Source organism: Prorops nasuta, unplaced genomic scaffold (genome assembly GCF_024137725.1).
Source record: "Prorops nasuta isolate Cenicafe-Biocafe unplaced genomic scaffold, Cenicafe_Pnas_1.2 PNAS00032, whole genome shotgun sequence".
NCBI classification, from domain to species: Eukaryota; Metazoa; Arthropoda; class Insecta; order Hymenoptera; family Bethylidae; genus Prorops; species Prorops nasuta.
Window position 1 is genome coordinate 1,771,639 of NW_027116829.1, and position 109,462 is coordinate 1,881,100.

The 109,462-nt window shown below is 34.7% G+C and overlaps 10 protein-coding genes and 1 long non-coding RNA gene across 22 annotated transcripts; 6 read left to right on the forward strand and 5 right to left on the reverse strand.

Annotated features, from left to right (window-relative positions):
- Window positions 1-2,564: 2,564 nt before the first annotated feature.
- Window positions 2,565-10,533, forward strand: LOC136783120 (very long chain fatty acid elongase AAEL008004). 2 transcript variants are annotated; one of them, XM_066742981.1, is made up of 4 exons: window positions 2,565-3,045; window positions 7,984-8,063; window positions 8,144-8,415; window positions 8,516-10,533. In XM_066742981.1, the coding sequence occupies exons 2-4, from the start codon at window positions 8,015-8,017 to the stop codon at window positions 9,041-9,043; spliced, it is 849 nt and encodes a 282-aa protein (XP_066599078.1). In that variant the 5' UTR covers window positions 2,565-3,045; window positions 7,984-8,014; the 3' UTR covers window positions 9,044-10,533. The 2 variants fall into 2 exon arrangements, with proteins under 2 accessions (XP_066599078.1, XP_066599079.1); XM_066742982.1 differs by lacking the exon at window positions 2,565-3,045 and adding an exon at window positions 7,282-7,650.
- Window positions 10,534-12,280: 1,747 nt separating this feature from the next.
- Window positions 12,281-15,389, forward strand: LOC136783175 (very long chain fatty acid elongase 7-like). The gene is made up of 6 exons (XM_066743098.1): window positions 12,281-12,792; window positions 12,865-12,985; window positions 13,105-13,295; window positions 13,378-13,458; window positions 13,591-13,774; window positions 14,485-15,389. The coding sequence occupies exons 2-6, from the start codon at window positions 12,925-12,927 to the stop codon at window positions 14,835-14,837; spliced, it is 870 nt and encodes a 289-aa protein (XP_066599195.1). The 5' UTR covers window positions 12,281-12,792; window positions 12,865-12,924; the 3' UTR covers window positions 14,838-15,389.
- Window positions 15,390-18,503: 3,114 nt separating this feature from the next.
- bond (james bond) lies at window positions 18,504-23,037 on the forward strand. Its single transcript, XM_066743099.1, has 7 exons — window positions 18,504-18,808; window positions 18,972-19,069; window positions 20,156-20,346; window positions 20,513-20,605; window positions 20,673-20,729; window positions 21,543-21,785; window positions 21,904-23,037. The coding sequence occupies exons 2-7, from the start codon at window positions 19,009-19,011 to the stop codon at window positions 22,060-22,062; spliced, it is 804 nt and encodes a 267-aa protein (XP_066599196.1). The 5' UTR covers window positions 18,504-18,808; window positions 18,972-19,008; the 3' UTR covers window positions 22,063-23,037.
- Window positions 23,038-23,119: 82 nt separating this feature from the next.
- On the reverse strand, window positions 23,120-81,921 carry LOC136783173 (very long chain fatty acid elongase AAEL008004-like). 4 transcript variants are annotated; one of them, XM_066743096.1, is made up of 6 exons: window positions 81,811-81,921; window positions 25,780-25,887; window positions 25,435-25,706; window positions 25,043-25,226; window positions 24,804-24,919; window positions 23,120-24,721 (listed from the first exon to the last, which is right to left on the reverse strand). In XM_066743096.1, exons 2-6 carry the CDS (start codon window positions 25,874-25,876, stop codon window positions 24,395-24,397), a joined length of 996 nt encoding a protein of 331 aa, XP_066599193.1. In that variant the 5' UTR covers window positions 25,877-25,887; window positions 81,811-81,921; the 3' UTR covers window positions 23,120-24,394. The 4 variants fall into 4 exon arrangements, with proteins under 4 accessions (XP_066599193.1, XP_066599190.1, XP_066599189.1 ...); XM_066743093.1 differs by lacking the exon at window positions 81,811-81,921 and adding an exon at window positions 38,527-39,176; XM_066743092.1 differs by lacking the exon at window positions 81,811-81,921 and adding an exon at window positions 27,860-28,000.
- On the forward strand, window positions 45,671-46,646 carry LOC136783121 (uncharacterized). Its single transcript, XR_010824223.1, has 3 exons — window positions 45,671-46,122; window positions 46,217-46,242; window positions 46,325-46,646. It is a non-coding gene; the product is annotated as an uncharacterized lncRNA (long non-coding RNA).
- Window positions 54,016-81,173, forward strand: LOC136783174 (very long chain fatty acid elongase AAEL008004-like). Its single transcript, XM_066743097.1, has 5 exons — window positions 54,016-54,580; window positions 69,724-70,064; window positions 75,196-75,333; window positions 76,135-76,377; window positions 78,572-81,173. Exons 2-5 carry the CDS (start codon window positions 69,726-69,728, stop codon window positions 78,749-78,751), a joined length of 900 nt encoding a protein of 299 aa, XP_066599194.1. The 5' UTR covers window positions 54,016-54,580; window positions 69,724-69,725; the 3' UTR covers window positions 78,752-81,173.
- A 1,745-nt stretch (window positions 81,922-83,666) lies between the features above and the next one.
- Window positions 83,667-84,635, reverse strand: ND-B18 (NADH dehydrogenase (ubiquinone) B18 subunit). Its single transcript, XM_066742927.1, has 3 exons — window positions 84,394-84,635; window positions 83,972-84,140; window positions 83,667-83,895 (listed from the first exon to the last, which is right to left on the reverse strand). Exons 1-3 carry the CDS (start codon window positions 84,515-84,517, stop codon window positions 83,790-83,792), a joined length of 399 nt encoding a protein of 132 aa, XP_066599024.1. The 5' UTR covers window positions 84,518-84,635; the 3' UTR covers window positions 83,667-83,789.
- Window positions 84,636-84,746: 111 nt separating this feature from the next.
- U2A (small nuclear ribonucleoprotein polypeptide A'-like U2A) lies at window positions 84,747-86,171 on the reverse strand. The gene is made up of 4 exons (XM_066742926.1): window positions 85,947-86,171; window positions 85,813-85,853; window positions 85,130-85,703; window positions 84,747-85,065 (listed from the first exon to the last, which is right to left on the reverse strand). Exons 1-4 carry the CDS (start codon window positions 86,026-86,028, stop codon window positions 85,028-85,030), a joined length of 735 nt encoding a protein of 244 aa, XP_066599023.1. The 5' UTR covers window positions 86,029-86,171; the 3' UTR covers window positions 84,747-85,027.
- A 1,162-nt stretch (window positions 86,172-87,333) lies between these two features.
- Window positions 87,334-98,890, reverse strand: mle (maleless). 8 transcript variants are annotated; one of them, XM_066743159.1, is made up of 10 exons: window positions 98,824-98,890; window positions 98,693-98,734; window positions 92,496-92,594; window positions 91,925-92,420; window positions 91,470-91,516; window positions 91,156-91,397; window positions 89,438-91,085; window positions 88,991-89,358; window positions 88,354-88,869; window positions 87,334-87,758 (listed from the first exon to the last, which is right to left on the reverse strand). In XM_066743159.1, exons 3-10 carry the CDS (start codon window positions 92,572-92,574, stop codon window positions 87,435-87,437), a joined length of 3,720 nt encoding a protein of 1,239 aa, XP_066599256.1. In that variant the 5' UTR covers window positions 92,575-92,594; window positions 98,693-98,734; window positions 98,824-98,890; the 3' UTR covers window positions 87,334-87,434. The 8 variants fall into 8 exon arrangements, with proteins under 8 accessions (XP_066599256.1, XP_066599253.1, XP_066599252.1 ...); XM_066743156.1 differs by lacking the exons at window positions 98,693-98,734; window positions 98,824-98,890 and adding an exon at window positions 93,317-93,541; XM_066743155.1 differs by lacking the exons at window positions 98,693-98,734; window positions 98,824-98,890 and adding an exon at window positions 93,287-93,541.
- A 352-nt stretch (window positions 98,891-99,242) lies between these two features.
- Window positions 99,243-101,926, forward strand: LOC136783213 (mitochondrial 2-oxoglutarate/malate carrier protein-like). Its single transcript, XM_066743163.1, has 6 exons — window positions 99,243-99,384; window positions 99,920-100,135; window positions 100,228-100,358; window positions 100,717-100,887; window positions 100,964-101,063; window positions 101,124-101,926. Exons 1-6 carry the CDS (start codon window positions 99,326-99,328, stop codon window positions 101,323-101,325), a joined length of 879 nt encoding a protein of 292 aa, XP_066599260.1. The 5' UTR covers window positions 99,243-99,325; the 3' UTR covers window positions 101,326-101,926.
- Window positions 101,927-103,161: 1,235 nt separating this feature from the next.
- Window positions 103,162-108,070, reverse strand: LOC136783212 (vesicle-fusing ATPase 1-like). The gene is made up of 10 exons (XM_066743162.1): window positions 107,915-108,070; window positions 107,592-107,680; window positions 107,298-107,516; window positions 106,606-107,233; window positions 106,281-106,505; window positions 105,911-106,210; window positions 105,512-105,802; window positions 105,234-105,418; window positions 104,996-105,154; window positions 103,162-104,930 (listed from the first exon to the last, which is right to left on the reverse strand). Exons 1-10 carry the CDS (start codon window positions 107,924-107,926, stop codon window positions 104,813-104,815), a joined length of 2,226 nt encoding a protein of 741 aa, XP_066599259.1. The 5' UTR covers window positions 107,927-108,070; the 3' UTR covers window positions 103,162-104,812.
- Between the last annotated feature and the right edge of the window lie 1,392 nt (window positions 108,071-109,462).

Consider the following 109,462-nt stretch of genomic DNA (forward strand, 5'->3'; position numbering starts at 1 on the left):
CAAATTAACTAATTTCGGTTCTACATATATATACTCGGACTAATTGAGAGCTTACATAAAATGTGTTTCCATTAAACTTTCATTTTTGATCATTGAAATTTAATGGTTTTAAAATTCAGTGATTATGAATGTATGGTGTAGGTGCATTTATACGAGCCACAGAAGGAATGCATTATTTTAAACAATTTCATATAAAAATAATTATGCAAATGAAATTGCACATCTATATTTTTTAAACCATTGTCAGACTAACTGCGCTTTGCTTAATATCTTGGAAAAAAACAGTAAGTATGATGAAACAAAATTATGTTTTTTTACAATAACATTTTTATAATTATTTAGACATACTCTTTAATGAACCTTAAATATGTAGTTTTATCATTCTCTAGCTAATAAATGTAATGAAAAATAAATAACATTTTTATTTCTTAAGTAGCAGAGATCATAACTGGATTCATAATGTTCTTGTAGAATCTTGTTAGTGATTTAGATTGAACTTAGGAAATTCCTGAGGTTAAAATCAATATAACATGATTTCTGTGTGAATAAATAATTAATAAAGACTTTACTGAGTAATAAAGAGACTCCTTTAAACGATATGAAATATATCATTGGTCTTTGGACGTAAATTAGTGAGTGCATTATAGTAGATTTTCGTTTAGGTCGCTCATAGCACTTTAATATTATTTACCAGTGTGTAATCTGAACACGTGCATAGTTGCACATACTAGAAGCAATGTTAATTGCTTTTTTATTTGGTCGCAGATGTGCGAGAGAGTAACAGTCTATTAGATTACAATATTTACACTCCATAAAGCTGTCAATACTTCAACACTGTCTTGCGTGCAATTGAGAGAGATTCGGCTGTTGTAATAATTTATTCGATAGGAAATTGCATACAAAAAAAATGCATGCATATTCATACTGAACTAATTTATCGTTAAGAAAGAAGTTTAGTTATTTGCTTACAATGAAACCACTGCATCCATCTTTCTCAGCAATTTTTCTATTTTTTAATCGTTTAATAAGGTGTTAAATAATGGTGGATATTGGTTTCGAATAAATAATTTTATATTTACTAATCATTAACGTTTATCATCAGTTAATATTAAATCATTTACATGGTTTAAAGCTTTGCAAAATATTTATTCACTGGTAACAATACACAAACGTGCTAAATAATTTAGGACAAAATCATTTCAGTCATACAATATTTTTTAAATAAGAGATATCTCATTCCATAACATTTCTAGTTTGCTCCAGGTGAAATACCTTTGTGGGTATTTCACGTAGAATCCAAATTGTGGATAAATTTACCTGCCTAATGACTTCTGACGCAAAATACGTCAATGGATGTGTTATTCACAGTTTCTCAAAACATATAGCACTATCATAAGTACGAAACAAATATTATTCGTCATTTTCTTTTATTTACAAGGTGTTCCATGTTAACAAAATTGCAACATTGAGCACTAAAGAAGTATTTTCGTGTTTATACAATAGCTTATATTTTCTTGGATATTAATTGTCTTCAAACTATCACGACATTCATATTTATGAATGGTTGATTTCAGTTATTTAAAAGATGTTTTGGTCGTATGGTGATTTAAACTCTTATGTAATTGCTTGGAATAAATTATTTTTTTGCCAAAGAAACAGTTCTTCATCGTTCTCCAGTAATATTAACAATTCCATAACTGATGTCAAAGGAGTCCTCAGGACTGACGATTTTTCCCCAGAGAATCACAGAATCATTTTTCAGCCAATATCAATTCCTATGGACCAGAAATAATGATACTGATCAAGCATGCTGCTATTTAAAATTAAAAAGAAGAAGAAGAAGAAACAATCAATGATTCGTTGTGCGAGAAACCAAGAAAAGCAATGCATAATTATGGTGGCTGCTCCTAGGCACTGCTCATTATTCCTTGTGCAACGAGATATTGTCCAAGGTTTTGTTGAAAGTCACTTGAAGCGAAAATATGAACTTCCGAAGTAAGAAAAACCTGTTTACGAAAAAGGGAACAAATAAGAAACACTCTTGTGCATTTCCCTCGTGGGATTCAAGTTCATGAAAAGAACACGAGGATCATCGTCGTATTATTGAATACCAACGGAAATACCAATAATCTTAACATATGTATATATATATTATTGAAAATCCAAGACGTTTTAAATGCAAATTAAAACCTATAAAGGATCGAACGTGCGATGAGGAAGAAATAAGAGACGAGGATTTTTAATGAAAGAAGAAAAAAAGGTAATTGAGAGGAAAAAGAATGCAAAAACGGCAACCCTTAAGATTGGCGGGGTTGTCCTTGCTGGAAGGAGAGGTGGGGACGTAGGTGTACTGAAAATGAGGAGAGGGGGGATGAGAGGTTGGCAATGGGACAAGGCCTCGCGGTTCGCGGATCGCAGCAAGTTGGCCAGGTAGGCAGGAGAGGCTGTCGCACTCGACTGGCACTCAGCTCAGCGCCCGCTGTGCCCACCACTCCAGCGGCTTCGCGACCACTAATTTCCTCCGACGCTTCTTATCTACCCCCACCTTTGAAACCCTTAACAGGAGTTTATCAAGCAGCCACGACAACGTCTGGCCAGTCTTGCTGCTCGCGACTTCCACCAGACGCGTCTCGCAGGCGTCCAAACGTCGACGCTTCTCTTTCGCACACCTTTTCTACTTCCGGTGCAACGCGTTCTCCAAAAGTCCCTCGACTTGTTCGCCGAGCCTCACCACCGACTCTTCTCCCTCCCCCATCCCCCCTCTCACTCTATCCTCTTCTCTCTCTCTCTCTCTCTCTCTCTTTATCTAACACCAAAACCACCGTTCATCCTTGCTCGTCAATCTTCTCGTGCAACTTTTCGAATGTGCTACGATCGTACGTCGAACGTGCATCGTTTCTCAAGGAGATAATATTTTGTGTGTCTCCCCCCCCCCCCCCTGATCCAAGAACCTCTCGGGACCTTGGTTCCTCGATAGAAACCGGAAGGGATTCGTGCTCCCTTCAGCGGAGGATTTCCTGCCTCGCAGTTGCTACTGTTCAACAGGTATGTCATCCTTAGAATCTCGATTGAGAGTCGAAAGCTCTCTTAAAATTCATGGACAAAGTCCAGAGAAAACTTTGTCCCAGGAACGTTCGTCACGGAAGCCTCGCAGGAAGTAAAAGTTTAAGTGCGATACGTAATAGTAGGAATAATGAAGATGTGGATTGATTTTTTCTTTTCTTTTTTTTTTTTTGATAAATTATGAAATTTCAATTAGCGATTAGAGAGGGAAGAGAATCGAGTGGAGGAGGAGGATAATATCGAAGAAACATAAAAATCGCCACGAGGTCACAGGCGGAAAGTAGCGAGAAAGGAAAGGTTGCCGTTGACCATACAGCTATTTATTAAGAGACCGAGATGGGCGCTTAGGAAAGGAACTCGCACTGACAATGGACGGTTAAGGATTCCTCAGGATGTCCGAGAAAATCGGTGATGCCGATCGGGCCTCTAATGACGCGCCATTTCGTTCTTCCGACCTAACACATCCTGCAAAAATCTAGCGCAAAATCCAAACTAATTAAAATTTATAACGACTTCGCTTGAACTTGCGACACTCCGATTTAAACTTTGTGTTATGCTGTAGTTGCGTCTCTATTACGTAACTGACGCAAGTCTGATCGTTCAAGGTCTCTGTCGAGGGTAATAAGGCGAGCCAAAAATCTCTCGGATTATTCAGTATTTATTGTGGCTGAACAATCGACCGTGTTTCGGTGCTGTCAAAGCTTTTCATTAAATAATTAAAGAAAGAAAGAAAGAAAAAAAGTAGTTGAATTATTGAAAAACAAGGGACGATCCATCGCAGTGAGTATAGATAACTGAAGAAGAGGCGATTTTTTGTTAAAAAAATATTCGCACACTCGCATCTGTCCAGCTCGGACCTTATCCCCTTGCGTTGAAAGTCGAGACCGCGGCGGACCGTTTAGATTTACGCTGATAAAAGTCGAGGGAGGTTTTTTCGTGACATAATTCGGAGGTTAGTGATCCCTCTTGGATATAAATGTTGAATTTAAATACGGAGGGGGGGGGGGGGTGGAAGGTAGGCCCCGGAAAGCGACGCGACAAGAAAGAAATCGTCCGCGCAGTAGCGCGTGTGCCACGGATTCGATGGAGCAGAAAATTTCTGCGACTCCTCGCAAAGCATTATAATACCGCATGCAAATCGAACCGCAATGCTCGCACGGATTACGCGCCTGAAATCTTGTCGTAACAATAACAGGGGAAACAATGTATGCAGAGAACTTGATGCGGTAGGCAAAGACCGTGTGTCGTCGGCCAACGATCCGCTATCACGTACTTTGAAACTCGCAGCGTAACTCTCGAAAGTCTCTCGAATTAAATGCAGCTATTTATTTTCTTTCTTCGTCGAAATGCAAAGGAACGTTGCTCGATCCAATTGCATAAATACGCTGCAAGCTGCAAATTTGAATTTGCCGAATGATAAAGCTGATATTGGGAATCCTGTACAAACTCCACGAATTTTAATAATTGGGTCGTTTGAGCTTCACTTTTACGTAGTCGAGAATCAACTATTAATGAATCTTACTGACATGTAAAATTTTGTTTTAATTTGTTCCTTTTAAAGCTGTGAAAATGCGCATTAAATAATGTAGATTTTTTCCCTTACGCACAAATCTGAATACAATTTATTCTCCTACTATATATTCGACTCTTTTTCTAAAGGTCGTCTATACGAACCAGCTATAGTGACGTGACACGGATAATAATTATATTTTAGAAAATCAGTGTCTATAGCGTGGGCTCGCGGAACAAGCAGTACCTCGTCTTTTCTTTAATTAGGGGCAAAATATTCGACTGTGGGAGAGAGGGCATCTCCCCCCCCCCCCCCTCAAGTCTCGTATCAAGCTGTCGAGATTTCGTCCTAAGACAAAGCGCCGTGATTTCTTATCTGGGATTTCTAGAGATAAATTATACCTATCATCCATTTTCAGAGTGAAAAATATTATTCGGGTTACGCTCGTGGCATTTCTGAGTGCATTATTCGAGATGCAGTCTGAAGGAAATTCGTACGTGTTCTCGGAACTCGTTTCAAGGTGAAGTGGTCGTTTGCGATCAAGGGCACAGATCCGTCTTTGTATATGTAAAGGGTTGCACTCATCGTGATCCAAACGACCTTGAGTGCAACAATTCCAGTTACCACGTGCAGTCCTGTCCTCGTTGAGGTCGATTCTCCGCTAAAGGGGAAAGTCACCTCATCATCCCACTCGTTTCTCACTCCAGATCCACCTTCTTTCGCAATAACCAAGAACAAATCATAGTTGCTGGAAAACAGGTGATCTTTGACGGTAAAACGAAGATTTTCCAAGTTGTTGTTAAATTATTCAGAGTTTCCAATAATTAGTAGAAAAATAAATATAATTTCATATACTCGGCCGTTATCACACGACATTTACATGTCAACGACTCGATGAATTTCGTTTTTTTTACGACGAGGCTTTTATTGCTGAATATCTGCCTCTTTATTACTACACGATAATAATTTTATAATTCATAAATTTGCGACTGGATTTTTTATAATGGCGCAACATAAATTTATTCCATTCTAATTTCAGAACCTCCAAGGAGCTAGCGAATTCTTCTCGACTTTCCTTATAGACATTTTCCTCTCGATGTGTTTTTGTTTCTCCGAGGTATCTAAACCCTTTCGTCGAATAGTCGCGAGTGGACAGGTTGCACCTAAGAACCTTCGAACCGGTTTGCAGGTTTTCCTTACAACTTCCTCCCTGGTGACTTGCAACTTTCGTCTTTCAGACTGGGAGGATGAATCCTTGCACCCTGCCAAGTGGACCATTCACTGATAACTTTTTTTAATGACAATAAAATATCACGTCTTTCAAACAATTTTCTTCGCTATTTACCTTCTTTACACTCGAGTAACGTTAAATTAATATTTTGCAAAAAGAAAACAAATTTACTCGCTAATTATTGGGAAGAGAATGTTAAGAATTATATTAAATTAAATAAAAGAGCATCAGGAGAGTAAGTCGAACAAATAAATGTTGCAATAGACGCGTCTAATTGCAGTGGATCTTTCGGTCAATCGGAAATAACAAAGTCAATTATGTCACTATTTATATGTATATATAGTATATCTAAACCGACAATCGGCTCCTCACGAATTTCGCACAGTGAAAATAAAAGGGGCGCAGGATAACGATCGGACTTGGTTGTTAGAAAGCGATCGTCACTCGGTAATTTCTCGTTACGACATTCGACCTCAGCTCTGTCGTAAGTGGCCAGCCTCTAGTCACGGGAAATTTTATTGAATTATCTCCTACATAGAAAACTATCGATAAACCGATCGATTTTCGCTTTGCGAAACGGTGCTCGTTGGAATCGCTGAAAAAATCAAATAATCCTAGGCTCTCCGATCTTTTGCAAAGCTTTTGCCGGGTTCCATATTCTACTTTTAACGGTTTTAACGACGTTTCGACTCTTTTCTCATGCTAAAAAAAAGAAGGAAAAAACAGTTTAACAGAACGAAGGTCGAGGATAATGGGAATTTCTTTCAGCTGCTTCGATGATCGATATTAATGAAGCAAAGGACGAAGAAGAGAATGAGAAACGTCATAGGAGCTAGAGAATGCTCGTCACAGTGTTGCTGAAAATTTTGGCCTACGTAGAAGCTGTAAAAAATGACAGCTTTTGTGAGGTCGCGTGAGTAAACTCGTGCGAACAATTGAAAATACCTGCAGACGGGAAGTTAACGACGTGGTTCACCTTGATGAAACTCGAATCGCCTGCACCTCGAGAGATCTGGCGAACCCCCGTGCGATGCCATTGGTCCATTCGGACAAAGTCAAGGGGAAAAAATAGAAAAAGAATCACTCTCAATGACGCGCGCGGTAGCATTTAATCGCATCCGGTCTGGAATTTCCGTATGGGGATAATTTTAGGAACGATGAGCAATTTTAAATTGACGTCAAAGTCCTGTCGATGATACGATTATTGGTGAGTCAGCGGAACTGTCATTGAAAATTGTTTAGATAAATTTATCAAACGCATAATTGAATCATATTTTTTTAACGAAGGACGATTCCGATTATACAGAAACGTTCGATAATTAAAAAGACATGTAAAAATTGAAGAAAATTTTGATACAAATTATTTTGTTGCTAAATTGTTATTCAATGGTGCGGTAGATGAATTATTTTCTCAAATCGAAGATTATTATATGCAAATAAAAGAATTAGAGCCATAGAGATTATTTATGGGTGGAGGGGGTGACAGAAAGGAATTTTTGTCAGTATAGCAGGATACTCGTTACACTAAGGATCATTGGCACAAAAAATCATTGCGCCATGTTAATTTAATAGCGTAATTTTGAATCAACGAGGGACGATAAGTTGACGAAAATTGGCGTGATTATCGCGTTGGCTCGGTAATTTAGCTTTTGCAACAATTCCTGGACACAAAAGGACAATTACACGAGCCAATTTGCACGGCCAATTCGTGTCGGGAAAAATTGTAAAAGAGAAAAATTCGTAGTGCGCGCGCGAGCTCGACGCCTAATTGCAGCCGCCCGTTAATCCTGCCAGCCAATTAGAAGGATGCAGCTATTTTTTCACCGCCCAAGGACAAAATTGTCACGTATGCAGATTTTGCAATAGCGCTTCGTTCGAATCTCAGCCACTTTTTTCTCTCTCCCCCTCACTAGCTTAATTCCCTCCACTCGTAATTTTCTATTGCAAATGAGACTGCGAGGAACAAATCATTTTCTACTTTTATCATCAAGTTCTCCTATGTATACATGCATAGGCACTAATTAAAAAAACTAATCCCACGACAGAAACGCTCGACAATTTTCAAACGAGAGAATTTTCATAAATAAATTACTGTGACAAGTATAATACATTTTATTCGTTCATATTTACAATTTTGCATTTTTTTCCTTCTTTTACTACTTTGTCGCTCTGATTGCAGGTTCCTGTGGATTATATAAAAATACCAAATCATGGCGAGTGCCGTAGAGTGGTTAAAGGACGTAATATACAACAGGAATGGTAGTATTATTATGATACTTTGCAAGAAAAAATGTGGTAAAATAACACGCAAGTAATTTATTAATTATTTTTGATTTTAGATCCTCGAACCAACGACTGGTTCCTGGCATCCGGTCCTGGACCAATTATCACTATTGTCGTGACCTATGTGTATTTTAGTCTATATGCAGGACCCAGGTACATGCGCGATAAGAAACCATATACACTGAGGAACACTCTGATATTTTACAATTTCATTCAAGTTCTTGTGAGCATTTATCTCGTTTACGAGGGTTTAGATGCTGGATGGCTACGCGATTATAGCTTCACGTGCGAACCAGTCGACTACACGATCAATCCAAAATCCATGAGGGTGATTAAAAATTAATTCTTTCATTCGTAAATGATGAAAAATCTCTCCACACGTTTAAAAAACAACAAAAGATATTAAGTAAATTAATTCTCTGTTTCAGATGGCACGTGGCGTTTACGCATACTTCGTTTGCAAGCTCATCGAGCTTTTGGACACAGTGTTCTTCGTCCTTCGAAAGAAACAGCGTCAAATCACGTTCCTGCACGTTTATCACCACGCAATGATGCCGATTTGCGCCTGGATCGGAGTGAGATACGTGCCAGGTGGTCATCCAACTCTTCTAGGTGTCATAAATTCATTCATTCACATCATCATGTACTCGTACTACATGCTGTCAGCGTTTGGACCAGAAATGCAAAAGTACCTTTGGTGGAAGAAGTACCTGACGTCACTCCAACTGATCCAGTTCTCCATTATCCTTTGGCACAACGGTCAAATGCTATTCACCGACTGCAATTTCCCAAAACCCCTCTCCTTCCTCCTGGCTCTCAACGCTGGATTATTCATTTACCTCTTTGGCTCTTTCTACATTAAAACTTACAATTCCCCATCGAAAAAATCCGTCGAGAAAACTGCCAACGGCCTCTGCAACGGAGTAGCCAATGGCGAGGCTAAGAAGTCGGATTGAAAGCTTCCTGTGCACCAAAAGAAATTCGATACTACTTTTAGTAAAAAGCTCCTCTCAAGCTTTTTCTCTAATGCTTCACGCGCCAAAGCGTCCTTGCACAAGACCATGCGTACAAACCAGACATTTCTATTTTCCAACTATTTTTATATCTGTCAAATTTATATGGTATATTGCAACATTAATTATTAATTACTAATGTTAGTGATTAATATTGATCGTTCAATTATTCGCCTTTAATACGCTTTTCGAGATAAATGATTTTATTGGTTCCAATTTAAATGTACGATTGGATCGATAATTTTGGGTGAACGATCTTTTTATAATTCAACCCTGGCGATAACGATATTGATAATATTTTAGCGGTAATCGATAAAGCAGGGAACTGCCGTTTATGTTTTTAAGGCGATCGATGGAGTTACGTGTGTTCCGCTTAAGGTTCCTTCTCCCCTTCTTTTAAATCTAATCATTGTGTGTCTTTTTATTTGAAAGGAAAAAAGGTGTTAATTCTTATCTTACGAGATCCTTCACAATCAGCTGTTTTTTTTTTTTCTAAGAAAATCAGATATCAGTTAAGTGAACTAGATAAATTGACTCGTGTGAAAAGAGAATAAGGAAAAACTATAGGTATATATCGGTAACTATAGCGAGAAAAAATTGATTATTCGCGCTGTATAAAAATGACAATATGAATTTTGCAAGCGATAAATTTGTACTCAATTTTATATAAAATGAAAAAAGATATTTACGAAATAAGACGAATTACTTGTTTTAGTTACCGACTGAAGATTAGGCTGTTATCCACAGCTCAATGTAATTCTCATATTCTTAAATATTTGTTTTTATTTTTCATAAATAATGTCGATAAGATAGATATTGACAAGTTCTGTCTCGCGTGTGCCGTTTTAGGTATGCGAAAAGCTCTACAACGTAAGAATTGTTCTCTCAATAAATTAAGCTAAAGATAATTGTAATGTTGTACACATGTTATTAATTGCCAAAGTTTCAAACAACTATGAAAACAATCGAGCATTATTATATTCTTGTAATTTCATACAGAGCTTGTTAATGTTTCATGAAATTTTTCATGTAATTCTAACATAATCGAATTGATAAATTAAAAATTATATAGACCAAAGGTCAAGACTACTAATTTAAAATAATGAAATTTCAATTTTGTAATAATACAATTTTCGATTAATATTCAAAGAGTGTATGTCGTTGGTTTTGACATTTATAGAGAGAAATTGGCCACACATTCTCTCGCATTGGACTGATTTTTGATGTTTGCATTCGGCGATGCGTCTATTTTCGACCTTTATTTTTTTAATTCTTCATTTAAGGACTTTTACATTAGTGTGATTGTAGGTACTAATTGCACGTTGACAAATCATGGATAAAAGCAGGCAGAAAAAAACATACATTCGATAATCTTTTTAACTAGTATCCTCGAAGACAATTGTTTGTAATAAAAATGTAATACAACACGATAACAGTGTGTGAATGCTTTTTACCTTTGTAACCTTAAACCTTAACCACAGTACGTAATAGTCATTATCGCGATGTCGTTAAATATTTATATTAACAAGAATTTTTATCGAAGAGATAAGGTTTTCTCTTACGTTTTTTTGTAAGACAAGATAAAAGAAAACTTTTCAGCAGTTTGCTTAACTGTTAATTTAATAAATAATTGCTGGGTTAGTTGGGCCTGTAGAATGGTATCATTGTACCATTAGTGGAGGTGGATAAAATTAACAAATCACTGCGTATCATCGAATATTCACGGATTCCCGGCTGCTCGTCGTTAAAGGTCAGGACCGTGGGACCCAGGGGACCCCGACTTCCGCTTTATGCTAAATTTCAACCGTCTGTCTTTCGCATTCAATCCATCCGTCCAGTTCGGCGCGAAATTTCGAATATCCACGCTGTTCAACGTTCCTCTAATTTTTTTCATGTTGACATCACTCCTTATGCAAATCGTTCTATATATATATATATATTATAAAAAGTAGTTTACTCGTGCGTGTTATTAATAAATTTTATTTGTGCTGAAACTAAAATTTCGATTTAATTCGGGATCTGCTTAGCAAGTCGTGATAAACTTCCGTTATGCTTGATAGAGTATACTATATATATCTTCTACATTACAGTCGTTCTATCAAGAATTCGTGGTATAGTAGCATTTTTCCGCACTCATCAATTTGTCGTTTCTTATTCAAGATAAGTTTTTTAAAAATCGTGCCTAGAACTAAAGGCTAGAAAGATTCATTGAAAATTGATACAGGATCACATACTGCAAATCAGAGTTGTCGTTTAGTTTAACATTAAAGTCTAATCAGTCCCTAAAATCTTGTAGAATTAATGTATAATAGAAAAAATTGTTTGAAACAAAAATTAGAAGCTTGACTAACAGGGCTATTGAAAGCTACCCTTATCTTCATCTGGAAAACAAGCTAATTTCCTTAAAAACAACTTACACCAATAGCACTTCGCTTTGGAATTGGCGTAAAAACTGATTAAACTTGTCTAATATCAATTACGATCTTACATAACTGGGACAAAGTATTCAGCACTGAATTAAGCTCGAATTCAAGGGCAAAAACAGACAATTTTTTGGGTCACTATTTATTAAAATGTATCAATTAAAATTCTTACGCATGCTCGCTCGCTATGAATTTCAGCATTTACACTTAATTATGTATAACCGAAAGGTACTTTAACCGTTTCTTAACTTTTTATGCGAGCGTGAATGCTCATTTTTAAAAGGTAGAAAATAATAATATTGCATAATACGCGACTAAGGAGATATTGTTTAAAGTGTTATGCCATGTTAATGACCATTATCCAAGGGAAGTCGTAAAAGATTATTTGTTTTTCCTCGCTATTTTCTACTTTTCTTCCCTGGATATATCGATGAATGAGTGATTACTTTACGCGGTCAGTGACAGTGAATTGTGTGCAAATCATTCCATCGATCGAATATTAGAGCGGGAAAGCGTTGACTTTATTTCTCTTTCATCGTGCTTTTATTTTCAAATAAACTTTCACTCGCTCTATGCAGCTGTAATTCCTGATGGATTTTTTCTCGAATTCCTTGAAAACGAAAAAAGAATAATTATTTCACATTTGACAATCTTTTATTCATGTATTTCGTAAGTCTTACAACTATTTGCTTATATCAATAAAACATTAAACAAGTTTCAAAATAGAATTCGATGAGGAAGCGATGATTCAATTTATAGAAAAAAGAATGAAAATTGGCAGGCAAGAGCCAAAATTGATTAAAATATTAATTTTTAATAATTGAGAAACCACAAGCAGCGCTCAGTACAATGATATATTAATCGGTTAGAGTACGAGTCGAGGGCTCAGCATATGCAAGTGTTTCGCTGATATTTCACTAATATCTCTTTATGGGGTAAAGACAATTGATAAATGTAGCACCAGTTGATTTTGCGATATTTGAGCCACCTAAGACTGCGAGTACCCGGAAAAGGTCAAACAACTTATCGCGCTCGCGCAGTGTTTGGGGGGCAAACTACGCTTCCTCGGACAAACTTAATTATAATACAATAGTGAAGACTTTTCGACGGAGGGGAAGTGCGCTCTTTCAGTCTCTCTTGGCGTTTTGTGGTGGTTGGGCGGGTCGAAGGGTTTTTCACGAATCTCGAGTCCCAAAAACCAATTGCAGCTGCTGGACTCTCCTGATCGCCGAAAAAGCCAACTACATCGAGTTTACGTACTATCGCAGGGTGTGTGCTTATTATTTTACCAACTTTCTGCCTTGTGCTATCACAGGCCAATCATTTCTGGCGTTTCAACAGACGGCAGGAGGATTCCAGTGTGTGCACACCAATTTCTAAAGATTCGACAGACTCGAAAGGATGGCCACTGTTATACGCGCGTTTCTTCGAGGTTACAGATACCTCAACGAGGATGTTGCAGGTATAGTCAAGTTATTTGATAAAATTTAAACATCGCAATGTTGTAAATTTAGATGTTTCTATAAATTTTATTTAACTTTGCCAGGAAATATTTACAGCTGTAATACCCCTGTTTTTCAGATCCCAGAACGAAAGACTGGTTTCTCATAGGTTCCCCAGTGCCAGGTATATTCCTTTTAGCATTTTATCTATACTTTGTTCAAAAACTTGGACCAAGACTTATGGCCAGCAGACCACCTTTCAAGTTGGAAAGGATAATGCAAATGTATAATGTCACTCAAATAGTACTGAGTGCCTATTTATTGTTTAAGGTAAATTGAAAACTGGATAAAAAATTTACAATTTTTCTCCAATTTTAAAAACACTGAAAAATCTATTGTAATTATTTTACAGGCGTTACAATTAGGGTGGTGGAGTGATTATAGTTACGTGTGTGAACCAGTAGATTTTTCAGATACACCCCGAGCTGTTGAGGTATGTTTATAAAGTTATTGGAACTCTTTGAAATTATTTTCTTTTTTTTTATTATTATTGTGTAAATAATATTTTTTTGATAAGGAAAGTGAAAATTGAAGGTAGGATAATTAATTGGTTCTTGCTAATAAGGTTGCAGCTACTGTATGGGCATACTTTATGGTGAAAATAGTTGACCTACTCGATACGGTATTATTCGTTCTTCGCAAGAAGCAAAACCAAGTGTCATTTCTTCATGTGTACCATCATGCTGGAATGGTAATGGGTAGTTGGGGAGCAGTCAAATATCTTCCTGGTGGCCATGTAACTTTTCTAGGTAAGGATCGTTCAATAAAGCTGGAAATAAAATATATTAAATAGCTTGTTTTACATTTTTTTGTTTGTTTGTTTTGTTTTAATATATATATATATATATATATATAATACGTAATCTGAAAGGTAAGAACATGCTTGTCAATGGTCTAAAAATAAATATACAAGTTGATATTCGATAAATATGATTAGGTAAATTTTAATAGTCTCTTTTTAAATAAAGTTGAAATCTAATCGCATTAGCTTTCCAATATTACCATAAATAAGTAAGCTTCTACCTTGACCCAGGTTAACCAATACAAATGAATTATCGATGTACATTCCAGAATTACAAACATTCTTATTTTTCTTGTAACTGTATGACGTAAGTCTGTGGCACGTTAAAGTCGTTGACCGTTCATATAGTAATTCACATTCTGTAATTATATATCCAAACAAGCCTTTATTCCGATTAATATTGAATATTCAAAAGATAGCAGTTGAAATATTAAAATTACAAAGAAGTACCAAATTTGGTGTGATAACTGTAAGTAAAAATCACTGTTAATCTAACACGTATCAGGTAGAGATGAACTTTAAAATAATGTAAGAGTGAAGCAATGGCAAGCAATGTTCATTTATGAAAATTAATGAGGTCGTTCAGTCGAGTTAATATAGAATACATTAAAATAAATTATAAAAATTGCAGAGTTTGATACATTTTGCAAATGTTAGGTCTGATAAACTCCTTCGTCCACGTGGTGATGTACACCCACTACCTGTTGACGTCCTTAAAGATTGGCCAACCCCAAAAATGGAAAAAATATATAACCCAGCTGCAGCTGCTCCAATTCTTCCTGTTAATGGTGCACTTTGGCGAGTTGGTTTGGGTGAAGGATTGCGATTTCCCACGATGGCCAGCAGCAGTCTTCATCCCTCAGAATCTCTTCATGATGGTTCTTTTCGGAGACTTCTATTACAAGACGTACATTGCCAAACCAAAGGCCAAGGCCCAAGGGGCGAGCAAAAGCGAGCAGAACGGCGTGACACAACCGGAAGCTGCGAATGGCAAGCCCAAGACGCAATAATAATGAAGCACGCACCAGAGAAAGCCTATAAAGAAAATAATATACGAATAATCGAGCTTGTGCAAGCTCGATTAACCACTCCAAACTGGGAACTCCTCCTGGTTTCATCTTGTATTTAAGCTCGCCACTCGTACTCATTTTCACTTCGCGCGCACAAATATTCCCAATGCTCGTCCCCCATTCAGAGCCGCACGAAACGTTAATAAAATTACGTTACGATCAATCGATAGCTGTAATCTGCTCTTTTTATTATTCCTTCTTACCAGCTTGCTTTTCTTTATCCATTCGTCGCAATGCGATGAATATCTCTCCCTCTTTTCTATACACAAATCATACACGACTATTGTATTCGAGTTATGAATGTTTTTAAACAATTTTTTTAAAGCAGAAGATCGTATATATTATTAACAATTACTTTTATATATAAATTTGTATCCCCATCTACATACCTTGAAGACCTGATAGTGAATTATAATTATTATTTTAAATATAGCCTTGTTCGAATTAAATTAAAACTGTAATAAAGAATAAACAATGTTAATATTGCTTCTATATTATTATTACACTACTGTTAGTTAATCGTTACTTTGTAATTGGAAGGTACAAGTGTATAAATCGTTGCTGAGGACACTATAAGCTAAGAGTGTTACTTTCTCCGGCGATTCAGAACGCAGTGAATTAAGCATAGAGATATCGAATGTAAAGTTTTATGGTGGTTCAAATAATGCATTAAATTCTTCGCTAATAAAATAAATTGTAAATATTATTCATGATAGAAGAGTGACAAATTAGCATTAATAAAAAAGTTTTAACGGGTGGATTTCTCGAGTGCTGCAACACAAGGAGATGGTGCTACTTCATTAACCCAATATGATACTTTAGAGATCGTCGAGGATTCTGAATGGAATTTTAATGCCCTAAACAATTCAATCGAGAGGTATAGGCAGGGGAGATGGTATCGAGGAAGCAAAATTACCGTTGTCAGTTAAAAATCCAGGCGTCCCACTTTTTTTTTCGACGGTACCATCCGAGAGTGGTTTAACCCGAAGAGAGGGGAGGACGAGAGGTATACGTGTAGCAGGTACCGCTCTCGGAGTACACATTTGAAACGGTGCCGTTACCTCCTTTTGGACCACCTAGTCCACATTCGAAGGTCGCGTCAGAATTTCATTTTCGATCGACCAATTTTCGTTCGCATATGTATGTACATACATACCAGACGACTCTCCCATCGTCCAGCTTCATCCTTACGAACAACCAATGTTTCCTACAGATTTCTGGGTTAATCAATTTGAAGAAATTCGACCTTGAATGCTTTAAATAAAATTTTGGATACTTGACCCAATGCTGAGAATCCACAAACTCGAACGCTAGTATCGTTTTCCTCGTTTTATTTATCAATTTCATCCCAGGAATTACAAGTATCTCTTACTTCCACCATGAAAGAATGAAACTTTTTCCATTGGTCGATATTCCATGGAATACTTTTAAAGAAGCAGGAAACGGTTTATAGTTTATTTCATACAAGTAAAACAAAAGCATCAACATTTATGCCTACTCTATAATATTAAGTGTACAGTATGATGCAAGTTTTTTTTTTGTATATTTTCAAGACAAATACTTATGACTATACAATAGTCTCATTAGCAGGATAAGCCCCATTCGGAGAGTTAATATTTGATCGGTTACACGAACCATCCAAACATTTCACTTAACACTAGTCCGATGATTCTGAAAACATCAACTTTCAGCTTCAATGGCAGCGCATCTCGAAATGGACGAATGATCAAATACGAGAGATTTAATAAATAAAGATAAGGGAAGTAGGAATTAAAACCACCTATAGCAATATGTGATCGATTGCGTTTGCAAATGTGGCACACATGGTTTCGTTACAGATTTAAAACCAAATCCATTATTCCGATGATCCTTGACTCTCGCTTCTGACGTTTCAAGAATCATTTTCATTCTCTCTTTCTCCCTATTCCACGATGGTTCAAAAGAGGCACAGAGTTCCGTTTCGGTCTAACGGTTCAACTTTTGCATCGTGCCTCTAAAGAAAAGGGTGCTGTCTTCGAATACATTAGACTTTTTTTCATACCGTTCTCCATTGCACAGCATATCACGTTTTATTGGTGGCGAATAACTCTCCTCACTGGCAAACTGTTCTAGTCTCTCATAAATTTTTAAGCAGCACTTAAAGCAAGACTGATTATACCTTGGTAATATACTATACAGCTCGTTCCTATCCTCATATTATTTTATTGCTTGTACAAAGAGATTGTTAGCTTCCTAAATATTTTGCTGAATCTTTACGATATTGGTTTGGTCCAACGAATCTCTCTGTACCTTCAATCGTTTTTATATGTTTATTTCGAAAAATTAATAATTTACTTGAATATTTTAAACTAATCTATATGTTATTGAAAGGAATTTTCAATGGGCATCGAAAGATGATAAAATTTATTCAGTACTGCATATAGATGTGTAAGTGAAAATCTAAACGCTATAACCTACTTTTTGTTTCTTTTAATGACCATCTCGAAAAATCGAATTCACCTGCGTACTCTGTTGTTTAATTTTTTTTTTAATCTTTTTGAAGTACTGCATTCCAGCAGACGATCATTCTACATGATTTATGATAGACACTTTTACGTGGTAATATTATTGTATCCTGGTTAAGAGAAGCAAAAGTCTTTTCTAAATTATCTGACTTGCTTGAGCTTGTCCTAGAAACGTTAACATCCTTTTATAAGAAATTTGTTTATATTTATTAAAAGTGAAAAATTATTTTATATAAACGTACATACCTGAAACGGACATTTGTTCCCACTGTTTTCGTTTTTCTATATAAGAAATGATAAATAGATATGAATTTAAATGGGTTAGTAAAAAGTGGATAGAAAGTACAAATAAGGTTAATTAAATTTAACATATGATTTAAAGCATTGACAAGTTTCACTACATGTATAAAGTCCAAGTGCAGGTATGCGCCAGGTTTCAACGTGCAAAGAATTTCAAAATACTGCGTCTCCTTCATAAATCTACTTCCTGTTTCACGTAGATCGTCTCTTTTGGGTTATTCCGGTCAAACAGATTTACAATCGACGGACAAATACTTAAAGCTAAACGTGATATTTTCCAAGAATGTAGTTTATTCTGCACCATGCACGCGTCATCGAATTATAAATATCTTATTAAAGTAGCTAAGAAATAACGGATCGAATATCCAACGACTGAAAGAGACAGTTGTTCAACGAGTGATTCTCGTTATCCAAATGGACTAGGCATAAAACCTGCTGAAAAGCAACTTTGGAACTAGAATAATCAACATATGCCATTTTCCAACAATATGTAAAAATCTCTAAATACTATGAATCAGCCAGGAAATAAGAATCGTTAAGTCATCAGAGCCAAATCCAAAAGGTTGAGTTTTTTCCTCCTTAACTTTCTGCTATAATCACTTTACATGAATCAAGAATCATTTACTGACGTCAAATAAATTGTTCTATATGTATATTATTGACCAGGGTACGTATTACGGTTGGTCTCCGCTTGAATTTCTATCGGAGCGATTAAAAGAGGGGGATTGCACATTAATATTTAAAAAAATCATTAACATTTAATGAACGAGCAAGAAAATATTATAAAAGCTTGTGGAGCTTTTGTTCGACAGTGGATCTCCCTGCTTCTGGCAGCTTTGTTGAGCCAGTCGTGAGTCTAGTCACATCGGAGTGTTTGAGAACTGGAAAACAGAATCATCGGTGGGGCGGTCATCTCGTTCGACTCTTTTACTTGGAGACTATCAGTTTTTGGTGGAGGAAGCACTCGTCGACTTCTACTCGTCCGGCGCGGTCATTCATCCGTTCTCCAGCTCTCGCCAGATCTTTTCACTCGAAAATACTAGACAAAATATCAATTGTACAGTTTCATCGATTAATCCAGCATCGAGTGTTGTCCCTTTTTCAAAAGTGAGTCTCTACTGTCGTCAATCCTGGAGCTTTTATGTTAGTTCGAGTTATCGTACAGTGTTGTTAATATTACATTAAAAACTCCATTCGATTAGAACTCATTTACCAACAATTTTATTATTTGTAAATTACGAGAAAGCCTAAACGAATTTTCGTTTTACAGTTTTTCTTGAAAAGTAAAATTGCCAATCGATAGAAGCATGGCTAATATCATGAAACTCGTTGTGGATAATTACCACGAAATTTTGGAAAATCACAAAGGTAAATTTTATTTTATATAAATTAATAATTAATTGTTGGGGAACCACACACCCTCTTGGTATTTTGTTTGCCAAGCTTTTCGGTGTACTCTGATGCTAATTTATTAATTATATTTGTCTTTTGATTGACACTAATGCTATTGATTTTATTTAAATATTTACATAGACGTGTTAGTCCTTGAATTTTTAATACAGCTGCGCAATACTATTCAAAGGATAATCTTGGTATTATATGTAAGTCCTTCAGTGATTTCCAAAGGATTTTATGCCTGAGAATTTAGCATGTACGAACAACTCAAATCATTTACACATTACGCACATAACGCGTTACAGACTTTACTTAAAAATCCATATAGGAAGTGTTTCTTTTTTTCTTTCCAAGATCGCCTCCATTGAGTAGAAACAAAAAATATTAACAACTAAAAAATAGGTATAATATTTCATTTTGCAAACTATGGTACAGACTTATTTTAAATCTAATTAACAATAACAATTAGTTGATAATGACCTACTTTGTATATTTATTGATTATATCTAATAAATTATCAAAACCAATATATTCAGAAGGACCTTTGAGTGCATTCAAACATTTAGTTAGCTCTTAAACTTTCGAAAAGAGATGACAAGAATTCAGTGGAGAAATTAAGATTTGTAACGGGACAGGCTATACACCAAAACATTGATACACCACAACGCATTATACCAACACTAAAATCTTCGATACAAACTCAACGTGTGTCTCTCGCTCCAATCGACACATTAAACCTGTCATCTCTTCGGCAATAAATCTAATTCACAATATATGAACTTCATCGTACAAACTTGTCACTGGAATACTTAACATATATACCACGAACTTGAAGCTACAAAGTGTTTATTTAAATATTTTTTCTATTATTCTTATTATAAATAATTCATAAGAATTTCAAGACTCTCAAAAGAAACTCAAACAAGCATTGATCAAACTTTGGTTCGAGTGATTGTAAAATGCCAACAGGAAGATCATATTTAAAGTCGTTGACACTGCTCGTAGGATAATTTGTTGTTTATCGAGCATAATTTTTATAACCTCACCTAATTTTGCCAGATCCTAATGTGGACTCATGGCCATTGATGGGATCACCTGGACCAGTTTTATGTATTCTGGCAGCGTACCTGACCTTCGTATTGAAAGTTGGACCAAAGATGATGGAAAAGAGGCCGGCCTTTCAGCTTAATACTCTCATGATTGTGTATAATGCCTTTCAAGTAGTTTTCAGTATATGGCTGTCAACTCTGGTAAGTACCATTTATCCTTATCTTAAAAATTCTAATGTACGATGGGAATCAGGAAAGCCAATCTGCAATCTTGCTTCTCGTAATTAATCAGTTTTCATTTTTAATGTCCCATGTACCATTATTTATTATTGTATTAATATTTCAGATTTTTTTGTTTGTTTCTTAGGCTTGGAATGTCAATGTTTTTAGTGCAATATTTGGGGGTAGTTGCAACAGTGCAGCTCGTGAAACTCAGGAAACTGTTGAAATACAAGCCATGGTACGTTCATTATATTAATCTGTAATTAACATTATAGCCAATTTTCACATGTCTTATATTGTTGCAGTTATCAAGGGGTGCCTGGTGGTACTTTTTTGCAAAGATCATTGAACTTTTAGATACGGTAAGTACATCAATAACTAAACATGTAAATACTCGAACTAATTGTCAAAAATTTAATTGGATATAAAGAGTTGGACGATTAGTAATATCAAAGATTATCATTGGATATTAGCAGTTTAATATTCCTATACTGTCGCAAGGGATGATTTTAATATGCATAGTTTCATTATGTACAGACAAAGGCCTGATGCAATAAAGTCCCAAGTTTTTGAATATGATCAATCCAATTTTTAAATCGAGCGGAAGGGTTGGCCAATTAGTGGCATTTTATTAGTCTTTGAAAGACATTAAATTTCTCGAATAATTATCTTTTGAAATAATATGTATAAGGAGTCGCAATTAGGAGGAACGACTCAAATAATTATTACAAATTTCAAGAAATCCTTCTGTTTTGATCCTCTATTCCATATGAATTTGTTCGCACAGTGAGCCCTTCCACAAATAAAGGTTACAAGAGCATGGAGGAATAGAATCTGTGACGTAAAAATAATGACTTTACGAGTTAATGTAAATTGATTGCCTCACGTACACCATTCATAAAATGCAAAACAGGCGGCAGTAAGACATCGAGTAGAGTCGATTCGATCGCGTTCGGAAGCTATCATAATCATTGATCATTAAAATTCAATCAACACTAAATAAAAATGATTGATTAATCTTCGTTAAAAATTTATTAAAACAACTAATTAATTCGATGAAGCATGTTCAAATTATTGATCTGGTTTAAAGAAAATGTAAAAATTTCAATTCTTTTATCGAACCAAGAAGAAAAGCAGATGAAACGTACAAATTAACATTGCTGCTTCTTCTTCAGGTATTCTTCGTTCTTAGAAAAAAACAGAATCAAGTGTCGTTCCTTCACGTCTACCACCACACGATCACTTGCTTCTTTTCTTGGTGCTACCTCAAGGTCATACCTGGTGAACAAGGAATGCTTCTTGGTTTCTTGAATTCCGTTGTACACATCATCATGTACACCTATTACCTAATTGCTGCTCTGGGACCACAGTATAGGAAGTACCTCTGGTGGAAGAAGTACATGACGAGCATCCAATTGGTATGACAATATCAAAAACACATTTTCTTTTTTACAAAGAGCTTTCTAATATTACTTCTAAATATCTTCCAAACGATTAAAATAATTGCAATAAATTAATTAATTTCATATACTTTAGGTGCAGTTTGGAATTATGTTGTTCTATCTGATCATGACACTGGCAATGGACTGTAGAATGCCAAAAGCTCTGACCTATTTCTTCCTGACAAACGTAGTGATCTTCATCTATTTGTTCAGTGATTTCTACCGAAAAGCCTACAAGAAGAAGCAAGCTTAAAAAGTGGATCGTTAAATTAAATTTAGTTTCATCTAGCCGAAATGAAAAGGAGAGGTGCTCGAAGAATCTTGCCAAGCATACAAGCAAACGAAATGATAATGAGAACCAATATTGATTCCACTACTCGTGTTTACATTTCGCCGAAATAAGCGAGTATAATGAGAGAAGGAGTAGAGTCATTAAGAAGGAAGAATGGTGAGTGACCCATTTAGCTTGGTTCTTTCACTCGCGCTTGGCTGAAATATGAAGCGGAGTCCGACTAATAAGTAAGTCGATAGGCTTTTGGCATTAAAGTGTTCCATGCTGGAAGGAAGAAAAAACAGAAAAGTGGCGAAAGAAAGGAGCGCAGTCCTGATCGAACTGGATTATACCCGAGGCTCGAATCCTCGAGTGCTCAAAGTGGATTGCGACCCGATGAGAAAAAACGAAAATGTAGCGGCGCTTTAATTATCGTTACATAGCGAAAATCGCCTACGTTAAAATGTTCACAAGTGCAAAAAAGATCCGGAACGCTTTTTCTCCCTAGTCCGCAAATTGCATAGTTCGCGGCTGAAGCATACAAACTTTTTTCTCGCGTCCCAGAAATTCTCCACACCGATAAGTCAACACCCTGAGGATTTTATTTGCCGCTCAAGATGATCCTACGATCGTCATTAATTTGTTCAAACTCTTCACGATCCGTTATATAGCGCGGTCAATGATTCGATCGTTCGTATACATTTGAACAAATCGATGATGCACTTTCTTCACCGATGGTATATTTTACATATATGTATTATTTTAACGGTTAAATTATTTAAATAAATTATTATGTATTTAAATCGATATGCCATCGGCGATGATTCAACCTAAAATATATTATTATATATTGATCCTTTAATCTTACAAAGTCTGCACCAATTGTACACAAAGTTATGTAATGATTAATTTTAATTCGTGATAATAATAATAAATTGCTTAATTGTTCTTCTCTCCTGTGCTTCTTATTATTTTTTCAACATTGGTAGATTAATTGTCATACACGAGAGAGATTATCGACTATAATGAGTAGAATTCGTCAATATTATACGCTTTTATTATACAGCACAAGTTACACACGCGTATATACTATTATAATACAATAGAAAATTAACGATCTAAAGGCGATTTACCAAATTTTCTGATAAACTGCATAGATCTTTCATAAGGCAACAAAAATCTTTCTATATGAATAAACAACGCGAACTCACTTTATTTACATTAAGAAATCTATTAAATACTATAAACTTTACGTAAAAACCATTTAATATTAGGTATTGTTTGATAAAAATTATTTGTACGAAAATGTAAGGGGTGAAAATGAAATTGGACTGAAAAACAAGATTGTTTTTAAGCCTTTGGCAAATCTAATAGTTAAAGACTGGATCTTTGGCCATAACTTTCTCGATTATTGTCTCTGGATTAAATCGTTTACACACTATATCCTCTATTCATGTAACAACGTTCAACTATAATATTCATCGTTCCTTTTAAGAGGGCTATTTAATAATATCTATTTAAACATTCGCAAAATAGCCATGTCTCTCCAATAATTAATTTTAAACTCTTAAATCTCCATTGCTCGAATATATATTATATTACAATAATTGAGGCACAGTGAATTTTGATTCGTAACTAATCTGATTCTTAATTAACTTTAATTTTTGTCCTAAAAGTTTTTTTAACACTTGTTACGTTTTTCAGATTTTACAGCATGCTGCAAAACAATGCAACAGGCTGTAAATTAATTACGAATATTTCTCTCGAGTCTTAATTGACTTCTTATAATTGTTTTAATTGACATTTTATTAAACTACATAGAAGATATTAATCTAACGCCTGAATGTTTCGAAATAGACTATTCGAGATACGTACTGTAGGCTTTGATTATCCACTCGCTGCTCGCAATAATTAATACTCACACGAGTGATAGAATATCGTCTTAAATAATAGTTATTGCAGCAAAGGCTAATAATTGTTAATTAAAAAAAGTCATGAACACAGTCCAATGGATTACTGAGGGACTCAAAAGCAATCCAAAACACTTTCAATTTGAATCATCCGATTCATTACTCGAGGACACCCCAAATACATTCCCAATTAAGGTGTTGTAATTTTTTCTGAAAATCATTACATTATTCCTCTTGAAACGTGCTTCATAGGAAGCTTTTTTTATGGTCCATCCTTGCTAATATATTTGTATGTGTAAATCACATATTATTATTCATTTAACCAAGCGTTAAATTGGATGTTATTGTTTATTTAAGATTTACGATATTTTGTTTAACTCCACTCCTTTTCGCACACTCTCGAATCATTCCCTTTTCGATTTTCCATTCTGTAATTGTCCATTTTGGACCTTTACACCACTGTCCTCCTTATCCTTACAGACCTCTGTAACAGCTTCACTTCTCCTCGTATCTTGCTTGATACCATTTTGCGTTATCGCAGGTTGGCCTTTCACTGTACCATTTTCAGCAGCCAATTTCTTATTCATTTTGTACGCATTATTGTAGAAATCATAGAACAGGAAGTAGAAGAAAATGGCATTTGGAAGAATAAAGATCACGGACCATCTGGGATAGCCGCAGTCGTAGAATAAAAGCTGGAAGCTGTGCAGGAAGGCAAGGCAAAATTGTCCCTGAAATGCAAAAACAATTCATGAATCATAAAAATGTATTACCATAAATCTTACATTGATCCAATTACAAGATTATCCTTACCATTTGCAGAGTGGTAATGTATTTCTTCCACCATAGATATTTTTGATACTGAGGTAACATGGCAGCCAGTAGATAATACGTGTACATTATAATGTGTACAAAACTGTTGATAACACCTGTCAAATTACAAGAGATTATTATTCATCTTATTTTACACAATCAAATCTAATTACTTTCACTTTTAGCATTCTCAGGACTCGAAGGAGTGAATCATGGGAATTTTTAATCATGGAACGTACCTATGAAGGTTCCGTGACCTCCAGGATAATATTTGGTAGCTCCCCATGCTATCATAGGCATCACAGTGTGATGGTACATGTGGAGAAAAGTGATCTGCCTTTCTTTCTTTCGCAACACGAAGAAAACTGTGTCTAGCAGCTCCGAGATCTTTGCTAGAAAGTAGATGTAGACAGCTCGCGCAACCTGAGTGAAAAAAAAATAGTAATTTTAACTTCTGAAAGTCATAGGTAGTGCATAGCTACGTGAACAAAAGAGTGCCATGAACGATTGACAGGCATGCTTTACGACGAAGTAGGCTGAAATCATTATTGTATACATTTTTAGGAAAAACACTGGACTACCTTTGTATTTGTTTATAAGCAACATATATCGAGCTACAGATTTTATTTACCCTCAATGCTTCTGGGGTGCTGGAGAAGTCCACTGGCTCGCACTTCCAGCTGTATTTCCTCAGCCAAGCAGCATCCAAACCTTCGTAGAACAACCAGACACTGAGGATAACTTGAAGAAAATTGTAGAGGACTAGAAGATTGTTGAGTTGATACGGTTTACGGTGCTCCATATGCCTGGGACCCCATGAGAGTACGAAGTATAGGTAACCGATCAGTATGGTTGCCCCTGGTACTGGTGAATACATCAAGAACCAATCTTTCGTCCTGTGGTCTGTAACGATAATTCATTATTCAACTATGTCACGCTATTAAACTTTTATAATTCGCTTTAATAATCCTCTTACCGGACAAATCGTGAAACACGTGATGGTAAAATCGAACCATTGTATTGTTATAGATGTTTGACATCTTGTCAATTTCGGGTATACTGCTGGTGTTCATTGGGAAGTTAACTGAAATCATACAATTTGTTTTTTAATTTAATTTCGTTAATTAAACAGTAATTAATAATTCATTTAAAATAATGCTTATATTAATTTTTGCTAGTAAATTGCGCTTAAATTTGTGATTAAATTCTTTGGCTTTTGACTTATGTTTGCTCGAATGTAATTAAAAATTGTATCAGGTATTAAGGGTATAAAGAAGGTGTTACAATGGTATCAGTGCGATACTGTGTGCATTAGGCACTTTCCTAATCCTAATAAGAGACAGTCTCGATCGGTAGATTGTACAACTACCTTACGCAAGGCTTCATTCCACCTTCAAAACTGCGTACGAGCTGTGTGTACCGGTTTCCGTAAAAAATATAGAACACACGAGTGGTGGAGATGCTATTGACTCGCGATTTCGCAGCTTCTAATCACACAGTAATTTCGTTAATAGCTTGCTCAATGGCAATGTTAGACCGGAAAAGTCCAAAGAATGTCTGCTTAGCTCACCATTTTTTTTTTATTCATCTTTCGAATCTGGATCAGACGGTGAAAGAGGAAATGGAAGGGGGAGGGGGAGGGAGAAAGGTCACAGTCGTAAGGCCTTTGCTGTGCAGTCCAATTGCTGCACTGCCAATTTTTTTCACTCAATTTCGCAAACTTTCGCGTGCACCTACTTCTTAGACTACGTTTTCTCGTGATTCATTATCAGAGCTCTCTATATACTTATCAATACCATTTCTTTTCATTACACAATTTTTGTCAAGTAAGATAAGCTGTATATACGTACTCGTGCATAATTCTATTAATTAGTTTTTATTTACATGAATCGAGATGCAATCGTTTCGTTGAATAACTAAATTCAACGTTTAAATGTTTATTGCTTCCTATGTTTTAGCATTGTATATTTGTATTGACTGACGTCATAGGAACAAGATAAGGCGAAACGATAGCTGCCACCCAGTAAATAACGAAATTCACTTTTAGCTTAGTCAGTATTGACGTTTATAAATTATTTACCATGGTAAAAACATTTTTATTGAAACCATTTAGTTTATCGTGCAAAACATATTCCAATTAAGGGGAGATATTTTGTATCAATCGTTTCTCTTCCTTGTATTTTGTTTTCAACAAAGATATTTCAATTTTTTACCAGATAATTAATTTATTTGTCATCAACCTCCCATGTACTGCTCATTAACCTTGTTTTTATAAAATTTTAACATTTTTTTATAATTCCATAGGAATAATTCCATTTGATACATTCAGTCATACAAGAAACGAAAATTTGTACGATTGTTTCATACTATTGACCTTTGGAAGTATTTGTCAGTGAAAAAACAATTATGACATTTTTTTCTTGCACTTTTTAATTCATTTACATCACGCTTTATGGGAAACAAATTAGACTCGTTGGATAAAATGCTTGCTCGACCAAAATTTGTCAGAATGATTATTTTTAAGAGTTTCAGTAAATCTGTCAGAGATGGACGTTCGATGAATTAATTACTTAACGTTTTGAATTGTAGATAAGTTTTGTTTCTAGTATTTGCTTCATTCGCAAAATTAAGAAGGTAAAGAAATTCTTGCGCAAAGGCTAATACTTGTGAATTGCATAACTCTACATGCAGTCTTGTGTACAAGTACAAAAGTGTCAGTGCAACGATTTAGGTTACATAATCTTCTTAACATTATCCAAGTTAACCGAGACTTATTAATTCATCGACTTGGTTCTGCTATTTATCATACTTTTCTATTTATTACTCCCCAATATGTGCATATTGACGGAGCTTGGTGATTTTCATGGTCGATTGTTATGGACTCGACAATAATTTATATCAGTTGCAAGAATTCTGTTTAATCTATATTTATACAAAAATTGATTTTTTAGGATCAATTGCTGTTCATCAGAAATTTTATTTTATGAAATTCTTTGTTTCGTTTTACTGTCTGTGAATAAATGAGATAGTAGTTGAATAAAATGAACTAAGGATACCTTGAAATTTGCATCTGTCTCTCTTCGATATTCACATTATCAGATAAGTAATTGCAGTAAGTTTGAACGAAACACATCCAAGTTTATTTTCTCTCTTATCACTCCAAAGTATATATCAGCAGCTTAACCCTTTTCATTGACTGAATTGACTGGGAGTTTTTCCTGCTTCATGGTTGGAATCTATATTATGCAATAACAGTTACTACAACAATTAAAAATAATTACGAACAAAATTGGCATTGTTTTAGATAACACACGTTTATCATTGAAGCATCCATCACTAATAATGAAAATATCGATTTTATGAAGTGGTCACTTGTAATACAACTATCAAAATAAGCATTATTTGCTTCGTAAAATTTACAAGCATCTAAACAGCTCGTTTGTAATCTTAAACTATCATTTTTCATGTCATTGACAGCAGAATCTCGGTTTACATCGAAATAGTTGTATAAAAAAAAAATAAAATAAAGACCTGCCAGAGATTTCCTTTCGTTAATAATGGTCGTAGCTTTTGCTTCTCTTCCAGGTATTTTTCTTTCACCTTTTATCAAGCCATTGCCTGTAATGGGTAGTACGAACGTTTGCTATACGTTACGTTACATGTACTTTCTAAGCAAAAGCACAGTAGCCAGTGTCAAGATTCGTCACAGAAAATTTCTTTCGATATCAAGAAAGTTCATAGAAAAAAATCTTTTTACATATCTTATTACCAGAAAATTTCTACAAAGTTTAATAAAACTTAAGAAATACACTCGAAGGTACATTCGAGTTATTTCTGAAAAATGAAAACTCGTAATAGATGAAATAATGAAGATAATATATTTTTATGATGGTATAGTCATCCTACTGATTGAGCAATACATTAATAACATTAGTCACGCAGGTATCTCACGAGTAATGGCTGTAAAGATACAAGATCGATGTCAATTTGTTTGCCCACTTGGGTGAATCGCAGCAGCATGGTACTCGCAGTCCGAGCTTGGCCAGTGTCATGTTTTGAAAGTAAACTTGAAGTCGTTAACTCCTTGAGTGGCCAAGTACCGCGCTGCCGCCCGGTGCGCGCGCGCCTCGTACCTTTTGGTACTCTTTACGAGTCGAGAAACTTTAATGTCAACAAGGAGACAAGAAAATCACCTCTGATACTCTTTCGAAACGTGTTAAAGATCATGCACAACTCGATCCACTGTTCTGTCCAATTGCATCACTTTCCTCGAATTCCAGTAGTCCAAATCAATAAATGTATCAAACACACTCCATTAACTAATTAGATACATTCTTTTTTGGGGAAAATGCCGAAAGAAAATCTCACGAAAAATACTTCCAATCTCCCATTATTTTTCACGATTTAATTGTCATCGGTTCACCTCGCAGTCGTTCAAAGAATGCCAAATATTCGATTCGTTTCTTTTACACTATTCAGTGCATTGCTCAAACTAATATTTCATAATTAGTCATCGAGCGACAAATTATTGACTCGTATATTATTATAAACACTTGGCAGCTGGAGCTAATTAGGTTAACGACTCACTATTCCCATGCTAATTGTTTTATCCCTCCTTTTGTAAAATCAATTTCATATCGAGGTCTCCTCGTGGTATATTTAAATAAAGCTTACGGTCGTATCGTTCTTGAAAAACAAAGACCTACGTGTAGCTATATATATATGTGTGTATACACAGTGTCCATTCCTTTCTCTTTCGAGTCTTCTTTAAAGCGCGGTGGAAAGAATTCGTAGCTGCTGAAGCGGACAATTATTGTAGATCCAACCTAATAGCCACTAATAAATTCGCATTGCAAAATCAGTAAGGCACGCTGTTCATTTAGTTGCTTTTAACCGATGTGCATTTACCTTGCGTGTACGTACAGCTCGTACCGCATTAATATCCTTTCAATATGAAAATACCTGTGGGAATGAAGCGTATATTTATGAGAATTCTGAACGAGTTTAATAAACCAGACGAGTGGATAATTTTTGTTTGTTTATTATTATTAGAGAGTCTCAAGGTGCGAGGATGAGCATACGTGGCCAATGGGAGAGGAAAAGCAGAGGAAAAGGAGGGAAATTTTTGATGCGTGAAGAAAATGAGTGATCGGGCGAGAGAAGAGGCAAATGCGTACAATAAAAGTCAGACGCGCATATTGTACACTCACACACGCGTCCATCTCTATATCTAGGAAGGGTCCGTAATAGCTCCGCTGTGCAGTTTCACCGTTGCGACACGTGTTTCCTTCAAGCATGTTTCACTTTTCCTGCGTCCGAGCGGACTCATTTCTACGCCGTCCCGTTATTTCTGCCTTACCTTTTTACCCAGTTTTGGTGCAAGCTAACCTCATAATTTTTTCAGTCCGACAGATGCGGTTGCATCAAGCTATTCACTTTTAACATTGAGTAATTAGTCACGCCAGGAACAATACTTGTGAACAACGCGTGTAATCACCTTGAAATCGCTCTGATTTATTCATACAGAATGCTTACCGAACTTTAACTTTTTCTTCAAACACACTAATTTCTCATTTTTCCGAATTACAAGTGGCCATGTTACATTTTTTTCCATTTGTTTCTTGTTTTTTTTTTTTTTTTTTTTTTTTGTAAAATCCTCTCTTCGAATTAAAGTATATAGTTGATTGTATTTCTTTTTTGTTCCGCAATGGGGGGTATGAAAGTTGTATTCTTGGATCGCCGAATATTTCAATTTTATTCAGTCCTACGATTCGATGCTCCGATGCATCATATAGTCATTAGCCATTACCTCATACACTAATTATAGCAATAAATATTTCAGTGTGTAGGCAATACTAAAAATTGAAATTTTTCGTATCTCGCAATTCACTCGATAAATGTTCAATTGAACCAAGCAAATCGCATGATTATGCGTTTGTCGCGCGTTCGTATAGACATGTATCAGTGTTTTTTTTTTTATTTAAGAAATTTAGGCCAATAATTCAATATTTTGCAATTTAAGGTTTTCGTAAATCATTGACAAATCCACTGTGTAACTCCTACTGGACGATGTATTGCTTTATATTTTTCTGTAATTATATCGAAATAACCTAATCAATTTTTTACTGGTATTGGAAATTTAGAAATAACGTAGCAAGAAGGAATTTAAAGTTTAGGATACAATATTAACTTTCCACTTGATTTTATCGGGTCAACTGTGTAATTTAATTTGTATCGATATTACAAGAGTCTCAGGATAACACGAGTCGTTTGTATTATAATAAACTCAGGTTTGTCGAGGATTTACAATACTATCAATGTTATAAAAGCGTATCGAAAGTTTTTTTTTATTATTATTATGGAAAAGCAGCGTAGAAAATGGTCATTATCGGGTCCGCTCCAATTTCCAGCAATTTTCTTTTGAATTTTCATCAAGGCCAGAGTCGATATATGTCAATAATGCAAGTAGATTGTAATATTACTTTTTGAGGTCAGTATGTTTTATCCTTATCTTCGTGTTACTTGATCCTTGTTCACAATTCATCATTAAGATCTTTCTACCCCGACTAATTTATTGATAGTTATCCCACTTGCTATCTCAATAATACCCTAATTACTGATTAAAGCTGAAATATGAAAGTCTCTTTCGATTAGCGAGCGTTAATTGGCAAGACAAAAACTCTACTCACATACTAAATACCTCAGCCACCTTAACGATTAAATTTGTCGCGTTAAATCCTTTTTGCATAAATTCCAATTAAATCTTCATCAATTAAATTTATATCTTCGTTAATTTATTTAATTTAAAAAATTTTAATGCTTTTAATCTTAAACTGATTCGAGTCGGAAAATTTTCTCATGATTTCTACTCAAAGTAAGTTTCATTCCCAATGGTACAAATTACTTACAAAAATTATAGATTTTTAACTATTTACAATTTTTTCGCCAAGCTGGAAAATAAATCAATAATAATATCATTTGACCAATTTTGAAATGTATTTATAATATTAGATGGTGCTTTTTTCGGCAATTGACGTATTTTTGGCTTGCGATTGTTAAAGGATAACGGGTACACTCAGGATTCGTGCAGAATGTGTGTCACTGGGAACGCGACGTCTTCCTGACACAAGTGTTTCTATGCCAGCAACGATCCGCAGGGCCGAATACCGGTTTCCAAGTAAGTCATGCACCTCTCGCTTATAACTCGATTGCACTGTCTGCACCAAGTTCCTTGGTCGATGATGCTCCAACCGGATACAGCAATTTTCACTTCCCCATCCCATTCGAGCATTTGCAGAAAAACAATCAATCAGATTTCATGCGAATAACAATTTTTTTTAAATTCTATAAAGGTAGTGATTTAATTCCATGTAAGTGTCAAATATTCTAATGCAATTGTAAGCTCGTTGATCGAATATATTTCAACCTGATACAACATTCTGCACCCCTATATTCTTTTCATGATAATAAAAAAGAGAAATTAATAATTATTTTTGTACAAATCCTCCATATCCAGTATATATGCAAGAAAAGACTGAATTATTGACTGGTTTATAGCACTGACTTACACTATTAACTGTTGAAATATAAAAAAAGCACGAATTAATTGCAAAAATTTGCATAATATTTTTTCTACATTTTTATTCCTCTTCGTCATCATATTGTTTCGTTATCTCTCCTTGTCCTGAAATTGTAGTTTTTCTTCCTTTCTTAACTGCACAATATTAATAAAAATTTATTACCTTTTTCATAATATAAATTCTATTATTATTTAACGAACGCGTGCCTTTATGAGTTTTCTTATTGCTGCGGGTAATTCGAGGTGCGTGCTGCAAGTTTTCAAGTTTTGCAATGGTTCGAGGTGAATCCTGCCTTTCCTGACTAGTCCTGAATGCATTGTCAAGTGCAGCTAGTCCGTTCATTGTCAGAGGTGCACCGACGAGCAAAATGCAATAGCGAACGTTCACGCTTGGCGAATTCTCGGTCGCCAAGTCAGCGAGCGCGAAATGAAAACGTGTCGATGATAATGCTGCCTTAAAGTTTCAATCTAAATTTAATCTTGGTGAAAAATCTAGAAAGTAGACAAAACAACATAATCATGCGCCTAAAGGTTCATTAGTCGTTTCAACCAAGTGTATTTTAATTATTAATTTAATAGAATGATATCGTGCTCGCTTTAATCGCTTAATTAACCTGCACATTTTTATCTATATTTATTTATCAATATCGCGATATCTTCTACGACTGAGACGTTCCTTGTAAAATATCTGCAAACTTTATACGCGTCTGGTCTGACTCTGAGAATGGACGATAAGCTGCATTCTTCTCTCTCGCGAAACTCAATGACAATTGTGGCGAGTGTCACGTCTCTCCAGGTTTGCAGATTTATGATAAAATAAATCTACAACAGTACTCTTTATCCTCGTTTACTTTCAATTTTCTTCTCTCGAAAGATAGCTCGACAGTTTCAAGCTTCGCATTTCAATGATGATCCTTCTCTTGACCCACGTTTTTTTTTTGTCATTTATTTCGCATTCGTGTTTCCTCAGAATCCACTAATAAGTTACGATTTTTTTTTCTCCACTTAACTACGCAATTTTTTACATTCATCCGCGCATCGTTAATTATCATCGAATACTCGTAAAGTTTTTCGTTCGTTGGATTGACACAAACATAACGATACTGCATTTCAATGAATCATTATCGAGCCAATCTCTGCCTCGAGAGCATTATAATACCACGATATTATTATTTCAAAAGGATAATCAAGCATCAAAGATGTTTTCGCTTTCACATTCCTGATTTGCATTTATAATTTATCAAACGAACTCCATTATCTTGTAAAATCTCATAAATTCCTATTGATTTTATCAAACAAGTGTTTTAAAGAGAGCAATTATTCAAGTGTTATTGTAACTGTCTGACAAACGACTGCCTTTTCCACTTGCTCGACTGAGAAATCAATAGAAAGAGTGTTCCTTTGTCTCCATAAGAATCCTCCAACAAAAGAATGCATTTCATCCCCCAAAAACATCATAATTACACTATAACTTGCAATATTTAAAAAATCTCTATTAATTAATGTCCGACCATAAATACATTTTTCCACTTACCGTACATTAATTTCAACTACAGAAAAATATGAAAAATATATTTTTAAGATTGAAAAACTATTGGTAAATGGAATAAAAGTTGTAAGAAATAATTTTTGTCTACAAGATCGTTAAATGGATGCTCGTATACGTCGTAGTCTAAGTTGGTCGAGGTAACGACGTGTCATTCCTTTCCTGCTACGCTTTCTTCCTGTCAACCATTTCTCCCGCATAGCAGTCTGGCGATCCAAAGTTTTCGTGCGATCCAGTGAATCCGAGCACACGCGATTGCGTGCACTCACTCACTCGGATACTACGTCATTGACAGTGAGCGCTGCATTTCTTTCGCGTGTGCGCATTGCGCAATACTCTGGCCAAAATTCGCCCTTGGCACGAAGGAACTGGATCGACGCATCGAGTCGTGCAATTAAAATTTAATTAATCACTCGCCTCTTTCAAATTTCCCCTTCTCATATTTACCATAAATCATTTGCCCCAGTCTCGTTTATTATCAGCTGCTCGCAATGACAGCTGCAATGATTTCTCCTACAATAGTTTGCAATTGATTATGTATCATTAGCTTTCTCACTGACTAATTTCGCGACTAATTTCTCTGTATATAAGACTGTACACAGCAGTCTCTGAAAACTAATTGCGTTGTATTTTCTAGTAATTTCGGCGAATTGCAAAGCCTGCTAAATTGTTTCTGATCCATTTGGTAATTTGGGAGGTAATTGAAGATTATACAATTTCCTTTCGACTCTAGTCCATCATTTCCCATAAGATTTCTATATTATTCTGCAAAACTGTGCAACGACCTACCGAAGGCGGCAGCACGTAGTAAGTATGTAAGGATAATCAAACGTATTAAATTATTTGGCCATAATTGGCAATCTCGCAGTGTTTTTAATACAATTTTATGTAATATTATGCGAATATCGTTTACACTGGCAGGGCTCGCTCTCGTGTGATTAGCGCTTACGTCACAATCCTCATGTAAAATAACATGCTCGATACGAAAGGTTTGTGATACTCTACCGATTTCATTGCTACTTCCTAGTGTTTTACCGACACGTTTGCTACGTAGAATCCACGTACGAGCCTCGAGACAGAGACCCGGGACAAACTTTATATCCTGCACCGCGGTTCACTATATTATTTGCCCTCGTCAAGCATCGAGAGAACTCACCGTCTCGTTGCAACGAATTACCTTTTAGAAATGTAATATCCCACAGTGATTATATTGACACAATGTTGCTATAATTTCCTTCTTCTGATCCAGCAATAAGCAGGAAATACGTGTTTCGATCCACGAATTATGCTGAGACTGACGAAACGAGACAAAAAGTGTGCCATAGTTTTTCACTCGACTGCAAACAGATGGTTCGAGTATTTTCACCTCGCAGTGTACACCGATTCGCAGACGGTAATCGGAATAGATCTGAAATGTCACGATTACATTCTAATTACGCACTAGTCCATTACGTCCTACCGTAATACCACGAGCAGCAATACGTTACGTTTAAACGCCGAGTGAAATCTCCGGATGGCCAGAAAACGAGGAAACGCGATCTACAGTTGATATCTCGTACCGAGGATAATTGATCTTTTTTCCGCTTACCTTATGCCCAATTGGAAAACCCAGTAGTAATCTCTTCAGAATCATCGGGTGGTAACAAACCTTAAAATAGAGTCAGCAGCGTGACAGCTAATTGCATTATCAATAATTAATAAGCTTGCCTATCACGTGCAGCAATCGGTATGGGATTGAGAAAAAAAGAGATTTTCTATATGTTTGCACGTCGATCGCTGCCAGTGTTTAAACTGAAAACAGAGAATACTGGATCTAGGCGTGAGAGTACTAAGTGGGTCATTTGCTTTCAGGGTGCTAAACTCTAAGTAAGTGGAAGAGATTAAAGTATAGCGTATATATGTATGTGGATAATAGTCACGAGAAAGTTCATAATAAAATCTTAATCGCGTTATCCAACTTGTAATTCAAAATTATTTAAATACGACGTAATTTAGTGTATTCTATATAGTTCACATTTTGCACTAAAGAACCTCTGCATCCAGCTCTGCTAATTTCAACCTGTCCGGAAAGTTGTAATTTCCAAACTCGCGTGGTTTAATTGAAATGTGGAACGAATCCTAGTTTTTATTTCTTAAATTTATAGCAGCAAATTTGTCGTTTCTCCTCTGTTAGTGAGATTATTGAAAAATTCAATTTCGTTCGATGGAACTTTGATAACGAAATAAAATCACACGCATGTACGTGTAATTGTGTCATATGTAGATTAGCGAGGATAAATTTGTTCTACACCATAACCAAACGAATACAGATAGAGATCCGGCACGCGTCAGGTGATTAATAGTGTAAGAGAGGAGCTTTTTACTGCACGATTTGAAAAATCGTTTAAATATTTTTGAACCAAATTAAAGTTTATTGAGGATTTTCATGAAACTCATTAAAGTTTTAACTCGTAGTCATTTGATAGGATTTTACTTAAGGCTATTCAGTATTAATCATTTTCTCCTTCTGTATATTATAGGCACACACACACACACACACACACAGTCGTAGCTGCACTTAGGAGAATCAGGTAAACACGAATGGCCTGCCGATGGATTTCGAAATTGCTTCGCGGCACTTACGGCGAGCTTCGGCGAGGTTAGGCAAAACGCAGTTCCGATATGCCAGCGGAAAACATATTGCGGCACCATGTGCAATGATAGACCGAAAAATTAAACGAAGAAATGTTACAATGCGTATGAAGCGTTACGAAAACCAGCTGTGTGCTGCAATTCATATAGATACATATATATACGAATGAAAAAATTCACTAGCCTACATTTCTCCGCGAAAACACCATCTCTCCTTTCTCTCTCTCTCTCCCCCCCCCCCTCTCGTATAAACACAGGTATTTAAATCAGAGAAATAACTACCATCACATCGCTCAAAGTATAACTGTAAAAAGGATCAAAACTATAATTTTTAATTTAACACAGTGTATATCTAGCTATATGTATACACGATGAGGAATATTTGACGATATTTAATGTTAATAATAATACAAGTCAAGCTATACATGCAAAGGAAATATTTATTTTGTCCATAATGTCATTCTTAGAAAATTTCTTATATCCAAGGAAATTGTCCAATATTATGATGGATAATTAAAACAAAAATGTAATGGAATATACGAGTCGATAATTATGGAGCTAATTTAAAAGATTTGTTGCTAACAAAATTGTGGACGTAATATTTCATCTGTCATAACGCAAAAAGTTGAGCATTGCTTACTTAACTGGATCTGTGTGTATGGAAGTCCTACACCGTAATGATCAGCAGCGTTTACACATGCATCGCTTCCATGTGTCGAAGTGTGAAATGTGAAATCGTCGAGGGTTAAAGAAGATGTTTGTTTGAATTCGTAACGAAAATTTTCTGTTGATGATTTGTTTATTCAAGCTTCTCTCCGATGTCACTGAAAACTGCTTTATTTTCACGATTCATATTAACATTGCTGATTTTCTCGAAAATCACTTGACTTCCTGTTCATGATTATTTTATATCAATCTCGTATCATCCTTTAACCTTTACACGCTTATCGAAAATTGTGTAAGAATAATTTTCCATCAATTATTCAAGCAAGAAAAGTAATTCGGTAACGATTACCGAATCGCGATAGAAATTTATTTGTTCGATGAAAATAAAAATAAAGCAGGTAGAATTCACGTGAGAAATCAACAGGTTATTGGCGTTACGTCAAGAATATTATTATAGTGAGACGTAGACGACGCAGTTCCGCGTGTCTTGTGTCTCTTGATCTCGATAGTGTTTCCTATATATCACCACAAAGTTAGCTACATAAAATTTCCGCGTCGATCCAACTTCCATAAATAGAGAACCTGTTGCTTTACAAAAGTTAAACTTTCGAGCAAAATATTTGTTCGTGTATTGTACGACAAAATGTCAAGGTTTTTCTCAGTGATATAAAAAAAACCTAAAATTATCACTCTCGAGAAACTTGCAAGGGTACACAAATTCACTAATGAGAATAAGAGAAAAAATCCTAACATCATGCTAATTTCGCCTGCCTTTTTTGCCCTTCGCGAGCGAAATACACTTATTTCTTGCCTATAACTATTTTACATAATCTAGTCAAGAGAATTTGGTTACCACCATACGTCGTACGATTAAACTCGTGTTATATCCATTTGGTGAACTGGGAAGTTTCATTTTTCCTCATTTACCATTTATCAAATTTTAAGCACACGTAGGCTCATATAAACTCCTTTGCCTACTTTCAAATTGCAAAATATCTATATTTTATAGGTAAAGGTATAAAAGTAAAACTATATTTAATTTACAAATTATCAATGTGGGTTACTAGCTATATATTGCTCAAAGAAATCCCTCTCTCTCATTCTCTCCTTTCATTTTCCAGCTGAGTAGACATACTCAAAACTAGTTTTTCACTCCGTTCGTCGATAATTATAAAAGAAAGTTTTAAATATTTAAGCCCATTTTTTTATATCGTTATACATAGATCATTTTGTAGATATAATAAGATCTATAATCTTATTTCTAGGTTATCTTATGTATTATCCATCAAGGAGAAAATTACCTATTTTATTCCTGCAGTTGAAGAAAAAATTTGACACGACGGGATGACTTCCGGTTGAGAGTCACGCGTTCATCCTATAAAAGAGTCTCGACAGGGACCACTGGTTTGCTGCTTCGCAAAAGTTTAGACGCTGAGGAAATCAACACTAAACTATATCTTCGATCTTCCTAACGACTCTATGTACTTGTCGAAGAAACTTGCAAATTTGTAACGAGTAGTCATAAAAAGCTTCACGAATGATTTCCAAGGATACCAAAGGATCTATGGCATGCGACAGCAGTTCCAATCCTTAAGTGGAGGATCCGATAAGGATCTATCGATCGTTCCACGATGAGATCCACGTTCAATCTACAGTGATCTACAGGGATGTACTGTGGTGATCCTCAAAGATTCACTATATATTTGATATAAACAACGGACGATCGATATTCATTGATCTCGATCTACAATGATCCTTCCATCGACAGTGCGATCTATTTGGGAAAGATCACGATTTTTTTTTATATTGATATATATTGAGATTCTTTGAATTTTTATGTATAACAAAATCTTGATTGATACTCGATGATCGATGAAGATGATTGACGAGTCACGATCGACGATCGGAGTACGCCGGACTCGAATGTGTTCGTCGATCCTTCGCGATCCGGCGTTTCAGTCAGGACTGAACTCTTGGAGAACTGGCGAACGCCTCGTTTCCGCGACTCGAAACAGAAGGGACGTATGAAGTGAAATGGTGGGACTCATATCAGACTACTCTGCTTGGTGGGGTAATAAAATCATTAACGATTTTAGCCTTACCATCCATTAATACATCTTAAAACCCATTATGTTATCATTTCAATTATCTCTCATATAGAAATTTTAAATGTTCTCCTACATTTCGCTCTCTTTCACTCCAATTCAAACAATAATATATATCTAATTATCTACATCTAGAAGAATTTTATATTATTTTTCAGCTTATTAACAGTTATTCGTCATATCAATAAATTTAACAGTACTTTATGATATTTATTCATAATTTTATAAGTGTGTTAAGAGAAATCATAATTTTTTTATTTATAAATATTCCATACCTGGTTTTAATACATGTGCCCAATTCACAGATTCGTTTGACATATTAAAAGATAATTTTTAATTTCTCCAAGAAAGAACAGCAGAATTTTTATTCTGAAATGTATAAAATAAAGTTATAAAAAGAATTTAGATTCTAATTTGGATGAGAGTTTTTTAGATTGTATTTTGTCATTGTTTATGGTTCATTGACTCGGTCTCCTTGAAATATTCTCAAGCAAAGTCTTTAAAAGCTAAGTTTTTGCCTTTATTGCAACGTAAGTGTCAATGTTACATGCTGTTGACATTCAGGTAAGAGCCCCTCTCTCCACTGGACCTTCCATCGTCAGTTACTATTGTGTTTTTCTACACTTCAACCGCTACCTCCAGCATGCATTGGTCAGGGTTACGTCACAGTTAAGAAAGTTGTATAACGATCTTTTAAGCCAGCCCCCTTCTGACCCCCTGTGACCAATGCCCTTCCTCTCCTCGTCAAACTAAAAACCTCGCATACTTGTCTTATCCAGTTATTCCAGATTCTTGACAGGTATGAAATTCTTCAGAGAAATTTTACTACATACCCCGATTTAGCCAAGGAGCCTCAAAACACAGAAAACATAGGTGAATATTATACAGAATTAATAACAGCAGTAGATAACCTAGTCTCTCGTGTGGACTGTATTCAGATTTGCAAGTAAAAAACCTTTTGTTCGCTAAATTATAATGCTGGACTATGGGTTTTATACTAGAAAAATTAATCAACAGACCTTTTTTCGCTATATATCAACATGAATGCAAACACAATTAATTTTCATTCAAGACTCGACAAACTTTTTATCGAAACTAGAGAACATGGTCTGGACCTTGATGCGAAAGGAAATAAATTTCGAGGCAAAGTGATAAAAAAATGAATTGTAGGATCATCAACTAGGATTCAGCAAATAAACTCGAAAATCTCATCAGCAAAAACGGAAGGTAATAGTAAAATACTCATCAAATTCACCTCTCAGCAATTTACAGTGGTAAATGAATGCTGCACAAGTGCAATTATGTGGAGTTTATTGGGATGTTTCCTAGTTCTCAACTAATTTGGATTATATGACTGATCATTAGCGACCATTAAAGTTTTCGTTTTAATTTTCAATAGATGAAAAAGAAAATGTAATAAGATTGAAATATTTTATTTGATCGTATCGCATATATCAACCACTAATTGTATTCACCATCACCATCAATCCACATTATTTCCTACACTGAATCATGCAAATGTGATTTTTAGGGCCCCGATCCCATTGTACGATATATATATATATAACATCAAATGGAAGAACTCCTTAATGAACCAAGTTTTTTAATTGCTACCACCTACCAGAATAGGGCAAGCCATCAGCTTTATCCAGTAAAGTACAATTAATGTATAGCGAGATGATGCTAAAGAGTGAAAGTATTCATTGCATCTAATTATCACGGTTGAAGTATTGCTATTACATTTGCATTTGACGACAAAGTTATTTTGCATTGCAAAACTTTGTAGGTTCATCCACCAAGAAAGGCATTTGTGCCATTCAAGGTGCATCCTTACTTACCACACCTGGACATTTAGTATGACCATTTTCAGCACATGCTAGATGTACCACGATATATACGATACTATACAGATAGCTTTGCGAAAGACTAGAACAGTCGATGATCGGTAACTCGAGTCGAGATTAAATTTCATTCTTCCTTTCCATTCAAACGCGTCTCCATAAATTTCATTCGAGATACGAATAATTCAGTTATTATAATTACAACGACCTCTAGTAATTACAAATTTACTACGGTCGCATCGAATATTTATAGATATATCGATAATATTGTATCTCGCGTGGACTATCACGAATAGCAACGCTCTTGCACAAATGCTGCAAATTGGTTGTCTAAAAAAGTCGATTGGCCGAACTGGGTACTGCATTGAAACTTTGTTCGAAGGCTAATCCCCCGGCAGATAAAAAGTAAATATCAATTCAGCAGTTTTTGCTGCCTTTGCTGGAACAAAACTAAATTACACGCTGTCTAAATCTTTACAACGTTTCATTTTACAGGACTAAGGTATGTTAGAACGTAATACTCAAGATTGAAAGGAGAGCACTGCTGGATAAACTATCCGATCAAATAATTTCTTGCACCTGTGTCTATGTTTTTTAGAAGAATTCAATGACCTTTGATTGAAATTGCAGAAAAAAAAGAGCCACTAAATATAGTAATAAAGTCATGTTTATTTTGCCACATTATCAGTTGAATCTGCATTAAAACGAGTGAAAGGTCGTAAAAGGCTCCTTCAAACACCTTGCTCTGGACTGCCATTCCCAAAATATAATATTCAATTACGCAACCTCGTTGGTGCACCACGACGTAAAATTGTTGCAACACAATAACCTTGAGGAATATTAGCAAGCAAATAACGAAGATGAACCTGAAGAACCATGCATCATACGAGTCTTTAATAGCGAGAAATTCCAATGCTCGTCGCTGATGATTGGAAGAAACTGAAGAGGTTGAAGAAGAAGCCCAAGTACGTGTGTACTACGTTGCAGCTATTCCTCATCTGGATCTTTCAGAGCAAGGTCGTAGAAAGCTCGATCGAGGTACTCGAGATGATCGTAACTGGATGAAATAACGATCACTTTCGCAACATTTACGATATACAGTAATTGAGATTTTAGGGGGAATGTGTCCTTTTCCAGATGACCTTCGTAATAACAGAAGCAAAGAACAAGGTAGAGAGAGAGAGAGGAGAATTTCTTATTAAAATCAGGAGAGAAATCTCTCCGCATGGAAATTCCGTCGATCGTTCAAAAATTTGGAATCCTTGCCATTCTTCGATCCCCGAAGGCAGATCTGTTATACTCGAAGGTCGTGCATACTTTGTTACCTAACATTAATACACGCAATCCTCGAATACCGTCTGGCCCCATATGGGTTCGTCAGCATCGTGGGTTACGTCATTGTTTTGATAGAATGTCGTTCGCACTGCGAGCTAAGTAAGCCAATGATCCTCTCTCGACATATCTTCGATCTCACGATGACCCATTTAAATCTTAATTATCTCCGAAAATCTAAAAATTCACCAACCACTTGGCAGATTAAATCCTCCAAGCATTCTAAATTATTATCATAAATCTTTGACGAAAGGTGCATCTTCTCTTTTATCGCGCATTGAGAAACTGCAACTACTGCCATTGTTTCTCGACCAATACTGTAATCCTTCTTAAGCTCTCTAACTGCCATTAGTGTTTTTATTAGCAGTGTATTGAAAACGAACCGAGGAAATTATTTAACAAATATTATCATCACCTTTACATGTTTTTCATTGTCTTTTGTCGATGATTGACGAGGTGTAAGATTTCCTCCAGCAGCAAAGAAAAGATGCTGCTCTACTTGACTATGAAGATTCTTGGTCAGTGACGTCACAGTGTCACGTGAAAGCACCATTTCTCCAACAGTTTATTTCTTCGATTTGCCTCTTTTTCCATTTCATCAAATTGTATAAGGAAATCCGTGGAAGTCTCAAGGTTGTACCAGTTTTTATCGCTTTTTGGTTCAAAAGTCTTTTGCACGTGTTATTTTTTTTTGTATTTCGCAAGTGGTCCATTCGAAGAATATGTTTGATTTTTTGGTACACTGGCTCTCCATTCGAGAGGAGATTCCAACGATCGAATGATTGTAGAAAATTTAAAGACGAATCAATTTGGCCAACGTGCACTTATCCATTAGAGAACTCTTCGCTTTACTTTTACCGCACTTTTACGTTTCTTTACGCTGCACGAGCATCAATGCGGGTCAACCAGTAAACGTGCACGAATACACGTATGTAAAAAATTCCAAATCTTTCTCGTGTATCGCAAACATCGAAAGCATCGCGTTTTCTTTGAGGAATAAAATGTGAGATCGCGAGAATAATAAAATCTTTGAAATTTTCCAACAAACAAAGGAAATCCGGGATTTCTAAATAAAATAACTAGAGGATATAAGGAAAATAAATTAATTCGAAGCACAGTGATATGACACAATAATTTAAAAATAAAAGAACAACTTTTAATATTAACCCTTGACCGAGCGAAAAATGTCTTGAAAAGTTTGGAATTCGAATAATCTATAGTGTATATCTTTTGAGGCAGTATATCATGAATCCTTCGAGCATTTATTTCACAAGCTGCAATAATTAATTCATATTCCATATGAAAATGATAATTTCGACGTTGTGAGACTCAAGAAAATAAAGTATATTTATAGTGTCGATGAGAGCCAGTTGAACTTGAAATTTTTAATGGAAATTCCATAGCAATTTTATGGAATGAATATGAAAAATAATGGAAATTGCGTTAAATTGTAAGTGTTTAAAGTAAAACGGTTGAAGGAAACGGGTAATATAGTTGAGTCTGCAATAAAACGGCCTCTGGTGAAGAGTGGTGTTTACCAATCGAATGAGTAAGAACGCGCGAGTAAACAGAATTGCCAGTAAGTAAATGCCTATATTGCCGGCTGGAACGTGTCGGCGACTGGTAATACCAATTCCTTTAGATATGAATGAGTTATTTTCGAAATTAGTACAGTTATAAATAAACCTATGCTTAAATCACTAACAATCTAGAGCATCCCTATTTATAAATGTCAAATTATCAGCTTGGGGGGAAAAAATGCAATAAATATTCAATTTTATATTCAAAGTAACAAAACATATATATAAAGAAATGTAAAAATTATTACAATCAATAAAATCTGTAATTACTTTAATAAAGTATTTTCTTTCATTTAATAAATGCTATTATTTAAGTAAAAAATTATTTTAGCTGTATCAACCAAATGTATATATGATTCTCTGATAAAATCCAAAGCGAGTGATTCTCAAGTAAGAAAAATTTAATTAACATTCAAATGGGACACCCTCTATTCCATTGCATATTCTTGTGCAGCTTATCTCCCAAGTTTTACGAAACACAGTATTAAAGTACCATTCAACCCAACACTTACGACATACGTGACTTTAAAATCGAACACATATGTAGGACTTTTCGCAGTTGTGTGCACTCGATCGCTATGCATCATACGCGTAATGACTCATATGCACATAATTTCAAACTCAAATATCTAGCGAGTGCTTGGGTTAAATGCTACATTAATATAAGGTCTGTTTATTTTATGCCGCACTTTCAGGATTTTCGTCTTTATACTTCGTACAGGGTTGACAGTGTGAAAAATGCAGCAGAAAGTGTATAATAAAGTCCAGAGCCTAAAACAAGCAAATAGTGTTGCAATTTAATCTCGCGCAGGAGGATCGTTCGCAGGGAGAGAAGGGTGGACAAGATCAGATTTAGCAACCATGCCCAACTCGCGTCTTGAATTATTTAAACTGGCGAAATGTTGCAATATTCGCCGGACGCCGCGGTGTCGAACATCCGTCGATGATTCTACGATCATCCTATTGTGTTAGAACCAGTTTACACCCACCCTTCTCCACTCTACCAGTCCCACTACACCTGTCCAATCCTCAAATGACATTTGCAACTACTCGTTACTTTGTCGCTTTTCACAAATAATTTATTCTCCCTATATTCACGTAGAACGTTATTATATATATATACTAATCTCTCTAAAATATTTAAATAAAAAATATCAATTTTAATTAACATTGGTCAAAACTTTCCTTCATTAAATACCCAGAAATTTTCAGAAGCAACATATAAATAAAGTCTTGAAACAATTGATGAACGACTAAAAATAGTTAAAAGATTCCATCATTAATTACTCGTTAAGGTTCACACGACTTTCGTTATTGTCGTATTTTTACAGTTCAATAGCGTCGCGAGTGTAATACTTAATGATGGTTTCGGTAGTAATTAATGTGCGTGCATATTAATTTGGAGTTGAGATTGTACTTGGATTGGGAAAAGGTTGAGTTGCGAAGCCGAGTAATTTATAAGTACGCGCATAGGAAAGCACTTCGCGGATTTGTTGCTACATAGTTTTGCAACTATTCGCCGCTTAAATGCTATAAGAGACGGCAAAAACAGCCATTTGTTTTTCACGATCGAAATGGAAACACGCGTGGAGTTGTGTGTATGAAAAATATTTCACGGCTAATCACCTGACATTGTAATACCTACGCGATACGTATTATATGTACGTAGCTGTAATTATTAGTTATTACCTCAAGAATGAATTTTCTTGTCCGTCGCTCTGTCTTACCTTCTCTACTTGTCATCCCACTCGAATCGAATGTCAATTCTAAAAAGCGTATCTTCTCTTCTCTACTCGAAACCATGGAAATTATTCAATAAGAATTTTAGTCTGTGTGCAACACGACGTTAATTAAGTGTAGCCATAACTGTAAAACGAATCTGCACGGTTCCCGTGTTGTCTACTCAAATAAATGGCCTCGGTGAATCAACGTTATAACAATTTATTACCAAATAGTGCGTTTTCTTTCCCCCGAATTTTTTAACAAATGTTTTGCAATTATGGAAATTATAATAGAGTTTTCATACGGATCTTAAAAAGGTAAACAATCTCCCTTATATATCTATGTTAATTAATAGTTACGGTAATCAACCGAGTGTCTGCCCACTGCTAACTATTTCTACTTTTTTTACAGCTGACACGAGTTAAATGTTTATTAAGGTAATACAATTTCATTATTTCCCAGATTTATTCCACGAAGTGACGTAATGTTTTGTCAAATCCTAATGAAAATAGTTTTCAGACTGGGACTGAGTTTCAAAGTCGAGACAATTTATAAAGGCATGTAAGTAGTTTCAGTATCACACGACACACAGAGACAGACCTTCTCTCATTCTCACGTGTTGCAACAACAGCCACTGATACTTTGCCTGCTAAAGCTTTAAGGGCGATCAAACACACTGGGACTATCTTGGATGGATCGTACGAACAATTGCAAGATACTCTGATGGTCGTCGAGGAATATTTTCATTAAAAGTCATTTCGTCATTTGCATGATTCCAACTGGTAAACTTTGTAACGAGGAATTTATATCGAAGAGAGAAATTATTAAAGATTATGTGAGAGTAAAGAGAGTAAGGGTTGATGAATAAAAAAATAAATGTGTAAGAATTCATCAATAATCCAAGAATTGCATTTGCTTATAATAATTGTCGATTGGCTACGCACTTTCCATTTTTCCCCGATGCGTCGCAGCATATCGCAATTCGAGTGGAGCAACCGAAAATGTCAAAAAGTCACGGTTTTCAGGCTCGACTGTATCTTTTCTCGCTGAATTTATGAGGATCGCGTCGAAGCAGGGACCAACAAAGATATGTATCGCTTTGTGGACAGGCGAAAGTCACTGGCAGTAAGCTTGTGTGCTCCGAGCAGCCAACTAAAATACAACGAGCCAATGCACCGTTGCGTGCATTGCTAACCACCTGTCGATTTTAGCTAATCCTTATAGTAGATAGCACGAAACCGTAAAAAGCTAAATAAACAATACTCATTACCACATAAAATCCACCACACTATTAACATTCCACTAATGTTGCTACACACTGACCCTATTACGGTTTATCAATTTATATATATATATATATATATATACGAAGTATTATCTCACTTTAGAAAAAAACAATTATTTTCAATTTCCATTTAGAAAGAGCCACGGTTGAGTATAAAATCAGCTATAGTCGTAAAATCATCGAGCGCAGTTTATCATTTTACGAAAACGCTGTTTCTTTTATTACGTACGCATTAAAGCTTTTGTAGATATGTCTTAAAGTCAATTCATTAAAAAAAAGTTGATCCATAAATATGTCAATTTTATAGGAATTTCTACTATGCAGATCTTTTGCAGCTGGCTTCGAAAGCAGGCCAAAGTCAAATTATCTTTTTAGTGCATATATCACCCTAGAATTTCTACGTGGTACATCATTGACAGAAACTATAAGTACTGTGTTTTCAGAATTTCTCCAAATTAAAAATAAGAAAGTTATATATACATATACGATTATAGAAAAAAGTTATGTGATGCGAGTGTACAAGATTTTTAAACATATTTCAGCATTTTTTTCATTAGTTTTCGTACAAATTAAGACCTTTGAATAATGGTCGTATGAAAGGTAAGAAATTAAAACTATTAGTGAAAATGAAACAACCATTGCAATGAAGGTCTCGTTCCGCTTTTTCTACGCGGACGCAATATTTTCGCCTTAGTCACGTTTCTTGCAACACTTATAATAATAATAACTGTGAATTAACAGGAAATGGTCTCTTAGATCAAAGAGTCTAAAGTAATCGAGTAACACAACTCAGGTGCCCTGCGAATATTGACAGCTATTCTGAGAAACTCAAACCCGAAACTTATTAAAAAGCAATTCATTCTATCAAGCAATTAGACAAGTGTGTGTCCAGTCTCTAATACAAATAATGCTTACGTGCGTATCTTAATATTACTAAACAGTGTGTTAGTTTTGTTTTGGAATAAATAGCTCTTGTTAAATATAAGATATATACAAAAATTGAAAAATCATTTTTTTTAAATGATTGCACAAATCCAAACTGAAGGTACATTAGAGGTATTAATGGGTTGCAGTTTTAAAATTATTTGGTTATCGAGAAAATTAGAAAATACTAGGGAAATACATAAGCACTATATATTATCAATTAATACACACAAAAAAAATAGATTTCGCAACGTCCTTTTAAAGGATATGGCGTTCAGTATTAAATGCATATATATATACGCTCCCCGATACATTATGTCGTTATACTTTTACTTGCAGGCTTTGAGATCTTTTATATTAGTGATAAATCCAACACCCTGTAGAGTGAAATAATTGGGAAAGTGACAGAATATGGCCATTCCTTCAATATCGATGTTGCCGCAACGTCGTTAGTCTTACTTCTACATTTGACAGTTTATTCTGCGTCATTAACAAGTTTCAAGTTCCTGCAGTAAATTTGCAGTTGTAGAATTGCACATTGATAATTGTCCATCGTGCGCCTTGCAATTTTACCATTACTATTGAGCTTGACCTCAAGCTCATATTCCAGTTGACGTAGAAACATACGAAAGTAAATTTTAAGTTTTCAATAATTTATGATAAACATTAATACTAATGTTAAAACAATTAATATTGAAATTGCATAATCATCGATTTTAAACATTGGTATTATATATTAATTTGCATTATAAATGAAATTTTACAATTTTATCAAAACACGATGTCGTTTTAAAACTTACAACATGAATTTCATTTTCTTAGAGATTGGCAGTCAAGTAAACGTCTCGTAAATGCTAAGAATGAATATTTACGAGACTTCCTTAAGTGAAACGTGTAATATAGAATATACTGCAACTTGCACTAACAAATTCAGTCTAATATGTGTCGTTTATAATTTACATTCAAAAAATAAGTCCCATTTTCGTATCTTCTCCATGTAGAATATGACATTTTAATGATACGTCTTCTTAATAATTTGTTAACTAAGAGGAATCTAATTTTTAACTTATAGTTCATCTCTCTCTCTTCAAAGTTAATGAGGCATTTAACGATTGACTAATTTTTTTCTTCTTGGATCATTTGCAATATTTAGAGATTGAGAAATAGACCATACTTGTATTATATCAAATAACTCAGCACTTTATGCATCACATTGTTGTATAACGTACTTCCATTTGTTATATTGTAGAAACAGTATTCTACTGCGTATTTCTTTTTATTTCCTTCTACTTTACTTTTTTATAACTACCCTTCTTTGTAGTATCATTATACTCATACATAGCGACTGTTTATCAAGTAATTAACTTATTGCGTCAAATTCCAGTTTTCCCTTATTTAACAACAACCAACAAGAAATTTATTCTTATTAGTGTCATTTGATAATAAAAACATAGAGCTAGGCCTTTCTTATCTAAGCTCATAAAAATATAATTGCTTTTGCTAAACTGATAAATTGTTATTAAGTTCTAATTGGGACTAAAATGTTAATACTATTTAAGAATATCGTGAAAACTGGGGATTAAAAATTAATCAAATTGGAGAAATTCGGATATTCTAGAACGCGTTAAAATATTGTCAATAGAATACATTTCCTTACTATTTTACATTATTGTACACGAAAATACGAAGGAGGAAAGAAATACGTATTATTTTTTATTTCTTTCGCAGGAGAGTCTCAGAAATTATGTCTTCCAACAGGTTTAGAGGAATCAGTTTGGGAAGTAAGATACTCATGGTATAATCTCTACGTGATATTTAACATCAACGCGTGTTCGACTGCCCGAATAAACTCAGAATTTAATAAAAATCCAAGTTAAAAAAATAACTACTAAAACTCTAATATTAGAATTACATTAATCGAATCTATTTATAGGACCCCAATAAATATGTTAGTATCTTTTTATTATTTATTTCTGTAAGCTCTTCTGACAATTCCTTTTTTTTCTAAATAATCATTGGAAAGATAAAAAATATTAAGTTGCACATCACAAATTCATTAGTGCACACGTGGAAGGAAGAAAAAAGAATTAGTATTATTGCGTTTGACGTGACACATTGTTTAAATATTAGTCCCGTCCCCCTCCTCTCCTATATAAATAGTACATTTACAATAAGACTTCTATTCTCATTAACGTTATTCCTCGTTGTAACTAAAGTATTAATTATCATAAATGTGAAGAGCATTTTTTAAAAATTATATTAAAAAAAATTGTGAGCCCTTGCTAAATTAGTGGAATTCGTACATCATTATAAACATATAACAATCACATTAAAGTAATACAGATTATTTGTATAGAATGACTCGTGGATTTTGATTATACGTGCAAGGTTAATAAAAGGTGTAGAACAACATGTTATAAAGCTTAACGATATAAGTAAAAAATTTAATATTAATTACAGTGAAAAATAAGATGAATCAAGTTTTTGTGAATTTTTCATAAAATGTGATATAATAATGTTAATTAGTGTTAAGAAAAAGAAGGCACTTCTTACTCGAATCTAAAGTGTTCTGCATAGAATTTGTTCTTTCCAGCTAATACACATTTGCTGATCAACAAGAATAATTTGATAAATCGAATAATTCGACAATGCAAATTGTTAAATAATTATAATAGCTGAATTTTGTAACCCAATTAAATTCGTTATGTATAAAACGTTTATGAGTTGATAATGTGAAAAGAGCCCGGGCACAATAATTATTTTATTAACTCTATTAAATTCAACAGATCTCTTAGGTACCACCGAAAAAGCTTCTAAATGGCAGATTTGAAATTATGCAATGTTACAAAATTCTCCTATAATATAAAAAATTCCAGAGTCGTCGCAACTTTCGACTTTATTTCACACAGTATCCTACGGTTTGTAGCTATCGCAATCTATCTGTTCGAGATTTTATCTCTCAGTTACAAATTCTTGTCAAACTACACGTTCTTCAAAGAAAACACTCTTCATTACAGAATTTTTCAGCAGTTTAGCCATTACAAGCATAATTATTTTGAGCAAAAAAACATATTGCACACACATACGCAGAATACATCGTATCATTGTAATTTAAAATTGAAAATGTATGCTGGTCGGTTGCGTTGGAAGGATTATAATTTTCGATTAAACCAGTATACATTGTAAATTAAGGTTATTTTAAGAAAATCGAAGAGTTTTTTTTTTAAACGACCACCAATTATTGGCTCGATTTTTTTCATCAATCCACAAGCAGAGTCCAGTTATGTCGTTCGCTGCATTGACGTAGTCAGCGATCCCGGAATGTCCAACAATCTTGCTTATAAATAAGATCAGTGGAAAATCTGGCCAAGCTACGAGCTATTGGTAAAATGTAAAAAAATTGTTTTTTTGCAAATTCACTTCGTGCGTAATTAGCGTCCTGCATTAACCTGTTGACTCGTTCGCATCTCAGTCGTAACTAATATTTATTGAAATCAATGTGTACAATATTGAACTGGACTACGCAGCATATATGTATATACATACCAACAGATTCAAACGTGAAAAAGTCGTATGACCTTTTCTTTATTACCGTTTGACATGCAATATGCATATGTTTCTCCCTATACACAATTAGCTTGGGAGAATCCTCTTACGTTATTTATCTACAAACTCGAATATTTTCCACTTGTACGACAACAAAATTATTACCGCTTAATTTTTATAGCTTTTTATAATAATTGTTAAAAAATGTTTTTAAAACTTCTCCTTGAATTATCTTTCTTATTAGCTCATGATAGTTTGGTTGACTTATTTATTCTTAACTAATAAATTAAATCAATTGTATCTAGTCAAAAATATATGTATATTTCTGTTGATTTAATTTTATGCTAAAAAGTTCAGTTTAAAACGTCGCGTGGACAGGGGTGAAAGTCTATTTTCACAATTGGAATAAAAATCCAATTTGGAGATGAAAGCTTTTGGTCTATTAAGTCATCTTGTGATTTCTGAGTCATTGGAGTAATCTTTTTCTACTCGCAAAAGATTCCAATGATTTACAGATCATTTTGCTCCTGCTGAATAGTGGAGAAATTCAGTTTCAAATATAATTGGCGTTTTACTTCTAGGCGTTAAGATAAGTGACGGACTTACAAGCTGTTAAATTTAATGCTGCTGAGAAGTGAAGAAAATCGATGCAATTTGAAATAGAGCAATGAGCTACTTGCATCATTATTCAATCATTTATCATTATCGTTATTTTTAATTATTTACATCCACGATAGAATTCAATATTTCCATTTATCAACTTTTATTTATTGATATTATTACTTCCATCTTTCATCTCCATTAATCCAGATCAGTTTCACACACACTCCTACAAATGTAAAAGTTTCTACCACTGTCACATGGTGCCGTTATAAAAAAAGACATTATCTAGAGAAGAAGTAATAGATAAAATTGATTTTTCAAAAACGAACACTTTAAAACCAGTATGAGTGAGTTGAGAGCACATAGATGTATTTTAAAAATTAAATATCTCAATATTTGTCAAAATGAAACTACCGTTTATGTTTATCTATAGCAAATGCCTTAGCTAATGGACAGCAGACAAAAGGTTTTAAAGCTGCGGTTAGGCCCTTATAACAGGATGTTGCTGAGCAGATGGAAAATAAATATCAGCTACCTAAAGAATTTAGAAGGAAATTCACCAAATATTACTCCATCTAATTTGCTTAAAATTTTCTGAATTTTAATGCCACATGTATACATTTAACCTTGAAAATACTTACGCAGTTTGCACAGCTTCTCCTTTCTCTAAGTTTTATGGTTATATCTTTTAAAATTAAAGAAATGCTAATTTCTATTACTAGTAATATTATTCCTAATAAAATATCGTTATATAATTTTATCACAAATTTAATTTGAACGCAACAAACGAATAAGAATTTTAATCCCTTGTGCAGGCTTTTGATGAATAAACGATACGAATTTTGCATCTTTGCTTAATTAATTTTTCATTAGCAATGTACCACTCGTTCATCAACTTATAAAGATTTATCGTCTACTAGTCGCTTTATTGTTTACTTCGGTTGACGTTTTGTGAAAAATTTACTGGAATTTTAAAATTCACTTCCTATTTCTCTCCTGCGTAACACAGCTTTAATAATAAGCTGAAGATTTTCAACGGATCCACTGAAATGGAAATGTAATAGCAATTATTTAGCATTTCTAATATTAATAAACCTTTTGTCGCTCTATTTTAAGTCTTTAAGCGTCGAGTTTTCAATCACCTTCTAAGACAGTCTTTGAATAACAATAAAATAAGAACACCTATATATACACAGCAATCCTTTTATACAGCATAAATAATTTATTCTCTGCAAGCAGCAAAAATCATTAACCATTAACCGAATGCAGATTTTCTCTTTATTGTAACGAGAATAACCAATAAACCAGATAAATCCATTTTCCATGGACACGCTCTTCACGATTTTTCTCTTACAAAACGTTATTATGTACCCACGTAAACTCAAAACTTATCTATTGCAAAAATGGAGATTAGAAAATAATATTCATTATTATTAAAAAAATACATAACCTTCGGATTATAAGCAAAGAAATATTATAAATTGCGAGTAAAAACCTGCATAAAACGTGTTAAGAGCGTTCAAAAATAGCGTAGATGGGTGTGTTATTTTGGGGGCCCGTCAAGGAGATAAAGTCGAAGATTAAAGTCGGTTTGGGAGAAAGAATCGTAGGTGGGGGGGGGGGCGTTTCTCGAGACGACCTTGAGAGAAGGGTTAACCGCTGGAACGGAGTAGGAGTCCCGTGCGAGCCGCGTGTTTTTTCCCCTGGAGTGGCGGGGACCTTGACTCGTCCCTCGCGCGTCGAGAGGATGGGATTCGCGGTATCACTCGGGACCCAGGATCGAGAGAGTGGGGTAGCCAGCTCCGGATCGGACCCCACTTGCTTAGCCAATACATAAGCCGCTACTTCGAACCTCCTCGGACTATTCAGCATCGTCCGTTCGACCCGTTAAACACTCCGCGCACACACTCCTCTCACACACTTTCACACACACACACACATACCCCCAAATACACGGACACAAACCGAATTTAAAGGAAATATCAAAGGAACCACCCCATTTGTGTGAAAAGTGTGCAGTGACCAGGAAAGTTTCTACGAAAGTTCCCGGTCGAGCTGTGATTTTGGCGGAACCAAGAACGGATTTTACAACCCTTTTTTTTTGTTTCTTCTTCCTTTTGCTCCTTCTTCTTATATCTTGCTCGCAACTCGAGAGAGAAAGAGAGAGAGAGAGAGAGGGGTCTAACACAGTGGCAAGAGTACTTCGAACAGTGCTAATTCGCTTTCTTCGAAGTGCAAATTGTGATCGTACGAACGGGATTTTATCCACTGGGAACACTCATGACTCCAAGGGACTCCTCCAGCGAGATTAGCTAAGATTTCTCGTCCTCTCGTGGGCCCTCTTCGAGGTTTCGCTCGTGGTCGAGTGAAGTGACCCAGAGCTTATCACAACCTTTTGTAAATACTTAAATTTAAAGGTAAGTGTCCTTCAAGTTTTTTTGTTAATTCGTCCTCCAGTATAAATTGCACTTTAAACGATTGTGTCAAATTACTATCATGATAATACAAAGTTTCACGTATTATATAGAATGACGATCAGAAAATTTTTTAATAATATACCTACTATGTATTTTGTAAAATTCTTATCAATTTTTTGATACAAGCAGAGGTGAAAATAATTAAAATTTAAACACAGGACTAATTAATCGAACAGTTTTCTATAAATAGAAACAGTGGTCGATGATTCTTAATTGTAAAATAACTATTTATGCATATATTTACTATCGAATTTGAAGTAATGAAGAAATTTGCAATAAATTAATTCGTAAAATGGTTAAAGTCCATTGACTCGCGAAGCAACGGGATAAATTTGCGAAATAATATGCATTTGTATCGTGACTTTGCCATTTACTATAAATGTCTATCGGGGATAAAATAGAACAGTATAAAACGCGAAGACAAAAAATTGCTTGTTGAACGATAAATTGTAGCTGTGAAGTACAGTGAAAAAAACTCATGAATATGCATGCGAAATTAGTTTCATATATGAATTGATGATATTTGCATGTCCTTTAATTAATTGATGTTAATCGCGAGACGTGCCCTTTGAAGATCTCGCGTTACTTTTCCTCTCAGGCCATTTAAAGTTTTACACTGTAGGCTGCTTGACATTTCACAGAATACTCGTATGCAAAAAGGTGATTAACACCAGCACCGATTCTTAATAAACAAGATTCTCTCTTACATGTTTTTCCACTGCGAAATGAAAAAAAAAATACTTGAATTTATTTAAGTAATAACCAATAAAGAGTTGTTTACTGTCTTCCTTTTGTAAATATTACAACAAATTTTTAATATAAATTAAATATAACATCAATGCTATAATAATAATTACGTTAATAATGTCATTTTACTGTAAAACGATTGTTCTAATTAAAACTAAGTATATAAATGAATGTTTTAAAAAGTTTATGAATGAATCTGTGTTGGAGAAATATCGATATCTTGCAAAATCATAATCGACGACCAACTTACCTTTGGTTTTCCCGGAGTATACAGAGTCATTATAGCCAATATATATCCATTCGCAAATCATTGAGAAACTTGTTCGAAAACGGTCCAGCGACCTTGTGCCGAATATTGTGGCGCGCGTTTCGACGTGCGGTTGTGTAACGAGGCGCATTTCGTTTCAGATTACATTAAAGCAGGTAGTTGACCATGCAAGACAAATACAAAGAACATCAGCGAGATATTCCAGAATCTTGGGACAAGAAAACTTTCATTATATAATATTCGATTGTGTATAGAAAACCTGCCTTCAAATTCGTTCGATTTTCCACGCTTCACCCTTCGACACTAGTCCTGAAGAAGGACAAATATATATATATGTACATATATTTATATAATAATAGACTTACATTGTTGATTACTGGAAATATCAACGATGTATGACAATCGTGCAGTGAAAGTGATCGAGAAAAAAATTGTCACACTATGTATGAATCTATTGAAAAAGACTGTGTAAAGATTAGAAAGATGATTATACTGTCGTGATCTACGAGACCAATTCACGTACGAATAAAGAATATTTCTAGTAAATTATGCTAATGAGGAAAGAAGGTTCCGGAGGAGCTCAATGAAAGAACAGAAAAAAGAACTTGTTTCTGGCCCTTGAATTTCGACCTCGTGATATTCCAGGAATGTAAGCTTGTATCGCTGCTGCTGGGACTTACCCAAAATAAATAAGACGAAGGTATACAGGGTGTCCCTGAACTACGTAAATTGCGTCAATTTTCAGCTGATGACGTTTTTGGGAGCACATGATAAAAAATTTATTGGAAAATTAAAATCTCACCCAATTTTTGACCTTTGGTCGTTTGTTTACAAAGACGTTGACGCGCAGTGACAGCAATGGACTAGTTTTAATAGTTCAGGAAAATTGCAACTTTTCTTTCCCAAGGATATTTTGTATTATATCGAAGGTATAACTAATTAATGTTATTAATTAAATTAATTATATATGGGTACACACGAAGCGGTTTGAAATTTCATACACTCTCGTATCCCCTTGACTTTACTTCAGCATAGTCTAGTGATGCAAATATTGTGTCGATATTTCGTGGTTATGTGTGTGTATGCACACATGTAAACTATAAACGTCAACACGATGCTTCGAGTGTTTACATTTACAGTGTACGTGTGAGCACAACTATACGAAATGTGTCTATGTATCGATACAGTAGTTTGGGCATCTATATATAGACTATATATAGTCTAAACGAGTGTCTAGCCGAGACCAACCGTTCATCGATGATTAATCAGTATTAAAGGACTTCCTCTTTATCACCGCAAATTAAACCATTTAACTACCTGTTGCTATTCTATTTTCAGCATAATTCCTATATATAATTCTCCGATATTTCTCGTTCGATTAAAAACTAAATTTATTTGTTAAATGCAAAACATGTTTTTCTACTTGTCATTTTTTGCCATAATTAAATTCATCCAAGTCGCATGTCACGATCATTTAATCATATCAGCCACAAAGCCGGATTTTCACGAACATCCGGATACTTATTTTATGAATTTCGGTGAACCAAAGGCCACACACGGATAATCTATCAAAGGTTTTCAGGTTCAACAACACTCGTCAATATTCTTTCTCGGTGTTGATGGAGAAATTTAAAAAATAAGGAAAAGTATAGAATTTATTTATAGGAGAAAATAAGAAGATTTATTGGAAAACTAATTGGATATTATCAAGTTGAAGCCTGTATAATAGACACGACGAATCTCACTGAATGGGAGAATAAATTTAAAGAATGTATAAATCTGTAAAAGACTTTTTGAACAAATGGAAGAATCGGTACATTGAAATTCTCTCCAAAAGAGATGGAACTCGGTAAACATTGTACTTGTTGAAAATGAATGCTAAATGAATAATAATGGGGAGTTTAAATTTTTTTATGCATGACTTTATGATTTATTTTTCTCGCCAATCAGATTGCAGAATTTTAGTGGCGAGTCATGATACAAGATTTTTGTGATAATGATTACCTTGGATGGAAGGACAGGAGTGCTCGAGTTACATTTGTATAATTTACTTGTTTGCTTGATGCAGGAAGTTAGTAAAATTGCAAAAGGACAAAGAGTCGTGAGCATAAGTTGATAAGGGATATGAGATCCAGAAGAATATAAAATAAATGCAGCTACTGCTGACGCAATTTGCTCGGATGCGTCGAGGAATCGTTTGTCGTGTGTGCCTGGAATACAAATCAAATCCAATTATTGCAAAGACAAAGGAAACTGTCGCAAAAATAATGGCTCTGCACGTTTTATGAAAAAGAATCAACAATTTATCTGGATTATAATTTCCTCGCAACTTTCAATAAGAAATTATGTTTTATCTTCAACATCATCAACCGTGCAATTGATTCGATCCACTCGACAGCATAGAACACACCAAATGTATAAAATTTCTTCAAAAGATTTCACACTGATTTTACTGTGGCAAATTGTATATACACACACACACACACACAAGCACAGGTTACTTATTTGAATTTCTTTATTATACATTTTTCACGACCTAAAAAGCATCAATGGTCGCTTTGAAAGGACGAGGAAGGAAACAGTGTAGAATAAACTTAAATGCATTTTGTTATGCTTATGCTTCTTAAGTAATAGCGCGAGTTACCGATTTCAAAATTATACTTGTTAAGCAAGGTGACTGTCACACGGCGTGGAAACCTAGAAAAAGGTGTTTAAATTCCCCCTAGACCTTTCTTACTAATTGAGGGCAATATGGTGCCAGTATATACCGTTCTCTCGGTCCGGAAATGTATTACGAAAGTGCATTTGCTTATATGCAGCTCGCTATAAAATCGATGTTACACTTTATCAAATCTGTTTCGTGTATATAGCACTTAATTCAATCGATTCTAAGATCGTACGATAAATTTCGTATCATTGATCAACGTCATTGGTCATCTTTGCCCAAAATTAATTCCAGTATGAAAATTGTGAGTTTTATGGATCACTGTAATTGTTTTATCGTCGATAAGGCGCAATCGACTGGAGTCTCCGTCAGGTTCTCCAGTACGAAGATGAATATTCTTTCGAGACGACGAGGAATCGTAGGATTCTTGAATCGAACGTCCAACGTAGCACGTACAACACCTTTAGTCCACGGAGGATTTCTCCTTTTAAAAATGAAGAATAGTTCGAAGGAGTAACGCATATTTATGCGACGATAATTTGAGAAGAATCTTTAGGCAAAAACTGTTGGTAAAAGTCAGGCTGTTCCAGTAAGATTTTTCAAGAATAAAAATTGACACATTTCGAAACTATTCTCTCTGCGTTTGAGAGTAAAAATGAATGAAGAAATTTACGAGAGGGGTTTTAGTCATAAAAGTGAAGATCGAAGAAAGAGGAGAGAAATCTGGTCAAATCACTGCCGAGTAAGATAATTAACGAAAAAGTCTAATAAATGGAGTGAGGTTTGTCCAGTGTGTTTATTCTTAATAATTAGGCACTATTAATGAAATATGCCACTCTTTTCTAGTAAAGTATTGTTCTGGTCTGCTACTTGGTGAATTACAGTGTAAAAGTGGAGAAAAAAAGGGAACAGGGAGGAAAGGAGATCGCGAGGCGAGCAAGGAAAGCGAGTCATGACAGTGACATTGAACAGATTTGTTTCCTATTGCAAAATAGGATTCTTTATATTCTCTCAGAATTCCACAAAGAATTATTCAATTTCCCTCGAGTGCAGCACCATATAATTTCGATACTAATTTTCTGCTGAAAAAATGACAATTTATCATTCCAAAACACTGTATACATATATAAATACAGAGCATAATCGATATTTATTTTACGATTTTCGTTTGAAAACACGTTTCCATAAGTGCATAAAATAAAAGTCCACGATGAATCATCAATGACTGGAATTCTATCGAAGTAGAAACTCCGAAAACTTTCCAATTTTGATTATGCTAATTACATAGGAGCGGCAATATGCGAGGAGATCTAAAATTAAAAGTTTCTTCGCAAAAACCCATTGGTATGCGAATCATTCCGAGCGTACAATAAAGCGTGAAATAGTGGAATCAATGTCCCACTAAATACCAATGCAAAGATTAGCTTTATCGCTGTTCCTCGTGCATCCGCCCAGTACTAAAAACCAACGTGTGACTTTCAGTGGAAAAAAAGGCTCCTCTCGAATTCTAAAAATTTTGACATTTTTGCAATGCCACGAATATCCGGTGTGAAATTGATGCAATTCTCCACCAAGTAGGCTGTATCGAGTCACATTTCGTCTCTACACACACACACACATTCAAAGACAATCCTCGCACATGCTCAGACATTGCACTATTTCTAAAACTGTATATCTCTAATGAAATCTACACCCATGATTATTGTTATCATAACAAACTGACGTAAATGGATTAGATCTGATAAATGCAAAGTAGCTCGGTCGATAAACGAGAAACGATGTATAAATTAAAAAAAAAGAATAGAAAACATACTATGACAATTAATCATGCAGGTATCAATAATGCACGACAGTTTTAAGAGCAAATAGATAAAAGAAACTATTATAAGCAATAACTGTCCGCATAGAAGCGAGGAAGAATAGAGGAAGGATAAGCACAAGCACGGTGGAGATTTGATGGATCGGTAAGAGTTGGAAAATTGTTCCCGGCGAGGTTTTGACATTGATGGGTGACGCGTGCAGCTTGGAGGATTTTCTCGCGTTCGTAAAACGGTACAGGCTTCGCAGGCTTGGCGCGAGAATCCGAAAGTAAGAAGTGGGGCTTTGGGGGGGGGGGGGGTTTACGCGTGTAATATGGTATGCCGGTGTGTGCGGGGGGTGGGAGAGGGGCCAATGGTTGAATTACAGCGACGAGAGAGAAAAGAGGAGAAAACAAATCGGTAAAGAAGATCATTGGTGATCTTGAACCGGACTGCGAGGCTGGCAGGATGGTGTATATAGCAGGTCCGATTAGTAATTAACCAGGCGGTTGGCCCACTTACCCACTAACTCTCGACGCCATCGGCAGCGGCATGCCGCATCATCTTCGATGGCTTAGGTTCTCTCTATTCAGGAGATTGCAGCTTGACCCAAGACTGCCATCCAACTCTCTTTCTCTCGTTCGATCATCTCCTACTCTCTCCGTCCTCATCTCGCACTCTCTCGTCTCTCGGAACTTTCTCTGTAACGAGTACCGTTCGTTCCTGTACGTCCTACGTACATACCTGGTACATACGTTCCTCATCGTTCTCCACTCCTTCCTAACCATCCACTACCGATCGCTCGATCGATCTTCGATATACAGACGTATGCACATCGACTGATTTTACTTTCCTGATGGGATCTCTCTCCGATGTAGTTTCCTACGTCAGTTTTGTTAGGGATTTTTTTTTATTATTCCTATATAGATTGAAAGTAGATCATTTTTATTGTCAAGTTTTTTTTTTCCTTTGTACGTGTTAATAATGATAGACCAGTGTGTCGATTGTTATTCGGATCGAAGCGTGTCGTAAAATCTTGGTTGGTTCATCTTTCAGTTGGGTTCTGTTTATTCCTTTTAGAGGATTTCATTACAGGAGATATCCTGTTGGAACCATTAACTTCAATGACGGAGGTGAGCACTTGTTTGATTTACTCGTAATGCTTTCTAGTTTGTGGCAGAAATCACTTTATTATAGTGATTTTATTGAGCTGCCTGAAGATCCATCTTGGGGTTAATAATCACGGGAAGCATCCACGTGCAGCATTCTTAAATCATTTTGAATTCACGCGATCGCTAAGTAGATTTTCTTGGATAAGTGGTTGAACGTTCATGTGGGATTTGGTAAAAATAAAAGTTTTTGTGGGAATAAATTAGAAGTGACGAGAGAGGAATCTTGTGGTCTTCCTGAATCATGTCAGCTGTTAACAAATATTAATTTTTGCATTTGATCATTCATTAGGGATGTTTGGAGAATTTATAATTCAGGTGAATAACCAGATTGGTCGAGCCAGTCATATTTATCCAGCAAACACGAGACACCTCGGATGTTCGTGGTTGGAATTTTCGCTCGGTAATGTTTTACTGATTCTTAAATATTAATTTATACGTGAATCTCATCTTTGAGCGTACCAAAGAGGTACAGATTTATTTAAGTCAAAAACACACTAGTAAATGGTTCTATATTACCATGGAAAGAATTTAATATGTGTGAACGAGGCTTAATTTAAAATAATTCTACAGGAAACATTTTCACAAATGACTCGCTACGTTCGAAATCCAAATGAAGCTATATACATTTAGGATTGAAAGATAAGTTTAAAATTTCAATGTGATAGACCAATAATTGCAATGCGAATATTCACGATTGGAGATTCTTAGCATATACGTCGTATATACCAAGTGTCTACTATAAACAAGTTTCTACAGTAATAATCTTTCAATTGACATTTATAGTAAAGTTATGACAAATTTACTTGTACATTATTATGATGCTAATGAATATTTGTCAATTATATAGTAAAAGTACATATTTATTAAAAGAATTAAGAAAATAATGCGAAAAGCTTAATTTCCTCAATGAAAGTTTGGCTGAATTTTGACAATGACTCTCGTGTCTCTGGCAAACTACGTAAGCGCAATTACAATGCAAATGGAATGAACAAACAAAATTAATTAATTAATTAAACGTGAAACAGCATTCGCACGTGACCTTGCTTCGATAAAACCAATAGCGGGACAATGAAATAACTTGACAGTGAAAGTGTTGAGAGGTTTGAAAAGTCAGGGGTGGGAATGGTGAAGAGGTTAAGGAGTGATCAGTGGAATTGGAAAGGATCGGATTGACGTACTACGAGCTTTCGACAATTAATTAACGGAGATCCTTCCAATTTAATAGACACTTTCGTATATGATTTCTAAATAACGGATTTACTCACCCCCAGCGAGCACCTGGCGAAATTACGATGATAATGTGCTCACTCGCTATTTTCTCGCAAACTACGCGAGAAAATCTTCGAAGAAACTTGGCGCGTTGACCCAGATAATCGCGGGATTGCTAATACCGGTATTTCGCATAATATTATTATTCATTATTACGATTACTGTAACGGTTCCCAGAATAACACTCCAAATCCTACGCAAAACGATCCTCTCTGCTCAGTCTATATATTTTTAATTTCATTAAATCCTCACAAAAACAAATAAAGCCTCGTTTGAGAGACCCTCGGTCACTTTATTCGCTCATCAAACCTATACAGATATCGAGCATTATCGCTATAACCATCTTGATTTTACGCGAAAGCAATAAATAAATATCTGGTCCAGTGTCTAGTAGGATATATAAAGGTATATAGAAACGACTGAATCTTTCCACAAATTGTTTCAATAAATACAAATTGTTGCAAGAAATGCAAAATAGAAGAAAGAGGGAAAGTGCAGGATCGATGGAAGAATCGTACACGATCCATTTTCCGACAAAATCTTTTTCCAAGAGTCTGTGATCCATGAAGAGTTACTCAATCTCGATACAAGGTGATGATTAAGATATTTGGCAATTGTGGAAACAAATAACGAGCTGTTAATGAAACTGTTGGTATAATTGGGTCGTAATTAGCGAAACAAGAATAAAGAAGTGGAAAAGTGAGAAATTCGTGCGGAGGATGCAACGACATTGAGCAACCTTCGGGATTCGGTCAGCCACTGCCGTTACTCCAGTTTTCTCAGTGCGCGCGAGCGAGCGATTGCAATTTCGTAACGCAATCCCAGTTAGCACGTTGGCTAAATCGCGCCTCGTCTAGTTTTCTGGTCTACTTACTTATCCATCTCGCCGTGTCTAATGAGAATCCCGTAAGACGCGATAGTCGAGAATTGCGTGCAGCTCCCCTCCCCCCACTCCCCCCTTAGATCAATATCAAAACCTCCGCATAAAACTTTCGATTTCATTCATAAAACCAACCAAAGAAAGCATCTCATTCATGATAATTTTACGCTGAGATTCTCAAATCCACCCCTCCCCCCTCCAAAATTTTTATTTTTATACAACTCTATTATATCTATATATGTATCATAATTAACAACTGTTATGATAATAATTAAACGGGAAAAAACCTTATTGTCACGATATATCACGTGCAGCGGGAAACTTCAAACAGGAATTTCACAGAAATTTGTGATTCAATTATTCACACTATAAAGGCTCTAATTACCGAATGACGAAAGCGAAAAGAATTTAAATGCTGCTATATATAGGTATATAACAGCGAAGAAGAGTCGTGCTATTTCGTCGATTTAAAAAACGTTGACCTTGCCAGATGAAATTGTATTACGTTATTCCAAAATATTTATTCCTCGCCCCACGAGAATAATGATTCCTCGCGAAACCTGAAGTATCGGCAATTATAAAATTCAGATAAATAGCGATGATATCATTCGGAGAAAAAGAAAAGCACGAAACGCGTTTGGCGAATGGCGGAATTCTCCTCGCGTTATTTCGTCGTTTCGCTTTACGATGGACCATAATGATTTCGTCAATAGTGTTTTATGAAACATCAATTATAAGAGGTAGAAAATGATGGATAGAAATCCTAAGATACCCATTTATTTTGCAGGATAATTTGCGGAGATATAAGTTATTATTAGTCAGAGTTTGACAAATGATTATTGAGACTGAAAAAAATCAACGTCTTTCCGGAACTCTGGTGTACAATAATGACAATGACGATGGAATATTACCTCTATCGTGTTGTGTGATTTACCTTATTTTATAATCTCTCGCGACCTACATTCATTTTTATCGTTACACGGAAATTGCAGATTAATATATACATTTGCTTGGACACTCGATAAACTTAACACGTTACTTCGTTTTTCTCAATATTATATATTAAGGTCGCATCGAACATTAGGTATTCCTTATGTTTATTTATTAATCATGCAAGTTCATGCTTCGAAAAAAGATAATTATACCACTGGTAGATTGATAAACTCGGTAATACCAGAAATTACAATCAACAGCAACATAAATACAGCTTGGTTTGTTCTGCACTTTCAGCGTCATAAAGGTGGTGTTTTACAACAGCCGTTTAGCCACAAATTTGCTACATCATTCGGAAGAAGCAAATCCTAAGAGACAGTAATGAGAATATGATTAAAATTCTATTACACCAGTTGTCTAATTAGATATTAATTTTCCCTGTTTTACAATAATCCCTACATTTTTAAACTAAAAATTTTAATAACTCTCGTACAAACTTGATAAAAGAATAATATCAATCGTGTAACATATTACCTTTGTGAAAGAGTTGCATCACCAAAAACGTTTGCAAGTCTATATTTAACTTCTGGTCCCTTATTTATACAGCTCATCTCCACTCTCAAATCTCAGTAAAACGACAGTTTCTGCTAATTACTTGATAAAGCAGGAAGAAAAATTATTGTGCTAGATAGAATACCCCTTTTTCGTTAAGAATGGAAAATTATTTCTTGGCTGATTCACTGATTCGCTTTGAATAAAGTGAAAACGATTATTGATAATGAAGCATTGTTTTACCGAGTATCCAATTTCATGCTAAACTTACAATGACTGGTATGTCTTCATTTTACCTAATAATAACAGACTTGAGAGATTGAAATTAAAAAAAGGCTAACACATTATTAAAGCAGTCTCTAAATATAAAACAGAAATGATACCTGCTTTAGCTTGACACGCGTGCAATAATAAATGGATTAAAGTGTAACCAGTAATTTCCTGTACTAGCATACTACTCTATAGCTTCTTTATTTCAATTTCTACTCATTCAAACTGTGATTAATGAATCTGCTAAACAAAAACTAAAATCATACATGTCACTTTTACAAACCTCTCGATCTATAAACACTCGATAAAAAAATTGGCAAGTTACACATAGACGTCTAAAAATAAGAACAAGTTGCAGAACAAAATAAAATGTAAACTATAACAATAAACATTGAATTTATCAAAATATAATTAATGATAGCAGACTATTCAGACTAATGATTACAAGTGCAATACTTAGTTCTTCTAACAGCAAAAAAACTTGTAAATAGCACCTTGACAAGTAGTTGTTAATTAGTGTAAAAAAGGGGAAAATAAAGAAACTAAGGTTTTTTACATACATTAATACAGCTGATTATTATTGAATGATAATTGATGATTTTGAATTGTGGTAGGTCGAAGACTGATTTTCAGAATGTCGATAGTCCAGATTATAGACATTACACGATGAATGCATAATTTACCAACTTTACATCAGGGAGAAATCACGAGATTCAATGAGTTTCCTGATTCTGCTCTCAGCCAGGGTTGCAAATCCAAGGATTTTCTGCTAAAAAAAACAATGATGACTTACGTGACTTATATATCTCAGTGGAAGAGAAAAGCCAACACCGTGATCAATTTATGCGTTTCAGCATTTTCGCTTATATATTTTGTGCTTACTTACTATTTTACCGTTACATCAGTATGGTGCTACATTGATGTAACCCACGTCGCCACTAGTCATCGATGATAATCGAGAATTAGCAGTCGACTCATTATCGTCCAAACATCTCGAGATAGACATTGCATAATGTATCATCGTTCCAAAGCATTGGATAACATAATCGAATTGCTTCTGGCAGCCAAGAAATGGACATTCGAAAGCTCATTTTAACACCTGAACCAATCCCTATAAATTAACGCACTCTTGATCGAGCCTCGCTATTCAAACCTCCAGATGTTGACACTCTCATTTATCAACATTATTCCTTCCGAATCGAATACAGAAAAAATTAAACGAGCCTTGGGCTTTTTCTTACAAATATTTAATGTTGAAGTGGGGCTTCTTCGAACAGTTTTTTATTTTACACATTTTTTCTATTTCATTGATGCTGTAAATTCATGCATAATTATATTTTTATGAATATTTGCTCTTTTTAAAAGTTGTGTTTATATATTTTTCGAGACAAAAGTGGGATGAGAAATTGAACTGCTTGTTAGGAGTTCCGAGGAAGATTCTCGCGAGTGGGGGGGGGGGGGGGGGCTAAAATCACTATTTGAATTTGCGTCATTCTAGTGGGTATAGTATTACTTTGGTAAATGTAAATAGATTTTTGGAACTTACATTTATTCAAATATTGTCAAGATTAGCATCATGATGTCCCTGTGACTGGAAATTGGTGGTTTTATCGATTAGCAGTAGTTAACTAATCGAAAACACTCAGTATATTTTACATAAATAATGCATTACTGTGCTAAAAAAGTCTCCTTTTATTCGCATTAATTCATAATTTTCGTACAGAAGTCCATAGTTATTCTAATATCGATCTGGGTGTTTTTATCTTTTTCTATATCAATCACGATAAAAGAACTTGGGGCTATCGGAGACGGAATTAATTTTCACAAACTGTCAAAAACTAATGTAATTTTATACCGAGTATCCCAATCGCTGCAGACCGAGTGGCAACTTTAAACCGAGCAAAAAAACAGATTTTTATGTGTCTGGCCGAATCAATGGAAAAGAATGGTATGTGGGCAGACTGTAGAAATTTGCATTTATCGACCTTTGTGAATAAATTAGTTTATTCCCTGATTCTCGTAGAGACCTGATTCATAGGTTATTATTATAAGATTATAAAATTTGTGTACTCTTTTTTGAAATTTCGATAATAACCTAGTGCAGTATACAGTACGAATGGCACTCTGACAACAGAAACAATAAATTGATAAATTTCTGCAGAAACAGTAAACTTGACAGATTTATAACGAGTGTGAACCGTAAAATATTTTAACATTCAGGTAAATTTTATTAACACTTCGGTATACTATAATTACTTAATTACAGGAGTCTCAGGTACGACGTGCACAAGCCCAGGAGAAGATCGTAAAACATATTTGTGACCCGTGGGCAAATTTCTAATAAATGTGCTGACGCGACGAATTGCGACGTTCTAAATCACACCAGGAAGTTGTTTATTGTCGCCAAATGGCGATTGCAAAACGAATGTCATCTGCTCCGGTGATTTCTAGCGTTACGCTTGGTAGGCCAATGATTGACGAAAATCTGCACGGCGAGAATGATCAGGCGGGAAAAGAGCTGGTGGATGCGCAACGCCATTAAGAAACGCTTATTTAAGAAACTCGTCGCGTGTTTCGCTCGATAATATAAACGTCGCCCACTTACGTGGCTACTGCACCAAATTGCTGCCACATGGAACGCTCGATAAAATGGACCGTGTCGATTTTACGAAGCAAATTAATCTGCGGTTATACGACCAATGCTTGTGAAACTAATGTCATCTGTTATTGCATCGGTCTGCAACAGCAGCTTACGCATGGGAAATCTGTGGCGATGATTCTTAAGATTTGCACTTTGCAAAGCGATTGCACATCCTAGCTACTACGAAGGAAAAGACCACTGGGGACCGGTCCACTCCGCAGATGCAACCATTTCGAGCCAATGGAACACGACACAACCACGTAGAAACCTGCCAGTGATAAAAACCAATTTCTAATTGAACCATCCACTGATCGCTTTTCTAATTACTCTAATTAATCCACGTTTTTATCAAAGCTTTCAACAACGAGTCCAGAGTTTGTATCCTCTGATACTTCGTGTTGTACAAAGTGTGGTATTAATTACACGAGTATCAACGCTGAAGAAAACGACTAAATCTCTTTTAAAGCTTCTAAATCAATTATTCGACAGTCCAAGCATGTAATTTTTATCACTGATTTACAAATATTTCTTTCAAAGTGAAAATCTCTGCTGAAAAATGGTGATAAATATTGTACGTTCGACGGATAATTGTTAGAAGCTTTTATACAAGGTGCCAGGAGTATTGGTGTATAGGAGAAATTGTTGAAGAATTGATGGGAAAGGTGCAGAGAGCTGCAGGGATTCGAAGAACGTAAATCTTGAGCTGATCGATTCGCTCTGTTAGTAGCCTGACGATAAATTTTAATTCAAACTTTTGTTAACTGAAAAATATTTCTCTCGTTAGATATCCTTTAATGACGAATAAATCGTGAAAAAGTTTTACATAAGGTGCTGGAGCGTTTGTGGGAAGAGAAATTGTTGAAGAATGGGTGAGAAAAGTGCAGAGAGCATTGGGGGAGCTCGGAGGAAATAAATATCGCGATGATCGATTCGCTCAATGAGCGAAAGCGCGCTGATCGACAATGACTTCACGATTACGCTAGTATTCCTAATGACATCTTGCACAAACTTTCTGACCCGTTTCCTTTTCTTCCTCGCGTCGAGAAAACATCCTACATCGTTTGTCCACGTACTTGAATCGTTTGGGAAAAAACCTCTCTGCGATTCGATTAAAGAATTAATTTTCAATTAATTCCCAATGACATATAATGAAAAGTTAATTGAGTTGTTAATCAAAGGTGTTAGACTTTTTTTAACATTGATTAAATAAACGATTGATCTCCTTATAAATAGTGGTCCATTGAAAATTTACAATTGAGGAAAACAATATTAAATTATGTTAATTATAATATTGTTGATTATTGCTTCCTCGAGGAAGTATCATTGACCATGCATGATATTTATCGATTCAAGTCAATGCAATCCGTTTAATGATTTATGTGAACTTGATACGGTTAGATAACCTTCGATAATCTCTACGAGGATTAATTTCAATAAATTAATAAGCAAACTTAGTCAATGTGCAATTTACGTAAATACCGAGAAACTTATAATGCATCGTTAAGTGAAATTGCACAAATAGAAACATATTACCAGTTGTTTTTTATCTACGTCACTCGATAATTGTCGATAGAGACAAAAAAACTCATGATCACTTTAACATCTCTCTAATTTCACCATGAAATTTATTTAGAGCTTGAAATAATTTTCAAAGCCACGCGTGTAAATGAAAATTATATTATTATGAAATATGCAGTAATATTTTACACGTAAGAACGTCATATACGATTTCAAGAATAAAATTAGAAATTTTTTTATCTACTTATTAAAAAAATAATTTTAATTAGCATTTTTCCTTTGTTGTTAAAAAAATTATTTTTGGAGTATGTATCTTTGTTATTGGATCCTCTGAAGAGTAGTTATTAATACCTATTTGATTTATTTTAGAAATGGCATCGGCGGCGGCAGAATTAGTGGCGGAGAGGGAGCCCGAGCCAAGGGTTGAATTGACCGATACTAACAGAAGTTTCGTGGGTGCTGAAGGTCTAGTCAGAATGGCACTCGACCAATACACGGAAATCTTGACAACCGTATCGGATCCTCGCGTCAGCGATTGGCCGCTCATGGATTCACCTATTCCAACCTTAGGCATAGTCCTCCTTTATTTGTATAGCGTTACACTTCTTGGCCCAAGGCTCATGGCCAACAGAAAGCCTTTCAAGCTGAGGAACGTTTTGGTAGCCTATAATGCTTTTCAAGTTGTCTTCTCTTTGGGAATGCTCTACGAGGTAATTCTTACTTACTATCTTCTATAAACAAAGCCTTTGAATAGAATTATTCCAGTCCATTTTTTTATTTTACAAAATCACTAGTTTTAATCTTTTATTTTTATTGAAATAATAAGGTTATTACTTTTCAACAGATTAGCTAAAATGTTTAAAACAATTTTCCATATAAACACAGGTGAGATTTGGTGCAATTAGTGAAAATGAGAGTTTGTTAAATTTACGTTATGAGTATCAGTAGAGAAACCTCGGTGTAGTCAGACATTCATTATCGAAGCTTCAATGTAAAGTATACAATATGTCGAAGAATTATTTTCTAAAAAATGAATGTTCCTAATTTCGTATTGAAACATAATTCAATCATTATTTCGATGATCATCGTGAGTATTAAGGAAGTAAAATAATTTAATAACGTTAAGAAAATAAGGTACGTTGAAAACTGGTTGGTATCAATATCATGTATATACAGTAGTAGTTTACAAAGTTTTCTACAGGAGTTTCGTTAAAGTTGAAACTGCAGGGCAATGGCACACGTTTAGCTACAGTACAGGAAATCGATTGTAATGCAGTATATTTTTAAAGATTGATTGATAATAAATGTCTAAGGAAATTAATGTTAATTTATAGAATTATTTACGTAAATACCAATTCTTGACTATTTTAAACAATGTCATTAAGCCAGTATATATGTATTGTTTTACATTTAACAGTATTAATAGAATTATTACGGCTTAACGCAGTGCTTTAAGCAGACTGTGTTCGGCCCGTTTCGTCCGCGAATCGGCTACACTGCTGATTGCCCTTTAATCTCTGCAAGAAGGTAGAGTGGCTCGTCTTTCAGGTCGCTCTCGACTTTCTCGCGAAGCACGTGACATTTTATCTACGAGACTTGGTACATCTGAGTGCCCACAGACTAAGATCGGAAACAATTATTACAATTCCAGTTATTAATGACAAAACCCTAAATCCGGTCTACATAACATTTCCCCCATCACTGCAACGTGTAACAATCATAAAATTTAATCACCGGACGCAAAAGGAGAATCCGCCTCTGGAGCAGCAAATATAGAAAATCGTGTAAATACAACGAGACGCCAGTAGAAAAATACCGATCGAGTTGGCAGAACAGAAATCAAACTATGTGCTATATCGTGCGTCTCGATAATAATTTATGCAAATAAAATTAATAAAACATTTTAAAAAATCGCATTCCTTTGCTTCCCCGAGTATTTGCAATTTGTCGAAGAACCTTGCAGCTCGTGTCGAAAGTGATAAATCTTTCATCGCTTGGCTATATAGTGAGAGGCGAGCGAGAAAGGATCTGCAAGATGATTTCGAGATCTCCACGTTCGTTTAATGTCTCTGCAATTAGCGTCTCGGCGTAAGAGCGTCGTCCTTGACCAAAATTGACGTATTTTTCGTCTCATAATCTTCTAATTTCACTAAATACCTCAAGGTCGTACCGAAAGAGAGCCGCGTGGAATTCAGGGTCAACGGCTATGAATCTATCGAACACCCTAGTTTCATAAACAGGAAAGTTCAAGGAACAGGATTGCGAAATTGTTCATGAGGCGTTTCTCAAAGTTACGCGTTCTACCGGTTCAGTTACCTCATCGAACCTAATTTATCGAAACTGGCCAATGATTGCAAATTTCCAAGGTCGTTTGATTTTCTCCAGACCTTTGGATTCGCGTGGGTTTAAAACTGAGAACGGTCGGTCGTGTCTCCGCGCAGCCTCGCTGGAAAGAGTTGAAAATGAAACCGATTAGGGATCCCTCCTATACGGTCTCTCCTCTCCCGCTCTTTAATATAGTTTGATTTTCCTACAATTGCAGAATGTATCGCGTGGTACGAAAGTAGACCACATGACCATGCTGGATAGAAGCACGAGGCTTTTGCCTTGCCACCTGTAATTTCGGAGTTGCACTTTGTAATGGAATGCAGATATAATCGAGAGCTTTCATAAAATTTTATCCACCTACGAAGAATATTATTTCAACAATTTTTTTAGAGCAGTGGAAAAGATCAATGTATACACTGGAAATATATGTTATATAGCTGAATTTTTCGAAAGTGTATGATACTTTTTAATTGTTATTGAAATCATTTTTTTGTTGTTTGTTTTTTCATATTTTTGTCACTGTTAACAGTATTAATGGAGCTTAACATATTATTTTATTTCTTATTGATACAATAGTTTTTCCATAAATTCCATAAACCAAGGATTTAAATGCGAGAACATCTTTTATCGATCGATCGATACTAAATGTGAAATAGCACATCGTGTTTTCATTCTGGGTCGGTTGATTTTTCGCTCACAGCCTCCATTATGATTCCCCTTTCACCGCCACACTTTTCGACAGTGCCAATTTTACAAGTACACGAGACTCACAATACCGATTTGCACCTAAAACCGGTTTGATTCGTGCTGCAATTCGATTAGCTTGGTCTATTCTAGGAAGTACACTTTTTTATTTTCGAATCACATTAGGAAATGTAAAAAGGTTTTATTATTTTAATCGATCCACATGTTAAAAATTTATTATAAATTACGTCTAATTATAAATCTTTTATTTATTTATTAACTCAAATTATTGCTCGATGATTCGAGTGTCACAGTTTTCCTGAATTTAATTTGTGAGATGTAAGAAAAATATGAAGAGAGTGACCATGGGTTTCATCATGAGTCTAGAATCTCTTTTTTAATATTAGCAATGCTCTATCACGTGACCTTGAAAAATCCGAGCAAAAACGAAAGTATTCACCGTTACGGAAAATGGGGGAAGCTTCGATTTTCGATGGGGAAAAAAGAAAAAGTATCTCTCGCGCTTTGCTACTTTCGCTTCTTTCTATAGATACGCCTTGACCCACTGAACGCAAAACCTTGGCTGTTGGTCCTGGTCCACTCTGGCCACCAGCGGATGTTGCCCGAAAAACATCGACCCATCAACGTTTAATACATATTTCGATTTAAATACTCGACAAGATTGAAACTCGCTAAATCGTTATCAAATATACATGAATTATAAATATGTATCTCGAGAAGAATTTGATCAATCAAACAATCTCTCTGCGAATTCTGTTTGTCCATCGGATTTTTTAAACGTCTGATCCTTGGTCTTGTTTACTACCTGTTCGACCTTCGTTGGTCCAATTCACCATCTTATGGCTTCGTCCCCTGTGAAATTAATTTTTTTACAGCCTCACAACCTTCAAAGTGTCCATTTACCTCTCTTTAGTTTCGGCTACTTTTTAAAGCTACTTCTTTCAAATTTCCATCTTCACGCTTTTATTCAAAATGTCTCTTTATGCAAAACAACAAAGTGATTCGATTAGCTTTGTCCATTTGTCTATTAACCTTTAAAAAAAATTTGAAAACTACAACATTTTTTAGTAATTTTTTATAAAAACTACCATTTTTTCAATTAAAAGCTTATTAATTGATTTGTAGCTAATAGTTTTCATCTTATTTAATTTATTTATTAAATATCCAAATTTGTGAAATCAGTTTTGTAAGCATTTAGAGGTCAATTATGTATTTATAAATTATTCCTTTATTCTGTAGCATTGATTTATTCGTCTAGAGTGATAAAATACGAGACATCGAGTACATGCAGCTAGACTAGAGATAGTTTATTATTATAGCGATCTAAAAGCAAGCTTATTAAAATTTTTAGACCCCATACTATCAATCAAACTTGGTTCGATTTACCATGCTGGAATCAAAGCATATTCATAAAGATATAAATCTCACACCAATCCACCTTCAACGCGATTATAGCTACAGTAAAGTGAATCTTCTTATGAATCACAAAACCAGTTTACAATCCTGAAACTCAACAAACATACGTGAACTTGTATTCTGAAACAGAATGGGAAATTGTACCAAATCAATTTTAATCGTTATTTTTCTTGGAACATTAAATAATTATTCGTTGAATTCATACATTGATTTGAACAAAACTATCCCAAGCAGTTATATAAATAATATGAAGAACGAACAATTTCTTGTTATGGTTCATGGAACTTGATAGAGTATAGAAATTGCCATTGAAATTTCTTCATCGTGGTTATATCGAGTCCTGGTTCAGCTAATATTGGACACGTGGCAGCTATTTGGAACAGCAAAAATACTGCAAAAGCGCTGTCTGCGTTTAATCGTGCACGGTCTATCACCTAGCAAGGAATGCAAGTGTTCCACATTAGCTTCTCCCATGAGTGGGAAAGGTGCAGGCACAATCGAATCTCAAAACCAATTCGACGACTCCCCACTGCATCCCTTAGGTTACATTTTTCTTGTCCAATAATTGCCTTAAAAAAAACATCAATAAATCAAAATTAGAAATAAATCTTATTTGAAAAAACTTTAAATTATACAGAAGAAACCTATCGTAAAATACACACATCACTGGTTTATATTATCATTATTTTATTTAAAATTTGTTTAATATTCTAATCTATTAAATTATAAATAATCGTAGCTCTCTCGTAGTCGTCAGGTATAAAATATTTGATATAAAAAATAACCAGAGACTGTCTATCAGCTTGAAATGTTATGATTTTACGAAGTCTGAAACGAAGCAGATTAAAGGGAAGGGGAGGGGGAGGAGGAGGGGGTGAATCGTGGCTGATATTTTTCGCAGTTTCGTCACGAATAGCAATCGTAAATCACTCCGAAGCACCAAGAAAATGGCTATACATGACAGAGCGGACGGATAAAAAAATGGCAAGTCGCTTGGTGAACTCGCAAGACTCCTTCGTGGTTGCCTAATCGATTTGCACACTCGAACTCTCGCGCTTCGTTAAAGGCGAAGCATCCTGTTTTCGACTTTCCACCTGTGCTATCTCTCCCCCCTTCCCCTTCTCCCATAATTATGAAGCCCCCAGATCAACTTATCCTCGATCTAAACACGTGTTAATCAAACGTTTCCCCCTGCAGCATTACCATTCGTAAATAATTATTATTAACAAAAATAAATCTCAATGCTCGTGAGAAATGTTTAATTCTCTGAAATCGATGATCCGGTGTCTGTCATACGCGAGAAGTATATGTTTATAGTAATTCTGCCTAAGAAAATATCAAATAAGTGTGAGAGAGATAATCGAATATTGATGAATTTACTTTATTCCACAGCATCTCATGTCTGGCTGGCTTTTGGACTATAGTTACAAATGTCAACCGGTGGATTATTCCCACAATCCGTCAGCTCTAAGGATGGCGAATCTCTGTTGGTGGTACTTCATTAGCAAGTTCACAGAATTCGCCGATACGGTAATGACTTTGACAGTTCTTTTTTTATTTTCTACTAATTATACATCGCCAGTCGTATGATATTTCATATCTACGTCCTTTCGTTACACCACGTGTCGGTTCAAGGTTGAATGGAGTATATTTTTCTCGTTTCAAAAGAGATCATTCGAGTCTGACGAATCACGTAGGAGGCGATATTTCCTCAACCAAAGAGAAAATATTCGTGTACCGGAGCACAAATAAATGTATCGAGGGCTCTGTCATAATAATAGTAACAAGTAAAACCTGGGAATTCGTGCAATAATTTTTTTACCGATCAACCATTATTTAAATTCGATAAAAACTGCACAGCATTTTTCAATCTCCATTTTTGACCATAGCATATATTAAACAGCTTATAAAAATTACAAAAGAAAAAAATACAGTGAAAATAGAAATAAATCCACAAATTTTATCGATATTAATCAACTATCATAAGTATATTTATTTCAATTTAGCATTATCATCTTATACGTGTAGTATTAAAAAATTATTTAATATAAAATTTGAATTATTTTTTAGAAGAAAGAAAATTTCTGAAGCAAAGCAACATCTATAGAGGTTCCTCGTGAAACATCAATGCATTATTATTTCTCAGCAATTATTCTAACGTTCGATTCATAGCCCCATTCGAGGAGACATATATATAACGATTTATGGATCGTTTCGAATGAAACGATAAAAAATCGCTGAAACCGATCGATCAATCGTTTCACTGGGGTAGAAAGATTAAAGGGGGACGAAATTGGACAACTAGTTGAAGTGACTTGGTGATTCTTTCAGATATTCTTCGTGCTGCGGAAGAAAGAGAGTCAGGTGACTTTCCTACACCTCTACCATCATTCCTTAACACCTCTGGAAACGTGGATCTGCGTAAAGTTCATCGCAGGCGGCCAAGGTACTTTTGGAAATCTGATAAACAACGCGGTCCACGTGATCATGTACGCTTACTACATGCTCGCTGCTATGGGCCCCGAGTATCAGAAATACCTGTGGTGGAAGAAACACTTGACCACCGTGCAATTGGTAAGTGTAATTGCGACACGAAAGATTGCGCGCTCCACACTTTTACTCCGATTTCTCATTAGCGAATTAATTTATAATTGTTCCTCAAGGACGATTTGTAATCTCGCAAAATTACCCTCGAGCCTGCAATCCGATCATCGATCTTCGTCTTTTCGTCGCTTTGGATCTTCCTCGTTCTTTATTTCTAGGAATTTATAAAAAAATAAATAAATAGGAAACTATGTCCATACGAAGCAACGACAAGATAAATATAAAAATTTGGAATAAATTCATCTTGAAAATTTGGTTCTCCAATGTTCAGAGTGGTTCACGTGTTTCGGATTAGAAAAGCACGTGGCGCAGGGAGCCGAACAAGATTTCTAGCGAGGATTAATCGATTTATGGTGACTTTGTTTGCACAATACCATTCCTTGCAGTCTCGCTGGATAAAATGAGGCATTTATGAAAGTGAACGGTGGTACTTGGTGAACCACGTGTATTATTTGGTACTTGGGACCATCCACATAGGTTCACCGAATGTTACTCTTGTCTGCATCGAACAAAATGGAAAATCTCACCCTTCTTCACTTTTCTCTTAAAATTAAGAAGATCATAAGAATATTATACTAAAATATTAGTTCCACTTGCTGCACAGTTTCACAAGATCAATCCTATATAATACATATATATATTTATATATAGAGTGTCACGTTAGGGATGAACCAAACCGTGGATCGAAACCTCGTGTCAGTAGAGGTTGTTATGGAAGTTGGATTTCCTGGGAGCGCGAGTAGCACCCAGACAAGGCTGGTGGGCACAAAATTTCGCGCAGTAGTAGTAGGGGAGGGAAAGTGAAAAGTACGCGAAGGTTGGGCAATTGCAGACTCGCTTTAGCCGGACTCAGTGGCGGTGGCGCAACATTTTGGCATTCCGATATGCCGTGTGTGCCCACCACCAACGGTCTGAACTGTCCCGACGACGTAGTCACCATCGCCGAGGGTATCGCATACCTTCGAGAAGGCCTCACCTATCTCGTACACTCAAGCATATCCCACTTTATCGCGCAAGACCATCTATAAACAGGTGCTATTTCCCCTGTATCCTACCTCAACTATTCCCCCCTAAGCTTCCCTCTCAAAAACAATGTCCAAATACTTTATATATCTTCACATCTCTTTGCCACCTCACCTACCCCCCACAGCTGATTCTTTATTCACATTTTGCAATCAATCTCTCTACATATAGTATATATATATATGTACGACTCAAGTTCTTTCGCCTATCTTGCACATACGGTCTACCATGTAGTCCTTACAACAACGTGCTGCAATAGCATTTTCAAGCAAACCTCTATATATCTGTACTCCCTCTAATTTATTTCCCAGATACTGTATCAAAACACTTTATTATATACACTTATATTACAGTGGAAGATAATGATTTCTATTTTCTAATCGGGTTACCTCGAAGGCCACCACGTACATACGTCACTAATTTTACACAAGCTTGGCCTATCTTGCAAAATTTACTTGTATTATTCAACGACAAGAAATACGAAAATTTCTTTTATCACTTTAATATATGTACGTCAAATTTATGCTTGTTGTTATATGAGCAAAGTTTTTCTAGTCTTTTTAAACCAATTTTGCCATTTTGTATGTTTGTATATATATATAGATAAAAACCTGAACATTCAAAAAAAGAATTTAGTTTCTCAATGTACTTGGCTCATAATAAAATATGGAATTCTGTGTGTCAACAATTTAATTATCGCATATACGTACACTGGTCCTTATCGATTTTTATATATACATCGTTATATTAATAATTGCTTCGTTAATGTCCAGAAGTAGTACAGAAATATGTTGCTGTAATTATTACAGTAGTATATTCGTTAGCCAATTGGTCGTAATTTTAATGTACAATGAACTATAAATGACTTAATCATATATATCAGTGGAGGAAACAGCTGAAATACTTCTCTTTCCGCAAGATCATTTATTTTATGATTCCAAAGGAGTATGTTCGCTTTTTTACATAAAGAGGAAAAATCTACTGTTAAAAATTATTCTAGAATAATTAACCCTTTGCACTCGAGAGGTGGCTCTCAGTCATCATTCATCGGGATGTAAATAGTTATCTCGAATGCAAAGGGTTAACATTTAAGTGTATACTTTTTTTTTCGAAATAGTGTAATTTTTGTTTATAATTTCAGGTACAATTTTTCCTGGTGTTCATCCATAGTGCACAAGCCTTAGTGTTCGATTGTGGCTACCCAAAATTAGTCGCTGCTCTTCTATTATTGCATTCAACGATCTTCTTCGTACTCTTCTCCGATTTCTACAGGCAGGCCTACCGCAACAGCAAGAAAGTCAAAGAACTGAAGAGCGAATAAAGAACGACAACTGGCCAAGACCTTCTGTCACGAAGGCACGAAAAATCTCCCAATAAGATTCGCCACACTTTTCTCGCGAATCTTTTCCTACGTGTAAGAAAGCGACTAGTAGGATCTTATACGCTCAAACATTCAAGAATCTAATCAATTATTCTACAGAATAATTGTTCACTGTGACCAATTATACACCAACCGCAAGATCGATTATTTATTCAAATAATTGATAGTTTGATCGATTATTGTCAATTTTCTTCAAAATACTTCTGACGATCGTTAATTTTTGTAACGATTATATATTTATAATTTGCATAATTTTCTCTTACGTTTTTCATGCAACTATAACAAATAGCAGAAAATGATAAACTCGAGGAATTCGATAAGATTTTATTTTATTATATAAAAATTATTGACGAAATTACCGATCGATTTTACGATCAATTGTTTATTTAAATGAATGACAGTATATTCAGCTAGCAGTATGATCAATTATTTATTTAGATAATTGTCATATTGTTGTAGCTAATTTTATCCAGTACTATTGCAAGAAAGCTTTCCAATGTTTGTAATATATTTATCCTATGTATATTTAAACTGGGTCAGTTGATATAAGTATGCTTTGTACAGTCTTTCGATGATGATAATTGAATAATCAATTAATTGGCCGGTTCCTCCTGTAGGACGATCGAGTCATCCGAATTTAAATTGTAATTTATAAGCCAATATGTCTGTTACATTAGTGAATGAAGGTCAAGTACAATTTTGTAAAGTCGAATTATCAATCAAAATTAAATATACAGCAAAAATCTTGTAAGATCGTATCGAGAAATGCACTATCTTAAATTTACTGCTTAACGCCTAAAATTTTGAATGGAGCACATTTCTCTCATTATGGTCGAATTTAAGGTTAAACTAAAAATAACTCAAATTCACAAAACTGCACTCTACCACGTTCTTCGATGCCACAGATGTGTATATGTGTATGGGCGCTCGCGCGCGCGCGTGTGTGTGTGTGTGTGTGTGTGTGTGTGTGTATGTGACAGCCTATTGGTAAAGTAGATTAATTTAATACAAAAAATGATGGGCTTCCAAATAAAATCGAGCGACGATAATCCAAGTGAATTTTACGAGCAAATTGCTGTTTGATATGCTGCTGTTGTCACAATCTCAAAAGACTAAAGCTAAAGCACGTTATATTTAAAGGAAACTATTTTATCATTATGTGCACGATAATTGCATTCATTCGGTTTGATTGAAACGCTGAAAATGAATTAATTGAATTTCATAAATTTATTCATTCTAAGAACTTACAAACAGACTTTTTAGTAAGAGGTGATAGAAGGATAAGCAATAACGTTATTGCATTTGTTAAATTCCATTAAACGTTATTCTCAGGATATTTTTTGATGAAGTAGAGAAATCAGCTTGTATTGGTAGGCCCGTGATGTAAACGATACTAAAAGTTACTACTTGTAGAATTTCATAGGTATTTTTTATTGTAAATAAGTATAGTTAAGCATACGCCTTGGAATTGTAATAGGATCGAATGAAAGGATCGTATCCCTCATTGTTTTAATAAAAAGCTCCTTGCAAAGGTTGTAATAATGGTAGATCGTGTTACAGGGGCGTACTGTATAATGGAGAGTTCTGTCTGAAACTTTTTCAAGTGCATTCAAGTTGTGATAAAACAAAGATCACGAATTTCTGGCAGTACTCTCGCTGATGTTACCGTCGTAAGTTTAGTAATTTTATACTACGGTGTTCCACGTTTCTTGTGTAACAATAAAACATTCGTCAAGCAGCGTGAATGAACAAGCTCAATATTTTTATTCAACTATTTATCTACTTATTATTGCCTAGCCATGTACTTTGCCAGTTCGCTTGACAATCGCGACAAGGCAAAACAATTCATTATAATCTGTAAGATATACCTGACCCACATAAAGCCACGTGGTTAGTAAATTCGATTTGTACAGTTGCAGCAATGCTTTTAATTAGTTTTTTCTATCTTAGTATTAATCTAATTGAAAACAAGAATTTTTAGCTATTCGTTGGATTCTAAACGAACATGCTGATTCCATATTGTGTGGCTTCCTATGGATCAAGTATTAGCTTACAAGCTATTTATTGATAAAGTAAAATAATTCCACATTTGTAATAAACAAAATCGAGAAATTTTTGAAAAATGATCACTGATTTTAAACATTTTTAAAAAAAATCAATAAATATATTTTTGAAAAGCTATAAAAGTGTTTCGGTCAATTGGCTACTATATATCTACATAAGCATATATTTTTGTTAACAAGTTTTATACAAAATTGCTATGTTCATTGAGCATTAGGAAATGACGTCAAAAATCAATTAAAGGCAAGAGACACGATGACACGATTTTCTTTTCCAACTTTTCATATCATCACTTCTTCAACCATCTCATAGTTTATCACGTCTGCTTAATAAATAAATTTTAAAGTAGAATTAAACACTTTACTTATATTTTTGCAAAATTCCAAAAATATTTGTCACTTATTTTTCAAAAAACTTTCTACAGTATTTTATTCTTGCAGAATTGTAAACTAAAGCAATTGAAACAAAAATATTTATAAGAAAGGCTTTAATTTACAAAATATTATGTTCGCCAATATGAAGGAACAACGTATATATGGCATTTTTGTTCAATGGAATAGCTTCACTTTTTATTGAGCTTTACTACTTAAACAGAGTAATATTATTTCTAATAACAACCACTTTGCCCTATATTAAATTTATTATATTCCCTTGCTCTTAAATATTCAATTTTCATACGTGTTTTATAGCAGTTTTCTATACCAATCAGTTTGAAGAAAATAAATAAGATAAATGAAATTTAAGGCTACATTTATATCGTTGCATTATTGAGCACAATCATTTAACCAAATTAATTGAATTTACATTATATATTTTTTATACGTTCTTGAATCAAAATAGATAGATTGCAAAAAATTGATAACAGTACGAAATTGAGTCTTGACTGTGGAGGTAAAGAAATCTGATTACTTTGGATGATTCCGAATGTCTTTGCTTACCGTTAACAATTCAGACGCTCCAATTATATCGACCATGACAAGATAGTCCCTCGTGCCTCAGCAAGTGGTGCAGAAATCGTTGAAATAAAGCAAAAAACACCAGTACGTTTCACATGTGTGACTATTTCCAACCCTCCTTAGCGTTCTCTACCTTATCGATCCTTTCAACACCCTGCGGGGGTGAGACGTGAGTAAAGCTGAAAGGGGTGGGTCTCTATTGTATAGAAAGATTTAGGTATAGTGATGCATACGTGGAACGAATATGCAAGAGCTGTTCCGGTTTATTACCACCCTGCAGAAAGGTTCTATCATATTAAGTTCGTTTTTGAACTCTGTTCACTCCGACACAACTTTCCTCAACATTTTCTATCCAATGGTAGCCTATGTGTGGTACCAAAACACAGGCAACGAAAATCAACAAGCCAAATGGGGAGGCACTATACACACGCACACAGTTTTGACCATCTATTAAATATAATTATATATTAAAATATTTAATAATGATCGAATGACTGAATGAAATAGTAATAAACTAATGTACGTTTTTCGGAAAATCTAAAGATAAATTACACACACACAAGAATGAAAAATCAAATTTCATCAAATAAAATCTAATAATTAAGTATAACCTTCACCTGACCTTCACGATACCGCACTCAGCAGGTTCAAGATTTCTTTGCAAAATACTTAGTTTAAGAAGCGAAAGTATCAAAAACCAACAATATTATACAGTAATGTCGGCAATTTTTTTTTTCAGTAAAATAAAGATTTGAGGGAATAAACTGTTTAAATAATTACTTTTTTTTTACTAAAATTGCTAATAAATTGAAAAAATAATCGTCTTCGATACAAAAAGAAAAATTCTCACCAAACCTAACAACTCCTAAAAAATATTAAATTGGCCGAAAAAAGGTCCTATTACTGACTGGATTTTTTTCGATAAATCGAGATCCATTATCGGGATGCCTAATAAATTTTAAGAATTTAATTATTGAGAATCGTCAGTTAAAAATACGTACTAGTCCTATTTTTTTCCGTTAAACCTTGTTGGATTTATTGTTTGGAATTTTTATTTGTATTAAAGACAACTATTTTGTTAATTTATTAGTCGTTTTAATAATATAAAAGCAGGTATTTAAACAATATTTTCCTATTTCCTAAACAGAGCAGTTTGGGACATTAATAGAATTCAATAATTAGTTTGATTTCGATCATCAAATAAAACTATATCGTTAACATGCGTTCTAGCTTTGTTTTAGAGGTACGACTTTTTTAAAACCGCTTTAGTAAGCATTTAACAGTGTAATGTTTAAAGATGGAATTGGGTATAAATTGATAGATTGGTAAAAGTATTCTTATCATTAGAAGCAGTTTTCATGCGATAGCCATGAAAATAGACAAAACGTGAATGTTCAACAACTATTTGTTTAGATTTTTCTACAATGCCTCATTTTATGTTAGCTACTTTCCTATGACAATTTTATTCTATTTCACATAGTTTGATGGACAATTTTGTTTCTTTGATGTAATAATAAAATTACTGTTGATTGTTTAATATACTTATTGAAAATTAATCTCAAGAAATATTATTTCTTATTAATCCTGTGCACTAAAGGGTTGAATAAATTTTCTACAAACATTATTACCAATTTACTGTAATCATCTATTGTAAAATTTTAAAAATTAAAGTAGCCTTTTCTGACCCAATTTTCAATGGTACTGGTGGATAATTTAACTGTTTGAAGTTGTACATTTTATAATTTTCTAACATCATTCAATATTATTTGTATTACGAATATATTATAATAAGCTTCCAAAATGTTTGATTTCATTTACATAGTTCAAGTTGAAAAAACTTATCAAAGAGCTTCAAATTATTTATTTAAGATTTGTACAATTATGAAGCAGAAATTTGCCTGTAAGTAATTTCCTACGTGACTAAACAATTAAAATGAATCATATGCCCACTTGAAAAAAGTTCAAGCTGCTACTGCTTGTTCTAGTGCTGACTGCTTTTCTCTTAAGTTCTTTGTCCTTATTCGTAGCCTTCTTTCTCTTTCGTATTCTTTCATTCTTAAAACGTAACTGAAAAATATTGGGAATTAATTAATATTAATGAAAATTTACTTTTAAAAATAAGTAAAAGCTTAATTAGGCTTACTCTTCAAATTCACATTGTTCATATTGGTGTTTTTCAGGTGCACATCTGTATACAAAAGGAAATTTATTCTGACGACAAGATAAAAAAGAAATAAACAAGTGAGCACAGTAATCTCTTTTATCTCTATCAAGTCTCATAGCAGACATCTCTTGTTCTGTTGCTATTTGCACTGTAAAACAACAATTAATTAATGATATATTCATAACAATATAACCATTAGAGTATAGTTGATTATGTCATAATTAGAGCATTTTTAAATAAAATTAATGAATTTTTAAGTTGTAAAACAAATGAAGGCAGCTTTAAACTGATAGTTTTCTAAAAACAATGCAATATGAAAATAATCAAGCAAAATAAGCAGCAACATAGGTGCAACTTATACAGACTTTGAGGTTAAGTTATGAAATAGAGTATTTAAATACCTCTTTGTTTTCGTCCAGTTGGAAATCCAAGCTGCGGATCGAAAGTAGATGGTGTAGCAAAATCCGGTGTTACATCTGTTTGTGTCCAATTTTTTCGTATTGTATTGCTCATTGTTGAGCCCATTTTAACTAAATACAAATAAAATTCTATGGCAGTGGACTTCAGATAAAGCAGACGCTTTTGCGCACTACGTAACTGACATCTAGTTGAATTGTATTCTTATTATGTAACTCAAAATACAAAATTGTTTAATTTTATTTTATTAATATACTTAAGTTATAATTATATTTATATACAAAGGAGATAAAATAAATGTTATTATTTTCAAATAAATCAATGTATTTTTTATTACTGAAATAAATGTATGAAATATTGACAATATTTTGTATCCAAAAAATTGTATTCATAAAATATGAATGAAATCGCTTCATGGCCAATGTTATCTGTATGCAATTATTTAAAAATAATAATTTAACTCTGAGTACAAATGTGTGTAGCAAATATTCTTGATAGCTTAACATATTAACCTCAAACATCTCTCTCTCCCTTTCTTTTATGCTATATACCAAATACTTACAATTACAAATCTTACTGATCTATTAATTTATTTGAAAGAGGCTGAGACATACTTCATTAATCATCTTCTTCCATTATTTCTACAGTTGAGTTTCCTAAAAAAGAATATTAACCAAGTACAATGATAATATATAAACAATAATATACAATATTTCATACCATTTTGTAAATTTTCTTCTCCTGGTATATGTCCAGATTGTAATAATTTGCTCAGTCTTTGGACCTCTTCCAATGATGATGCATTGGAAATTGCCTCTCTGATCTTATTACGTTCTTCCATGCTAGTTAAAGGTTTATCATTTCCCAAGTTTGACTGAGATTTAGCTTTCTTTGCAATCTCTTTAGCCATTTCTTTGCCTTTATTGCTTTTAAAATAAGCTATGGCAGCTTCTCTTTCTTTCAATTTAATTTTCCTGAAGTCAAGGAGTCTTAATTGAGGAAACCTGAATATGATATACTGTCTGTACTGAGGTTTTGCAGACACAGGATTTTGTAGTAAGCAAAGGTTGGTAAGACTTTTAAGAGGTATTAATGGTTCTAGATCTCCAAGTTCTTGAATCATATTTCCTGTAAGCATTAAATTCTCTAGGTTAGGTATACAGTGCTCCAAACCTTCTGCAATTCTCACTATTCTGTTATTATTGAAAAAAAGTGTTTTGATCCGTTTAAGAAGAGGAAAGCCATCGAGTTTACGAATATCATTATCAGAAAAATCTATGGTATCAAACTGGTCCTGTAAAAAATAAACACTACATTACCATTACATACAATAGTATAGTATACAATAAATACACATACAAATGAAGAGTATAAATTGCATAACATGAATATCAAATACTGACCAGCGTAGCACCAAGATTCTCAATGGTAGGTATTTTATAACCTGCAAAAGATAATATTATTAAGCAACAATAGAAATTTATTAAAGAACGTAGGTTAAATTGTTTTAACTAGAATTATATTATTCTTAACTAACCTCTAAGATCAAGTTCACGATCTCTTACTGGATTAATAAATTGCATGGAATTTTCAATTAACTCTACTGTTAATTTCACCATTATCCTTAAAACAAATCTAAGTATATTTGAAACAAAAGGAACTGCTGAAAAATCATATACTGCTGAATAACACGCTTAAAACTACAAACTGAGTAGCCGGTATCGTTTCGTTTGGTTACTTGGATATGTATCTTCAAAGTTTGTTCGCCATATTGTTTTAATCACGTGACGTCATTTGTGTATAAGCGGGTAGCTTATACTGGCTTATACACAAATGACGTCACGCTGACAGCTCTACCTCGATGCTAATTGGCTAGTAAGAGCAACCGTGTTCAGAAAGCATACCGCTAAGACAGTACTGTCTTTGCCGTAATAAAAGGTCTGTTCTCGTTCGCCTACACTTTTAACACTTTCTACACTTTCCGTATTTCTGTCTTTGTCCACTGTATAAGTTGATACCCTAACCCTAAAAAGTGCACAAAGTGTAAAAAGGGTAGGCAACGAAAACAAACCTAAAGAGTTGGAAAAATAATCCTCGATGCTGATTGGCTGGTGAGAACAGTCGGGTTCAGAAAGTGACCGCTACGGCACTGTGGCAGCAGTGTCTTAGCGAAAGGCATGCGAAAGGTTTCTGAACAGCGCCACTGCCGGCCAATCAGAATCCAGCCAACCAGCGACGAGCGGCTGCATCCCCTTGAGGATCCCTGGGGTAGGGGTCTCGGAGAGGGAGGGATAGCCCTGCTTCCTTTTGAGGCTGACAGGGGAGAGAGGTTTCGCGAGCGTGGGGGAACCTACCTACACTCGTCGAAATCCTCGAACTTCCGCGAGGAAGTCTCTTGAGAAACAGGGGGGGGGGGGGGGTCCTGCGTCTCGTCGGACCTGTAAAATACACTGTTAAAATAGTGTATTAAAACACACTGTATTATTACGCTTTTTTAATACACGAAGAAATGTCTCTTTTTCATATACTTGGGCTATCCCTTTTCCATCTAAAATCGTTGGCCAAGTGTATTATGTTGGAAGCTCAATCATTATGTATCATCCACACCCCCGACAAACGACCCCCCAATACTGCCCGATACTAGCTTTGACTTATACTTTCAGAAACCTCTTAGTGCTAGCGAGAAAGCGCTTCATCCCAGTAGTCACTTAGCGGCCAAAAATGGTACTAAAACTAAAATTCATATATATAGCTATATTAAAAAATTCCTCCTTCATAAAATTTTTTCCTCTTTCAATTCTCTCCTTTATAAATCAATTAGCGGCCAACTTTGTAACTAAAAATAATTTGTCTTGTATATTGCAATATTAAATTATCTACTTTATTAAACTATCACAGAACTGGTATATTTAGATTAAACACTATTTGTACACTTGTTAATTTATTTTATTGATAGTATACAATTGATAATTAAACTTAGTGACTAAACGTAGATACATATAATATTTGGATACATTGCTTATGCCTAGTTTCTGAAGGGGCCACCGTTGAAGCTTCTGCCTCCCCAATTACCGCCTCTACCACGAGATCCTCCTCCTCCTCCTCCTCCGTAGCCTCTTCCTCTAAATCCTCCACCGTAATTATTACCGTCGTTTCGATTTCCGAAACCGCCGCGAAAGTTGTTGTCATCCGGTCGAGTCATTTTTCGCGGAGGACCTCCTCCCCCTCCGCTGAATCCTGTGCTGTGTCCACGCGCTGGCCGTCGTGATTGGAAGCCACTGGTCGTTATCTGTTCCATCTCATGACGGCTGGTATTCATTCCGCAAAGTGATTTGATTACATTCAGTATCTGTAACAAACATTAGCCCCGTTATGCTTGAATTACCACGTCAAATTATGTATAAGCGAGAAGATTTTCATTTATATTATAATTATCTATCGAGGGTAACAAAATAGTAGCATACTGCAATTAGTTCGAGAAGCATTTGTTTTTCTAACGAGTGCGAAATTTGTTGCATGAATTAAAAAACTTCTCGCACGTGTTGTTTATATACAGGGTGTTTTGCGTAAGATGCCCCAGAGCATGGATACAAAATGACGCGTATCTCGTTAACTATTAGAGATATTCATATTTTTCATATGACTTTTTTCAAAGCAAATAACAAGAGGTTTCGAAAAGGTCCTATGTAAAAATTGAATATCTCTTATAGTTAAAGAGATATACGGCTCATATTATATACATGCTTTGGGGCATCTTACGCGAAACACCGTGTATATTAATTTTTTAAACGCAATGCGAGGAGCTCAGGTGAGTTCTAGTGCACGGCTTGCGTGTGGAAGCACGTAAACCTTACACGAGAAATCGAAGTTCTCGCATAGTGTTTAAAAAAATATTACTATTAAAGATATATTAATTCTTACGAATCTGTTTTATTCTGACCAACCTTTTCTTCGACCGGGGTCAACTCCAATATAGTTTCCGGATCCTTTGCTGCTCGAACTACCAGACTTTCCAACGCTGGTCTCAAAGCGACGATAGCTGCTGCTTGCGAAGGGTCCATTTCCAAATTAATCCAGTTATCCAGTCTTATCACACCGTCTGCGTAGTCCACTTTTCGTGATCCAAAGAGCAACAAATGAATAGGAGATACCATTGTTAGTTGTTTGCAGGAGACAGCTCGCGTACGAATTTTTTCACCGAATACGAAGAATGGGAATGGAAAATTTTGCTCAAAGTTACTGCAATTCACAGATGTTTTATGAATCAAGGCAGCTTTGGATTCCGTTGTAAGCACTTTCCTTTTTTCCTTGTGATAGCACACATTTGGATAGAGGCCCATGCACAGCAGAGCGGTAATTGTATCGAGACGAACATCTGCACTAGCTTGATAATTTAGTGATGTAGGGCAAAGGGTTTCCTCGGGGAATCCAGCGCTCTGTAAGAGTGCTTGTAATTGATTCTACATAAGAGAAAAGTTTACAAATTATTTCTTGTATATTCCATAGATATTTTTAATTGAACACCATTAGCATGAAAATGTCTTTAACATTATTGTTAGAAATAGAGTATTATAGGCATACCTTCGCTTCCCAAGTTATTCGCAAAGTGGGCAAACTCAAATTTTTAGAATCGCAAAATGCTTGTTCCGCATACTCCCCGCCCAATCTAGCTTCTTCCCAAGCTTGAAAAGTGTGTAGCATAGCGACATGGTCGCTGAAACGGGCACCAGCAAACCATTTTTGCTGCGCACTTAATCTCTTAACGTCAGGTCCCATATTATAAACCTCTGGGAATGTGGTACTATTGGCAGCCATTGTAGATAATGCATCACCCACGCGGAACATACAGCCCAAAATCATCATTTTTCCTAATCTAGGCTCTATTGGTAATCGAGCGAGGATCCTTCCGAGAGGCGTCAGTTCGTCATTAGAATCCAAGCATTTCATCTCTGTCAAGATTTACATTACATAAAGATTTGTATCCCATTAAACACGTAATGAATGATCATAACTGATTAAAAGGCATACCTCTTAGAATAACTTCAGCTTCGATTACCGCATCTATAGGAGGAGGTTCTATCGCTTTGGACAGGAACTGACCGATATTTCCTAATCTAAGTAACTTGATGCTCAAAGCTAATTCATGCAAAGGTGTTCTGAACATTTCTGGTGTCATATGTTCGTCCATTCGTTCAAAGCGTGCCTTGGAACATAGATGAAACGCGAAACCAGGTCTCACACGACCGGCACGACCTTTCCGTTGCTCCAAGTTAGTTTTACTGGCCCAAACAGTAGCATAATTAGTCATATTATTATGCGAAGTGAACAGCTTCATTTTTGCTTTGCAAGAATCTATTACATAAACAATATCATTGATGGTTATTGACGTTTCGGCGATATTGGTAGCTAAAATAATTTTAGTAACGCCTGGAGGGACCGGATCGAATACTCTCCGTTGATCTTCTCGTGGCAATTGTGAATGCAATGGAATTATTACGTAGCCAGATCCTCCAAATAACGTGCTTTGTTGCAGGTACTTCATCAGAGCAAAAATCAAATTCCATCCAGGCAAAAAAACTAGAACTGCGCCCTGTATCCCCTGATTTCTGATATATTTCAATATTGCTTCTATCAATTCAAAACTAATTTCTTTCTCTGTTAATTGAGCCATGGCGTTCTTAGTTTGAGGCGAATATCGATCACCGACTACTTTATTTAAATTTTCTTCAGGCTCTCCGTCTGCTGGAAGGTCATCGGAATCACGATTTTTACGCTTCTTCGAGTCCATAGGCGGAACAAAATTGGTCATTTGGATGCAGTCTTCCAAGAAATATTGTTGAACGGGAAAGGATCGTCCTGGTACTTCGATTACCGGGCATTTATTAAAATAGTCACTAAACAAGGAAGTGTCAATCGTTGCGGACATAAGAATTATCCTCAAATCGGGATATAAATGGATCATATCTCGTAGTACGACCATAATGAAATCAGAATTAACGTCTCGTTCATGAATTTCATCAACTATTACGTGAGAAACGCCCCGAAGACCTCCCTCCAGTTTTCTTAGTAGTACACCTACGGTACAGAACATTATGCTGCCGTAAGGCTTGGGTAAATAGGATTCAAATCGCACTGAGTATCCTACAGATTGACCTAAGCTTTCACAACGCTCTGCCGCAACTCTGTCAGCTACGGATACAGCTGATATTCTTCGAGGTTGAGTTATAGCGATACTACAGTATGCCCCTTGTCCAGAAGCAATATAATCATCCAGTATGAATTGACAAACTTGTGTAGTCTTTCCACAACCAGTGTTTCCTCGAATGATAATTACAGGATTGTCGTTTATCGCAGACATTATTTCGTTTTTCATAGGAAATACAGGTAATGCAGATCTCTCTTTTATACTTCTTTGTATGTCAACATTCTGCTGCAGTTTTTCTCTTTGCTCCAACAGCATCTCATCGGACAGCTGATCGAGGGTACATCTAGCTAAGGGACCCTCGTCGATATTACAACCAGTCCATGGATTCCAATTTTGTTGGGGTGGTGACCAGCTAACAACTCCTGCTGGTTGAGGTACAGAAGAAATAAAATCGTCCAGAACTTGATTGGTTAAAAGTGATATTCCTGTATTTTGCTGACTAGCTCCAGGCTTCGTTTCTCCAGATGAACTCTGCTTAAAGTATAAAGCAATTTTTTATATAGTATTTTCATGTGTGGCCAATATTCCAGCAATTACTTACCGGAATTTTATTAATGTCGATTGGTCTTATATCCAAACTGCTTAATACATCCCTAATCTCTGACTCAATTTCCGGTGAGATTTTAACTGGATATGGCTTCATCTGTTCGGCATCCCTGTTCTTCTTCAAAGTTCCACTAAAAGCTTCAATTACACCAAGATGATATAATTGCCGAACAAGGGACAAAGCACAGCTTTTTGATGCTGATTGTTTGTTAGATCCTGTCTCTCGGCCTGTTACAGCTGAAAATTTGAAATTTAAATTTTATTTTCATACATGATATGTGATATTACTTTTTCTTCCGATTCACTTACTTCTTCCTAATTGTTTGACATAAATTGCCAATTCAGCCATAAAGCTCCTATATAAAATATGCAAAATTATTTGATTTTGAACATACAAAACGTCTTTCTGTGTGTTAAATATTAGCTGGGTTCTAACAATTCTAAATGGCCACTCACCATTTAAGTTGCTGCAAGACCACTTTGGAGCACAAGAATTGATTTTTTCCTTCTAATAGCTGCACCAACACTAGTATTGAATCATTTCAATAAAAGTTTTGGTTATACACAATGTTTTGCCCGAGCAGGAGTTCAGTTTTTTTCTCTTGCATTGGCATTAATGAAATGCTGTGCACCAAAATGGCCTTGTTCAATAAATATAATAACAATATTACCAACAACATCAAATAATCTATCTTATATCAAACTGCACCATTGTAAATCTATTCCAATGTATAAGTAATGATGCCTGCAGTATTTTACCATACCTAGTGTGATCTGGCCCAACTGGGGTATACTTGTAATCACCATTAATTTTATTTGTTTGCATAAATTGATGAAGCTTTGATTTAGCATTCTCTATAGTCCAATTGCCATGAATACCGGAGTTTACATCAACATCTTCAGCTTCTTCTATTTTCTTTTGATCAGCCAATCTATCCATATAAGTATAATTAGATTGCCCTCGTTCATTATAAGGCCTGTAAGCACGACCAATATCATTTGGTCCCATGCCATCTTGGAATACAGGCTTTGGTGCACTATAAGGTTGAGATGCAGGATCTAGCCCAGACTGAGGTACTATATTTGTAAGATCTGCCGGAACATCTTTTGGATTAACCAAACCTGTACGGATCAAATAGTTCACGTAATCTCTAGCAGCATTTCCCTGTGCATCCTTTTTATTGGTTGAATTTCCAGCGCCTACATAATCAGATCCAGGTATTCGCAATTCACAAAGAAATCGTTGACGGTGTTTGGGCCCTGTATAAACATGACCTGACATTAGTTGGTTGTCTTAATTTTTATTTGAGAGATAAAGTAATAAGCGTAATATACCTGTTGGTCTAACGTCAAATTGAGGATCCTTGCCATTTTTTGCACACCATTGATGGAAAAACGATTTAATATCACCCATTGAACTTGGAACTGTTTCACCTGTAAAATAATATATTTGTAGATTCAAAAAAGAGAAAAGTATTGATAGTCGTGTTTGAAATGTTATTAGTTAAATCTACAATAAACACTGTGAGACTGAGTGAAATCGGTGACACGCGCAAGGAAACATACGGGGGTCGATTGTCGATTCGGAATCAGTGAAAATGATGGAAATTGGTGGAATGAAATTTCTCTTTTTATTTGACTGGTTCAGGCTTCAGCCAATATGGCTACCAAGTACTAACAACGTTGACAATGCAACAGTACAGTCTGTACAGGTAGGAAGAAGAGAAAGAGTATATAAAATATATACAACGATAATAAATATACGACCAGCTACAGTGTCTAAGATTACGAAACGAAAAACACATCCATCGAAATCAAAAGACTACAGAGTACAGGGTGGTCGACTTCGACACACAGACACTGTCGCGTGGAAGGGTGGGGTCGTATTTGCAACGCTACCTAGGAAGTTTGACATTTATAGGAGGAACTAGTCGAGCTTTTTCAAACGTATATACTTTCATACCAAGCTAAATTTTAGAAGAAATTAACAAAAATAGATTCTAAATTCTACAACCCCCCCATACTCTATATATATATATATATATATATAAATTAAAAAATATTTCTTAATGTTTTGCTATACTGAAATTAACCCTACACCTTCGATAACATTAAAGTTTATTTACATTAAAGAAAGGAGAAAAGCAGGTACAAACTATTATTATGCAATTTCCTTCGTAATGCCTGCCACTGAAGAATAACTTTGAAACACCTTTCACTGTTTAAAACTGTTGTCGAAATTACTTTAAGAGCGCGTTTTTATACACATTCACATTATTCACAGTAAGACTTTAAAACGTCAAGAAAGAACGAAAGAAGGCGTCAAGAAAGATGGCGGGACATTAGCCCTCGTCGCAGTACATACAGGGTGCGTTCCGAGTCACGCATATGCGCGCAGTAAGCACTTAAATTCTATAATAAATGTGACATAAACTGTACATTCTATGCGCTTCATGCGTAATTTGGAATGCACCCACAGTATACACACTAACACACTCTGTCTCTCTTCCACCGTATAGTTCGGCACATCGCCGTCAGGTGGCTGGCTCGCGTAGCGACTTTCTCGATGGTAAGATTTTGCCTGTGAGATACTTAAGCCCGCGAGTCACGCTTGTTCACTGTCTCTCGACTACGTCGCAAGGTTGCCAAGTCCGCCATCTTGAATAGTACTACGCTCTATAGTAAGTGAATTTTGATATAAGGAATGCAGACTGCACAAAGTATACTGCCAGCGGAAATACATCAGTAGCCATCTTAAATGCAGAACGTAATATATCAAAAATTATATATAGTATATTCACAGCCTGTCACCGTGAACGGCGTGAACGAAGACAAATGTTAGTATACGGAAAAATAAAGTGTAATAAAGAAATAAGGAGTAGTGACAGCTTTGATCTATCTGACAGCTGATGTACTTATGGTATAAGTGAATAAATAAAATAAAAATGCTTTTCCTAAATTGATTTTTAATTTTGATAAAATGGTCAAATGTAGCCATTAATTAATTAGATTTGGTAATAAATACAAAAAATGCGTTTTATTATAACAAATGAGTTGAGGTAAAATAAACTCAATGTTTTTATATTAATCTGTTAACAAATGCATTTTTTTATTTATTATTGAGTCCAATAAATTAATGGTTATTAAAAAAAAAATTCCTTTTAATGAAAAAAAAAATGAAAAAATTTTAAACTTCACCAAGACTCGAACACGAGCCCACCGCATAATAACGGCAACCTTACCGCCTGCGCTACAGCGCTCACCCGATGTACCAAGAGCAAAACTGCCTTTTAAAGACTGACTACAATTCTTTCACTAACTCGTCATAAACGATCAAGAATTAGCTGTAATAATAAATACATTTATCTACATAGCATTATTGTACTAAATTTATTGTTTTTAATTTGAAGCATACATTTTGCATGAAGATATGATAATTTAAGGGTAACCATTCAGTACTCTATATACAAAACTATTCATAGGCTCAACTATCATAAATTAATTAATATTATAATATTTGTTATATGTAGTCGAATAACTATGATAAACCAGCATATGAATAGTTTTGTATTTAGAGTATTGCATGAACACCCTTAAAGTATCGTATCTTCATGTAAAATGTATGCTTCAAATTAAAAACATAATAAATTTAGTGCAATAATGCTGTGGAGATAAATGTATTTATTATTGCAGCTAATTTTTGATCGTTTATGACGAGTTAGTGAAAGAATTGTAGTCAGTCTTTAAAAGGCTGTTTTGCTCTTGGTACATCAGGTGAGCGCTGTAGCGCAGGCGGTAAGGTTGCCGTTTGTCATTCGGTGGGCTCGTGTTCGAGTCTTGGTGAAGTTTAAAATTTTTTCATTTTTTTTTCAATACAAGTAATTTTTTTTTTAATAACCATTAATTTATTGGACTCAATAATAAATAAAAAAATGCATTTGTTAACAGATTAATATAAAAACATTGAGTTTATTTTACCTCAACTGATTTGTTATAATAAAACGCATTTTCTGTATTTATTACCAAATCTAATTAATTAATGGCTACATTTGACCATTTTATCGATATTAAAAATCAATTTAGGAAAAGCATTTTTATTTGCTTTGAGTTTTTAGGTAAACGCAGCACCACTTCACTCGGATGACACGTAAAAATGTCACGGTTACCGGTAGTCGCTCTTCTTCTGACGCCAATGTTGCCTGAAGTCCAAATCACACCTATGCTCTCCAGGCATAGTTGTGTTTGTACCGCTTCCCTTTAAATTTTCTATACTGCTGCTGGCTAGCGCTTATCTTCATTTTTGTTGCTAAAAGCTTGATTCTGGCATCACTGCCGTGTGGAACTATTAGTTTGCTAATAAAAGCAGAGGCTTAATTTTAAGAGATTGCAACATATAGTAATTAATATACATACAATTGTAAAAAGAAAACAAAAATTTTATTTTACATATATTAACTTTAAATAAAATCCCACAAAGTACTGTAAAATATCTTACATGTTATATTATATATCTAATCTGTCAGCTTCTTTATTTTAATATTCATCTCAATTATCACAGTTTGATCCTCAGCGATGACACAGTAACCACATTATGGTCAATCTATTCTTTTTTTTAATGGTCGATCCACATAGCTTCATCCTCAGCAGTGATACAGTAAACACACGTACATTACTATAATTTAATCTGAAACAAAATCCCACAAAGTACTATAAAACATCTTACATTTTATATTATATATCTATTATGTCATTTTCTTTATTTATTATTGTATTTACCCAAATTGCTGACTCATTTATTTTAATGTCTGTCTCAATTAACACAGTTTGATCCTCATCAGCGATGAAACAGAAACAACATTATGGTGAATCTATTCCTTTTGTTTTAATGTTCAATCCACATAGCTCCATTCTCAGCATTGACATAGTAAACACTTTACAATAATTTAATCTGAAACAAAATCCCAAAAAGTACTATATAAAATCTTACATTTGAAATTACAAATGTAATCTGTCAGCTTCTTTATTTGTATCGTACTTACCCATTGTGTTGACTTGTTTATTTTAATATTCATCTCAATTAACACAGTTTGATCCTCAACGATGACACAGTAACCATAATATGGTGAATCTATTCCTTTCATTTTAATGTTCAATCCACATAGCTCCATCCTCAGTAGTGACATAGTAAACACATTACTATAATTTAATCTGAAATAAAATCCCAGAAAGTACAATAAAATATCTTACATTTTATATTATATATCTAAGTTGTCAGCTTCTTTATTTATTATTGTATTTACCCAGTTTTTTCACTCGTTTATTTTATTATCCGTCTCAATTAACATAGTTTGAATCTCAACGATGACACAATAACCACATTATGTTTAGTCTATTCCTTTATTTTAATTTTGAAAATCTGCATAGCTCCATTCTCAGCACAGTGACATAGTAAACACATTACTATAATTTAATCTGAAATAAAATCCCACAAAGTACCACAAAATATTTATATCTTACATTTTATATTATAAAATTTATTGTTATACTTATCTAAAATGTTCAGTCCTTTATATACTTTTAAAAATTATTTTTATGTACATTTTACAAATTTCGTCACTTTATTTATTCACTTATACCATCAGTATATCAGCTGTCAGTAAGATTAAAACTGTCACTTTATTTCTTTATATTACTTTATAACTTGTGGTATGTATATACTAACATTTGTCTTGGCTCACGGACCATGCATTATGTATTTTGAAATTAGTAATTAGAAATATCTATATTGCGGTCCCTCTACAGTCTCTACCCTCTGACGTATTTCCGCCGACCAGTAGTATCAGCAGCGACTATAGTGTAGTACCCAAAATAGTACTACGCTATAGGATATGTCGCTTTTGGGTACTACGGTAGTACCGAAAGTACTACACTTGGCAACCTTGCTACGTCGAGACCCTAGAGACTCTGCTCTCTAACTTTCCTCTTTGGAGTGCAATAGCACTGTCATTTCCTTTAACTTAGCAATAACCCATCTGCGTACACCACTCTGGTTGCGCAGTCTACATCCCATCCTTTTTTTCAACCTTTATTGACTTTCGTTTGAAAGCCATACTGAGTCAATCAAATCTCTCATAAATATAATATTACTTAATTAATTTATGACAATAGAGCATATGGAATATGGATAGAGTTTTGTATTTAAAGTACTGCATGAATACTATTAAACTATCGTATCTTCATGCAAAATATATGCTTCAAATTAAAAACATAATAAATTTAGTGCAATAATGCTGTATAAATAAATGTATTTTTTATTGCAGCTAATTCTTGATCGTTTATGACGAGTCAATGAAAGAATTGTGGTCAGTCTTAAAAGGCCGATTTGCTTTTAGTCCAACAAATGAGCGTTGTAGCGCAGAAGTAAGGTTTCCGTTTCTCACGCGGCGAGCTCGGGTTCGAGTCTTGGCGAAGTTTAAAATTTTTTCATTTTTTTTTTAATTACAAGGATTTTTTTTTAATAACCATTAATTTATTGGACTCAATAATAAATATAAAAATGCATTTGTTAACAGATTAATACATAAACATTGAGTTTATTACACCTCAACTCATTTGATATTATAAGAACGCATTTTTTGTATTTATTATCAAATCTAGTAAGTTAATAGCTACATATAAGCATTTTATAATAATTGAAAACTAATTTAAGAAAGTTATAATTTCGGGCTGGGACCTTCGGTAATTTAACTTTTATCGAAGCATTAGGAAAAGGATTTTGTTTTGCTTTGCGAGTCGTTTGGTAAACGTAGTATAGAGTAAGAGAGAGGTCCGAGAATCGACATCGTTCCTTCTCGCTCCCGAGATTTACCGAAGCTTGTCGGAGAAGACCGATACACGTATGTACCGGTGGAAGAGTGTGCGTGCTACGACTGGGGAAGCATCTCACGAACATAACAGCAGATTTCTATGTGTGAGAGCTGCGCGCGCAGAGGACGGCATGGTGGGGAGAATATTCTGTCCACGATCTGGCTTCACTGGGTAGCAGCTCAGTAACGTTACCAGATTTCGTTTTAAGCTTCTACTTCTATTGGATAAAATTATAGGATCTAAGAGTAATAGCCAATAACATACACCGCTCCCTCAACATTTGTCTCTGCTGAATGCTACCATAGTCGTTACCGTCGTTACTTATACTTAAGACCGACTTAAGCATAGGTTATCTTTTTCTATTACTGTTAGGTGAAAAAAGACAATCGATACTTTAAGTCAGACTTAAATATAAGCAATGACTATGAATACCGGCCAATGTCATGTTGAAAATGAATTTTAATCGGTATAACGAACAGTAAAATATCATGCCACTGTACACTGTTCGAATACCAGTAAAATATGGAAAGAAAAGAAAAGAAAGTACTAATTATTATTAACGATAAAAGCACTATCGTTAATGAATAATCAATCATGACACTATTACAGGAAAGAAAGAAGTTAGGTTAAAAATTAAATTGTTAATTTACATTGCAATTACTTACTATCAAATTTAAAGAAATCAGCGTTCAGCAGCAAGTAATAATCTGAACAAACACGAAAAACACAAATAAAACAAAACAATAAAACATTTATTAATATTTAAACACCGCGAAGACAATACGTCTAACCGTACCGATGATAAGACGGGGTATGAAACAGAGTTGCCATTTCCGCCCATCTGGAAGGCAGTGGAAGGTTTGGCTGGTCTGGAATTCTGGATGGATGGAAGTGCTGGAGCAGCACGCAGACGTCGCAGACCAACCAGACCTGTAGGCACTTAGGCAGACAGATCTTCTTCAATTTATCTGATTTAAATCATCTTTCTTTACTCTATAGTGATCTCCATAGTGCATAGTTAAAAGCCCTTATATTAAGCTGTACTGTTAATTGGAAAACACATCTCAAGTTTTTTCTACTTTTTGAACTCTAAAGAAGACAAAATTGTATAGATTGAATTGTTTTTTAATAAGTGTTTTTATCTTCAATAATTATTAAATTCCAATATTTTCTTGTTAATCAGTTATTTCAGAAGGATGCATTGTTAATGTAGATATTTTTTATTCGAAGTAAAATATTCCAAAATATACCATTGTTTTGTCTATGTAAATAATAGCTAGTTAAGAAAGCCAGTCAAAATGAGTGGACAAACGTCTGTGCCTAATGGCATTAAATTTTTCATCGGCGGAGTTTCTGGGTTAGTTTTTTTTACCTTATTTTTTATTGTCTATTTCATAATGCAAACAATTTCATTACATGAGTATACAGATTAAAATTTTTAATTTATTAATCGCTCTATAATTCAGAATTTCAAATAAAAATTAAGGAGGTCAAGGTGCAAGATACGAAGATATTTATGTCAGAGAGATATAGATATAGTACAAAAATAAATTTATCTGAATCTCTTATTCCTACAGCATGTAAGATTGATATTAGGGCCCAAACCCAGAGATAGTTAAAGTAAATAAAGAATAGGTCATATTAAATCAAATAATGTCTGGTCTGTCATTGGACAAAATGATTATGTTTTAAAATTGTTATATCTTATTTCTTAAGATGTTTCTGAATCCTTTCTTTTTAGTATAATTTAAAATTTGTATTGAATATATTTTCTCTTCAGTAGTTGTGTAGTTTTCATTATATTTTCACTTATGTTAAATAAAAACAATACCTCTCGTAAAAAGTGAGGCAAAGAGAGAATTGATAAACATATTTTTTGATTTTTATTACAGAATGGCTGCAACATGTTTTGTACAGCCATTGGATTTAATCAAAAATCGAATGCAACTAAGTGGTAGTAAAACATCTACTTTTACAGTTATATCATCTATCTTAAAAAATGAAGGCATATTTGCACTTTACTCGGGGCTATCTGCAGGATTATTGAGACAAGCTACCTATACAACAACTAGGCTTGGAATATACACATGGCTGTTTGAATATGCTTCGTAAGATAGTTCTTGTGCCTATTATGTAGTTATTTATAAGTATTTAAAACATTTAATAAGTAGTTTAAATATTATATATTTAATGGTCTTAGGCAAGAGGGACAGCCCAGTTTTTTGGTAAAGGCTGGAATAGGTATGGCTGCTGGATGTGTTGGTGCTTTTGTAGGAACACCTGCAGAAGTAGCTTTAATTAGAATGACAGCAGATGGCAGGTTAAGAATCGGTACATTTTAATTTTTTATATTATATTAAATGCTTCAAAAAAATGTTCATTTCCATGCATCTTATGTGCTCTAAGAAAAGTTTTCTAATTGTGTATAAGCAAAGGTAGCAATCCTGAATTTAACTTTAAATCATTGTTAATAATGCGGCATAGGCAGTGAAGATTGAAAAATCTTGTTTTATCGATTTCTTTCTAATAATTAAACCATGGGTCGTTGAACATATCACTTAGAAAGAGTTAAAGTAAAAAATATATCAATTTTTTTTTTAAATATTTATAGTTTCCAAATATTTATTCACAATTAAAATTTTTTAAATGACTTTTTATATATAAAATATACTTTTAAATATTATTGTAGCTGATAGGAGAAATTACAAGAATGTATTTGATGCACTGTTTCGAATAATAAAAGAAGAAGGCTTATTTACATTATGGAGAGGTGCTATACCAACTATGGGAAGGGCAATGGTTGTAAATGCAGCACAATTGGCTTCATATTCCCAAGCCAAACAAGTTTTACTTGATACTGGTAAAATATGAAAAGAAAAGCTTCAAGAAGTGGTTATTATTAGTAACTAAAATTCTTTTGTTTCCATGATATACAGGATATTTAAAAGAGGGCATTAATTTGCACTTTGCAAGTTCCATGATATCAGGCTTAGTGACTACTGCCGCATCCATGCCTGTAGATATAGCTAAAACTAGGTAAATAATGTAAAGTTGAACTAGATTGTAAAATAGCTAAAATTAATATTTTGTTTATAGAATTCAGAATATGAAAACAATTGATGGAAAGCCAGAGTTTAAAGGAGCTATTGATGTTTTAACAAAAGTTGTAAGGTATGAGGGATTGTTTGCTCTGTGGAAAGGATTTATTCCGTATTATGCAAGGTTAGGCCCTCACACTGTTCTAACATTTATTTTTCTTGAACAAATGACTGCTGCTTATAAAACTAATTTTTCATAGTTACTCAACATAGAATATGTGATTTATGTTTCTAATTTTTTTTTATTATCTTGATATGTATGTGTATTTACATATATATATATATATATATATATATATATATATATATAAAGCTTAGTAAACTCTTAAATAATTTAAGAATTAAAGCAAAATCACAAATTAGGATTCAATATTTTGCTCCTATTTTTAACTGTTTATAATTTTATTTTATTGAGATCTCTTGCATATAAATAACTCATATTAAATAGCATATTTTTTATGCAATAAGTCTGTTTAGCTTTTGCTATACTCAAAACTCATTGACAACTAAAAGAGATTCAATGTTCTGAAAACAGGAAATTTTTAATTCATATGTGAATAGCTTTATATTTATATGTAAATTAAGTTTATATCACTACAATATTATTTATAATACAATATATTCTTTCTATATTCTCAACAAAGTAATTCGTCTGGTACGAACTTTTCCTTAGCATCTTTGCTCTTTTAATATTGTCTATTGTTTATATTTGTATTAACTTTTTTAAATACATAATTCAATTAAAGATTTTTGTTAATCCTGATCTATGATGTTTGCTATACCATAAAAATTTACCCCATGAGTGTCGAATATATTTTCATCAGCTTTTCTCTTCATTACTCCTTAAGTCCGCCGAGAAGGATTTTGTTTTACAATTTTTACTCGGATGTCTGACAATACTGGGTGTATTGAGTTTGAGTATTGACACTGAGAATATTGGCTGGATGAAAACAGAGATGAGGCAAGATGATGTAAACGAGATGGATCAGGCGGATCAAGTCGATGAAGTCGAGAACTCGAGAGCAAGATAGGTTCAACGCTTCCTCTCACATCCTAAATTTGCTGAAACCCAACGAATACATCAGACAGCCCAGTCAGCCCATTGTGCTTCAACTTTAATCCAATGATAATATGCAAATAAAAGTATATTTGGTGCATCGTAAGTTTACGACTGATGTCGCCACCATGATGGTACCATTATATGTATATGGCACCACTTTTTTTTTAACTATGGCAGCATTGGCACCATCGGCATTCGGCACTTGGCACTCGACGGCAGTCTTTTAGGGTGAGATTCACCAATTCCGGCTTGAAGGCTGGCGCCTAGGGCCCAAGTCTGACTTAAGTTGGTATAGTCCCCGTCACATTAACTATACCAACTTAAGTCTGACTTGGGCTCTAGCCTACTTGGTCGAATTGACCCTAAGGGTGAGATTCACCAAGTCCGGCTTGGGGCTAGCCGGGCTAAACTCATACAGCTCATGTAACGGTAACTATACTACTTTAGCCCCAAAGGATACCATATTAGCCCGGCTAGCCAGAAGCATCTCACGAACATAGCAGCAGCTTTCTATGTGTGAGAGCTGCGCGCGCAGAGGACGGCATGGTGGAGAGAATATTCTGTCCACGATCTGGCTTCACTGCAACTTGTTAATCGTTTAGCTTCTGCTTCTATTATTATCGCCGCCTACTTCCGCTGTCGTACCAACCTATTTTAGTTTCTACTACCAACTTAGATCTAGTTCGACTTTTACCATTGTCACACAACAATTACATATAGCGAATGGTGTTAATCAAATCTGCTTTTATAAATAACTGCCGTCCCTCTGTTAGATTTGAAATGAAATTTTAGCTTTACATTTTGTCTCATTTCTGCCACTATTTACAAACAGATCCTATCTATGTATGTACATAAAAGTAATATGTAAAAATATGTATTATGTTACGCGTATGGTACATTTTATTTAAGTCATTTTAACGATGATAATTTTTTCTTGAACTCTAGTTCGTTAATTTATATTTAAATATTCGGAATATAATTAGTTGGATTAAATATTTATTAATACATTTTTTTCGGTTACATATTATGATAATAATATATCGTCGGTTTAGAGCTCCAAGATTGTATATAACATTTGTGTAATATGTTACTTACAACTTTCAACCATCGAGCTCCAAGCTGATGCTATACTCAAAACATTTACATACTTTATAATATTGAAGAACTATATTTATCTTACTTTCTATGCATAGAACTGACAAAACTGTAGGAAATGAACATACAATTCCTTATATAATTCAGTAAATGCAATTAACTCTTAGCAATAATAAGCCTTCACGAAAAACATTTTACACAGAAGTAACAGGAATATATATAACTATATATATATATTATTGTTTATTTTACAAACTAATGTGAACAGAATTTTTATTATATGATTTTCAAGCTACGCTTTCTGCTCGTGCTAACTTATACAAAAACAAATTATTCTTTGAGAACAGTGCTCTCTAATATTCACAGATTGATTTTTCTAATAAATAAAAATGATAATAATTTCTATTTCTTGGCTATAAAAATTGGTTGAATACTATAATTGGAATGTTTCTTAAATATATATGTACTAATATATATTTTATTTTTCTAAACTCATATAAGTTTAGAGATATTAATAAAATACGTATTTCATTACTGTTAAAACAAATTTACTTGTGTATATTATATTATAAGTTCCTGAGATCAAAATAAAATAAAGACAATTGATAAAAATTATATAAGGCATTTTAACTTTGTAAGAAAGTTCATAAATGGAGACTAAAAATTATGAGATTCTTTTAACGATTCACTATAATATTTTAAGCACAGTTGCTTATGGATTTTGGAGCATCTTTTGCCCTAAGAGGATATACTATTACATACAAAATAACAATTACATACGTGACATTGAAAAATAAATTATCCTCTATATAAGAACAACAATTTCGACTTTTACCTGTATATGTTTCTCGCTATTTATTGGACGTTACTAAAATATACTTTTATTGGGAAAATTATTTGTACCATGGTTGCGTGATTCTACTGTATCAATGTAAAATAGAAACATAGTGTGCATAAAACTAAGGATCTATAATGACTTAAAAAATGAAAAATTGATGGTGTCAGGTTCTATAATCTCTCAACAAAACTGTTAATTATTTATCCGTTTCTAATGAAGTACATAAATATTTTAAGAGAGAGAAATTAGAATAGAAATAAATAATATTATTTGTGATAAGCTACTTTTCGTTTTTACTATTTATATTCTAGTATTCTTTTTATTATTGCCATTATATCGTTTAAAGAACTATAAGGCATTTAATAATACGACACAAGAATATATTACATATTTCGCATGCTATGTTTGATACCGCATCATTTTCCACTCCATTGCCTTTTTACATTTCTTATTCGCGTATGTATATACTACCTTTAACTTCTAGCTGTTTAGTACGAACAAGCTAATCATTGAATGCTTGATTATTGCAATCTTTGCAAAATATACATTTAATAAAACGGAAAATCTCTCAGAGTAATGTTCAATTGATTCTACTCTACTCAATAAGACTTTACTACAACACATTGTCTCACTAGATTATTGACTGTACGTAAATGTCTAATTAACTTGCTTATACCTCTGATTTGAGAAGATTTCATTCTAGGAAACCCTCCTCTTCCAATTTGGCAAGGAACATTGGTACTCGATAGTTTGGTTCAACTTGCTTGGCTAAATCCGTCAAGCACAGTAGCTTTTTTATACCAATAAAAAGTCTGAAAAAGAGGAATGCATTCAAGCTTTATATGTGATTTAATGACAAATACAAATATCAACGTACCGTCTTCCCTGTAGCTTTGCGTGCAATGATGGTAATTCTGCTTTTTTAAATATATCAAGTTCTTCAACTACATTTATCAAATGATCGGGATGGGAAAGATTAGGTACGTGAAGGATACTCGTAAATGCTGATAACATTTCCATCTCCTCCAACACTTGCCTGTAAAATAAAGTCCATGAAAAATTTTAAAGAGAATCTTGGAGAGTTGGGCCAAGAAAAAGAAGAAAATATGTTTTACCTTCGGCTGGTTGTACAAAGTATTAATAATTTACGGCCACGCGGTGGCTGTTTTTTCAATAAAACTAAAAGTGCTTGTAAGGTTAAATTAGAGTAACGAGGACCGATCGGCCCATAATCTAATAAACGCTCTATATTGTCAACTAAAATGCAGCTGAGTTGAGAGCGATATGCATCATCGAATATCTAAAATATTGAATTATTCATTAATAATATTCTTTGATAAACTATTTAATATTACAATATATTGTAGTCAGAGATATAGCATTAAAAGCTTACTTTTCGTATTGACAAGCACTTCGCAGTCTCGGTAAAACCAACCATGTCTTCAGGTGTGCAAATTTTAACAAATGGAAAGTCAGAATTCTTGGCAATTTGTGCGGCAAGTGCAGTTTTCCCACTGTTGGGTGGACCTTCTAGAAGAACGGATACTAGACCCGATTCTTCTGTTGAGCGAGCCTCTTGCACGTACAGATTGCCGTTCGTTAAGATCTCCGTAACAGGTTTGCCCCAAGTAATGATTCCACGCATCAATAACTGATCTAAAATTTCTGCACTCAATCCAAAGGCCTACAAAAAATGTGAAATGAATACTCACTCTACTTAAAGTACTATATCAAGGCGTAATTAGTGTATTAATACTGCTGAAAAAATGTAACAAAAGAAAAGAGTACACACTGGCTTAATATCATTGTCTAAAGCATTCAAGAAATCATTTCTTGAAACCATCAGTTTTTCCATTGCAGCTGGATCCACTTCAACTTTGTTGGAAGCTTTGATAAGACGATTCATCGCAGTACTTTGTGCCGCTCTTACCAAACCTTCCAATTCGGCACCACTAAAATTCTTGGTTTTAATTGCCAGTTCTTTTAGATCTACGTCAGATGAAAGCTTTTTGTATTCCCTCATCCTGGACGTGTGTATATTTAAAATTTGATGCCTCCCATTCTCGTCGGGCAAACTAATTTCCATTTGAACCTTTCAAAACAACAATTAATTATTACAAAATGATACAAATAAATAGGGTTGTGTAAATTGTATTAAATACCTCCAATCTTCCTGGCCTGAGTAAGGCTTCATCAATCATGTCTCTTCTATTAGTCATACCAATAACAAGAATATTATTTAGCTGTTCTACACCATCAATTTTTGCAAGTAGTTGATTAACAACTGTATCATGTACCCCAGTGTTTCCAGCAACACTACCTCTAGATTTACATATTGCATCAATCTCATCAAAAATAATTATATGTAATCCACTATTGGGTCCCAACTGAAAGTAATTTTACTTTTAACATAGATCTAACATAAGGACAATTAAGTAATTGTCATATTATCTTGTAAATTAAAAATTTATAAAATCTGTTATTTACTCTTTTCTCCTCTTCTTCTGCATCAGCGAATAATCTTCTAATATTAGCCTCGCTCTCTCCAACATATTTATCCAAAATCTGAGGGCCATTAACAATTTTTGGTTCCCTAGCATTTAACATAGTACCAATTTGTCTGGCCATTAATGTTTTGCCAGTACCAGGTGGTCCATACAATAATATTCCTTTCACATGTTTGCAGCCAAGCTGCGTTACAACTTCGGGAGGAAAAACTCGGGAAGCGAAAGCTCTTCTGAATATAGCGCTAAATTCCTTATCCAGGCCACCAACTCCCATTTTTTGAAAGTCCCAATCTGGATTAATAATAGATTGACGGACCACTTTTCCCTTTGATTTCCCAACAAGGTTTAAACTTGAATTTTCAGCTTTTTCAAACTGAATTACAGTGTCTCCCAAGCAGCGACCCATTCTTGCTTTTTTTGGAGGAGCATTGACACCGGCACTAATAGCAGCAATATCAGCAGCTTCCAGGCTCTTTACAACTAAACCAAGCATCTTTTTATCCTTAAATTGAAAAGCCAGTTGCTGGCCCACAGTGAATGCTTGGCCAGAAAATTGTTGTTGAAACTCTTTAGCCATTTGATCTGTGTCGTAAGGCTCCAATGTAGTACTGTGATTAAAAAATCATAAGTTATAATACACTATTAAAAAAAATTGTTATTTGTTTAACTTACGATTTCTTCTGCAGAAAATCAGCTTCCACAACAATGGTACATAAACATTCAGAAGTTGGGTCAAAATAATAGGGTTGAACTTCAATTTCTTGCTTAAGGGACAAAGTAGCCCATTTACGCTGAAACAGGCTAAACCCCACAGTTCCACATGGCACGTCATGATGAGGTTTTACAGTGAAAACAAAATGTTGCTGTGGACCAGTAGTAACTACAATGTGTCTGAAACAATAAATTTGATATATCAGTATCAGTAGAATAAATAATTATATATAAAAAATATTAATAAAGCATTACCCAACATCGTTTGGAAAATCATCAGGATTAATGATAGCACAGTTAGTAAGACTCAACTCATCTGTAGGACATTTTGTGGCAAGCATACGCTGAAAAAAATATATTATAATCATGAAACATATTATTTAAATAAGCTTTAAAAGCGATATAAATAGTTTGGAAGAGTATTGACGTCTTTCTCTTAGGTGGGGGGACTTAAGATATCAATATTAATGTTTCATCATCACAGAGTTTGGAGGATTCCCATATATTCATAAATGAGCTCCATCGTTTATTTGGCAATCAGCTGTTATATGGAGTAGTAAGTACATTTTCATTCTTACCCTCACTGACATTTTTGACAAATTTTGACGACCTCAAGCTGCTTACACTCCTACAGTCCTACACAGTATGGAGGCGGCTGGAGGCCTTGCTTGATCAGGCCGTGACCGCCGCAATGCAGAAATCAGCAGGAATACACACACTGACTTACTGACACACACGAAAGCAATACGGTTCCTTTTATTACTTCTAGAAGAGCTAGCAATAGCCAGTTCCGCGCATGCGGAGTAAAAATTGATACGACCCTCTCTCTATTTCCGGAAAAATGTTTCGTTAATTTACTATAAAAGCCAGTTTTGCTTTTCTGCCATAATTTTATTATCAATAGTTTATTTATTTTTTATCAATCATAATATATTCACATGCCGAACAGTTCCATTTTCTTTGTTCATTTTATATAATATGTATATTACGAACCTTAAAATATAAGGTTAGAAAATAATATTAATAAGATTTTTTAAATACATAGGATTTAATAGGTTTTTTGTTTGTGTTAAGTAATATTCTTTTTAAAATATTACACTCTCTATGGCCGGTATTCATAGGTAGCATTCAGCAGAGGTAGCAGCTCAGTAACGGTACCATATTTCTTTTTAAACTTCTACTACTATTGGATAAAATTATAGGATCTAAGAGTAATAGCCAATAACATACACCGCTCCCTCAACATTTGTCTCTGCTGAATGCTACCATAGTCGTTACCGTCGTTACTTATATTTAAGACCGACTTAAGCATAGGTTATCTTTTTCTATTACTGTTAGGTGAAAAAAGACAATCGATACTTTAAGTCAGACTTAAATATAAGCAATGACTATGAATACCGGCCTATAAATTGGTGCTTACTGAACGCTAAGCCAATTGACCAATCATGGCACGAGTTTGCTCAGCGGTTTTGTCGTTTAGCTAATCAAATTGAGTATTTTTCTTTGTGCTGATGCAATACTGTTTCGACTGCACGCGGCTAGTCAAAAATATAGTTGTATAGCGTTGGCAGTGTTGCCAGAAAGTAGACCGTCGGTCTACAGAATTTCCCCCTCCACTTACCACCACAGATGCAGGCTCGCTTGCGTGAGCCATCCCCGCTTCTACCGCTGCTCGATGGTCACGAACACAAGTAGAAGCGTCCGTACATGTGTCGACTGGCTTCGCTCGCTCTCGCCTATCCTCGGATTAAAGAGAGAGCGGAGATACTTTCTCGGACCTCTCTGTCTTTCTCGCTGTTAGCGTCTAGCAGAAGTTCGAGGCAAAATCTTTCCGCTTCGCTTTGCCGAAAATCTACGAATATTTTGTTATTTACATTTGCAGCCTAATGCCTTTATACATGTTTTTCAGCATTTTATATAAGCATTGACTTATTTAAATCAATAATAAATTAAGGAAATGCGTATTTGATATATAATAATTATTTTAACTACAATTTCATCGTTATATTTCGCTTATTTCCGTAAAAGCTGCATTTCATTAATTTATTATTGATTTTCGTAAGTCAATGGTCATTAAAAAAAAATTTAATTTAAAAAAAAAAAAGTAATCGGCAGGAATCGAACCG

Excerpts from the sequence above, each read along its gene's own strand:
- LOC136783212 (XM_066743162.1), bottom strand. Across the intron at positions 107,517-107,591 it reads GATTTTCCAAACGATGTTGG|ACACATTGTAGTTACTACTG; the intron begins GTAATGCTTTAT and ends TTATTGTTTCAG. Across the intron at positions 105,803-105,910 it reads TAGACAATGATATTAAGCCA|GCCTTTGGATTGAGTGCAGA; the intron begins GTGTGTACTCTT and ends CATTTTTTGTAG.
- U2A (XM_066742926.1), bottom strand. The coding sequence starts at position 86,028 with ATGGTGAAATTAACAGTAGAGTTAATTGAAAATTCCATGCAATTTATT. Across the intron at positions 85,704-85,812 it reads AGAATCTTGGTGCTACGCTG|GACCAGTTTGATACCATAGA; the intron begins GTCAGTATTTGA and ends TATTTTTTACAG. Across the intron at positions 85,066-85,129 it reads AGAAGAAAATTTACAAAATG|GAAACTCAACTGTAGAAATA; the intron begins GTATGAAATATT and ends ATTCTTTTTTAG.
- LOC136783173 (XM_066743096.1), bottom strand. The coding sequence starts at position 25,876 with ATGAACACCAGCAGTATACCCGAAATTGACAAGATGTCAAACATCTAT. Across the intron at positions 25,707-25,779 it reads CGTGTTTCACGATTTGTCCG|ACCACAGGACGAAAGATTGG; the intron begins GTAAGAGGATTA and ends TTATCGTTACAG. Across the intron at positions 25,227-25,434 it reads GCACCCCAGAAGCATTGAGG|GTTGCGCGAGCTGTCTACAT; the intron begins GTAAATAAAATC and ends TTTTTCACTCAG.
- LOC136783174 (XM_066743097.1), top strand. The coding sequence starts at position 69,726 with ATGGCATCGGCGGCGGCAGAATTAGTGGCGGAGAGGGAGCCCGAGCCA. Across the intron at positions 70,065-75,195 it reads CTTTGGGAATGCTCTACGAG|CATCTCATGTCTGGCTGGCT; the intron begins GTAATTCTTACT and ends TTTATTCCACAG. Across the intron at positions 76,378-78,571 it reads ACTTGACCACCGTGCAATTG|GTACAATTTTTCCTGGTGTT; the intron begins GTAAGTGTAATT and ends TTATAATTTCAG.
- mle (XM_066743153.1), bottom strand. Across the intron at positions 91,086-91,155 it reads TCGACATTAATAAAATTCCG|AGTTCATCTGGAGAAACGAA; the intron begins GTAAGTAATTGC and ends TACTTTAAGCAG. Across the intron at positions 89,359-89,437 it reads AGCTGAAGTTATTCTAAGAG|AGATGAAATGCTTGGATTCT; the intron begins GTATGCCTTTTA and ends AAATCTTGACAG.
- LOC136783175 (XM_066743098.1), top strand. The coding sequence starts at position 12,925 with ATGGCCACTGTTATACGCGCGTTTCTTCGAGGTTACAGATACCTCAAC. Across the intron at positions 13,296-13,377 it reads GTGCCTATTTATTGTTTAAG|GCGTTACAATTAGGGTGGTG; the intron begins GTAAATTGAAAA and ends ATTATTTTACAG. Across the intron at positions 13,775-14,484 it reads TGGCCATGTAACTTTTCTAG|GTCTGATAAACTCCTTCGTC; the intron begins GTAAGGATCGTT and ends TGCAAATGTTAG.
- bond (XM_066743099.1), top strand. The coding sequence starts at position 19,009 with ATGGCTAATATCATGAAACTCGTTGTGGATAATTACCACGAAATTTTG. Across the intron at positions 20,606-20,672 it reads CTGTTGAAATACAAGCCATG|TTATCAAGGGGTGCCTGGTG; the intron begins GTACGTTCATTA and ends ATATTGTTGCAG. Across the intron at positions 21,786-21,903 it reads ACATGACGAGCATCCAATTG|GTGCAGTTTGGAATTATGTT; the intron begins GTATGACAATAT and ends CATATACTTTAG.
- LOC136783213 (XM_066743163.1), top strand. The coding sequence starts at position 99,326 with ATGAGTGGACAAACGTCTGTGCCTAATGGCATTAAATTTTTCATCGGC. Across the intron at positions 99,385-99,919 it reads TTCATCGGCGGAGTTTCTGG|AATGGCTGCAACATGTTTTG; the intron begins GTTAGTTTTTTT and ends TTTTTATTACAG. Across the intron at positions 101,064-101,123 it reads GTAGATATAGCTAAAACTAG|AATTCAGAATATGAAAACAA; the intron begins GTAAATAATGTA and ends TTTTGTTTATAG.
- LOC136783120 (XM_066742981.1), top strand. The coding sequence starts at position 8,015 with ATGGCGAGTGCCGTAGAGTGGTTAAAGGACGTAATATACAACAGGAAT. Across the intron at positions 8,064-8,143 it reads CGTAATATACAACAGGAATG|ATCCTCGAACCAACGACTGG; the intron begins GTAGTATTATTA and ends TTTTGATTTTAG. Across the intron at positions 8,416-8,515 it reads TCAATCCAAAATCCATGAGG|ATGGCACGTGGCGTTTACGC; the intron begins GTGATTAAAAAT and ends TCTCTGTTTCAG.
- ND-B18 (XM_066742927.1), bottom strand. The coding sequence starts at position 84,517 with ATGGGCTCAACAATGAGCAATACAATACGAAAAAATTGGACACAAACA. Across the intron at positions 84,141-84,393 it reads AACTGGACGAAAACAAAGAG|TGCAAATAGCAACAGAACAA; the intron begins GTATTTAAATAC and ends GTTGTTTTACAG. Across the intron at positions 83,896-83,971 it reads GAACAATGTGAATTTGAAGA|TTACGTTTTAAGAATGAAAG; the intron begins GTAAGCCTAATT and ends AATATTTTTCAG.